The sequence below is a fragment of the Trichoplusia ni genome, chromosome 3 (genome assembly GCF_003590095.1).
Source record: "Trichoplusia ni isolate ovarian cell line Hi5 chromosome 3, tn1, whole genome shotgun sequence".
In the NCBI taxonomy this organism is placed as follows: Eukaryota; Metazoa; Arthropoda; class Insecta; order Lepidoptera; family Noctuidae; genus Trichoplusia; species Trichoplusia ni.
The window spans coordinates 11,816,663-11,938,454 of record NC_039480.1 but is presented as its reverse complement, the minus strand read 5'-3'; the positions used below and the strand labels follow the sequence as shown (position 1 = coordinate 11,938,454).

The following is a 121,792-nucleotide window of genomic DNA, read 5'->3' as shown; positions in this document are numbered from 1 at the left end:
TTGACATTAGACGCTCGATATTCATCACTTCAATGTTGTCAGCACACAAGTGACTATCTTCCTTTGTACGCGAACTTAGTTTTATTTAATTAATAATATTTATGGTTTCATTTATTCAAATAAATCAGTAAGCTTAAAAAAAATATATGTGTCATGTAAGTTATAATTAATTATGAACATTTTACATTTTAAGCTCGATGTCAATAGTGACGGACTTTCCCTACTTTGTTCTTTGTGAATATTATGTGGCAACATTAAGGGTACTTTTGAGTGGAGTACAAACGAATAAAATCTTTTTATTGTATGTTTTTTTCTCCCGCTGCTACAGTACATTGAGCTATTTTCAAAATTCCTTATTCGTTTTTTTATAATTATTGGTTTTATTTTGGTTCTTGTACACTCTGGGGCAGAATCCGGCCAAGTCCTTAAACAGCCCAAACTGATTGAATTGTCCTAAAATCGATTGATTTTACCCAAATTCCCTATAGAAAATGACCTCGTACAGTTTATGTCAGTGGCCGGTGGCCAGAGGGTTATAATTCAGTTATGGCCGGGTACATCGTTAATCACTGCGGTCAAACAACGCTCACCGTGCTCCTAGATTGATGACCGTTTAAATACGCATGATGGCTACTAGATTTTCTTGTTGTTATTCTGTGACACGTTCTGATTGAGGTTTAATTAATGTTGTCTTTATTTTTTATTAGATTAAGTTTTTTATTAGTGTGTTTGTGCTCACATTTTTGGAAATTTACATTTCTATTTCAGTTTGCTTCGTAGCGCGTTTGGAATAATTTTATAAGTCAACATTATTAAATTATGAAATAACATTTACACACTATTTATTTTTTTATGTCAGTAGGTATGGGGGACGGTGTAAATTAAAGTTATTTATGGGGATTTCTTTGGTAGAGAAAACAGTATTATGAAGTAATCTCGAATCGGCTACATGCACAGCAATTTCCTCTTATTCCTATCTAGTTTTTCTATATCCAAATCGTGTTAACGGAACCCTATTAGGTAGGTACTAAAGCTCTGATGTCTTTCCGTCCGACTTTCACGACGCTGTAGCATAACCCTTGAATGCTAGGCAGTTTTAAGTTCATGGATGATGTGTTTCTGTTGCCTTATTACATAAAAAAACATCACAAAGGTTAAAGAGCAGTTGGTAGTATTATAATTTGATGGGTAAGCAATTATTTTTTTCCTTTACCCTATTTTTACCGAATCAGTGTTGCAAGTTCGATTCGCACTTGACTCGAACACAACAACATTAATATTAGATATTTACGATATTGATAATATATACAGCCACCAGCCACAGCCTTAATACAACTAATACCTCCAAGAAGTTTGTAGATTACTTATAATTGTGAAAATATAACAAGGTATCATGTTATCATCTTACAATAAGCTCGATAACTTCAAACACGGCCATGGATTTGAAGATCAAAGTTATTAATTTTAATTAATTAAGCTAGACTACACTAGGCCTGTTTCTATAGCAACAGTTTTGGTTTGGAGTATTTTAGCAAGTTTTAAATACCATATCACACAATCATTTGGGAATATAGACTTAATTTACCTAGTTTTTTTGGTTCTTGAAATATAAATATGTAACGACTGCCGATATTTAAGGTCTTCAATATAGAAAAAAGGATTTAATCACCACTGAATGAAGACCGCTATGAAGCAAAGTATATAAAAAAGCTACTCTATATATACAAGAAGTTGTGTTAGTTACACTTATACCTTTAGAACGGCTAAACCGAGTTTAATGGAACTTGGTACACGGATATTCTAGAGCTTAAGAACATAGGCATTTTATTACCAAAAAACAAACTCTATCCGTAACGAAATCCATGACAAGACATGCGAAATATGTGTGTGTTTATATTTGTTACCTGTTCACACCCAAACGGCTGTAAAGAATTTGATGAAATTTGGTATGGAGTTAGATGACACCTTCGGTTTGTATGTGTGTGTTTATATTTGTTACCTGTTCACACCCAAACGGCTGTAAAGAATTTGATGAAATTTGGTATGGAGTTAGATGACACCTTCGGTTTGTATGTGTGTGTTTATATTTGTTACCTGTTCATACCCAAACGGCTGTAAAGAATTTGATGAAATTTGGTATGGAGTTAGATGACACCTTCGGTTAACCCTTCGGTTAACTATGTTAAAGGAAGGCAATGGTTTTGCATCTATAAATAACATTCAGGCGGGCAATGCCGCAAGAAATAGCTAGTACAGAAATAAATTTAGACATGAAATAATTATTTCTGGCGCTGTAGGCTTAGGAAGAAAATTTAAAAACGGGAAGGACTTGAGACCTTAATTTGAAGAGAGGCGGCGACGGACCGAAAAATTTACTTCGCGAGAGAACCATTTTTTTTTGGTTTAGTTTACGTAACTTCTTTTTGGATAGCGGTGTACTTATAGTCATAGCTTTGGGAACAGTCAGCGGAGCGTGTAACATTATCTACTTAGAAATAATTACTTTGATATATTTTTATGACGGCATGAGTAATCATTGCCTGGTGTTTTCGAATTTTTGGGCTATGTTAAGATGAAATTTCTGTGTCTTATTGTTAAATAGGCAAGAATTATTCTAGTACATTAATGGAAGGTAAAGTTCATTTTAATTTTTTGTTACTAGTTACCACGCAGCTAATTCTATTCTCCAGATAGATTTTAGTTATTACGACAAGTCTGTATATTTTCTCGAGATTGAATTCAACCTTCCTTAATGCCAAGTTTTATATACCTAAGTTCTGAACTGATGATTTTGAACGTAATGGACTGTTGAAGAGAGTTATTTTTACATGACGTGGATAAAAGTAAGTAGGTGTTTGCATTAATTATGGAATTCTATGCCATAAAACGCAATAAAAGTGCCCAAAAGATCTCAAAAAGATAATAATCCTTAGTTCAAAAGTTGACCACATCCTCAAAAGCGCACAGAATCAAACAATATCGAAGAACGAAACTCCACAAACCATAGTGACCAATTTCCCAATGATTTAATTAGCATATCACCGCTGAAACCGTAAGCGCCTTAATTTTGCCGAATAGACGTGAACTTTCCAAATTCAGTTCCGGTATTTTGGTAAGACTGTCGCATCCGTCACCGCAGTAAGCCGATTTGTCTTAATTCGGGAACACCCCGATATTCATTTCCCTCGGTAAACTCCATTTTCTAACGTATTTGAGCGATTGCCGGTTTAGAAGCATCCCCAGTGAAGTAACTGGTTTTAGGGAAAATTATTTTAAAGTCCGCTTGACTTGAATTACCTGTTACGTGAAATTAGTCTGGAATATTCAATGAGGTATTTGTGTGTCTCTTTAATGGGATTTGGATAAATAGTTACTTGTATTTAATGGAATTAGGTAGTTTAGTTGGCTCTTGTTTATAATTGCCATTTGTTTTCTTCGCAGTGGTTGTTTTAATTGTATTTACCTCTGTAGCATCACAAAATTTTATTGTTTATTGTACCTATTTTATAATTCATTAAATATGATTGTTTAAGTAGAATGCGTTGTAAATTACTACAATACCAAATATAGATTTAACATAATCCCATAAAATAACCTTCGTTTCAACAAAGTAGCTTATCAGGCATAAATTCACCTAAACTTTGGTACCGAAAACTTTTTATCGAACTTCAAAATTATGCTAACGCCGTGTCCTGATTCGTATACAAGAATGTTTTAATGAAATCAAATTGGATCCTTTTATGCGCATATTTATGGTTCGCATTTAAAATATAAATTCAGCTCTCCACAGCAGCTGTAAGCGATCCGGCGAGGCGACATATTGCGTCCAACACACATACGTAATACGAACAAAAAACAGTTGACTGTGCAAAAAGTTACTTTCATCCTCTCTGTTTCACTTCATAATACATAGTTCTATGTTATGTTGGACGGAGTCAAATGTTAACGTTTCAACTTTCAGTGTTTATACGGATGTAGCAGTGAATGGGAATGAAGTAGAACACATTACTTCAAGTATATTAGTGCTTTGAATAGAAGTAGTTGAGCTAGTTTAGGCAGAACAAGACTATTGTTGAATTTTAGGTCCGTAAAGGACTAAAATTACGGAATTTTGTGTTCCGATTTAAATATATCTCAGCAGAATGAGTAGTTTAATTCCATTTCAGAATGTATAAATTTATTATTATCAAATTGTATGACACAATTTTTGAATAAAAGGCTATGTTTAGAAGAATATACGTATAACTGTGTTCGTATGGTCGTGTCAATTAAATTTCTGAATGGATTGTTATCAACCAGCCATTCCCCTTACCTGCATGATTCGTAACGAGTTCGACTCCCTGCACCGGACGTGCGTAGGCATTGTCTCGATTTAGGCTTTTTATTACTTTTATAATTGCTTCTCAAAGGGTCTGTCCACCCTGATGTATACATTATTAAAGCCTAAAAATGTATTTTAGAAAATTACGTTAAGTTTTTGTAAATATTCGATAAGTGATTCAGAACCTGGTATGTGCTATGTAATACACATATTTTTAAAAGTCTTGATGACATCAAGGTTGAGATAAACGTATAAATAAAACACATGTTGATATTAAGAAATTCTGACCTTCAAGTACTGGAACATTACGTACTACCGCTCACATTAATAACCCCATAGAAAGTTAATCCATACTTAAACGACTTTTTTTAAATAAATCTCTTTGCGAGCCTCATTTTCACACATCATAAAGCGCGGGTTCGTAATTTTGAAACACTCCCCGAGTTTGAAAGGGCTCCTCAACTGTGACTCCGTTCCGTACAATTTTCCTCTGCTTTCCGTAGCTCCGCGTTTCGAGGGCGTTTGTGACCGGCATATAACAATGATCTTTTGACTGAGCCAGACCCAGCCAGGTGAGAACTCGAGAACTTGAAACTATACGAGTTTTTAAAGTGCCCGTTTAAAGCTCCAGAAAATTAGACGAGGAAATAATAGAGAGATGGCGGCGAGCGAGCGGAGCATTCTTTTTCTTTCATTTGTTTCTATCTTTACAGGAAATTCTTTATTTTTCATTGGCATTGTTGAATATATTTGCTGGTAGAAGTTCTTTATCCCACTGTACTTTATCCCAAAAAGAAGTCATAATTTAAAAAAAGTAAACATATATTTTATTGTAGATTTGCTTCCTGATGTTTTTAACGCATCAAATAACCAACCATGGCCAAACTTTCGCCACCAATCTCTTAACCTTGCACTCTCAGTAAATAAAGGTGATTACTGCCTTCTAGTGGTTATAAAACGGGCGTAATAAAACATTATGCGTCCCTACCGTTATTTGTGACTGCACTCTGCTTGGGACGGCAATAAGGCAAGAACACACCAGCGGTGTCGCAATAATGTTCCTCAGAGTTACGATGTGACAGATACTTTACGCCTGCGGTTATTTTGGAGACGGTATCCCACACAATGCGGGTTGTTAGGTCGATATGCGGCGAGTGTACACGCGGCTTTACTGCAAGGGGAGCAAATGAACCCTGTCTGTACTTCGGCTATGATATTTGCAAATCTTTAATATTGAATGTGGTAAGGGGAACATTACATTGTTATCTATGTTCCACAGCCCAGTATTTACGTAGGGGTACGTCGCCAGATAGTTAATTTTAATTAATTGGTTGGGATGCGTTAATTACGTTTGGTTACATGTGTGTCTGTATAGAGTAAGACAGTAAATATTTAATAAGATATGTAGATAATTTATTGTTACCAGATGCACAGCAACATTAAATTCAAATACAATGTAAATTTAGTGATATCCGATGACAATTTAACAACGACAGTTATTTATCCAATATTGGATGTTTCTGCTTCAGTTAAACTATTTTCATCCACCTTATCAATTACAATACATCTCGTCTACCAATACCAAATTCTAACTAATTAATTGACTAGCTACATTTAATAACAGTGTTTTAATATTCCTAATCAAAATAGTCTATCTTCAAAAGCTACTTCGCTTAAACGTCTATCTCCGCCTCGGCCTAGTCATCTACTCACGGAATGCACATATATCTCCCATTCATCCCTCTATCCGTCATCTCAGCACACATCCTTACTTACTCATTTTATCCTCATACGAACCATTCGTTTCGTCCTTCGCCTCGGCCCCGGCGGATGCCTATGCACCGTCATATTCATCACTCTTTTAAATTGCTTCCATCCCTCCTTATAACATGGTCATATCACTACGAAATGGTTCTTTCTTAACTTTTTCAAATAAGTACATAAGTAAGTAGGTACGTAGTAAGTATTGTAATGACTTTCGTTTGGCGGAATTGTAATTAATTATTTATTAATGGATTACTCACACGTGTTTAACGGGGTAGGCTAATAAACACGCCAGTTCGACTCGTAACCTCGCCGCATCAGCTCCTGATTAAGGACCCCGGTTGGAACCGAAACTGTTTGGGCTATCCCGATATATACGTACGTAAGGTAGGTAAGATAAAATCTATTACTTGAATGTAGACGAAGACAAGAAAATTGAGTATGTAAAAACGTGGGAGCTATATCCAATCAGTCTTGATATGGTCTCTAAATGTGGTGAATAGCCGTAGTTAAAGCAGTAGTTATTTAATTAGTCTATATTGATGACCAATTAGCTTTCTACTTTCCCGTTATTGAAAAAGCATTCGTGTCCAAGCGTCAAAATTCCTACGGAGATCGGTCGTTCTTAAAATCCTTAGGTATTATAAGGTAGGTATTAGGTAAAATACTAATTGCAGCATATTAAAGCACTCGGTCATACATTTGATTGTGATTGATACTAGTGTTTAATTAAACTTGTAAACGTTTAGTACACTATTGAAGATACGATAATGGATACAACATAAATTTACTCGTCACTATATTAAACGCAGCTAAACTTAACGCTCAAAGTGTTTTTACTTTTGTATAATGACAACTTAATACTCGTAGCTATTATGAATAACAAGTCGTATAATTTTACGCAGCACTTATCCTTTAGGTGACGTTATTAAATTAAAGAAAACGCAGCTATTACGCCGAGTCGTTATCCAAAGTTCTGAGGTTTACGAGATACGCGAGCGGTCCACCGCAATCAAAGCGTTTCCATTGCCGCTTGCACAGACTTAGAAGATCAAGAATGGTTTACAATAATGGGAATGTGCAACGAATAACGTCTTATTGCGATTGTGACTGTACGGGTGGAAAATTAGTGCAGGGGTAAGTTGCTTGTAGTATATATATATATACTTTCTAGAAAAAGTGGCATAAGAGATGATTTAAAAGACTGTTCGACAAAAAATAAAATTTTGAATTATTTATTGCATTTTTTGAGAGATCTTACAGGGATTTTTAAAATTTTAGTAATGTAGAAATAACAAGTGGCACCGGGTATAAGATGTTACGCAATGTTAAAAGACCTAACAATTAACGACCCTTTAAAAGATTTATACCCATATATAATCTATATATATAAAGTTGCAAAATAATAAAATAATATCGTTTATCGTTAAAAACATTCATTGGCACCATTAGTCGACCTCACAAACATACCATCACAACCTAATCATTGCTACACACAGGGAACATTAATTTCCAAACAAATGAGAATCACAGAATCACTCACACTCAACATTTCATTAACGTCAACAAAAAAAAAACTCTCGCTAAAATAACGTATCGGTGTCACATTTATAAGTAAAAGCTTATCTTACTTACGAGGGTGATAATGCTGTTAACGTGCCCCATAAAAACCATTAACACCGTTTTTATTTCGATGTATTTATCGGAAAATGCGATACATAATGCTAAAGATATTAGCATCTACGTAAATGACGTTGTGGTATTAATAAATAGGTTGTGTTTTATTTTAATGTTAGATTTATTGAGATTTTAAATTCGTGTTGATGAATGTTTTGTAATTTTAGATAATTCTGTGAAATAAAAAGTTTAAACGAATATAGTTAATGTAGGTTAAAAACTAAGTTAACTATAATTTATATAATTTCATTTAACGTTTTTGACATTTTTGGAAATATTGAACGGTTGAATTTTAAGAAAATCGGATCGGAAAAATTCATAAAATAAAAGTTCTTTTCCATATTTGGTCTATATAATCTAGTTTTAACTTGAAAACTATTGATAGATTATGATTATTACAACCAATTAGACTATTTATGAAAAAAATACTTTCACTCATTCATTATATTAAAAAACACTTTATAATAAATCAATGGTTGTACACTCATTTTATTCCGACCCACAAAACTTAAATTCATCACAATATTTTCTAAAATTATTTCTAACATTTAATGCTTATCCAGTGACTCTACATCCTTGTAACAGATACGTCTTAACTAGTAAGTTTAGATGGATGGTTCCATTCCACAGTACACGCCTAATTGCAAGTCCACGAAAGTCAGGGTGAAAGGGTGACGCGCGGTTGTAATAGAAACTGCCAAGTTTACACTATTGTGGCTGTTAATTGATAAATAATATCATTAAGTTGATTCATTTACGTTGTGTTGGGTTATGCAAGTTGTGGAGTTTTTGTTGGTTTAATGTGTGTGTTTTTTTTTAAGAATGTGTTGAAAAAAGGAACATTTAAAACTGCATTCATTTGATCTGATGTCTTGAGTAAGATACCAAGCTATACTGTTTAGTTCAACTGTTAAGGGGGTAATAAAAAATACATTGCAAGTAACATTGTATAATGACAAAAATGATGATAGGACAATGTATCTTTCATTGGGTTGTTTCTGTCTTCTGATTTTACTTATGTTTTTTTTGATTCACAGTTTCTATTGTTTTTTCTGAGCTAGTATTTCTTCTAATATAAACAACTATACGTTATTGTAACACAAATAAATTAAATATGATTGACTTATGACGTGTCAAATGACGCATTTCTTTTTAAAAGTTCTATAGCTATAAACAAAAGGACTACAAGCCTGCAATCATCTAAGTTAAGCCCACTAGAGGGCAAACAGCAATGAGTTAAGCGATGAAGTTGAGGAGCGCTTAGCTAATCTTCAGATCTTCAGATTTACATCGATATGATGCCCATGGGATAAGCCAGTTATATGCAACGGCTAACTTATCTTATTAAATGGCTCTTCGTTGATATAAGGTCGATTTGTAGGTTCAAATCACTTGCACTCACCGGGTTTCCGTAAAGGCATGTGTATCACTTGCTTAAATGCAAAAGGGTATAAGCGGAACCCTATTACTGAGGCGTGGTCTGTCCGCCAGTAACCAGGTTGTATCTCATGAAACATGAAAAAAATGTGAAGGTTATGAATATGTTGGATGAAAGATATTTTTTTCATTTGAAATCTATTGTGAATCTGTTCTTTAGCCTATTTGTGCTGAATCCTCATAGTCACGAGGACGATTCGCATTTTAACAGTCTTTTTGCTACGGGTTTGGTAACTAGAAAATTCCTTTCAAACGACTAGGTTTCCCAAGCTTATATAAACCAAACCTTTAACTTATTTCAATTACATACATCACTTTAAACTACAACAAGCGTTTAATTACAAAATATTACTTAACGATGTAAATTAAACGCAAACATTCTAAGGTCAACATTTGACCCGTGTTTGTCTCTATAACGCGACTGTTTTGGATGTGTTTGAGGGTCCTTAGCAGCAGCCTCTGCTGGTAGTCTTGTGGAGATTTATGCCCAGACCCTCGCAATAAACAACGCCCCCGAGACCTACGTACTGGAGAATAGCAAATCTTAAGGTATGTGCGTCTTACGAGGAGCTAAGTTTAAATTATCGTGACTGACTGAACGTTAAATTGAAATTAAGTATTTACTATCTATGTACTCTACTCTCAGGTGGGGATTTTAAATTTACTGAATGAACTAAAAAAAACTGGAATTGATTGGTTTAACTTTGATTGCTTTCACAGATTATGTATCTTTTTCTTTTGCCGATATAATAACAGACAAAAAGAAAATTTTGGGGTTAAGTATCGCATTTACCGTCATAAATTAGATGAGTGACTAGTTTGATTGCAAATTTGCTTTTCTTAAGGATATTTATACGGAACCTTCAGTATCGAAAGTCTGTCTCGCACTTTACCGATTTTATTATAACAACAATATTAAAGTTAATCCTAGAATAAACTAGTGAGCAAAACGTAGCAGATAGACGAGGTTATTACAATGAAAATACAAATACCATTTTGTTGAAGTTATTCAGGGATTTTCAGCAGCAACATATGCCCAAATATCATTAGTTTGGACAGGTTACGTGACAACGAACATTTGTTTCCAATTCTCTTGACAATTTACATTGTATATTTTTATATAAATAAAGCTGTATCTACACTACACTAGCTTATTGATTATTTTTTTTTTTTTTCTTTTCACTACAGATTGTATGAATTTTATTATTCTGAATAAGTTCGTCTATTAATGTTATATTCAATGTTATGTTAAATTTTCAGTCGAATGAAAGTAAACTTATTAAACAAAGATTCAAATTTGGTGTCTGTTTTTACACTGCACGGATAGCCGAGTTTATAGAAGTCATCACGCCAAACCCACTGTGCGCGTAAGGACAAGCATTTGTGTGATCAACGAATGCTTTGCTTGGGTCCTGGTCTTTGTAAGTGTGACTTGAATGTTTGTGAAGCCCCCGTAATATAAGGATCAAATTCCCTAATGCGGGTAAAAAATAACATACAAATCTAACACAACCATATTTAATTAAGCAACGTAGATAAAGTCACAGTGTAGATACACCGTTACGAGCCATCACGACAAAGTTGGCGTCTACGTGGCGGGTGTGAAATCGCAAAGTTACCTCCCTGCATCTGTTCTATCTGGATCCTTAACTATTTGCCTGGTGGTACTGAATAGTTGCTTTATACCGGAATGCCTCACCTAGCATCGTGGTAACGCGAGTTTGGTATTGAATAGTGGTACCTAATGTGTAGATATCTCGTAGTAGTACATATATTAAAGTAAGGAGTTTTCAGAGTTCTGTTAATTCTACTAAGGACTGTTTTGTAAGACCAGGATTTGATTTAAATGGATTAAGAACGCTAAGTCAGTAGAAATGAGGTACCTACGTAATTTGAAAAAGAATAATTGTCAATAACAATAAAAAAAAGGCCAAAAAAATATTTTCTACAAATAAGGCTTTGGCATACCAACTTAAAACAATGAAACACCCAGGTATTTTGTATTAGTAGAAACCTTTAAACCATAATAAATGCAACAGAACACTTAGCCTCGATGCAGCCTTCAGTAAGTCACACCTCTTTGTGATTTATTGCTACAATCTATCTTCTCCAAACGTAATTCTCTCCAGCTTATTTGCGTACCAAAATCCGTGCAAAAATCCTTTTAGTGAACAAAACTATTACATTATTTCTACTCCATAGTTGTGCGTAATCAACCCCTTGTAAAAAAATAAACATAATACATGACTAGAATAGCACCCCTTCGCGTAGATTAATAGGCCATTATGTATGGTATAACGCGTACCTTAATAAGATCTAACGCAGCACAAACAAAAGACTGTCGGCGCAAGCTGTAAATTTCCTCTTACAACTAAGCAGTTAATTTTCCGGCAGAAGCTAGTAGCAAGTTTATTATCTCGGGGGATAATATTTCCAGTTGCATTTGCTCAAAAGCGGGGATCGTTTACAAGTCAACGCCGGACGAGATGCAGGCTGCGTAACGAGCAGATTGACTCGCGACTTCCGCAAGTTTAATCTTCAGGGAAAATACTGGAGTCGAGTCCTCCCTTTAACTTCTAAGCTCGCGGCGCGCACTGCCAGACATTTGAATACGGCTAACGCAATTTGACGGGTTCGTTTTGTTTTATTCGATTCGAAACGTTGAGCTTTTGTTTTTATTTGTGGGTATTCTTTTGTTTTCTCTTACCAGTAAAATGTGTAAAATGTCTTAGATTGTCTAGTTCATGATTGTACTGCATCTTATCCAGTACATTTTTAAAAAATCCGACTGTTTTCGCTGTAAACTAATTGATTACATATTATTATGCAAACATTTTTCACTTATAATAAAATCTTCTCTAAAAGTGCAAATAAAAAACTGTCAGCATCAACAAAACACCTAAAAATTTCGCTTACAAATATGAAACGTAGCAAGCTCTGGGCTTGAACTATTATGTCCCTAAATAATTTCATTCAAGCCTTATGTATGAATATATTCAACTAGCTACTAAATAATTTCCCCTGTGAATCCGGGCATCGTTAACTTCTATTCACGGAGTGGCAGTCCATTGAAAAACTGTTGAAATCAGTGTGTATTTGTAAAGTGCAAAGGGGAATGGTAACAGGATATGTTTAATTTTATTTTTTAACATAGAGTACTAAGTAAGGAGGTTTTAATAAAAAGGTTCACAATGAAAATGGTTTTCTGGTTTAGTTATTTAGAATCGTGTTTGTTTCACGATGTCTTGATATTTTATTGATACTGTATTAGCAAAATATGTATACTTAGTATAGTTTTTTTTTATTTAGTTAGTTTTTTGTTTTTATTGACTAAGTTTTAAAAGCGAAAACTAATATAAACAAAGAAAAAATATAAGCAACTTAATTTTTCTTATCCTTTTTTGGCTTTTAAAATAAACCAATTCTGTTTTGTTAAAAAAAACGACTACCGAAGTAAGGAATTTAATCCTTGTGTCACGAGAGGGGTTTCATAAACACACAAATCACGTGCAGAAAAATCAAATTACAAATCTTACCTACTCAGTTCAATGAATCAATTCAGCGTATCGAAGTCCACAGCTGGACATAGGTCTACTCTAAGTCTCTCCACAACACACCGTCCTCCGCCTTCCGCATTCTGTCCTACCCAAGCTACCTTTTTATAGTTCATAATTATATTATTTAAAATAAAAGATATGTACGTCGTTTTCCGGCTACGTTCGAACCCCATTCACCACAACAGAATCGGAAAGCGATGAACTTATTCAATTTATATTTCGAACAGAAAAACGTGGCTGCGTATAGACAATTTATTTATCTGTATCAAATTGTTGGGTACAATATTGACAAACGTTAAATGTCGCGGGAAAAGCACTCTCAAGAGTAGCGAAATAAGACCTGTCAAGTGTGAGACGGACTCGCAAAACTTAGAGTTCCGTAAAAATAGGATAAATAAATAAAATTTGCAAAGAAAAATGTCCTCCCTTCAAATTTTACCAACTATTGCTTACTTTACCTCCATTGTCATTTTTATTATTTGTCCGGTGGTATAAATTATTTGTAAAAACTGTGTAGCTATCATGGTTCATAGTGATTGCGTACGAAAAGAGTTCCATTTTTACCTGTAATATACGGAACCCAACAAAAAAAAGGGTTTCTTTGATAAATTATTTACCTTATGTTCCTGACTCCTGATAGATAGGAATTTGAACGTAAATCGCATCGCGTACATTTTCACTAAATTCTGAATATATCAAAGACGTTCGCAAGTCGATGTCAAAGAGTTGAATGATATAGCCGAAGGGTTGCGAAGGGTTAGAATTTCGCAGTTCGCTTGGAATCTGTGTGATGTTGAACACTGCCACTAAAACTATTATATACAATTCTATTAAGAAATTCTTATCGTGTATAGAGAAGCGATGTGACACAGCCGACGTGTATACCAGAGTTTGTGTACTCACTTTGAAACTCAAAAATCTTAAAATATTTTAGCTAAATATTAATACGTGTTGGCAGTGTTTGATTACTTTATGGAAAATTGAGAAATATTCAAAACGAGAAATTTCTGCTGTAAGTTCAGTTTCTCATAGTTAGAGGCATACTTATAATGAGCAACACACATTTTAATATTTGTAGTTAAATCATTTAGTCAGGTAGATTAATAAAACTTTATAAGACAATTTCTCGTAAAATAGACCCACATACCATATATTTACATACATCTTATATCTATCGACAGTCCTCGGAAATATTATCTCGTTGCATCTCATCATATTATGACGTCACATTAAAGCAAATAGTTTTTACTACAACGCTACAAACTGTATTCAAACAAACAGTAACTGAAGTTCTAAATACAAATCACACGTACATAATTATGTTCAAGTACGTTTCTCAATGCATGAGAGGTGCTAAAGCGTACACACTGATCCTCAAAGAAAACATACATTTTATTTCTTTTCGAATGCATAAAGCAGGAAATAGTGAGTGTTGCCGGGAAATTAGCTACGTTAGCTTCGTAATCTGTTTAGCACATAATTTCCTTTCCTACCTCGCGGAGCGCTTCACTGTAAATACGATTTCCTTTAGCGTATTTATTGTGTTTAATGTAAATATAAGCTATGTTGTTGGAAAAAAGTTTCGACCTGTTTTGTTTACTGCATTTCGCATTAGCGATTATTTTTCTACTTTTCGATTCTGAGAGCTGGAGAAGCTGAAGTTTTTGCTTTTTTTGTGTGATGATTCTAGTTGAGGTCAGATAACAGTTGTTCTGAAAGCATTATTTAAAAACACTCGTTATTTTATTTTGTAGTTTTAATCACTTCAAGTGAAAGCATTAGGTACATATTTTGTTTTCTGGACTCTTAATTAAAAATAAACCAATAAAATATACAAGACTTCTACTTCTTAAGACTATTGATTAAATACAAACCAATAACCATAACCTAAGTTACAGCTCCAACACAGGTCACATATAAACAGAGCCACAACGTAGAGACAATAATTCACAGACGTCAATACAAAGCAAATCCATTTACCATAAGTATTAATATTCACAAGTTGAGCTATTGGTTCATTAGTGCATTTCGCACGTCGTCGGCAGTACAGTGCACCGGCCAAGCGGAGGCGATTGCTCTAATTAGATAACGAATTAACGTCTTCACAGCGAAGCGTTGCTTGTTTGCCTCATCACGATTGCTTTGCACAGCGTTTCGGGAGCATTTTGAAAGCTGATCCGTTGCTATGTTTGCACCAACGGTTTGCTCGCGCTCTACGAAGATGCGAGGGGACAGTGTGAGTTACTTTTAATTAAACTGATTAAAGCTCGTGTGTTAAGAATGTTGTGTGAGTAAAGAATTCTAAGTGAATGTTTGTGTTAGTTAAGGTTTGTGTGAATAACGTAGATTAAGTTTGTTTTATTTCGTTTAGTGATAAAAAAGTAAACTTTGTGTCGTAAAAATACTAACTGCTATTTGATATGCACATAGTATGTTAAGTACTACATTAAGATGTATATCTAATTATTTAGCCCTTAAAACGAGTTTTACAAAATTTCAAGTAATTCACTTTCACCCAGACTCCAGAAAGAGTTTGTGGTTCATCCAAAGGCTTGTCCTATGGGACATCCTATGGGTTATGTGATTATTGAATCTACGCCACTTCGCGAACAGTGAGTTCGTCATGGTGGCCTTTACTACTCGGATGTCAACGACTACGTTTCTGTTAATCCTTTAAAAACAAATACAAGAAGTATTTGTTGTTAAGTTCTTAAAATAGAATTAGTTCTAACTAATAACTATTCACCGAACAAAACAAAATAGTATTTATTTAATAACGATAAATACGCGTGAGTAAACTGTTATTCAATTAATAATTATGAATCGACCTTACGAAAATTATTATATTAAAAGACAATCTGATTCCTACACTCGTGTGCTAAATACAGTCTTGCTCGTATTCCTAGACCTAATTTACTCGCTTAGTTAAATTGAACTTGGTTGCATGACACGTAATTACAAACATCTATACATATAATAAAATTGTAGAAAAGTGAAAACTGTACATTGAATATTTAAAAAAAAGAATAATTGCAGGGTGGTCTACGAACGATTCCGATGCCGAAAATATAATTTTTAGAATTTTTGTCTGTTTGTCTGTTTGTCTGTATGTATGTCCGGAAAGATCTCGGAAAGTACTGGATAGATTTGATTCATATTTTCAGAGAATATCAACAAGAGGTCTGGTCAACATACTTTTTACTTATTATCTCGCTTTTCGTTACAGGGGGTGAGCAGGAGCCTTTTATATCTATAAACAAATATCAAATTATCTCATAAACTACTGAATATAATTCGTTCAAACTTTGAATGAACCTTATCGTAGACGTGATAAAACAAATATACAAAAACCATAACGCTACTATGCAGGGGGCATGAGCAGTAAAGTTTTAAATATTTGGACTCACCCGTAACATCGTTTAATACAATTATGAGGTGTACTTTCACCCCATTGAGTAGTAGGCAGCACGGTCATCAATTTACACAAAAAACTTCACGCTATTTATCTTAAGACTTTAGGCAGAGCAATAATAGGATTTTTCTAAAATAAATCATTTTCACAAAATTAGTCATTTTATTCTCTTTCAAGTCTACCGCGACTACGTTTTTTTTATGCAATTGTTACCGTAATCGGTACATTCTTGAAAGATAGGAACTTAAATTATTTATATTTTTATTGATGTATACTAAAATGACTCAAGTTCAAATGTGGAATGCCGTGATAGATTTTGTATTTATTTACGATAGGTGTATATACCTATGTCTTCAAGATCAAAACATTCGTAGTGACACTCAACCCAAGTTGCATGTAGTTCACATTGATCTCATCTATAAATATGCAACAATAAATTACTGAACGACACAGTTAATTATTACCTTGGTTCATCTGTAACAACTAGCAACAAAAATATAAACATTCAAACAAAAAAAAAAGCCTTTCAAACAATGAAATAATGTTTTCTTAAATTTGCAACATTACATAGGCCAAAAGTATTTCGGATAAAAAAGCCCAGAAAACTTGCATAAAACTGCATAATAGGTATGCATTGTGAAAGATCTGTACGACTAAAGCGTACGCTAGACGGTTTTTGACATTATGTATCTATTGATAGAACAATAACGATTAGAATTTTAACGATTTGATCGGTCTACATCCGCCACTACAGAGACCGCACACGTGGTCATCATCATTCTCCTGCCCTTATCCCAATTATTTTATTTGGGGTCGGCGCAACATGTCATCTTCTTCCACACCTTCCTATCGGCCGTCATCTCACAAGAAACACTCTTTACAGCCATATCGTCTTTCACACAATCAATCCATCGTTTCTTTGGTCGTCCTCTTCCCCTATATCCATCCACATCCATGCTTAACGCCTTCCTTACCACATGATTTTCATTCCTCCGCATAACACGCCCATGCCATGACAGCCGGTTACCACGTAGTTTCTCTGTAACCGGTGCCACTTTCAAACTTCCCCTTATATACTCATTTATTACTCTATCCGCTCTCGTAACACCACACGTGGTCCTTCCAAAAAATCCTTTAACAATTTGTTGTAATCTCTAATTATTTAAAATTTTCTTCTTTCGTAGCCTGGTAAAAACAGGGGAAGGAACGAGACTGAATGAGTTTCTGAGATCCCAAAGCTAAGCCGACGAGGATTAGGAACATATTTTTGGAAATTTCCCCAATAAGTCTGATAATAGCGTGTAGCTATCAGCACATACATCCGTCATACAATGTCTGGAAAATTCATTTTGGTTGTCGGTATCGACAGCGTAACCTCACAACCAACCTCATGTAGTCTTTATTTAAGTTCCATTTATGCAGTAGAGATGACGGTATTTTACTTCAATGATCGTCAGGTAGGTTAACGAATAAAATACGTAATTTTTCTTTGTAAATTGGTACAGTAAATAGGACTCATGCGCATGAAGTCATTTTTATGTTCATATTTTGCTTTGTCGTAACATCATAAATTACACATATCCTATACTTTAGATTTTTGTCATTGTCAATTTAAAAAAAAAGGGGTGTCTGATATTTTTTTTATTTATCAGCAATTTAAAGGCAAATCATGATCAAAACACCAGGGGGCCAAGATAACACGTTTACCAACTTTTTTATTTTGGAAATATTCCAAATGTTTGTGAGGAAGATCAGTTTTAATATTAAGAGGACAATCAAACATAACGTGTTTCAGGAAACCGTTTATCTGGGCGCAATTTTGCAAAATCTTATATCTTATGACACTATGTAAAATCCACAGTTACCGAGCCCGACTCTCACTTCACCAGCTCCATCCCACAAAAATAATTTGACATCTTCTTTATATCGTCAGAAAACATCGTGTGTGAAAATAACAACTGTCTGGCTATCACTGTTCCTGAGAAACAGCCAGGTGACAGACAGACAAACGGACACCGGGGCCTCAGTAATATGGTTCTGGTTTACCTCTTTGGTTACATAGTTTAGTACAATAATAATTTTATGATTCCTCAAAATCACTGTCATAATCCGTCTAGCAATTTCAGGTGTAGGCCGGCCCAAGAACAGACGTGCTCGAAAATCATAACCCACCCAATTAGTAAATGGAAAATTTCGAAAGTAAAACATTTTTAGCAGCAGTGCTAAGACTGAGTTATACCTTTTGTTATTTTTTCCTACTTGCAACCCATTTTTAAACGGCTCGATTTGTCAAACATGTCTAAACGAACACTCGCACATAATTCACGTTTAAATTAATATAGTTCAATTCGTTCGGAAGCTATGATGTTATAGACAGACAGGCAGGCAGATATGTCAAAGTTATAAACCTCTCTTTTTTTGGGATTAAATAAGAAAAAATTAAAACAGCTGTGAAATATTTGACACCAGGATTGTATCGTAAACGATGAAATGTGTTTGATTCAAACATTTGATAGTCTTTGGGCCGCACAAGATTCCTTATAATTTTGAAATAAAAAAAGCAAGTTTAAAATGTAAAAAAAGTGTTTCATTTTCAATATTGCATTACATTTTTGCGATGATCGTTATTATTAAACTTCATAGTTTTCACATCTTGAGAATCACGCAGACAAAGTCGCGGGCAACAGCTAGTTCAGCAATAAATCTAGTCGTGGATATTACTTATTTTTATGTTATATGCTTGATCTTGGCAGCCAATAGTTTATTAGAATTTGAAGGTGTAATATGTACCTAAATACAGAAAATAAGTTGTCATTAAGTTCTCATTTCATGATACGATTCATTTTTATAACGCACATCTTATAACCACGAAAGTCACGCAACAGCCAGTTAACTTAACTAGCTTTTTCAGCAGTTCATCAGGATAATTTCATCACTAGTTCTACGAATGTCCTACAGCTAAGTAATGTCCTCCCTCATTCTACTTCAACTATCGCCAAACATTAGTAAGCCTCGTAAAATAGCATTAGAACCTGATACAGAACTAGCACAGACATAAAAAATAAGCAAAGAATATTTTCACTCATTTCAACATAGCCATCAGACGTCAAATCAAATAACACATTTAGCGCGTTATTTAGGCCCATCTACACGAACATTATCCTAACACGAAAAACTAATAAAAGTAATACTAAGACGTTCGAAAAGAAAGTTCTGCATGAAAGAATAAAGGTTTATAATAAATCTGGATGGAGCGCTGTGTCTAGACGCGATCGGCTCAGTCGCGGTCGCGATGGGGATTTGTCGCGGGAACATGGCTTCTTAGTACCTCACACAACCCCTAATCTCAGATGATATTAGACACACAATACGGAGCGCCGCATAGACACTAAGTAAGCACTCCAGACTGCTGTAAAGTTCCCCGAACAATGACACTTTTTTCCTATAGGTAATATTCTGGTATAGGATATTCGATTATAAAAATCCAGTTTAGTCCGTCAGACAGGTTTTTCACAAATATTGAATATGTATTTTCCATTTTATCACAAAACTTGGAACGATTAAAAGCACTAATTGTGATGAAATTAATGCTAGTGGGGGCTAGTCTAATATCACTTGTTAGTAAAAAGCGTACTGGTACGTGACGTCACACCATATTTTATTTCACTGTATCCCCTTCTTTTTTGTTTACGAGGTAAAACAAAGGTACGTATCTCGTATTTTTGAAATTAGTCTGACGAACTAAACAGTTTTTTTTTTGTCAAATACCCTATTATGATGTCAGGTTTAGATATACGCTTGCTAGTAAATGTTATGTCTTTCGGTTTCACTAAAAGTTAAGTGTACTCTTAGAACTGTAGGTATAGTACCAGTGAGGTTTTATTTGACATGTAAGCAAGCGGTCCGTTACAGTTTGATGGCTCATCCATAAAATCGTTTTATCGCAGACGGGTGACAAACAAACAGTTTTATTCTTCAAGAAAAGTCACCGGTATTAGAACTTGTTGATACTCGGTCGAGAACGTTTCGATATTTTTCACCCTGTCTTCGCCGTCAGGTGCGAATGACGATGATTTATGTCCTCACAGAATTGGGAACATTGAATGAGTTTTGGCTTGATTCCGAGAAATTTATTTCTTTCAACGTGTTAATATATTACGACAGATATATTTTATTACGAGTCTTTCTTAAGGAAAATCGTGTCGCGATTTTGTTTTCTGTAAAATGAATTATTCTGTTCAATAAAGGTAGCGAAAACGTAACACTGGTAAGTTTTTAAAAGAATGGAGTAGTCAGTATAAAGGTTTACGAAAAGAGACTAGATACAAATGAAGATAATTTGAAGTAAGTGTATCTGATCTGACATGCGATGCATGGAAAAAGTTTGAAACTGTCCCATAGTCTCGTCTAGCATCTAGGTATATACAACTAACTGCTACATCAAGCAAGTATCTCTAATATACTAAAGTAGAGACTAATTATTTTACTTCATCTTTATTTTAATCCAGCTCGTAATACTTCATTTTGTTCCGACGATTTGAATTCATTCACCAATTTACAACAAGGTTCTATGCGCTCCTATCTTTTCTCATCTGCAATAAAAAAAAAGTTTATAAAAACGGACTGCATTCACGGCTCGAATTAAGAGAGAAAATGGAATTTTTAAAACGTCCTTTTGTGTTAAAGGAGATGAAAAGCATGTCATTATGGAGGAGTTTAAAATAGCTAATTACGTTGGAGAAAAACCCGGCACCAAAGTATGCTCAAAACTTCTCGGCGTGCGTTTAACTGTTACCATTAAAACTTAAGCACCTTCTATCTGTTCAGAACAATGTCTCAATACATTATTTATTTAGCTGTTCTTGATTCAGACGTCGTAAAAATTAATATGGCAAAGTTTCACAATTGCGCTTTTATTGTTGTTGCGGTTCGCAATGCTGGTGTTTGTTTTCGTTTGTTAAAAGGCACGCTATGAAACAGAATTTCGTATTTAGAAAACCATTTGAGCAATAACGTGATTGTTTAGTTTCTTTTTCTTTTTCTTGCGAACGTTGAGAAGAGATGCTCCATAATATATTTTCCTTCATATACAATCTTTTTTCAAGTACCTCTTGTATCCAATCTAAGCGAACGTATTTACGCTTAATAAGAATATTTATCTCGAGAAACTAATTATTTGCGCTCATCACTCATTTCTTTAGATTGTTCTCTTCCAGATCATTTAATTCTTGCACCGGCCAGTTTACGTTGACCTCTAGCGTTCTTATCCTACACCAATTAATCAAGGGACAGGTGAGGTCACTGTGAGTGGTCAATGTGCTAGAACTAAGATAGTATCCATGGTTAATGGCCTAACTCGATATTGTCTGCTTGTCTGCTGTTGTTTCAAGTTCCGCTTAACTTATGCAATTACTTTTTATTTTTCTTCGTTATCTTTAGCTATAAACGTGAATATAAAAGTGAGTCATAAAATAATTTATGTAACAAGATATTTCCATACATTTCTGTTAGAGTGAAAAATATGAGGATCACGTTGAGGTTGATGTCGGTTTTGCGACGCTAAATATTATATCATGTTACCAATTAGTCTTTGAATATAAACATTTATTATAGAAATGTATAATTATAATTAAAAACTACTTAGTGTTGCTCTACTTCACAGTTTTACTGTTTCTGACCGACAAGTTATTTTAATAGTAATGATTCTAAAATTAAATTCAGAAATAGAAATATTTTTTTCTGGCAAACGACTGTATTCTGACATTAACTTCTTTCAATGAGATTTTTATCATGTCTTTAAATTCCTAGTTTCAACGTATAATATACAAAGTAACAAAAGACTTATAATCTACTGAGAGTAAAGCATTCCTTTCAAAGTCAAAGCATTTTATATTCGGGTTAAAGTAATAGGCCCTTTGTAATAGAAGACTTTCCGCTTTAGTATGTGACGTCAATGGGGAAGCGACTGAAAAACATGCACAATTTGTACGCTTCTTTTCATATTTTTTTGTGTACATTTTTGTACCGTAAAGAGTTTTTCTATAAGGTCGACTAAGATAATCTTTATTATAATAGATGCGAATAAGTAGTAGTATTTTTTTTGTCGTAAAATATATAGTGTATTGTATATTACTAACACTATATACCAATACTTTTCGATTGTTTACTAAATAAGAAAAAAAAAAATTTCGTAAAGCCGTATATTGCATATCTCAGTTCGAAATTCAAACTTGCAATATAACGAATACAATTAAAAATAAAACATTCCATTCCTCATTCAAACGACATGTCAAACATTTTAAAACGGCTGTCACAACAGCACAATAAACACATTTCGCGCGGTAATTACGCTGCGTCTTAATATTCGCACGTTCTTTGTTAGTTTGCTTCACAAAATTCCGCCATAACACTTCCGACGTCATTAGCCGAGAGTGGAGCCTCCCGTTATATTTTACGAGCGGCCTGGCGACTGTTACTAACCCTTTAAATGCAACTCGCTCTTAATATGTAATAATAAACTTTAACGTCCGAACCAATTGTCTTTAAAACTGAATTTGGATGTCTAATTACAGTTTTGATGATGTTTGAAACTTGAATTGATAGTTATAAATGATTTAATGATGGTATTAGTACGTATCTGTTCTCTGAAGATATATCAATGTTTTGTCCATCCGTGTCATATACAAACAAGTTGAAAGCTCTTTGTATTGCATTATCAAACGGGTTAATTACATAATCAGAAGTTTAAATTTGTTTTTATAAATTCTATCTCTCCAAATAACTCCCTTCCTTCCGTTAATTTGCGTTATTTTTTTAAGAATTTGGGGAACAGATGCATTTTAGCTTTCCTGTCTTAGTTTTTTAGATTAAAGCAATCAAAAAGAACTGTATGCCCTAAAAACAATAAGACATTTAATGAAGTAAACTGCAACCTTTGATCCTTCTATGACCGTCTCTGTTCTTTTTTTGTCCTCCAATTTTACGTAAACTTTGATGTACTAAACATACATTGCTGTTTAAGTTGGCGAGTTATTTAGCGCATGCATTACAAGTGACCAATGTAACTTGCCGATTACCATGTTAATAACTTTCGCCGCGTGTTCCGTAACTCAATTAGTACCAGTGCTAATGCCGAGTACGTAATTTGCTGAACTTTAATAAATTTCCATAACGGGCTAAGAATGGAGAAATATTGTAGGTATTTTAAATGTAAAGTTTTTTATGACCGTGTTGCTATTGAAAGAGCTTTTGTTTCCTGACTAGTGTTTATAAAAAAGTAAAATAAACTTATCTTTTCAACTGCAGTGCGATACCATTTTATAATTTGATTTATCTTATTTGTATTACGTCCTTCGGTACTGCTGTTTTTTTTGTATTTACCAAATTATTGCATTCATAAAAAAACAAAACAGGTTATTAATGGAATTAATAACCTGTTTCATCAATGTTGTTTTGTTTAAAAATCTGTAAAAGTTATGCTAAAACTAATAAAACCTTGAAGGGCTTGAATATCATCCAAAAATAAAATGGTCTATGCAAGCATGACAACATAATGGTGCAAAATAAGTATGCAGTATACGAAATCTCCACTTACTTTAGTTTAGGAAATCTTCGACGAAACAACAGAGGTATACTTTCATATTCCTCTCTGAACCTCAGTAATGTCTTATAAAGACTGGCCATCCGAAAACCTCAGAAGGCTTTTATAAAACGTGACGTACAACGTGTGATGCAAATTTCGGCGATCAACGTACAAAATTCGAGACAGCTCTCGAAGTTTCGAGAATAAATCTGATAGCTATGATCGTTGTGATACCCAGAAGTCCGATTTTATATTTTTCATAACGACTTTAGTTCGGTAAATAAAAGTTGTTCGCTAGTTTGGTAGATATATTTTTACGAGTTACTGAAGTTGATGACTTACATTATTGGGAGTTGTATTTGGTTTTGCATTTTATTTTATTGCTGGAGTGGAGTTTCTAAATTGTTTATACATAAACACATCATTATGTTGAATGTTGTTTGCATTTTGAGGATTATTAGGAACATGGTTTTTCAGTGCTTTAATTCCATTAGACATTTTTTTACCAGCAGCCCAAATTTGTTATATCTCTACAATTTATCAAAGTTTGGTAGCTATTTTGGGCTTTCTTCTATAAAGCATTGGTGAATGACCCACAGATTAAAGTTCTCAACAAGGCCTCTGCATATTGGACCTAAGTCCCCGTGAACACCTTTAAAAGATACCGGGTCTATTTCTGTGAAGGTATACTGTAAATGACAAGAGATACAAAAAAAAACAAAAAACGTAATAATAAAGAACAAACCCCCAATTGAGTCTCCACTCGAAACAATTTTCCGGATTACCAAGCAACCAACAAAGCGAATCCTTTAATTTCTTTTACCAATTTATTCAAATTCGAGCATATAAGGTAATTTCATTATAAGAAATGACTTCTCCACGTCAAATAGGCGCCGAATTTCCACGTGCCGTCCTCGAATCTTAATACGGTACACTAAAAAGGTCACGCGTCCTTTCGCGCCAGGCCTCCGTATAAACCGAACATATATTTTACATTATTCCTTTTCGCCAGAGAAACAACGGCTCCTCAATTCGCGGACAGTTTTCTCCGGAGGGGAAAAGTGGGAATCTTCAAGTTTATTGACATTTACTTTCCGAGGGTAAACATAGCGACGGCTGCCTGTCTCGACTTGGCTCCGCATAATGCGCCACCGCGACACCTATTTACGGACATGTGATATTATTTATTACCAATTCATTCCAGTTTTCTTAGCTCATAAAGGAAGGGGTTTAGTACGCCAAATTTACGTTTTCGCAACGTCGGCACATTGTAAAGACTCAAAGCGCTTGAATTTATATGTGGTTTATCATGTTGATATATTTTGTTGTGTACTGCCTCTTCGTGTTTTCTACTCTACGGTTGTGTGTAAAAGATTTTATTGAGTTTCTCGGATTCGTTCCATAAATGGAAATTTAGTTGTCGGTTGTTTTATGGTAAAGAAAAACAGTGGTTGTCTTTTGAGGATAATATAAAAGAGTTTTTATTAGTTAAATAGTGATCGATGAATTCCCTGTCGAGTTTCGAAGGTAAGCAACAAAAGGATTTATTGGAGTTTTATTTAAAGCAAGGTACTGAAGTACTGGTATAATGAAAAAAAGTATCTTATTACACTTAGCAAACAATGGCTAATAAGATCAAAAGTAAATGCAATTTCTTGTCAAAACACACATTCTATTACGAAACTTTCTAATTTTTTCCGCAGATTGTGTCATCAGAAACTAATTAAAAATTTCGCTTCACTTAAAACTTACCGCAGGCGCTGCCCCGATTCGCAACTTCCATGAATTGATAAAAAAAAACTTTTTGTTGATCCTTCGTGTTATTCGAGGAGCGGCAAAGATTTCGCGTTAAGTTTCCGCAGGACGGAGGGCTGAAACAATGTGTCGGGATCAAACTAGCTCGAGACGGTGGCTAATGCAATATGTATCAGCTTTCAAGTGCAGGCCAAGACTAGCCGGAGGCCAGAGTACCCTGTGGGAAGAAACTACTTTTTATTTATCTGAAGTACCTATTGAGTTTATCCGACACGCAGGTAAACTTTCAGAAAAATAGGACGAGTTTGTTTTGGTTCGCCGCTCTTCACCATTTTTGAGAGTGGAATCCCAACACTCGAATGTACCTGTGTAGTGTTCGAGTTCTCGTAGCGAACCTTCAGCGATATTGAAGTACATTCTGGTATCGTATTCATTGCAAAATAGGGTTTACTGTGTATGGTAAATCACTCGAAATTGTACCTATTTGTATAAACCTTTAGATGTTTTTTTGGTATTTATTAAATTATAGTTTCTCTTTGTTCTAGCCGTTCACACTAACTTATGCTAAAAATACTGCATGCGTCAATTTAACACGTGACTCGTCCGTATTGCGTAATAAGACTCCGTGACTGACTGTGTTGACATACCCTTCACAGCAAGACGAGTGTCGCCAGCGAAATAAAGCCACACATTCTGTACTCATAAATCCTTAGGTTCGTATGACGCGCTGAGTAAGTAAGGAGCAGATCTGTTACGTTTGAGTAATCCATAATGCTGGGAGACGCTGACTTAGCAGTATGCATTGGTATTCGGCCTCGTAACGTACCTATTTGGAATGTATTTGGCTCCTGAAACATCGCTTGGCGCGAGCACAAGTGGGACAATAACAAACGGAGCCGCCATAAAGTGGCAGTGTCAATTCCAACTTGTGCGCTTTTTCACTAGTCTAGACGCATTAACTAGCTATTGTGTAACATTTTTACATTAATGTGCTTGTATTCTGCAGTTTGTAGTACATTGAGATTGGGTTCAGCGATGAAGTTTCGTATAATATGGCCTATAAAATTTTATTGAGTTAATCAGGTCATTGTTCCCAACTGCCTTAGTCGCTTTATATTTTGGCAATGTTTATGATACAATATTGGACTGTTCTTAAGAATTATGTAACTATAAAGTTTAAAACAACCATACCTACGTAACTTTATGTAAGACAGAATGTGCAAAAATTGAAACATTAAATTATCAGTGGAAACATCACGCTACCTCTGCCGACCGCGTAAACTTTCCTCTCCAGCGTGTTCCAAAGTAGCAGAGGTAAAAAGTTTTCACGGGTACAAACATGATTTGACAGATTGAAATCTATAACACCGTGGGGGCTGTCGACGTCTGATGTTCCAAACCGCGGGGGGATGATAGAGATCAAATCGAATGATTGACACGTCACACACATTTCATTTTCTCTATTCTTTCTTCGCATTTCAGTTCGCATATTGTCACCTATCACACAATATTTGCGCAAAGAGGAAAATTCTATCCGTAAACGAAAACGGGTAGCGAATAGCGATAACATAATTTCACCCCTTGTTTTACATACAAAGTATAAAACCGTCGAACAGCCTGTAAATCTGATTGTTTACACGCGTTGAAATATTTTTGATTCATAAAATTTCATTGGGAATATTTTCGGGGAACTAACTGGGACAGAATGGCGGTCATTAAGCGACCGTTTAAACATAAATTAGGTCACCGGAACTAAAATAACGGTGTGTGTTGCGTAGGCCGGTGCGGGTTGGCATCGAATTGTGATAGAGGCTGGCTGCGTTGCCAAATTGCCCTGTCCGCTTATCATCTGGCTTACGTATAGCGCACCACTATGTTCCGTGCCGAGTTACATTTTAAATTTAAATATAGACTGGGATTTCAGAAGTGACTCCTAATTCATGAACATCTTGAATAGGAAATAGGCTTGTTTGTTAAGTGTCTGCGTTTCTTTTTATGTCTAGACATAGTATGAATGAAGTAAAGTCTTTTTTACTAATATCTTGAAATGACTTAAATGTGCTATAAAAACTTCAATAAATAAGAAAAGAATAGCCCTAAACAATAAAAAAACACGTTTATTTTTAAATAAATCACTGAAATGTTTCCAGAATCTTTGTTTAAATTATGTCAGTAATCAAATAATTTAGTTAATACTGTTTTAATCGACTAGAAATCATATTTTTTGGTCGATGCAGCACCTAGACACAATTACTTTGTTATAACGTGCAGAACTATTGAAATTCTGCAATTTCATTACAAATTCACTAAAACCGAAAAAAAATCACCAATCACAACAACCAACATGGGAAACAATCAAAAAACTACTTTCAATAAAACTTTTATCAATTAATAAAAAAAGCCAACAACTACGATTGTTAATCCTTCAATTTTGATATCAAGCTTTTCTATTGCTACGGGATTAAAACGAAATCCCCGCGGCGAGAGCGCCGGTGACGCGTGCTCGGCTATGCATTTAAAAAGTCACTGTGCTGCATATTTTTTTACAAAATTGTGGATTTTTCCAGGCCACGGGGCTTAAGAGACCCGATGACTTGGAAAACATTGGTCTCCGCTCGATTTGCACTGTAAATTGATTTTCATGTGGGCCCAGGAAACCTCTTTGTGTTCCACGCTATTTATTAAGTTGCTTTCGATATTTGATTGGTACTGGTTGTAAATTGTTTGCTGTCCTAGTTAATGTTTCCGTAAAGGGTTTTCTTGTTTCTTTTTCAATATTAAAAAAAACCTTTTTTCACAACGGGTTGAATTTAAAAGACAAAGACGTAGGTATAATACCTGCTTTTCGCACGGATGCCTATGTCTTGTTGTGTACAAGTCAGAGGCTTCTGAAACAGTTATCTGTTTAATTGTTTATTAAAGTGAATGTGCATAGCAATGACTCAAAACATCAACAAAACAAAACAAAAACCGAATTTTGTAAAAGTAAATGCTTAACCACCAAAGTAAAAGACAACAAACTACATAAATATATTCGTACGCTTGCATGGTACTTACCTCACTCGCTCACGTCACTAAATACCTCATTCGCAAAAACCTACTCCGGATTCTCGTTTACTCACATACTATTATGTTAACAAAGATTTTGCCTTTAAGTCTGGATAGCTGCGCTCCTTTTGAGGGCCAGAGCGGGTCGAGCTTCCTGCCGGTGGAACATAATCGTAGTCGCTTTTTGCGCCTTACTCTGCCTTACAAAGAAAAACGTACGGCGCGCTCTCAGTATCAAACGTAGGCGTTTCTCTACAGCTCTTTAAATACTTCATATTTACTTCAGAGCATGAAGCTCAGGTGCTGCGTTGGGAATATTTCGAAAATGATTACGGGTTTTAAGTAAAGCTTTATAGGACTCTTTTCTGTTGTGTGTCAAAATTAGGTACTTTTGCGGCTGCAGGAGATTGATTAATTTTTGTAAAGATATACGAGATGCCTTCACGTAATATAATTTAATAAATTTAATATACCTACTGATGGCGCGTCAAGATACCTTACTTTATAATCAGCTTACGCAGCACCTGTAAGCAAATTAGTTGTTATACGGTTTCTGCGAGTGCTTTGTTGTGTGTATCTATACTTACAAATTGGTTAGGGTGTAGCGTATTGATTGAAGTACCTTTACAGGTAATGTAAGTATGTACATCGACATATTGCTCAATCAACGCCGTCGGCTGACAGTACGCCGACAATTTATGACCCCCAATCCCTTCAACCCATCGGGGAAGAATTAGCGCGCTGATAAAATACCTGTGCGTGTTACTACATACAAACTATACAACGACGATTTATAACGCCCTTGATATATTCATTACTTAAGTTACTGTTTCAACAAATTATCAAGGGACCTAATTAACATCTAAAATAGACCTCATTCTAACGTTGTCAAGCTTTAATTTAAGACTTGGGCTTTCGTAAATAACCGTTCATACGAGTATGTAGACTAATTTGCAAAGACAAGATAACGGTTGCGAAGCTTTAAGTATGGTAAGATTCCCGCCGAGGCCTTTGAAAACATTTATTCACTGTCTGAAACCGATACATAAATGTTTAATGTGCCCCAAATTCTAAGCTGCCTACACAAACCACTATTTCCAGAACCGTGATTTTCAATGATTCTAATTAGTATCAAAGTGATACTCTAAAACGAAAAGCCGCCAGCAAAGTCTAAATTTATTGCTTAGATAAGGATGAAATTCTAAGATTTATGGGGACTTTACGCACTTATAATAAAGCATCTCTCATCCATCGGAAGTTGGATGTTAGGAAAGCCTTTTTGCTTCCTAAAAACGGTCGTATAATTGACGGCGGGATGGAGTGTGACCCGGGAACATAACATATCGATGGAATATTTCTCGAGGAGACATCGCCAGTGCGTCATTTCCTGCGAACCCCACAGGAGCCGGAACGTAATAAATCATCGGTCATTGTCACGAGGGGCCAATTGAAGTCGACTTTTGTTTTTTGACAAATGCCCAATGTATCTTCTGGATTTAATTTAGTTTTCGAATGTTGATTTGCTGGATGCAGATTCTTCTGCATTGTTATTGATGTATTCATTTATGATTCTGTTTTTTGATATCTAGAAATTGTCTTAATTTGTCCTATTTGACATCACTAACAGCCATTACCAGCGACTCCACCCGCTATAATTCGAAAAAAGTTTGTTGTTCTATCGGTGCACCCAATAACGTTTACGTTAATTCCTAATAAATGTAACAAAACTTTTTGTTATATTACACTTCTCCTGATTTAACTAAAACTTTTGAAGAGTGATTAGTTTTCCGGATCGAAAGCGCCTTATTTGAAGATACCTCTTTGGAATTTAATTCAAATCCATTGAGTGGTTAGATCAAATAGTTAGATATTAGATGGTACGTGCTACGTACATTGTTCAGCAAGCAGCTTCTATTCAATTGGTAATACTAACGCTTGAAGTAATTTGTTATTACCTGGTAATGAAATAGGGATGGATCCATGGTTTAAAAAAAATAAGTTTGTTTATAGATCAGTGAATCAAAATTAATTTATGATTTCATTTAAAGGACAAAGGTTACACACAAAATGAAACAAACATTTTAGATTATTATAAAAAATTGTGATATATTTCTTTGTTAGACTATGAATATTTAACTGTACAAAATACACGGTGTTTCTAATTTACAATTAATATTAATTAACAAAATAATATAATTATATTATATTATACGCATATAAAACATTACTCGATGGCCGGTGACGAGCGATCATTTGTTAGCGCTTTCCTTAACTTCACCGTTGCGAATTGTTGTGGCCTGCGGGGGAAAACGGAAATGTTAGCATTTCACTCATTTATATCACAACAAAATTGTACTCTGATTTAGAAGAATTCTTTACCAATATAATTTTATTCAGTATTGGAAAATACTATCACTGATTGTTTATTTACAGAACCAAAATTTAATTCTTAGATTTTTTTAATAAATGTTGATAGATGATAAAAATAATATTTAACTACGTAAAATGTCTAGACAAAAAGCAGCAAATAATAAGATATTTAATGCCCGACTACAAAGAGGAGTAAACAAAAGAATATCTTTAAGTAATTAAAAACAAACCTCCTTTACATTACTTGTAGACAGCTGTTTCGCGTCCCCATAAATCGTACCACGGTCCAAATGTATGGCCTTCCTCTGGCAACTCATTTCCTTCTGACGGTCTCTTTAGTAGCTTGGTACGCGGGAGTAATTGTGGTCTTTGTTGTTTTAAAGCTTCATTAAACTTTTGGTCATCTGATTCGCTGTATGGTCCCTCACTACGTCTATCGATGAAACGTCTTGCTTCAAGCCTTGCCTCTTCTTGACGGATCTTGGATTTTTCTGCTTTCTTCGAATCAGTTTCATAGTCGTACCGCGATGTTCTGCGTTCCTGATCACTGAAGTACGATATATTTGACTCGTAGTACCTTTCCTCCCGACGTCCATTATACGGTAAGGAGCTATCGTCGTAACTCCTGTTTGATTTATTTTTCCTGGCATCCCTACCCTTTGTATCAGTGAATTCTTTCTTTGTTTGGCGTCTGTCTAGCGAATAATCGATTCGCGGTTCACGGTTTTGTTCATATGGTCTGCCATCTTTCTTTTGGGTTCTTACCTCAGCTTGTGGATAATCTTTTTTGTGACTCTTTCCATTTTCAAATGTGTTTGTTGTGGTATGAGTCTTTTCTTCATTTGTTTCGTTCCTTACGTTACGTTTCTTATATTTCAAAGTTCCCTCATCGTGACCGTTGTAAATATCCTCATTACGCATTTCATTATTATTTCGTTCAGTTGGGATACCGTATCTATCGGTGTGCTGTTCGTTGTCTTTGTACTTCAGTGTTTCAGATGACGCGGAAAATGTTTTTATTTCTTTGGAACTGTCCTTGAATGTTTTGAATTCCATTGTTTTTGGTGGACTTCTCTCGTGGGAGTTTTTAGTTTTTTCAGATGACAATGTAGCACGAACATGTGGTTTGATTGGAGTTACCTCTATTTCTTCAAACTCCGGCATGTAGGCATTCTCTTTGCGTTTCTTAACCTCTTCTTCAATCACATGTGTTTGTCGACGTCTGTCTATTTCTTGCTGCTTCCTTGATGTCATATGATCATCTACTATAATACAGTCATATGGATCAGTACTCGAAGCAACAGAATTAACGTCGGAGCTGCTATCATTGTCATATTTCTGTAATATTTCCCTTCGCTTTACTGTTTTCATGACAAAACCTTCACCATTTTCGTCATTGTAAAAGCTGTTTTCAAAGTTGGTTTTTATCGTGCTTGTGTTGGTTAAATCTGAGTGTCGTGATTCATTGCGTGGCGAGAAATCTTCATGTTTCTCTTCAATAATAGATTTTTCAGACATGCTCTTTTTGTTCATTGTTTGAGTTTGATGGTTATAATTATCACCTCCCTTTCTGTTCTTTTCAATTCTTTCTTCAGTTTGAATTGATCCCAAGCTCTTAGCCTGACGAATGCCATTAGGCATTTTCATGTCTTTTCTGTCAATAGTTTCTTTTGGTCTTGGCGGTTGTCCGTTTTCGACGGGGATCGTCTTTTCTGGGCTTGTTTGCTTGGGAATATCGGGTGCTGGACGCAGTTCCTTCTTCATTTTCTCAAATAATCTTTTCTTATACTCTGGCACTGTGTCAACAATATCTCGATGTTGCCACAGAGACATTCCTTCCATAATCTCTTCAGCAGTAGTGCGACCGAATTTCCAGAATGATTTAGTTCTCTTCACTTTTTGGGAGTCTTTGTCCATGTCCAGCATGTTACGAAGCATTAGCTGTTGATCGTCGGTTAGATATCCATTGGCGGTGTTACTTGGTTTAGGACCTCGTTTCAAGCTTTGAGTTTTAAGTAAGTATGCTTTAGTGTCGTTCGATTGCAGAGCAGATTTACTATAAAATAAATAAAAGGAAAAAATAAATGGAACTAGCTTAACTACATAACAAAACGAAAATAAGTCAAGCAACTAGGAAATGAAACAAAAAACACACTTATGCATATTTAAGGTTGAAACTAAAATTACCTAATTGGGACACGAAGTCTTTGAGCTTCTTCGTCGCTGTAGTCCACGTCGGGCTGTGGTGGCGGCTCGTTGGAGAAACCAGAATCGTTGGAGCTGTGCAGTGATACATTCCCTACAGCACCTACTGCACTCACTACGGTCTTAGCTGGTCCTGCTTTGTTCTGGGCGACCTGCATCAATACATAAGTAATTTGAATCTTAATAAACTGAACACAAGTTATGAGTTTATTGAACCTCTGCGAGTTTGAGATTTTTATACCTGAGAACGCATAGGCAATGTCTGAGGCCCGAAGCTCCTTGTTTCTATAACAGCATGAGTTGTAAAACTGGCTGAAGATGTCGAGTTCTTAATAGCACCGGTAGCGGCTGTGGCCGGAGTAGAAGCGTGGAATGTGGCGCTTGCTGAAGAGCTGAGAGCACTCGGTGAAGGTGCTGGTAGAGTTGGCGGCAAGCCTGGTGAGCCGGTTCCTAGACGACCCTGAGAATATAAAAGAGTTATTAATAACCAGCATCTCTGAAGATTTGGAGATAGTTGTTGAGTTGAATGTTTGGATTTTTACCTTTGTAACGTGATGAGCAGTGACTGTGTCTCCAAACATGCGTGCTGGTGGGTGCGAATGTGAGTGTCCCGTTGCTGAAGGTGTTGTTTGCGCATGCGCGATGGGTGCTGGCGGTGGGGCTTCTGATGGTGTTTGGACACAGCTCCAACGGGCCGGGGAATTACTGTAGAAATAATTACTTGTTAATTTAAAATTAAAATTTCAGGTTGGAGGTGGGTGTACTTCTACTAAACAAATAAATAAACGAGTAAGTACCCGGTTTCTTCGTTAGGGATTGGTTCAGTGTACGCAAGAGGGAACCAGCCAGCGTGGTGCGTGCGTAAATTTTCTCCATACTGCCATCCCTTAGTCCTCTCTCCAAGCAGAGCTAGAACATCTGCTTGTTGGAAGCTGAGCTGGTTGTCTCCAGCGGCAGAGTAAGCATACAGAGCTCGAGCGAGCGGCGGGTCCCGAGAAGTGCAGGTTGGTGGAGCAAGCGACGACGGACGTGTAGCTGTGCGTGAATCAGATACTGAAAAGAAAGGAAAAAAAGTAGTAAACCTTAAGCAAAAAAAAACGTGCTTGAAATTGAAAGGAAATGAGAAGGACATAAGATTTACCTTGATCGTCAATGTTGGAGCTGGCTTGAAGATTGAAATCAGATTTGGCCCGCGACAAACCTTGAGCTGGTGAACCCAAATCTCCAATAGACCTAACATCAAGGCATGAAGCATCCACAGATCTGGTTTTACGTAAAGCCGAGCCGACTGAAGCGCGGTCATCGTCGTCACCGTTACGAGGGCTCGCGTATACGTCTTCATCAGCCCAGAACGATACTTGCTGTTGACAATAGAGTAAACAAGTTTTATGGCAAGACTTCTTTACTGATGGCCCATTAAGATGAAGGTTAACTAAAGTCCAAGAATTGAGTTCAGGGTTTATAGCTTAATCAGTCTCAGATAAACAACCATTAAAATGGCTCATTCGTATTACAAAAGAATACTCTTTATAACAATTCCCTTTGTGTTATTACATAATTTACTGGTTTACCACTCTTGCAGGTCATTTAAAAGGTCTGTATAACAAGTACGAGCGCGTAAAAGTATTTTACGCTAGTGGAGACAGATTTTTATGGCGCTACACGTCACGAGCCATGTCGTTTTATTAAAGTTATGAAAAATATTTTTTACGCTTTTCTCTCGTACTTAAGCTTTGAAAGTGCTCAATGACGTTAACGCTTTGACTATGTGTCTGGACTTCTAAGCACTTAAAGCTACTAATTGACACCTTTGACAGTAAGCAGGTTTTACATTAAAATGTTAATTTAGTTTGAGATATTTTATCTGTAGTATATTTTGGTGTTTGGAATCTCCTGGTAATTTTGTTCTATACCAATTTTTCCTTACTTTTATGACTTTTTTTTTGTGAAAAGATATTTTATAGTTAAACAAATCTCTTTCTTACCCTCATTCTACTAACAAACATGGCTTCAACATTCGGAGGCAGGAATTCGCGGGTCCTGGACACTTCGAGCCATTCATCCAAGCCAGTATTATAAGCCGCGGCACCAGCAGTGTGGTAAGCTAGCCAGTGCTTAGCCAGAGAACACTGTCGTTCTAGCACAAATCCGTAGCGGCGACGCTCCTGTGTCATGGCCTAAAAGAAAAAAGAACATTCGAATATCGTCTATGGAATACGTTTTGACGCGTTTATAAAGTGTTCCAAATCCAATGTTTGGCGGCTGTGAGATTTCCCACATCTTTTTTATTAAAAAGAGGTGTAGCACAGTAAGGGTATAGTTTTTAAAAAACATGAATTATTTCAATGCAAGTGTTTTTAACAAAATTCTGTTCGCAAAGCTTATGTGATTTCTGCACGATTAGCTACTGCAACAACACTCGATAACAATGTAAAAGTAAACAATATTTCAAACCCTCGGGAAGCATTGAATTATTGTTTTTTAATACAACATCATTGCTTACGAGCTTCGGACTCAGTGAATAAGGGTTTGATTGAACGTAGTGCCACAATCAATAAGAGTTGTTCAACAATATTTCGTTTGCTTTCCTATTGTGTAGTAACAATTCGTTGTTCGTTGGAAAATACTTACATTCTTCAAGCTTTGTTCGCAGAACGCATCCAATTTGGTTTTCTCTTCTTCTAGAATCTGCATGTTCTGGAAATAAATTAACAATGACTTTAATGATAAAAAACCTTGCTTTTTTATAACCCATATTGAAAAATTCTTTGCAATTGAAATTATTTGGAGTGCCTCCACTCTAGATTGCGAAATTTTATTTCGTCCGTCTTAATTTATTAATTTTGCACTATATTTCTTTCTCTCTCTCTCTCTTTAATTTTATTCTTTCGTGATCGCCGTTGTGTCTTGCTTTTCTTTAATATGATGTGATTGGCCAGTTTCTGGTCATAAATTATCATAAATTTCCGTAAAACCTTTTTAATTGGTTATAATTATGCTTGTACCAATAAAGCGATTCGATCTACGGTCTTTATCACACAGAACAAGTAAATTACCATTATTACATCGTATTTCATGTTAATACGAGAATTTATTTAAGCGATCTATTATTATACCTATTACGTGATAATATGTCAGAGCGTTCGTTGGTAAAATGTTCTAGCAACTGATGTTCCTCCAGTTTCTATCATATGCTTTGAATAATACATACATTACTAGTTTCCTATTACCATTGAATGAGAATATGCGCAGAATTTAAATCTATTTATAAATTTGAATTTACCACCAATATTATTCTCTTGTCGTACAAGACTAGTTTTATTTAAATGTGTTGTTTTAGAGCCTCTGAGACGATAAAATTCATGAAGTGTTTAGTTTGACTTAAACATGTTAGGTCGTTTATGCACCTGGTTTAAAAACTTTCATTTGTCGAAATTATGTTTTTTTATAAAGATTTATTTGTATTAGAATTCGACATTACTTTGAAAAAAACACCTTCAAACGGTTGTATGGATAGCCGAGTGGTTGAGATCACCAAGTCAAACCCACCCTCGCGATTTTTCGCGGTTTCGATCCCCACGTAGGACTAGCGGTTTTGTGATCGACGAATGTTTGTCCTGAGCCAAGATGTCTTTGTGCATGTGAGTTGAATGTTTGTGAAACGTCCACGACGCAAGGATTACAATGACTACTACTAAGTTCGATCTTCTTACTGACCCTTTAAATATATGTTATATATGTGATGAAATATTCTTTAACTGTAATACCTTCATCTCCTTATCCATGGCTGAACCAACTTTGGTGACATTTGGCTTCTTCTTTCGTTGTTTCTTTATAGTCGCGGCGGCTTTGCTGTAACTCTCTGAGCGCAGCTTGTGTTGCTGTAAAAACCTCTTTTGCTCCGACTGCAACAAAGCGTAAACGATCGTCATTTGTCAATTATAAAATACTCGTTATTCGAATTGTTTCTTTTTTTTTAATACAAGTAATAATAAAATTTTCAATATTGAAAGCTTGCTATACTCGTAAAAGAACAAAAGCGATTTTAAGTGGTGTGTCAGAGTAGTATTCATTACGTTCTCGTTAATTTAAAAGTTCAATTCGTTGTTAATGGAATCATACATTTTAATGACTGTGATAAGAATGTTTTCAATATTTAAAAACACTTTGATGCATAACAGGATATTTTGTATTTTAAGGTGGTGCTCAATATACTTTACCGAAAAAAAAGTTCATAGTTTTACATGTCCTTCAAAAAGCTGACCACAAAAATGGTTCTTATTAAAACTGAAAAAAAAATGTTTTTGTATGGACTAAACTTTGTAAATAGCTTAAGTCAAAACAAACAAACTACGCCATTTATAAAAATGTATTGTATACTAGAAGCATTGTGACAAAAACTTTTTTAATCGAAACTCTTATCTCACGGGCGCGATACTAAGCTTATTTGAACTCTCCCTTATCCTGTAAACAATCCTACAACTTGGAACTATCCACATAAAAGATTATGAAAGGAGGAAAGCAAAAAAACCTTATTGACTGACCTGTACTACTTTTGTATCTTTCTCGAGATTAGTTTCCAAGGGGACCAAGAGGTCAACGTAAAACGCCTTCAACTGAAACAAACAAATAACTTGCAGATTATTGGGACACTCGACAGAAACTCATAGATACTCCTTGGAATGAGGATAATAGGAAACTATGGATATACATAGCCAGGAGGCAGTGGGCTGTTTGTATCTCAGTTTTCCTCATAAACTTACGATATTCATTTGCTGATCTTGTATTTCTCGGTACACCTCCACGACCTTCATTAGGGCAGTACCTGTAAATTATTGTTCTCGTTTAGATGGCTAATTAAATTAATTCTAAAATTATTTCACTTTTGTTAAACGATTTTGTACCTTATATGCTACAGCATAAGGTACAATAAAAAGTTAAAAGTAACAAAAATCTGTATTCTGAAATTATTGCCAAGAGTCTTATAAGAAAAATAACAAATCATCACAAAAAGAACAAAAATTGAAGCATTTGATTGACACGACTTGAGGAAAGTCTTATAAGGAAAAGTTCCAATGAAATAATACCAGTAATACTAGACTAGTAGGTATTTTTTTATTAAATTTGAAACAGTCTGCAAGTTTTTGTATTTGACCTGGGTACTACACCATTTTAAATTTTAACAATATCTCTTGCAGTCACAAAAGCGCGCTACGTGGTCTAGAGCAGCGTCAACAGTCAACGGTCTTACTTCAAGACACCATAGTAGGCCCCCGCTTACTTTTACACAATTTTGTTTTCTTTAGCTATCAAGTTTAAGTATCAATTGCAGATAGGGTCGGCAGGCACCTGGGTACCCATTCGTGTGATATTACATGCATAATATATGTACCTATGTCGGCACATCCTCCCCATGTGCCCTGTTGTGCTTGCCGGCCGAGCTTCCCCACGGCGTCAACATAGAGGCGAGATGCCGCGGCTGCACCTGTGGGACAAATATTTGGAGATGTTTAGTATTACATGAATAATGTACAAAACAGATTATTGAAGTAAACGTTCGGTTGAGTTCATGTCACATTCGAGATATTTAGAGATTTTTAAAGTGTAAATTTCAAATTTCGATAATTGGAATCTTAAATAGAACAGTTCAGAACAATTGAAAACTATCAGACAATATTATGATTAACTGACCGTGTTTTAAAGTGTGTTTCATACGGTAAGAAATCAATAAAGTAAGATCTACAGATGTGGCCTACTGCAGAATGTGATGAAGAAAAAAAATCAATTTATTAAAGAAGCTTAAATTATTTTCTTGAATTAGGAATAAATTTGCAACATAAATAATATTATTTTTATCGTATTATTTTACATAAAGCCGCCATTACGACAACAGCGTTCGTATTTTAAATGTGTTATTGTATCGCTCGATGTTCAAAAAAAGTAATAAAAAGTGGTGAGCAAAAAGTTTCGATAGCGGATGTCGATTCAGAACACTAGTAAGTATAGTTAACGATACTTATTTTATTTCATATCGAAGTTACGTGTACACACTGTGCTAGTTGCTCATTTCCTAAGCAGTGAAAGTGATTATTAATATTAAATTATCGCATTAGAAAAGTAGATGTCTTTTTGTGTTTCTTATGCAATTTCAGTTGTTCAATTCCGTACTTTCTTTAATACATTTAAAAGGTAAACTGTACATTTTGTGAAGCAAAAGAGCCAAAATGTAAGGCCATAAAACACATTCCTATTCGCAATTACACTCATTATATAAACACATATTTACGTAAACAACTTGTACCTAAGTAATTATTTATTTTTTATTTAAATACCTAACGTAAAGTTGGCCATGCCATTATAGACAAACGTAAGTAGGTTAATTATCTGTGGTTACGTAAATAAGAATACAACTTAGCTATTTAGATATGACATGAAGATATTTATTGTAAGCATATATGTTTTATTAAGGAGGTTATATAGGTGGTATAATAAGGTAAAGTTAAAGCAAATTATTTGCGAAACATTTACGATATTATTATAATATTGGATATAAATATAAACATATAGGTGGAAAGGATGTATAAGAATAATTTGGGAGGTATATAAAGTATTTGGCAATGGCTTATAATAATATTATAGGATAAGCCAGTTTGATACGCTAACTTATCCACGCAAACTTATCAAATTCTAAGACGCTTAAATGTTTTACGAAAATATTAAGACTCACCTAAATCTTAGAAAAAAATATATACATGGCTACATGCTGATCAAGCAAGATACCAAAAAGATTATAAGGAAAGGAAAAAGGACATCGTGGATTGATCAACTTTATCTTTCGCTCTTTTGAGTAGTGTGATACCAAGTTAACCCAAGCATGACAGATTATAGTCACTGGCTCCAAGGAGGTCAGCACTTAATAAACTTTATGGCCTATAAGCATTAAGAACCTGATGACTACTCATATCTTAATCCATTCAATATCATACAAAACGCGGTCGAAGTAAAAGTGTTACGAGCACCTATTTGGAGCCCAATCCTTAAGTAAACCACTTGTTTTTACCATAAAAGCGCAAAATTCTTAACGTTCATTAGAATAATTAACTGAGAAGTACTTTTATTTGGCACGAGTCAATAACAAGTAAGGTTTTACGCCGATGGCCGTTGTCCTAAAACTGTCTGCGAAGTTCGATCAACATTTTTTGGTCCCTTCATGGCGAAATATTCAGGCCAGATTAAAAGAGGTCGGTGGTATTCGACGAATCTGCAAAGTGCCATAAAAATGTTAAGTGCTTTGAAAATTTCCGAACGGGGGAGTTTTAGATGAATTAAATTTTAATATTCAATTTACTTAACTTCAATGGACGTGTATTCAATCCGTTTCGTTTAAAATTGTAACGTGATAAAATGATAATAGACTAGGATGCGGTAAATAATACTTAAATTTTACGGTTTCATTATACCCCTGCTGATTCCTATGATTTATTCAGGCAGCTTTATTAGCAAAGAGGGAGCAACGCTAACTAAAGGGACGCAATAAATAAACAGATCACTCATTACCCTCATAAAGTGCGAGATAAAACGAAATTAACCGCAAAACATGGGAATAAAGTACACACATGGAGGCCTCGAGAGCAATAGATCGCGGGAATGCCCAAGTTTATTGCTGCTAGTGCTGGCTATAATACTCTAGATAAGCCAGCAGAGACAATTTGGCACAAGCCACGCCCTAGTTCCGCAGCCAAGCAAGCGGGGAACACCGAGGTTTTGCATATAGATGCGACCATTTGGCTTACACTACATAAATTAATTGTACACGTTTCACTGAATACGCATCAACTAAGATTTGGTATCGTCGCGATGATTTCACTTTCCTATTGATGAAGCTAATTGTATAACTCGTCAGGTTTATATGTGAACCGGTATTCGACAAAATGTGTGAGACTTATAAGTTACTTTTATACCAGCTTTGTCCGTATCTTGGAGTTTTTGCCTGCTCTGTATAATTTGAAGGTTGTTAAGAAAAATGTGTTGTACCTACTCCTTTCTAATGATTCAGGTTATATTACTCAACTTTATAAAAATGTATAACGTAGCGAGATTTAATGTATCTAGAGGTTTTTAGCTATAAATGTTGTACGTTCTAAAATCTATCTATATATACCTACGAATATAATAAAACAATGCTTGCTGGGTGCTTTGGAAATCTTTTTTTTTTCAATATTTGTATGCTTGTTTGTGCGTGTTGCCCCTAGTAACTCCTTATCCTATTTCATGTATATATAATTATTTTTCCATAATTCTCTAGAGTCACTTTTCCACGCGCACGTTTTGATAACGAGTCTAAAATAAAATAGAAACCTATACTCTTCACCATTAAAATCTCCAATTGCAGAAATAACATTACCGTATTCAGTGTTATGAAATGCTTCTTAAACATAAAGAAGGCAACATTGCAGGCATTGCATAGTTATGCGTTTCTGCTCAAGATAGTACCCAACACAACTGCGCAGCTTGCTTCATTAAATAAATAGTAATACTTACATTCTACATACCGCATAGAACCTTGCAACCAGTCTGCGATGGTCGTTTACTATATAATTCAAGCCGACAATCCACGCAAGATATCTTATAAGTAATAAAGTCACGATTACGCATAATAAAGTTTATTAAATGATGTTAATTTCAAGTCGAGTTCGTGTCGCAATGATAAAAAGGTACTTACCATGTAAAGCTTTGAGGTAGGCTTTTCCAGCCGTTATCATTTGCCGAGCACCTGGATTAAATTTGTCCAGGATATTCTGAAACAACCAAAAACAACTGTGAGTGTAATTTGTGGGGAATATACTAATGTTTTAATGGGGAAAGTTATTATTGTATACCAAAGTCAGTTTCAAACGGATTTCAACGGATTATCAGATTTAAATGAACTGTCCACTTTCTAAACTATTTACGATTTGTTTTTGATTATGAGTAATTTTATTGACGTTAAGCTGATTGATTGGACATTCGATTTGAATGATGAGTACGAAAGATTTTATGTTTTTTTTCGATGCAGGGCGAAGAATTAAGACAGAGTGGTTATGACACGCTCAGAGCAAAATCGAAATGACAGACAAAATAGCAAAATAAAAAAGTCATAAACTGTCATAAAAACTAATTAATATTAGAATATCGAAACGTTTTACTATCTATCAAACAATTGCAATCAATTATTTATTATGTTAGTGAAAGTTGCAAGCGTTTTCATAACAGCCTTACAAAATATTATTGTTTATTATGTACTTGGTGTATTCATAGGCAATGGAAAATGAGGTCTTAGACCGTAAATAGGCTTTGGTGTTGGAATGCGGCCTTCAAGGATGCTGCTGGTTGCGGCCTCGTCGAGGTGTGGCGACGGCATTCCATTACAAATACTGCTTTACGTTTCTTCGAAAGCATTTAATGAAAAAAAAGCCGGTCAAGTGCGAGACGGACTGCATATTGGTTGAGTGGGAAATCAATTTTTGGGTGGCCAAAAATGTAAGAGTCTCAGATTTTTTTTTTCGCTCACATTCAAAGTTGTCTACGTAACAACCGTTGCTAACAGCAATCTTTATTTTTGTTACAACGGCACATGTATCGCCTGTAAAATTTCAATTGTTTAGCTGTCACGGTTCATGAGATACAGCCTAGTGATGGACGAACGGACAAGGGGTCTTCAGCAATACGTGTTTTTACCCTTTTGATTTGGAACCCCAAAAAAATGCTAATATTTTTTAAACGCGGCTTATCATTTAAATGGCCTTTGCACACTTTGTTTTTATAATGAAAAGTGTTGCTTATGTATGCAAATTGAAAGCATTTTCACTTTAAAAAGTCAGAATAATAATGTTGATTGAGACGAAAATAAACTTCGTAAATTTAGAAACTAAAGTCAAGTTCAAAAGTGGTTCTGGTGGGTATAAAATTGATTTTTGTTCGAGATTGCATTTTAAAATAGATCTTAGATTGCTTTCCCAAAACAACAGCTTCATATATAATATGTGCTCATATTTTCAAAGACCTAAATCACGGACTATAAGAGTATCTCAAGGTGTAGATTTGTGACGAGGAAAAAGTCGTATTTCATCGACAACAAAAGGCGCATCTTTTCTGTATGATGACCCAGAAAAAGGTAAAACAAGGGTCACACATGCGGTAAGATGTCGAAAACTTGTCGCCACACAGGACCGGAACAGGCGGTGCCAAAGTTCACCAACAACGTCGAACTTCACAGACTGATACAAGTTTTGAAGTTTCCAAATCGTTTGGGTCTAGACCTTTTTAGGTGTCTCTAATAGGTATAGTATAATATTTTTCTCTTTCGTTTCACGTTAAAATTATCAGGGATTTTTATATGTACCTAGAACTTAATTTATTTAATAATTACTAAAACTGTTTGATTGTTTAAAGAACAGCGACTATATTCAGCAAACCCTAACGGCTTATAAAAGTATATATCCGACGTTTGAACATAGATTCTGAAAAATGTTGCCACTACTGGCTGAGAATAAATAGTTTATAAACCCGAAAAAAAGTCCCAAAGACCCTTCGAATATCGAACTCTCTAAATTTAGCGACATGACGTCTCGTATCCTATCTAAATCGATACAAAATACGAGGCGAGAAACAGGCCTCAGCTTTTATGCCCTACTCACCCCTCTGATAACCGAATCGAGTAATGTAGGAGAAAACAAAACACTGTCAGAGGACTCTGCGACTGGAATTCACCGAAACACTCCAGCAAATGTTTCCACTCCACATATTTCAGAAAGCTTATACAATTTTCGTCCTGTTTAGGAGTTATACACGTTTAGATACACAGTGTATTCGGAATTCATTTCGAATGAGCATTGGATACCAACTTGCATTTAAGTGTCGGCATTAGAAATCTGTTAGAGAAATCGTGTGAAATACTATGTAGTTTACTATACATAATATTGGCTAACCATAGAAATACTTTCCTGTGCGCTATCGTATATGATTTAATCTCGTGAGCTCGCTTCCGTTCGGTAGCCGATCATTGCGAAATCGTCTTTACGAGTTTATTGAACGCACCGCTTTATTGAAAGGCGAAGAGCCGTCTTTCAACTAAACGTATAAATATAAAAGCTTGAAAATTACACTCTCTCCGCATTGACAACTTAATAAAGACAGTTTGTCTATAAAAGTGTTTGAAGGTTTAATGAGTTTCTACTCGAGAATGTCTTGTTAAGCTATTTTATAATCAAACTTAATAATACAGAATTTCTACCCTTCGGCTAAAGCCGTCGAGTAAACAACGAACATTACGGAAACTATTTCCTTATTTCTCAAACTAATACGAAGATATCATCTTAGTTTCACATAACCTATTAATTTAAGCGTAACGTTCCTTTATACGCGTTTAGATACGAATAGCGCAGCGACCCCAACGTTAAAGATTCTCCATCGTAAGCATGTTAGGGTATAAGAGAGTGCGTGGAACGGAAAATGGCCGAGCATTCCGGAATGGCCCATCCTAATCCCCAGGTTATTGCCATATTACAAAAAGCCAATGCATTTTCCCTTCTCCAATATTTGTTGGAGCTGGTGTGTTCCTAACTACGTGTTAATGTGTTTTATGGGCTTGCCGACTCTATTTTTTGTACCACGAAGGCGAAATATTTTGTTGTTGTTTTAAAACAAGAAAGTGTCGGCTTTCGCCCAAGTATTTACATTAATTTGGCTACGAATTTCGGAATTTGTCATAGATTTACGAACTGTAGAGTTTAAAGGTCAGATGGCCAAATTAAACGATGTTTATCTTTCATGTTTTGCTTGAATAATTAATTTAACTTGATAGTGTTACGACCTTAGTTAGAAGGAATATTTATTTATTGATATTGTGTTACAAGTATAATTATTAACATTCTCAAATTAAAATTAAAAGTCTGTTGGTTCTTGGATAATACTTTGAGATATTTGCAATATTCTCTAAAGTAATTGTTGGCAAATTTGTTCATATTGAAAATGAATGTTCGTGTAACGAATGCAATTTATTATACTAATTACTAATGTTCCATTAACTTATTAGACCTTCGAATTAAAAACTTATACGTTTAATAGCTTATATCAAATCAAGTGGTAATAAATGTAATTATGTATTAAAAGTTGTCTGACTCATATTAGATCGTGCACACTCAATCGTGCTCTGATGCAATGTTGTACTAACAAACAACGTTCAGTTGCCTTCTCTATTATTAAAATTATACGCTTGTATATTGTTTGTACTTCAATCGAAGTATAAAATTATTGTTTGCTTGTTCCTTGCCGTAATATTTACGTTCGACCCGTCGGATCCTCGCAGTTCGCACTTTCACCTTTCCTCTCGACTTACTTTTGTTATTGAAAGCTATTTCAACGGTAAAACCTTTCTCGAAATACTTGAAACATTCCGTATTGCCACGTTTACTGCTTATAAGGGCTATCTTGGCACTAAGTACAAGCGTATTACCGGATAAATGTTACGGTTTATGACGTCATAACTGTAATGTATCGTCTACGGTTTTGCTTCATGTGGTTTGCGATCGGTAATTATTATAAGGATACGACATGCTTCAGCGAACGTATTGTTTTGCACCCTAGAAGTATCGATATTACTGTCATCAGCATTGTCTCAGCTCTAGGACGTCCGCTGTGGATACGTGGATATATGCCTCCCCTAGTGGTTATAAACAAAGTTCGGAAGCTCGAGCATCTTTTAAGTCCAATACTGCAAAAGGTAGGCCAGTGACAAAATCTACAAAATATCAGTTCATTCTTCATGCCTTATCAAACATTGTCAAAGCGTGGGCTGTCTGTCGTAATAATAAACACTTATCGCTTTAAATAAGTTATCTGTCCTCATCTTCATGGCCGTTCAATACAGGACGATGACTGAAATATACGGCTTCTCGGTCGGGCGGGAGGGAAGCAATTTTTCACCGGATTCAGACGTACCTTTTTAAAATACCGAACAGGCTGCGTCGTAGGTAGGCACGCTTATTGCTCGCGTCGAGAGCGTAAATCTTGAGGGAGATTCGTATACGGAAGACGGCCAAGGGTGAAAAATAGATCCGCACTTAGAAAAATTAAGCAACTCGCGGAGGGGTGCCGTTCGAAATATTTTTGGGGATATAATTTATAGCTCTGGGTATTCTCTAGCCGTTCAACCAAAAATGGGTATTGTGCCATGTGTTATGAAAGATACAACGTTTTCGTTACACAAAATAATAAAGTTCTAAAAATAACACAAGTCATTTATCTTTGCTTAAAAATCTTTTTGGGAGATCACGTCCGTCACAAAAAGATGATGTCTCCCTTGACGTAGGTGAAATACGCATATGATATTGTATCGTGAGGCGGCTATTCTAATGTAATACTGCGACTTTATCCCATCCTCTTTATTTGTCGGGCACGTAGCACACGACATTTGGTACAAAATTGCTTGGGGCGGACTTCGTGACGCTACCGGCTTTCCTACCCTTTTCGGGCTAATGTCCTACGCACACGTCCGATATTTTTTTACTATCTACCGAGAGTATTGGCCATTGAAATTCATATGGAATTTTAGTATGGTTGAGTTAGTCAAAATTCTATCTTACCGACATAACGTTTGTGGGGATCAGTATTGGTTCTGTTATTTTCTAAACTTACAGAGCCGTATTATTTTAATTGGTATAGGTTTATTTTTATAGCTATAACAACAAGTAAAATTTCGTTTTCATGTAACACAATTGCTATTTGAATGATGTAATGTTAGTAATTAACTCATACGCTGTACTAATGGAGGCATTTATATACGTTACTTTAATTTATGCAACTAATTACATTTTTAATTATACATCCTCGCTACGTCACACATATTGCAAAACACACATTCTAAAAAAAGCCGACGTCAATTTATTAAAATTAAAGTTGCAATCACATCTAGTGCACAAAAATGTGTTCTAGATCTGGACATTTAAATGTTATATCCATTAAGTTCACACAATTCCCTGTAGAATTCACATCAGTCATACATGCATAAATTAAATTATATTTCATAATTCACACGAGCAACGTTGCGGAATGCTTTATGAATTTAATTATTAACTTTGATGACAACCCTCGCTGTGGTGCCTGATTTTTAATCGTTTTACAGTCCGACGTTAATTATATCAGTCGAAAGACAATATTATTACCTATAGTTTGCTACGAAACTGTTTTCTTAAGTACGGAACAAAAATTTCAAGAAAAATAAATTGGTAACCTATTCTTGGTCGGAAGGTACCAAACATTTGGAGTCATATCTTTTGGCACATCAAAGTACGTTACTCAAAAATAAAGAGAGTTTAGGTACTTTTATGAAAATTCTGATCGAATCATAACGACCGATGTACACTAAGAGCACTAAAACTAAGTACTAAAGCTGGGGCTACACGAAGTAATATAAAGTTCCGAGCAATCTCAAGATTTAAATCTTTCATAAAATGTTTTGGTAAACATGCAACTTGTACGACGGGGAATGTTTGCACAAAACACTTGTTGCCACTTTAGACGGCACATCACTATGCTATGTTGTTTACAACGCCTGCAGGCAAAGTTCGTTCTTAAAAAAAGATGAACAACTTTTTTTGTAGCCTCAAACCTGTCTACAAAAGTTAACTTAGAGTTTTGTACACGAAAAACAAATTTGGGATGCTTAACTTTTATGTTATATCATGAATAGTGTGAGCGTGGGGTATAGGTATAGTGATTATTTATTTATTTTGATTTAGCTTTTGAAATCTAAGGTGTTTGTCTTTCATTTTCAATTTGTTTATCTCTATTTACGATAAATGTTCGACTAACATAAATATCAACACATGAAAGGTGTTTATAGGCTAGTATTGTGATGGAATAAAACACGGGTGAAGCTATTGATATTGTGAACCAGACATTCAACAATCAGAATTCAGTTCTCGGTAGTATTAAGTAAGCAATAAGATTTCGTAATGCGTTGTTTAATCTCTGTATATATTTGACAAAGACAACTTAAACAACTGTCAAACCGCAAGCAGGTTCGACTACTTAAGTCATTTCAATGACAAATTCTTCTGATGATTCTAAATAAACATTGCCTTCATTTTTTTACTTCCGAGAATGCAGGATAAAATTGCAAACATCTATTTAAATACAGATAAAAGCTTGATTTAGTTCTAATTACACTGTTACGAATCAAAAGCTTCATTTACATCTTTCATAGAATTCAGCTACAATGGTCATCAATTAAAATATAATATAGTCTAATTAATTAATTCCGTCCCCCCGTCGTCTGCAAATCCATTGCTAATTCTTTACAAGAGTTCCAAATTGATTGCGATCGGACAGATAACTGTTAAATTCCAATCTAAGCTCCACCCCAGACGGCCGTTCTTAACGTAATCACGGCCGTGCAATTTGTTACGGATTCAACAATGCACCTCTTAAGTTCTTTGCTGGGGCAAAATAAAAGAGTTCCTTTAAGTTCGCTAAATGAAGTCGACTACAAAAGGCGGGCCCAGCGTAATTCAAATGAACGCAAGCGGTCGCCGCTCCTGCCTTTGATTCCGTACTTTTGAAAAGTTTAATTTTTGCAAAGTTTCACTCGCAGGACTTGGCAAATACTTTTAGATCTCGTTCGAACTCCAACATCTGACTCGATGGTTTCACTTATAGGCATAGTATCAATGATGGTCATTAATCATGGATTGTTTAACTCGTCAACGACGAAGTTTTTTGGGTGGTACAAAAAGGTTTTGTTCAATGTTGAAAAATCTTAAAAACAAAAGATAGTGATTGATCATAGTGACGGAATGATGGTGTGTTGTGATGTGCTATACGATAATGTAGTATGGATTGGAAGGTATGAGATTTATCTGCATCGCAAGGTCGTCTCTAAGCAGTTTACATTCCTTATTTATGTATGTAGTCCGTGCAGGCGTACTTCGGCAGTCCATTGTTTGTTAGTCGTCATTATTATGTAGATCTATTTGTTGCCATTCACTAGCGTTTAGTACGACAATTAGAACAGACGCAAGGTCAGGCTCATGCCAAATTGCCTTTGTAATGGGCGATTTGTTAACAAAATACTGTCTTGTCACGATTTGAACTTGAATTCTTGAAAGTTTTTTTATAGCAATAAAAAACGTTAAGAGGGTCATAAGTTTATAAGAATTATGATAATTTTTAGAATCGTTTTTATTACCGTTTGCGTTAATTTTCGGATAGATGGATGAATTTTAATAAGTGACCATAAAGTAAGTACAAATTACGAACTACATAGTTAACCATTTGCGTGAGTTTTATTACAACTTAAGAAGATGTACTGAGGTCGGCGTCGGTTAATGGACTTCAAGGCCAGTATTCAACTTAATCTTAATAAAAACCATTCTGGACTAAGTTAATCCTGTTGGTTTCTAGCAATAAAACAAAATAATTGGGTATATTGGAAACGAAGAAATTTATGGTAGTCATTATTAAAAGCGTTGTGTTATCACCTTTTATGTAGAGACACATTCTCTCATCTAACTTAAAAATAATACAAATAAAAACTACGAATTTTTATTTATTAATTATCCGATGTTAGACAAAACCGAGAAAAATCGTAGGAAGGACATAAGGATTTGGCCCGCAGTGGGGCACTAATATCTAACATAACTATTTTTACAACTACGTTGCACAACCCGCCTCTATCCCGAAGCATACCTTAAAGCACAAATATTACTGTTGCGGAAAAGAGATGCCACTCTCCATCATATAGAGCGCTATCCCGCTCCCACAACGACAACAATCTTATCTACTTTAAGTGGTAGTAGGCCTCAAAGCTTAATGTCGGCATTCGCTCAAAGCATTGCAGTTGTCTATGAAAGGTTGTGAGTTCAAGGCACACCTTTAAATCTATTGACAGGTCTTCGTTTACTGCTATGTAAAAGACGAAACTGGATATTGTTGTTAGTATCCGTAATTTTAAAAGAATGGGTGGTAGGCACTTAAAATGTCAAAGTTTTGACACCTATGCTTCATTTGTTTAGGTACTTAAAAAGGTAAAATATCTTGCTGTTTTTTTTACCCTCAAATTTATTTGTCACCTTCCAACATATTAATGACCTAATGCTGTTAAGCAGCAGCAGAAATACATCATCACATGCCCATGTTGTCATTGCAACTCCTATTAGCCAGGGTCTACAACGAAACCAACGAAAACAACCGAAGCACTTAAGTTCGGTGTGTCCAAGGAGAAACAATTAAAACTGTCCTGGAACCCGCAACTAAATCAATCAGAAATAGTAAAAAGGAGGAGAAAGAAAAAAGAACATCATTTTTGAAAATTTCAACCATCTATTTATCATGTCATACAACCTGCCGAACAGTGGAGCCTCAGAAATAGGGCTACGTTAGTCACCCTAAAAACTATTGATTAAAAACCTATGGCAATGTTTTGTTTCCGTTGACAGTTTTAATTGGCAGTTGCTATATTTTTGTGGTCCATAGAAATGTTACGGGTTTCGCGTATTCGTGCCATTCATAATTGAAGACAACATTCAATATACGTACCTACTACATATTGTAATACTCACTTTTATATATTTATATTTATTATTTCTTTTAAAAACAATTAAAGACAGTAAATAACTTTATGCCTTGACATGAAAGCATTTACACTCTTACACAACATTTAATGCATTACAAGATGCAATCACTTTATAACCGTCGTCAAAGTAGCATAACAACGTGGTTATAAAACCTATTTAAACGACACAAAAGACAAAACTGATCGCCAGTTAAACGACCATTACTCAAACTGCAATAACTTAATCAGGTAACATTTCACAACATCTACTGAAAAGCTAGGTACCAATACTTATATTTACCGCTCACTGCTTTTAACTAAAACTGCTAAAGGCTGGTTCGATTGCTAATCCGAGTAAACAAACTCAATGGTGATTGAAGTGAACTCAACCAGAACCCTGTACCATGACATTTTAAACTACGACTCTAGCGTGAGAAGAGGGATACCGCTACTTGTTCTATAGAGCGCCATCTCGCTCTTAGAACAGAACGGGACAGCTTTAAACGTGAAACTACAGACACGTGTTCCTCGTAATTATTCATGCATGTTTCTTTACCTGTTAATCGAGGAGTTATCTTGGAATCACAAGATACACATCAATCGTGTCGACATTAGGAATATATAGTAACAAGTTAACTGCCGCATTCCGATAAAACTTAGCGACGCAACGCAATGTTTGTTGATGCAACTTCGTGTTGCAAGCACGGAAAATGAAAATTATACCTCGGTATCTCCTAGTTATATTGAATATTATGAAACTTATTAACTTAGAAATAATTTATTTAAGATTGTTAAAGTTAATTGGACGATCGAACTTATATTTTACTACTGTTGGTGTTACTTAAGTAAACTTGTAAGTAATTCATTTTAGATCCAAAAAGAATAATAAAACATTTCCAAAAGAAAAAGAAAATGTTTTATCCTTTTTAACACGCTTTATAATTTTATGTCATAAAGGTTTTCGCACGAAAATATACCAGCGCGGTAGCAACTTTTTCTGAAAATTCGTTGAGCACCTATAGACAGGACTTTAAAAATACAAGCTTGAACCTGACGTGTCTTTCTAGCTAAAACATTAGGTTATTCGCTAGTTCTCGAACGATGAAAAGTTAAAAAAGTATCGGTTCCCTTTTGAAAAACTAGCTGGCGGTATTTTGGGCTAAATATGTCACCAATGCACTCTATAACAGTCGTAAATAACGGTTCTGTAAGTTAAATAATCTTCTAAAATATGGGTAGGTATCGTGTACCAGGTAACTGAGTTGAGGAGGTCAGATAGGGAGTCGCTCTTTTCAAAACACTGGCACTTAACCGCATCTGTAAGACTGGAAGCCATCCCAAACATAATTGGGAAAGAGCTAAATTGATGATGATGATAAATGAATAATATTCATAATAAGAGATCAAAGTAGATTTCTTAGTTTTTTTATTATCTTTGTTTAAAGTTTTTCTGATATTTTTTATCAAATAGCTTCGGTTCGGTTGCTGTGACAGTTTACAGTTTTTCCCCTCTTAGGGTCGACAGTTTTCAGTAACATTAGCGCCACATGTGTGTTATTTATTACAAGTACACAACAAATTTATAAATGGCTAGTTCGAAAATTTATGGGCAAAGGTAACTTTATGAGGCGTAGCACGTACCTACATCATTATAATAATAATATAATTAATTGAATGTTATATTTCGTAGCTTTAGTTAAAATTTACGTTGCGTTTTGAAATAGAATACAAATTAATTCAATATTTAATACTATATTTGACACAACAATGTGAGAAGATTTTATACTCTTTTTAGCGTATGTATTTTTGGCTCCCAAATTTTTGTTTCTTTTTTCTCCTTTTTGTTATGCTTACATGAATACATCTTAGATTGTGATAAGAAAGCTCATTGTAGTAAACGTCTGTGAGGATACCTATTGTGTTCTTATCTGATCTACAATAAAGAACGTGTAAATAAATGATTAAATTTAATACATTACATACATTGTCGATCCTGACACGTAATTAAAGGAAGGAAAGTAAGTAGAATTATAACAAGATGAACATATTTTATTTCAGAATCTATTTGCTACTGATAATTATGTACTTAACATGTAATATTTCGTTTTCTTTTTTCATTAAAGCTTTTAGACAAGCATAGGAATAGTCTCTCTCTGAACTTTGAATAATCGAATCATCCTCCCAAATCCCACGCCACATCGAACCCTCGCTATTCAATATAGGCTATAATCCAGTTTTGAGTGCAAATCTTTATTTTTCTTCCTTTTAATAAATTAGTCTTATCTACCTTAACTTATGAGGCTTGCAACTTAAATGTATGTCAAACGACATTTCGACCTTTGCAATTACAGAACCGGGTTTACGCATACTGATGCTATCAGTACAGGTTCAAACATCTCTGCCCACACTATAGATGATGTAGGGTATGTTTACCTCTACCACTATTTTTTGAAATGAGACGGCAAATGTGCGAACGAGATAGAGCGATACAAAGCGAAGAGTGGCATCTCGTTTCCACAATTGCGATACTGTTTTAAAATATCGTGTTACCGGGACAGGTAGCGAGATATCAGCTAGTTGGTAATTTTATCATTAATCCGCTTGCATACTGGTTCGCCTACTAGCCTTTGGTCAAACGTGTTCATAAGATAGAAAAGCCACTTTAACCTCCTTAATTTGCGAGATTACATCGAAATGCCTTATTAGTTTTAATGACTCTGCATTGATAGACTTAGTTGCTGTTAAATAGTTCACTATTTGTTGAATGTTAAAGTTAAATCTCAAAAAATAAGACGAAGAATATTGTTAGGGAGAAACTGTATCTTTCTTTAAGTAATTACATTTTTTTGCTTGAAAGCGGTAATTGTGAAAGTCTATCTGTCATTAAATTCTTACACTTATTTCTATTACATATTTTCCTGGTATAAATCTTATCAAGAAACGATTACAATTAAACATCGAATGGAAAAATATGATTCACAGATGTAGGTACTTTAATTAAGAACTTATGATCTTATAAACAACATCGTTATTTATGTCCATAATCTTGTATTTCATTAGCAAAGGTATTCAGTACTCGGTGAACGTTTTAATATGCATTACAGATATGCAACCTACATCGATGTAAGCCTGCGAGTTGTAATAAGTCTATGGTCCGCAAAAAAAAATAGTTTACAGAAAAGAAAATCATTTTTACACAATTAATTTAAATGAGTGTTTTTTCTCAACAAAAAAGTCTGAAGCAACCTAGTGTAAGAAAGCTGGACTTCCATATCAAAGGTTTCGAATCGATTCCAAGGAACGCAACGGTTTCAGTGTTAGTTGCGTTTAGAAATAAATATGAATGCTTCTGTTTTTTGAAAGGTACGTAAAATGAGGGTCCTGCACTGTGACGGTTTGTCGTCCCGAGTGATGAGAGTAAGGGCACAGATAATGCACATAGGCGCATACTCTTGTGCAGTATAATATGCCCAACGCAGCCGCCGAGTTCCAAATCGGTCTGGACATATTAATTAGGCTTAACCGCTAAATCTTCACACCGATTTCTATACATCACCGAAGAATACTAATACTTCGTATGTTTTTGTGTAAACCAACTTCTGTTGCTGGCTGTATAAAATAGTCTGGATCAATTCATCGTTTGAGGTTTATAATGAAACAGCCGCAACGAATTTCAATGTGGTCGACAATAATTTGTGGTTTTTGTAACGGAATGTACGGGTTTTTTCACAGCATTGCGGAATGGGACATGGCGGGTTCTGCATTACGCGGTGGGGGGAATCGATGACGTCATTACACGTGTAGTTTGCATATGACATGAGATTTTCGTGTTTGTGTTATTTTAGAATTAGCTTTTGTTTGATGTGAAAAATTACATGTCCATTGGTAAGGGGTATTGTGCAAAAAATTTAACTGAAGTGGAATAGCTCAATTTTGCAGAAACAATTTAGAATTAAATTGTTGATGCGAATAACTCAAGGTACAAATTCTGTTTCTTTATTTGCAGTTAATTGATTAAGGTCAAGGTGTTTCATTTACATTTAATTCATTAATTTCGGAATAAAGATTTAAATGGTAGAGTCAAGTTAAAAAACATGAATTTCATAAATGGCAGCCGAAAACACTTCAATTACTAGGAATTTAAGTGACGGTCCGACCTTGGATTAGATCCACGCTTTGATTGGCGTTACGTCACCGTCAGAGGATCTAACATCGAATGCCACCTCTACGCGTAGACAGATTCGTCTGCAAACGTCGTCCAGCTGAAGAAGCGTGACAGCGCACTACAGCGCGTAGAGTGGCATCTCTCTTCTACAACTGGCCTGTTGGTTCAGTGGCTAGTGACCCTGACTGCTATACCGGTGGTCATGGGTTCGATTCCCACCCAGAACAAAATTTTTGGGTGATGTCACGATCATTTATTGTGCCTGCGTGTAATTTGTCCATATTATGTGCCTATGTAATTAGAAATGTATAAGTATGTGTATCAGTTGTCTAGTACTCATTATACAAGCTTTGCTTAGTTTGACACTAGATGGAGTTGTCTCCCATAATATTACTTCAAAAGTCAAGGTAGTAGGAAACTAATCGTTTCTGTAACATGACGTAATCTGATTTAATTGTTATTCGTGTGAATTGTTTGATCACTTTATTGAATGCATTCGGATTCGATTACTGAAGCACCTACATCACGTATTGATTGGAACACGTCCGCCCTTCGAATTAAAATGCTGGGAATGTAACTGTTGTAACTGATGGTTGTGTGATCTACGACTAGATGTAGAGAGCGGGCTTTTGATTTTATAGATTTGAAAAACTTTTTCGGAAAATAATTTTGAATTTGTTGATTAAGGATATTGAGTAAATTAAGATACGTTTCGATGTCATTGAAAAATCATTGAATATTTTTAAAGCTTTTTTAAAATAATGTACCACAAAGTCCAAACCTTTTAAAAGTTTACTTAAATCCTCTAGGGCAATAATCTTAAAATGACTTTATTGATCGCGCAGAGGTCGAATTATACCTAATCGATTTAAAATCACCAATAAACGTTGAAGTTTAACGCTACAACGTCCAAATGACATTATCTCATGAGCAAGGTCAAAGACTTTGTTTACTCAGCTTAACAATATTTAACATGCAGGTAATGTCGGTCTAAGAAGCTTGGCTGCGCATTACGCAGACTAATCTGAGTAGTCACGAATTCTACGTTTGCAGCCGCATTCCAAGTACACTGGCAAACCAGAACGCACACAGACATTCCAACAAACTATATACACAACACACGTAGATAATATGGATGATGATTGGGTATAAAAAGAAAAAATCTAATTAGTCCCTCAGTTAGATAATTGAAGAGTATTTTTTCCTTTTTCAGCAAAATTAAAATTGACATAGATATATAGATAACAGCTTTAATTTTTAGCTTACGACGAATCGATATGATAAAATGTATACTCAATCGTGGCGTCACGCGTAAGATTTATTAACTGTAATTTGGTCAATTTATGTTTATCGGGACAAATTAAAAAAACGTTTCCATTATTATACAATAAAATACAAGATGGACACTGGAAAAAAAATTGTCATCATCACTATTACATCAATTTAAATTTAGAAAAACGTCGAATAAACTTCGACATAAAACAAGAGACGCTAGCTTTTTGTTTTTCCTGCAAATGACTTTCAAAATGATACAGATTGCTTCGTATAAAATTGCACGTTTTTAGAACACTAATGCGGCGTATAATCTAATACAAGATTAGAATACATTATAAACTAACTAAACGCATTATGAAATCTCTGCTAAGCGTTTTAGTGGCACGAATATTTTGTTGATTTATAAGACGTTGCAGATAATGTTGCTTGTAGAATATGCTATTTTAGTAGTTCTGCTGTTAAGGAAAATATAAGTATATTGACTCATTCAAATTTTTGAATTACGTTGCAATGAAACAAGGTAAGACGAATTTTTGTTGCAAGGAAGAATATTTGAATAAGTGTAGAATGCGGAGTATAGGTTTTGGAATTTTAATTAATTTTGCTTCCGAATTAACTTTTGCCTCAAACTAAATTGTTTTAAAATGGCTTAACTAAGAGCTACAGTGCTAGTTTAATTAAGTGATGCTAGATTGTTTATCTTTTAAAGTCTATTCTAATTCCTCCAAAAAATATTATCAAAAACAACAGGTAAACAAAAATGACAAACACAACTTAAGATTAAGACCCGCCTCGGGTTCGCATTAAATCACGAAATAATAAAGAAAGTTTTCTTTAACAAAAACTTCAATATAATTCGAAGTGGGGTTTGGTCTGCGTTTCAAACGGAATGAATTCCGACGCCGTCTACGAAGAGTTTCACCATAATGAAATTCTTCAAATATCACCCTCGCGGCTCGCCCCATAAGGATTAAAATTCATGTAATTGCGCGTGCGGTTGCCATGCGGGCCACACTTTCCAAGTATTTTGCAAAATATTAAGGGGGAGTGCATAGTGAACGCGCATCTACAGAACAACCGTATTATTCTCTTTGTTTTTCATTTCGTTTGTGAGCTCGGGTTAAGTAACGATTAAAGCTTTAAAGGCAATCCCCGCTGTTTGTTTTCTCTCTTTTTATACTTTTATACAAGCTAAATAGTTTTGGAGTGGACGTTAAAACCTAGTTTGAAATTGTGATGTTAGTTTTGAACGTTATGAAATAGAGAAAATGTGTTTCGGGTTTGATAGATATATGACCGTGTTTCTAATGTATTTTAGGTTGATTGTGTGTTGTGTGGATACTGATAACTATTTGATAAATGTGTGTAAGCATCACACATTTGCACATCAAGCATCGGGCATCAAATACAGAGTTCTTTTTTTTAAATTAATTTTAATTTATTTTTCAAAGCCTTTTTATACCTAACCTACAGCGGAATTTTGTCTAATAGTGGGATATCAACATGAAATCACAAACATATTTTGAAAAATAATATGCTACTTTTTCAGATAATTTAACATCGCTCTAATCTACACAATAAAATAATATATAAAAATAGTGAGTTAAGTTTATTGAAATTTCGAACACACATTGGGCGGTCGAGTAACTGTGCCTGCTATTAGGGCCCTGGACACGTTCAGTTTACAACCTGTCGTGCAAATATTTATCCGCATCGGATTTACGTGTTAACCGTCCGGAATTGTAATCAGCTTTGATTGGGAACGCGCTGCCGATGCCTCCGAGACTAATGATATTGCTGTTTACCCGCTGTATGCAGATCGTAGTGCAAAGGACCCATATTAACGGTAGCTTTTCATTTCATGTTGGCGTCAGCGGTCAATACGTAATTGCGAATTCCCATTTTACTTCGAGTAACATCTTGTTTGAGTAGATAAATAAATATTCGCATTTCTGTATGCGGCCTCGTTTTACTAAGACATACTTACATGTAGTATGTGAGAGCCATTATAATACTTGTACGACAAAACCCAAAGGCAAATCTTTTGCGAACACAAACGATGTACATTCGTGTTTACAGCTTTGCGCTGTATAGTTCATACTGCTTATATTATGTTTAGATCAAAGGAAAATGGAAGCTAGCAAATAAGAAAAGCTGAATAAAAATCGTTCCTACCAGGAAAAGTTTTCGCCATAGATTCATACTGGTTTAATTGTAAGAAAACGAAAGAGTGCGGAATAAGCGGATAAGTTAATTAGAAAAAAATTAAGAAGACTCCGGTGTTTCCAATAAAAAGTGGCAAACTTGAGCGTTTTAGTTTTATCCTGAAATATCACGTAGTCGAGTCTACGTATTTAACTTTTTCTTGAATGTAAAAAGTGGAGCGGTATTCGGAGCTGGCGTTCGGACATTTGTCACGGCACCGCCCGCCGGCCGCGGGACACCGCCGCCGCCGACCGAAAACATTTCGCCTTGCGCCAAAACAACGCGCCACGCTCTTACGGCCAAACGTATAATTCCAATTTCACGCCAATCAATAAGTATTGTCTGTTTCACTTAGAAAGTAACACGACACAATGAGAAAAGGCTAATTGTTACACAAGAGGGACATCGATATTGTCGCACTCGTGAAGGGACTACACGAGCGCGAGCACTTTCATTACGTTCTCATTTCACTACTAGCAAAGTTTCCGCATTTATACCCAGAGATGAGAATAATAAATAGCTCAGTCAGACTGACTGAAAAGTAAATGTTCCGCTCGCGTTCAGGTGACGTCATAATCCGTTACACTGAAATGATGTTGTTTTGTTTCTCGGCGCGCAATTACGAAAATATTTCGTGTACTTAGAACAACTAATTTCTGATGGCTCGGAGCCGTTGAGCACAATCCGTGATGTTTCAGAATGTACGTAATTACATAAACGACAATCAAGACGTCGGGAAAGGAAGGTCGGATAATATAATTATATAGATATGGCAAGTTAGCACTGACTAGTGTGACGGCTGAGACGCCGCGGGCGAACCGCTCAGCTAACCGAATAATCGCTTCTCATTATGATCCGTTAAGATACATGCTTCCTACACATTGAGAGTGCGTATCTCGTGATACACATGTGAACGTAATCATTCCTTATCTGATCATTTTCAACAACGTTAAGTCGTACAGAGGTCGATGAACGCAGCAAATGGTAACGTTATGACGGACTGCAGTGACAAGAATTTCTAATTACATCGCGGTAGCAAGATGATACTTATGGTAATAACTTTATTTAAAGTTTTCTAAAACTTTAGGCAGAGTTCCAAGATAATGTTTAACATGAGATATTAATTTTCTCTTCCCAACGTAATTTACCTAATGACTTCCTCTCATACTCGACTGATAAAACAATTACGATTATAGAGGCGCTCCAAACGTCATTTTGTTTCAGCCTACCGTAGGCAATAAGCATTAATGTAATTTGTGCAAATATGAAAACGTCTGAGTTTGCCCTTATTAGTTGAACGTCGCAGTTGCGCGGATTGTCTCACGCCAGGCCGCCCTAATAGGTACGCACAGACATAATTACATTGTATCTGAACGCCATCTGTTCCCGGACTATTTTGTTTACTGATATTGTAAGTGACGTTTACTTTAGAAATACGACAGCATTAGGAAAATTTGTTACGAGTTCGGTTGTTACTATCCTAAATCAAATTTTACTAACGTTAAGATCGACGTAGGTATTTGAGTAAGTGTGAAGTAGCTCGTTCGGTAGAATGACAATCTATGTTAGCTACTAATCTCAAAATTTACAATGTTGGTGAAATTTTTAACGCATTTAAAAGGGCTCGAGGCGAAAGTTAAGCGGATTGGGAAACATAATTTACGTCTGTTTATAAACGGCACAGTCGGGTTGCCACTGATAAAATGAAGAACGGACCTGTCATCGCAGAGACAACACCCCGTTGTGCTGATTCCGCATCTAATTTATAGCAGAATTAGAGATGATGAACAATTTTACGCGCCACTAAAACAGCCTGCCTCCTGATGGTAATTTTGTATTAAAACGGTCCATCTGTTCTTTATGTTCAGTACATTTCCAAAAACATTTGATAGCGAATGCTTTTATATTTTACATCTTTCTAACGCACCTGTGTGTATATGATAAAACACATGAAGTGGCTGCAAACCTCAAAATGTCTCATTTATAAGCAAAACCTCCTAATATAAAGTTCGTTATAGTGAAGGATGCTAATGGATGCATTTTCACATATGGTGTTGATATTCTCTCTTTACTTACGAGATCCTATTAAACCATTAAGGTATGCTACACGCTGCTACCTCTGGGATAGGGAAAATAAGTATTTATTTTTACAAAGCAAAAGGGAAGCCGGTGCGAGCTAGACAGGCGTTTGTAAAATAAATTTTCATTGTATTTTTACTTTGGTTCGAAAGCGGGGCTTATCCATTCTTGTTTAATCTTTCAAAGAGCCACATCTAATCCTCGAAGATCAAGCTTTTTGCAACTTTTGACTACCATGACAAAGAGCGACATTTAACTCTTCAACTTTTTGTACGTTGTAAAATTGTGGTAAAACAGCTCAAGATTCCCAGAATCTCTTTGGAAATTGTTCGTTACAATGATTTGCGTGCAAAATCAGCAACAATGCCAGAGCTTTTATTTTATATTTCCACTGTATTAAGTTGGTTCTGTGCCAATGTGAATTGCATTCAGGTGTTACGTGCATTCCTATCATATTGTCTAGAGACATGCCTGCTGGCCGACCTACTTTACTCTCATATCGACATTATCTCTTTAATGCTGGAGTTAATAAAAATATTTATGTACTAAAGCTCATTTTCGCCTCTGGTTAACAATTTCCCGCGCTAAATATCACCTCATTTTATTTTGAATTCTTTTGTGGAGAGCCACCGAGCGCCACTCGGCACTCCTAATAACTGTCATCCAGATTTAATATCACATCTCCCATTTTGTACGGGTTTCTACCGGGAGGCAATTTCCTTCCTAAAATTGTATTTGGACGAATACGCGTAAACTTAATACATATGCGACCCGAAAGACAAATTTTATTTATATTTTCTCCGCGCCATAGATTCTCCGATCTGCTTCTGTGTTTTACGACATGTTTTATATTGATGGCTTTATGTTCCCGTTTTAGCTGGGTCGCGTAAAATCTTATACAGAAAGATGGTATCAGCATGAATATAAAACGTGTACAAATGTGATTAAGGGACTATAAAATGTACTTTGTTGTAATTCGATTACGGATAACACAAGAAATTACGATCAATATAACAAGCGGAGAATTTTCGTGGGAGAAATATGTTGAGACCTTTATCTGATAAATGTCAAGTCGAGTACTTATAGTATGTATGTCAAGATCATGAAATGTTTTCTCTTAATTGTACCACACATGGTCGAAAACTGGTTATTAAATAATTCTCTCAATTAACTCAGCAATCATGTAATAATAATAAAGTTATTTTTATTTACTATCCCTTTGAGTTTCCGTAACAAGACATAATTTAATTTTATGAAAAGTACCAGGGCAGCAGAATGCTGTGGATATTCTTTGCACAAAGCGATCGTTTTGTGTCGCGCACCTATTTACCTATAGAAGCGACCTGAGTCTCGGTGAAACCCGCAGTTTGTAAGGCAATGTCATTAGTGTCTGACCGCTCGACCGCTCCATAAATAATGATTGCTTCAAGGATAATCCTAAACGACATGAATACAAAAATGCAACGTCATTAAAATATTTAGTTCACGATTTCCTCTGTAATCTTTAATAACATATAATAACAAATAAATAAATCAATGCCATAGTAATCTATGGCGATGTTAATATTACTTAGCTAACGACTACATAATGTTAGATTGTAAGGTCACACATTCAAAACAAAAGACTGCTCAGGCATTTAAATCAAGAAGCATTTTCGTCTTTGGCCTTTTCAAATCTATCATAGATACTTCCTGGCATTTACATCTCAGCAAAAATCGTCTTATAAACTTAATTTACACTAATCTACTACCAGATTATGATCACCAAACATTGCTCTACTTGCTGTCAACTTTAACAGTACTTCCTCCAAAGGGGCAAACACGTTTCAATTTTGATAAGCATCTCACATTAATTTCGGAAGGGAAGTGATATTGATAACCATACTTAAGATGTGAAGTTTCCGGCATCAATGAGGGGTTGTGTGATTGGCCGGCCTAACAAATAGACCTGTAACCGGGTGCCTACGTTACTCAGTTACTTTGCGCTATTCGATTTAACCTCTTGAACCAATGTTAGGAAAGTTGCTGGATATCTCTGTATGGAAGGGAGAAAGTTAATCTTAAACCACCTTAAAGTTTTGGGAACGGAAATGGCTTTCAACTTTTTTGCCTCCCGTCTTTGCTGATGGACTGAAGTAATCGCACCAGATTTTTATCACTTGAGGGTTTTTCAAGTGACATTTTGTTATGAAAAAACTACCTTATAGTTGGAGTACTACATGCTATAACCTAAAAAATCTGAAGAACAAATAATATTAGTTCTCTGAAGTCCAAAAGTATTATAATACCATTTCTAAAACTCAATAACTCGGGTCCCACCTTAGGGATCCGCTCTAAAAACGAAGTTTCAGTTATATCCTCAGTATATTAGTGGCATTACATTACATTTCCGAGTGAATTACACGCGATGTATTATGTCATGAGGTAAGGTGAGTCGGGCCGTCTGGCAGCGTCCTGTGGGACATCGCCGGGCCATTCTTATTCAAATAAGTGGGGGCAGCGATTTGCCCTGGGGAACCCTGACACTGCACAGGTTTCCTCAACCCCGCTGAACAAATGTTTGAACGGAATAATAGTTGCGAGGCACGACGCAGTTTACTTGTAGCTTTATTATTATAAGCACTAGCGTCTGTCCCGGGATCGTCCGGTTGCAGTTTCGTTGTAAAATGCTGTCTTCATTTCCAAAAGCGTCAAAAAATTTAATCGTAATTATAAATGCTTGATGGATAAAATATGACTTTCTTATTCGAAAATAATTTTAATCAGAAGTCCATGAGATGATTAAAATTTCATTTTATATGCAATGGACAAAAAACCGTGATTGAATGGATCCTAAGGAAGCATTGTCATTTGAGCATAAGGAAAGCTTTTTGGAAAATGATTTAATATATTTTTTTCATTCTGAATTTGTAATTTTTTACGATTATTAAAATTGTTTACAGGTACTGAAGATGGTTTATTTGTGTTTTTTTATTCAGTTATTGAATAATACTTAAGGTTGATTCAAGATTATATTAACATAGTTTACAAGTTTATTATAAAGTCTGAAAACCATTTTTAATGTGATTTTTATCTATTATGAATGTAGGTACGTTAAAAGTTTCACAAGAAATGTTTAACGGTTATTGACATTTTAAAGTTACATTAGAACAGGCTGTAACATTATCTTGTATACTTTCACAGTAAACATTACGTACTATGAAGAAGATTTTGCAAATACTTTAACTAACTTTTCCAACAGTTACCACACACTCGCTAATTCAAGACAAACTTTACTGTCTAGCGTACAATCACTAACACAAAAATACTTTACACGAGACACGACGGAGGAAATCAGTTGTTATGTTATACAACACTAAAAGACATATAGCTTCCTACAAATTTACACCAAATTATCACATCACGAAAACAACAGTCGGAGCGAGGAAATAAACCTAATAATTAATATAAATATGGTACATAAAAACAAATGAAGCCATAACAGCGGCCATTGTGCTCTGTATTACATTATCCTTGAAGGGTGCGGGTTCATACGAAGATCCTTTCATTGACCGAGGGAAATCACGCAATACATGAGGAGGCGAACCAACAGACACAGTGTAACGACGAAAATTTACATCGGCCCGGTTTAATGTCGCGAGGCAATCTCATTCTGGGGAGGAAACGGGGCAACGCTCAACCACCCAACGATGACCCCGGAGACGGTTACAAAAAGTATGTGATGTGGTTCACATAATGATGGCTAGAGATGATCAGTTAGGATGATACTCGCGATATGGCTACAGAGACAAATGCGTATCTCGAAAGCGGTTTCTCTGCTTATAACTGCACGCAGTAATATTTTTTCTGTTATTCTATTTGTAGCTGATAATAAACTTGTATTATAACGGGACTGTTTGGATGTAGTCTGAATATTTACTATGTGAAGAAGGATTGTAGATTTGGTAGATTTTTATGCGGTAAACAAAGAAATAATCTGTTGTCATCACTCTCTGTATTTTATTCCTGTATTGCCAAATTCACGATGTTTTGCAATTTTGATCAACTAAACCAAGTTTTAAGCGTATAAGTACCATTTTCTTATTTTCTTTTCATATTTTCGGTACCATAACATAAAGTGAATTGAAGTTATAAACCAGGCTCGTTTATGAACAGTGCTCATGTGAGCGGGAATATTAAACTGGCAATGTTTTGTTTTATAGACAGAAGTTACGACAAGTAGGTAAAAACTAGATACTCATCATATAAATAGGAATCATGGTCTTCAAACTAAAACAGTTGAAGATCAAACAAGCATAAACTTCAAAGAAGCATTTGTGATTTTTAAATAAAGGAAATTTTAATGTTTTGTTATATTAAAAATGCTATTTTTAAAAAGACAATTCGGTTTACCAAACCATATTGTTATTAGCTGTTCGTTAGTATGAGAGTGGGGAGGATGTACAGCCTACGCGCACAATGTTCATAATAATTTTATTATGACAAAGCTTTTTCAAAACAACCTGCATAAACAGTATATGAATTAACAGGTAAAAAAAAGTTTATAGAAAACACACCCTCTACAAAAACCCTAATGATTTAAAAGTCTTTCCACTCTATGAAGCATAAATATCTTAAGTTACGTTTATTTTTGGTTGAGTTTTTATAACAAAATGCCACTCAGTGAAGTGATTCAAGCCGCGTAATTGTGCTGTTGAGGCAAAAAGTCCTAATTCTCCCCTCGCAATTCTATTTGGGTGACAACGAAGTAAAAAGTGGGGAATTTATAACAGTCACGTTGATATAATGATACCGGCGTTTTTAATAAAACCTGTTTTGATTTTTGTTTTTTTTTTTGTCAAGGATTGTAATGAGTTATAGTTATTTCATTTGTTGATATTACATTTTCACGTGTCAAAACCTCCTTGGCCGTCAAACTGAGTATGTTTAGGAGAAGTTTCATTTACTTCAACGATGATGGCATCAAGTATTGTTTAAATTGATCTTTTTAAGTTTAGCTTTAATAAGTATGTAAAAGTTTAATTACGTCATCATAAATTTTTCTCTAAACGTCACGATATTTTACCGGAAACAGGCACTGTACAAAAATTAATTTGCACGAAACATATTTTAGTTTCTAAACAGATATATTTTGAAAGCTTAATAGCATAATATATTATGATAATTAATAATCATATAGGAAGAATTATTAATCATAATAGTTTATTATTATACATATGTTATTGGCCTTGTCATTGAGCTGTAACATTATATGCGCATGCACATTGCGTATATTATGTTGGCATTCATGTAACAAAAATGAAATATAAAATCTTATATCTTTAATCAAACAATTTTTGTGTACTTGTATCTCGAAAACGGCTCCAGAGATTGAAAGACGATAAATCGATCTAGCTAGGATTCATGTTCTAAAAGATATCGTTTCATTCGTGTTATCGAAATTCAAAATTTATTGACGATAAAATTAAACATACTTACATTTTTTTTAATAAAAACATCAGAAAGTTTCCCTTCGTTATTGCCACTAGACAACTTACATTTATAATCATCATAAAAGGTACATTTTTTTTTGACGACCTCCGTGGTCGAGTGGCGTACGCACCGGTTTCAAGGTGTCGCTAGCTCTGAGGTCCCGGGTTCGATCCCCGGTCGGGTCAATGTAAAAAATCACATTTCTATATTTTCCCGGGTCTGGGTGTTTGTGGTACCTTCGTTGTATCTGGATTCCATAACATAAGTGCTTCAGCAACTTACTTTGGGTTCAGAACAATGTATGTGATGTTGTCCGCATTTATTTATTTATTACAAAAAACATCATGCTTAAATGCATGCTTATTATTCTGATGTATTAACATCCTTTCCCTTACTTCGCTTTCTCGTACAGGGACAGCAATAACATAAAAATATGATTGCAATACACCCACTGGTTGAGTGAGGTTTCCTCGTTCTTGGATGTGTGGTATTTTATAAGAGAAAGTCACTCGTATTGGATGCACATCACCATGTATAGTATGATGTTTATGGTGATATATGTATTATAGTCAAATTGTGTCATTTAAATCAATTACAGAGGAGTGGATGTGCGTTTTATGTTGATAAGGGAAAATTACGTGCTTAATTATTGTTTTTCTGCTTTTAAGTCTACAGACAGACTTTTTTATGTTATAGTACGGATAATGCAAAATAGATAAAAGTAGTGCTTTAAGAAAAAGTTATCCTAATAATAGATACAAAGATGACGTCAACAAAAGAAACAGTCGTTGTTAATGGAGAACGTTTCTGTCTTAGTCTATGGCTTATGCATAGAGCCGTAAAAGTGAGAGCTTTTTTCTGAATTAGTGAAATAGAATTTATTGATATTTTAAACATTCTGATTGGTTGCAGAGACGATGAGGATCAGGATTTCTAACATTATTTTTACACGAAAATAAATAATAACATGAATCTAGTGTCCTATTAATTTCTTTACCAGATTTATCTGTACTTGGTTACATGTGCAAATTCAGAAAAAAAGGTGTCTGAAATACCACAAGTACCTAAGCAAACATGACAAATAAACATGTCTTCTTTATAGAAGAAGAGATTTTTGCCCAAACACACAATTACATTACGTATAAATATATTAAAATTTCAAACTTGAAACCATACCAAAAATCGTAAAATTTCAAATAAAATTTCTTACCTCAAAACATTACGTCTGTAAATACAGCGGGGATTAGATAAGATCTACTTAACGCCATATTTAAAGTGATTTACAGAACATAACGGATTCCGTGTTGTGTAACATTCATCTAAGCTACATCTAAATACTATTTAGATTATGAATGTTATGTAAACCTTCTTGGTTGTCTAGAACTAAGAGTGGCATTTGAATCGTATGTTTATATGCAACCTCTTTCCGGTATTTGGGAGATAAATTAAATTATGTTTTTTTTTATTTATTTTAAAATGCAAAGTGAATGTGTAATGAATACTCCTTGTTTAAAATTTTACGTATCCATTCGTTTTATACTTTAATACGTTCGCATTATGATATTATTTTAAAAATTGTTCGTGTTTTTAATTTTATAGTTTTTATCATTTATGTAGTTCTGTTTTTATTAATTTATTCGAAGAGAATACTTGTCAATATACTTGTATTTGCTCGTAATAGCAGTATTTATTCATCATGCGACGTAATAATTTATTCGTCTATTGGGCAGGTAATATAAATTTCAAATTCGAGGTTGTATGCTACTACAAATGCTCATAGCTTTCAATATAGTATGCATGATCTAAGACACGTTATTACGTCAAACATCTCACCACTAGGTATCGTTAGCACTAAAGCCTATAGTTCAAAGGTGAGACATCACGCAAACATATACCTATCTCTCGTGACTGATCATTTGAAATCGAACTATTGGGTAAGAACAAGTTACACCGGCCCTTTACAGTACCTACGTGACGATAATCTAAAGTTCACGTCAAAATAAACACACAGTTTGTAATCGAACAAACTAAATTCAAACCTTCGAAAAATTCATAGAAAACAACACCAAAAAGGTTTTACAGCTTTCATTACAGGCCTAGATTAAAAACAACAAGCATTGTTTATGGTTTCAATTCATTAAATTAATGTTCGATTCGTTCGATTAGTGGCCAGTCTTGTTAGCTGTCAAATAAGTGATAATAATAACCAGGAACGAAATAAAAAATCGAAACTACAGACAAACCGGTTGTGGTTATTAGATATCTACAACGTACAGCCGTGGAATTTAATAATATCTCGTTTATTAAATCATGGCGTAATCTGTGTTATTAATGAATGCTCGAAAGAGGTCGGTAAGGTGCAGGTACTGTACAGAAAAGTCTACTAAAGCAAGAATTTGTGAAATAGGTTTTATTCTTCTTAGAAAATCAATATTTTTTATGTACTGGCCATTAAGAAAAGTTTAGCGTCTATCAATTTTAAATGTCGAATTTAGAATTTTAAGTAGGTATAAGTTGCTCTCTATTAATAACTATGCAAATAACCAAGTCCATTAAATGTCACAAAGTAGTCAACATTTTTTTCCTTTGCCAAAAAAACACAAACATGAAGATTTACTAGCGAAACGGTATCGACGCCCACGGTTCTCATCATGAAAAAAACCTAATAGGAATCCTGTCACATTACCATATCTTTTGCCCAAACTGGTACTATAAAACCGAAGCCTAACAAAGCGCCGAAACGAAAGTTAACACTTCTACCTAAGGAATGTGATAATATACATATTTATACAATAAAGCGTGATAGAGAAATCGACTTACTACGCAAGCTTTGACCGTTTGACCTTGACTTTAAGGGCAGGTGTATCCTACTCCATAATTTCAATTAAGTGGCATTTTCACCTTTAATTTTTTTCACTCTTTAACGACTCTGTTGTGCCGATTCGCGCGTAAATTATGTCCTGTGCTCAATTAAGTTCGCAAACGATGTCGATTTGAATTGAGAACCTTTTTAATTAGGACAATTATTTACTCTATAAATATCTCGAACATCGAAAAGGCGTAATTTAATTCTAATTTAATTAACTACCTGTGTGGAAAAATTATTCGAGTAACGGAACAAGTTATTAAAGTTTCTCGACTTAATATAACTTTTAAAAGAATTTACATTTTATTGAACGACTCAATAAATATACACGAATAAATGTACCTTGTTAACAGTTACGTAACAACCTAAGTAAATATTTTTATTAAAGTAATCCTTACCTTGTAGATTCCATCAACGAGTTTCGTCAACTCCTCCGTCTCCATGGCGAAAGATTTTCAATAAACCAATTCCACGAACAGTTGTGACTACACGAGAAACTTCATCGGGATAACAACAACGTACGAACAAAGTTCAATTTTAACACTGTACACACAAAATTCACATTTCAATGTACGCCCATTAACGGTTTACTCCCTTTCGGTTTTCGAATCACTTAGGCAAACAAACTCACTTTCGAAGACATCTGAAACAAAAGAAAACAGCAATTAAAATTCATGTTGCTATTAAAAAACAAAAGCTTTTTAATCTATGATAATTTGAAATAAAATACTTTTTAAATAAAACAAAAGAAATCGCGTTCATTATTTGAGATTTAACGTCAAACAAAATACAGAGTATTTTTTTTTTGTTAAATATAAATGTTTTTTTTTTGGTATGCACCTGTCGGTTATGTAGTGAGGTGTAGAGGCGAGGCGTGCGTCGCACTCGAGCCTCGCCAGTAGAGTCACCTATCGCCTTCACCGGTAGGTATCTCACGAATGCCGATATTTAGAAACACGAAGTAAACGGACTGGTAGTAAGATCAGTATGGGCCCGATGTCTAAACCTCTCGCTATGTTTACCGTAACGTAGCTTGTTTAGAAACTACGTACTTTTGTTGGGTTATTTCGAAATGCTTAGTTCAATGATCTTTCAATGCTGTTTATCATCGATGTGTAAATCTTATTCACATATAACGTCCCATTAAGAGATTAACGCAAAGATAAAGTTATAATGTGATCGCTACTAGACAATAATCGTAATTATTTTCAATTTATCTCCGATCTTATAGCAACTTAAGATATTAAATCTTTGATAGACAGATAGATATAAAGTTCGTGACACAAATGTTGGTAGGATTATGAAATGGTTTTCAATGCCATTAGCGCAACAATATAAAATGCCCACACTCGGTTTGCGTGGCAGGTGTTACTGATACGTCATATTAATACAATAGAATTATGCACGCCAACTTTCATTTTTGATAACGAACACGACTTTAAAAATATTCAATCTCGTTTAAATGCACAAAAGTCACCAGTCTAATCAATATGCGTGGACAGAAACTTTTACTTTCTAGATTTATACGCATTTTATGTAGAAAAGCATCACAAGCGTTGTCAAAATCTCCACGCAAATGGAGGACTGATATAATTTGCATAATTACAAAACATGAGGCTTATGCACTCCGCTGTTAATCGTATGCAAGGCTCATCTCGTCGTATGAGGTCGTTTAATTAAATATAATTTTATTGAAGACTAGCAAACAACCTTCAACGTTAGCTAAATTTTCAAACTTGATAGTAGTTAGACCAACATTCCATTCATGTTTTGACCTTTTTAAGCCGCTTGATTACATAAATGTTATCTCTAATTATGATAATACGACTAGTTTTAAATGCAGGGAATAGAGGAATTATTTATATGTTAAATCCTCATCACACTGAATAAACTTCACGAGTACTCATCTGTACGAGTATCTGTATTCCAAGTCTCCTAACTTTTTGAGATGAAATCATAATCAGCTCGAGCTTTAACTTGGCAGATGTTAGCGACACCGGTAAAAAGAAATACTTTTATTCGACGACTTCACGAGCGAGCGCGCCGATCCTCAGGAAAAAGGTCTCGAACTATGCGAAAGTTTTTTTTTCGCGTCACATGTCGAGGGAAAATATAAAACACAATTTCTGTGCAGATCCGTAACTTCATTTTGAGCAAGAGAGATTTGCGCCCCGCTCGTGCCGCCCTTGCATATGCATCTGGGAAACTGCGAGCTTCCCACTTTTCTTTCTTTTCCGTATCCCTGAGGCGCGACGTAACATGTGTGCATCGGGTGCTTATTTCAGTTGAAACTTGTTTAGTCCGGATTGGACTTGTTGTATCCGGATTTGGGAGTTAGAAACCTCGTAAGTAAGGACACAGCGTAGTCTCCGCGAAATCAGTTAAGACGTCTAAAGTCGGTTCAAGTGTCGGCTTTGCGAAGGTGGGTTATACTTCCATGGTTAAAGTGTAAGTCGTATTGATCTTTTGTAAGTTTTAGTCTCGGAAATCTTTTAAAGAATAATGTGATTGCGATATATTCCGGTGCCAAGACATGTGTGGGCACGGTGGCGGGGTGCTGTCGAGTTAGCACAAACGGCTCGCAGGCGACGTCGCTCGCGCGTTCTGCTGACGAACCTTGTTATCGTGAATATAATGTAAGACTGCACATTGCAGCTGAATATTCATGTTCGTATTCTAGTCTGGATTTACACACTTACTATGTCTGAACTGAAGACAATCTTGTTACCCCTGCAGAAAATCACAATTGAATAAGGAATGGGATTTTCTCCAGGGGAAAGCTAGATAAGTTTGAGTAGTAACTTTCTTGGCAGTATTTGATGTGTCCTGCTTTATGTTTGGCACTCATTGCACATATTTGGCTCAAATTGCAGATACTTAACAAGTTTCACACGCTATTAATAGGAAATTCCAATTCGACTAACTTTCCAATTAACTTTAAATGGAATAGGATTATTATTTCCATTCTTGACAGGTACTTTCTGCAACTACGTCAAACATAATTTGAGAACTTGTCATTGCTTACTTAACGATACAGAGGCATTATGTTATGGTACTTTATTACCCCAACAAGTTGGACCTCGCCGGCGGGACAGCTTATTTGCAAGTAGTTAACCACTGGGTACAGTTATTCTCCACAGCGTCCATAAAATTAATAACTTTTACTGGCAAATGTGGCTATTCCTTTTCCGCCAAACTGTCAACACACTTTCCCTATTTATACGATTCAGTTGATATAACAGACGTTGTCTGTTTTGTCTCTCAAGATTGTCACAATAATGTATCAATTATTCGGATATTAATACTATTGTGTCGCTTCCAGTCCATTAATTTTCGGAAAAAGCAATATCGTGTCCGGTGTACTGATAGTGTATGAAATCATTCGGCTGTCAACCACATGTGCACAAGTAATGAGATTCCCATTCACTCTTGGGAAATTTCCCTTAATGTGCCGTGTGTTTGACGTTCGACTGACATGGTTCCGTTCAATCATTCACGAGCTTTGTTTGCTGGCGGTTTGATAATGTTAATTACATATTTTTAGCAATTCATAAATATAGCAAGCCATAACCATAAAAAAAATGTTTTTAAATTTAGAGCATTATTTTGGCAGAATTTGCCAGTGACCCGAAATTGTTATTGCTCGTTAGTCGATTCGTTTTGCGTGAAGATCGATTTAAATTATTTCGGTTTAAAATGTATCGTGTAAAAAATGTTGTGCGAGTATGCAAGGTTGGAAGGAAAGCATAGATACAATTCATTTAAGGGCATGTATTGGAGATATTCTATGGGCATGTAGAAGAATGCTTGTAAGTTTATTTTCTATCGTCCAATTGCAGAAAACAACAAACTTATTATGACCATTACATAAAAATACGTTATCTATACTAATATATAAAGCTGAAGAGTTTGTTAGTTTGTTTGTTTGAACGCGCTAATCTCAGAATCTCAGGAACTACTGGTCCAAATTGAAAAAATCTTTTTGTGTTGAATAGACCTTTCATCGAGGAAGGCTTTAGGCTATAAACCATCACGCTGGGACTAATAGGAGCGAAGATACAAGGGAAAATATGAAAAAAGCAGGGCAGGTATAAATCATAACTTATATCTTACACACGGGGACAACAGCTAGTTAGTTATATTAATTAACCCTTCCATAACATTTGGGTTACATTACATGAAGTTTCTTTTGTTTTGTGATTGAAATATACTGTTACTAACCTAATATAATTAGAGCTGTTTAATACGGCCATTTTCACTATATATCCGATTAAGCAGACAAAGAATTACGTAGTTATGACTACTGACAAGTAAATCGTACGATAATAATTATTACTGTCCGACAATCAAATGGTTCTTTTATTCAATAAATGCCGATATCCCTTACAAAGGCGTAATCAGAGATATCTATTAACTGTCTGAGTCATTGCGGTGTTAGCCGACTTCAAAGAAGGAAGAGGTTATTAAGTCCACGATTGCTCCACAACCAGCGTTTTGTAATGAGTTTATTATTGAAGTATAAAAAATATCTAAGAACGGTTGGTCGAATAAGGGTGTGTTTCCACTAGACAGCGAGGGAAATGTGTCGTGTGAGGATGTCTGGCTGTGCTGTAATAATGTCTGGAGATTTCCATCAAAGCTGCGTGGGGAAAATGTCTTGTGAGAGCATGTATAGCGAAGCTTTGAAAATGTCCTTTAATGTGTGATATTTTGTGAATAGCCTGACTCGTAATATCTCTCAAAACTAGCAACATCCTACCGAGGCAGCGGGATAGTCCACAAAAGTTATCGCGGCCACGTTTTTATAAATAAACTAGCTGTTGCCCGCGACTTCGTACCCGTGGGTAGAAGATATATGTTATGATTTATACCTGCCCTGATTTTTTCACATTTTCCATTGTATCTTCGCTTCTATTAGTCGCAGCGTGATGGTTTATAGCTTAAAGCCTTCCTCGATGAATGGTCTATTCAACACAAAAATAATTTTTCAATTTGGACCAGTAGTTCCTCAGATTGGCGCGTTCAAACAAACAAACAAGCAAACTCTTCAGCTTTATATATTAGTAAGTATAGAAGTATAGATAAAGAGATGTATTTTAATTTTTCCCGAACACATCAAGTCTTAAAAACATTCCAAAGAAGACTTATATTTGTAAATAAACTGTAGCAAACAAGAAACACAGTTTCATGACATTTGTCTTAATAAAGCGACAAACGTTTTTATTACACCTTTTAACTTTAGTTTATGATGTGCTTCGTCCTGACTTAGCTGGAGTTAGTTACACTTTAGGTACGGCTCGTAAAGCTAGCTATAACTCATAACAATATTATGTCTTAAGATTTGTTCTTGTTAAGGCAATTTTCTATTAAATGACTGCTTGAAGATGTTCTTACAGTCTATTTTGTTTCTTGAGATGGTGATTTGTCACTACAAATGTGTTATTTCAAGCGTTGCATTTTCTTTTCTATTTCATAAATTCATTTTGTTTGTTTTATGAAGACTAATAATATTAATGTAACGTCGAATATTAGTCGGTTAAATAAACAATTCAAAAAAAATTTTTTTTATATACAAGTACTGTGTTTCTATTTGTTTTTGATTCTTACAAAGTATAGGAAAGTAGACCCTATATTTTATCTATATCGTTGCGTTCGTGAGATAAATGTATTTTTACGGGATAGCCCAACTAGTTTCGGACCAATTATTCATGGGCTGACGCGATCCTACATCCTAATGCGTTGTATACCTTGCAGGCGTCTTAGTAATCGGTCACTATATATATTTACCAGCTCATCGACATCGACTCTGTTATTTAAGCTTGTACCCTATACGAAAGTTACATAATATTCTATGAACAAACATCACACCAACTTAAAAACATTACCCTCCTTTCGTGATAGTCGGGTCATACGTAGAAAATAGAACCGTTGCGAAGCCTCTAGCCAATGCTAAGCTCTTAAAGAACACACATACCGATGTGCCTGACTCATATTATCGAAGCTCGTTTGTTTGTCTCTACGCGATAGTTATTCTGACCTACATATTTAAAACTAGGAATTCGGATGCTAGACGTTTCGAACCGTTATTATTAATTCCGGTTTTTCTTTGCCTATCAAAAGCTAGTATTGTACGATTGGTGTTCTTTTTTCAACTTTGAATACAGTATAAATGCAAATATTATTTAAGTTTTGTAAGGTAATCTTACGTTGAATGTTTCTTTGCCAAATATTGATATAAAAACTTTTTAACTTAAATTAGACCAAAAGGATGCATAGACCTCTATGGAAATAATATCCCAACTTTTGACGTGTCCATATCTACTGAAATCTCAAAAGTCAAATATAAAAGAAAAACAAAACACACTAGTCGATACATTTTTCGTAAAGCCCAATGCAAGCCTAAAACTGTTAGTGACGTCATTCATGTGTTTTATAAATACATGTCGCTGTGAATAGCGCCGTATGCGGTGGCCGTACTCACCCGCGGCCCGAGTGCGTTTGACAAGTCGCTATATTGAATAATATTCCTGTATAATAACTAAAGTTCGTACTTCATAGGTTGTACGTTATTTGAAAGCGTATTGTGTGGTCTATTCGATACGTCATTTTCACGCTCAACTGGTTTCAAGGCTTTTACTTGCGGTGCATTATTTGTTATTAATTTCGAGTTTTAAAATGGGTTTATGGGTTTTCTGTAGGCTAGTGATTTTATTGGCTTTAATTTTTGTTTTGTTGAATAAGTATTGTGATCGCTAAAGATAGTGAGGCTTGGATAAAAAAAAGGTCGAGGTAGTAAAACATCCAATAAGTTTATGTTTAACGCATAATAGTTTGGGATTTATTCAAAACAATACAATCTCTCGACTAAACTGTTGATAGCTTTAATTTAGTAAAATGAAGATTTCAAGCAACAATGCTTAAACTGAGAACAGGTATTTGTGGAAAGAGTTCGTTGACGTCGTTGCCTAAAGCATTTGACTATCCGTGCAGTCAAATAACTATTGTATAGAAAAGTTATAAATACACACAAGACTCGGTAAAGAAACAAGCTTGTCAAAAAATTAATTAAAGTATTCCGAAGCAAGGAAGGCTTCGCAGCTAAACTGAGCGATAAATAAAAATATCAAAGGGAGAAGACTGACGTATCCCGGTAAAAGCCGGGATCAATCACCCACTAAGAAGAGGGGAAACGTAAATACTCTTGTCTAATCGGGACGAACCAAGCCACGGATATACCCGGTTAATGAAACCCAATTAATATACTGAATTAACAACTGTTTATCGTTACCTGAACAATAGAATGAAAGTGTTTGGACTGGGTCACCTCTAGTACGTTGAAACCCGTACATAGTTATAATTTAAGGAGTGTTAGAGTCAATTGAAACTCTGGAATGTATGGAATTACAATTTTTCAAGACTCGTTGTTCCTCCTGGGATACCATGAACTTAACGTTTTCGTTTTAAGTGTTTGGCTTACAGGAGTTGCAATGAAGGGCATGTGTGGCGAACTAGACCCAAAAAATACAGACGAGTGATGTGACTTTGAGTGCTTTTATTACAGTTTTAGAAATATAATTTATCTAGACGGAGTTTTGCAGTTCTTTTGCATTTGATAGCCTTAATTCCAGCCCAAAAAATAGAGAGCAGAGATGGGAAAATCTGGATTCTCCCGCGGCATGGAAATAATTCTTATGTAATAAAGTTAAAGTTTATTTAATGCTCGTATCGTGAAAAGATTTGCATGTTTATAGTGAGTGGCAAACTTTTATTGAAAAGTAACTCGAGCCTCGGCTCAGCTACTGTTCAAGTTTGCGGAACTTGTATCATATCAAATATCGTTACTGATTTTGTTATGTATGATGCAAAGTTATAGAAAATATTGAATAGTAGGAATATTTTATAAAAAATGTTTTTAGTCCCTGGAGAAATTTGTTGCGTATTTAAGAGGTTCTTTTTTAAGAAAAGTGAAGCAATTCTTCGATGTTCAAGGATGTTTTGTATCCCTGGTTTCCGCAAGATGAAGCGACCCATTGTAGTCATGTTATAACGTTAGTCTACACAAATTTTAGGTGCTATTATTCGCTTGACAACAAAGCCCATCATTGTGTACTCTCAATGTTCAATAAATTTCAACTTTTAAGGAAACACGGAGGCAATTATGCCTATTTTATTACCTCTCTGCGAATTAACTACGAAAGTTACATAATAAGTAACAGTAACTAACAATACATAATAAGTAACAATTAATATATTTAATACACGTTTATATTCGGATTCGGAATTTAAATATCAACACAAACGAGATATGAATTATCAAGTACCAAGTTTTGTGACATTCATTTTAAATATTCCCAATCGATTTTAAGCTTACAATTTTGTTGATTCGGGGAGAAGCTTTTAAAAGCGTCAGATCTAGAAAAGCGTGTATAAACATTTTTTACACGAGGCCATGTTTAATACTGTTCGGCGGCACATCTCCCCTCGATGTGATGCGATTGTTCAATTGGCGAGAAATTGCGACGCGACTAAGCTTGCGGAAAATTGGCGATATCGTTAATATTCACCCGAAACCGGTGGTTCACGTGGCGACTACAAATAACAAGCCGACAGCTCCCCATAGATTTATGCTCTGACGTTTTAACTGATCTATAGGTATCAAAACCAACCGCACAGCCCATCGATCTAATCAAGTATTCACCCACTAATGTTTGAAGAAACGCCTTAAGTTGCAGTTACAACCAACTCCTATAGTCTTCAATTCGGCAGGCGATCCCCTGAATAAATAAAGAATACACGCCGTAGAAATTGAATTAAAGCTAATTTCGTTTCCATCGGATGTTAATAAAGCGGTAACGTAATCGAAACACTATTTGAGCGCTGTCGACACCGCCTTACACCCATCCAGAGGGGTCCATAAAATATACGATATCTTGACAGCGGCCGAAGACTCCCAGGTAAGTCTAAGTAACTTTTTCCGGAGCGTTAAGCCGTTCGCTTGTGGAAATTTCTTGACAAAAATATTCCGGTCATGTAGAGGTCCCTTGTTAGCGCGCCCCAAAATACAAGAGAACCCCCTCCTGACATGGCTTGTTTCTTAAGATGACTCGTTGGTCTCCAAGTTTTTATGACAAACACAAAAATGGCTGAACACTTAAATTTTATGTCAATAGATGCAGCTGCGTGTGTATACGGTATCTTTATATCCCATGAAAGTAAGTAATGCTTACTTAAGGCGCAGTCGGTACGCGTGTTTATCACTTTCAAAACTTCGTGCATGTTAACCTTTTCTGCGAGATGAGATCGAGGTGTGCGTAAAATGACTCAAACTATATAGCTAGATAGAACGGTATTAAAAATGTTCCGCAAAACCTGTTTTAAAAAAATCCTAAAAGTTTGTTACGTTAGTTGCATAACCCAATTCAGTGTAAGCCGAGCACACATCGGACGGGTCGTTTCCAAAAGCTTTAATGTAATTGCCTCTCTTTTAGAAAAAAGTTTGTCAACGATTTTTCACGAACATGAAAATGTCGCTTATAATATCGTGTACACGGATTAGCCCTAGGCTTTTTTGAGTATCAGGCTTCATAGCTGTTATAATAAAGTGTTTTTTATGTTTCTTTATCTTCCTCTGGGTTCCCGTAACGAATGTTTATTGCTGGTATCGCACACGCGTCAGCGGATTCCCAAAAAAAATAAAGCGCGAAATACGAGTGTACTGACCCTGTATAAACATGTTACACAAGTGTCTGTACTTTTCGCTTTTAGATATGGTATAAACCAAGCAAAGTGAGGTTAGGCACGCACGTCGAACGTAACGTAGTGTAACCTAGCGACACGGTTTTGTGAAAATAGCTTCGCAATTTATATCCGTGTATATCTTACTATTTTATCGCTGGCTAGCGTGATTTCTCCGCCAATTATTACTGGATTTCCCGTTACCTTGATAGCTAAAACGAGAGTATCGCTGGAAGCTGGGGCAATGCATTTATCTGGCCGAGCGCAAGGGCTGGCCATTAGTTTTTATAACTCAATAATGATCCGATCTACAATCACCCCTTAATTAAGAATTACCTTCAATACCTCACACGGAGCACATAAAACAGAAATACAGTCAAATAATCCTTTGGAATCTGCTTAGGATCGTTAGTAGACAAGACAAACTTTACCATAGAACAAAGAAGTGTGTAGCAGAAGCAATAAATATTGCCCGTTAAGTACCCACTAAGCTTTCAAAAGGAAATGTATCGCGGAAAATCAGGAGTATCAAGCTAGTTAATTGCGCGAGAAACTTGCTCAGAAGTAGCTGAAGTTCACGTTACTCAACAGTATCATTGGGAGGAACGTTTTTCCTCATTAGGAGCTCGCCCCTAATAACAGCGCCTAACGAACGATGCATTGCCACAACAAAAATTGGACAAAGTAAGCAGTACCTAATCGAGGCAGTTTTCAACTAACTTTATGTTTTTCTTATTTTTATACAGACTAACTTGGAGATGTGATTCGTATTTTTTTGTGAGTACTTTTTATTCGTTACTGAAGTTATGTATTTAAATATTTTGTAGCTCGTATTTTTTATCCCTCGGAGAGGCACAAAGTTATGTATAGGAGGGACGTGTTGGGTTTTAGGATTACCATTTGTGTGTTACGATGCGACAAACGCAAGGCTACAGCAGCCCTTTTATTTAAAGCGGAACTAAAGTTTTCATCCATCTGTTTATGCTTTACATTCCTTTTAATTTTGCATCTCACAAAGTAATGTGAATCTGATAAATTTTGTCATAGTGGAATCAAAATGTAGCAAATAAAATTGTGCCCGGGACTAACGCACAACTTTTCAATTTATTTATACTAACAGTTTGTGAAATCAGATTGATTCAATATCGTTCACTGCGAATGTAATCTATTTTTTATTGGAATTCAGCCTTCAGCCTTTGTAAATAAAAATGTTAGGCAAAATGCTTTTTAACCAGTTTATTATTTTAAATGCTGTAAATAAATTTGTCTCTTAATAAACTTTTGGTTATATTCTGTTCTCGTCAATAAACTTTTATCATACATTCATTGGTGTAACGGTAAAAAAATATGACCAAAATTAATTATAATTGACTTATCTAGCTTTTATTACAAGCTATTCTACCGTCATAAACTTTTAGTATTTTTTATAGATATGACTAATAGAAAGCCTATAAAAATTAAACTACAAGAGAGCGTAATAAAAAAAACATTCAATTGGCAGTAAGCATCAACTTAGGCACACCTACGCATAAAACACATAAACTCTAGAAAAATAACTCACAATAAGAAAAGCACTTACGGAACTCATAAAAAAGCTCATCTACGAAATCAACACCAATAAACATTCATCAATAGGCCACAAATTTGTGAGCTATCAGCGCAATAAACGCCCTATAATATGGTCACAATTGAGAAGTACAGCTACAAAAAGCCGGTCGGTATTTACCGGCCAGTTAAATACAACGTTTATATCCATTAAGGGTACTTCCGACACGTTACTGGTAATCATATTCCGGGCAGGCACAGCATAAATCATGGAAGGATAACCGGGGGCAAAAAACAACGGGCCAGGACTCACGCACGCCCTAACCACTGTTTATTGTAGCTTTTACATTCACTTTATTGTTCAACATATCTGATGTGGATTAAGGCGCTATTTTGCTTTTTTAAAGCCTGTTTTATTGCGTTTATGGGGCAAGTGTTATTTGTTAAATAAAACCCAAGTGCGACTTGATTGTGTGTTGTTTTTATTTAGGCAGATGTTCTTTTTTACAGCATACGTGCTCTCCTAATTCTACACTTCATACGGTTATTATTTTTTTATTTGCTGTTATCAGTTCATGTATATAGGCCTTTTAATTTCTATTTCTTTTGAAAACTAGACAAAACACTGCCGACGGTAAAGCTTATCTGTTTAAACCATAACCCTGCAATCGCTGCGCCTCATGCATTAAATTCACATTAAATAAAGTCATTTTGTTTTTATTTTTCTTAAAATATTAAGCTGTTTTTAAGTTTCGCTAGTAAACGGTTAATGGAAATTCACGAACCTTTAAGGGTCGTAAAATTTGAGTAGCTTGTCACTTTATATTTTGAATAAAGTTATGTGATTTGCATAATGAGTGGAGAGTTAGAGAGTCGAGTGAAAATACGGAATGCGGTTTAGGATGGTTATATACTATTATTTGAGATAGCAGAATTAACAGTGAGAGTTGCCGGCTTCCGCTTAACATCGGTGACTTATGTCACATACCATATTTAGTTAAATATTAATTCATTTAAATTTTATGCAAGAAAAAGGTGTCCGATTTGGTCAAAAAAGTCTCATAATATTTCTATGTTGGCTAGAAAGCTGGTTATAAAGTTTACTATGTCCTTTTATAATATTAATAACATCATAAACAAACTAGAGTACTTCTTCCTTCAGCCAATGTTTTTAAGTCACAGTTTAAAACTCATAAAAGTTTTGGTCTCATTTTAGTGTTAAATAAAATTATGTTCAGCTTTACGACGCAAAGTGTTGGCTTATTTTAATTTAGTGTATTTTCCGTTTGCTTTGAAGATTTTTGAGTTTTTGAAAAACAAATAGCGAATTTACAGCAGCAGTGGTACAACAAGTTTGGGTTTTAAAAGGCAACTTTATAAATAAACTGTTTTCTTTTGTGCAGACATATAAACATTTTCATTAATATTAGTCACAAAGCGAGATATTTAGTTGATCTATTGTGTACAAAGCTGGAAGTTTTTTCGTTACATTAGCGTGAGTTATGACTAAACGACTGTCATGCCGTTGTCATACAGCGCTAGAAAGGCTAAGACTACCAATTGCGAATAATCAACATAACATTCGCAATTCTAGTAGAAATAAAAAGTTATTGTAAGCGTAACAAGCAATTGCTCTTTACGCTGAACAAATAGAAAGGCAAAGTACATATTATTTAGTCGTTAGGACGTAGTTACTGCAGCTAAAAGCATGGCTTGACGATAAGACGGAACTAAACGCAAGATTACGTATCCGTCGGCAAAGCTAGTCGCTGTGTAAGTACAAACTAGGGCTCGGTTTGATACCAATGCATTATCGATACCTGTTTGTTTAACGGTATTTCATCGGTGCACCTGCAGATAGCAAATGCACCTGCAAAACTTTCCAAGTGGAGAATTTGTTTTTTTTCTTGTTTTTTTATGCCTTATAAAATGTATATTAATATAATAAATGTATAAAAGATATAATCAAGAAAGAATAATTATTACACCAGACACAGTCTCCAGACTATATCTCGAAAACCATTATATTTATGTGAGACAGTTGAAATTCTCAGGTGATGTACTTCTATTGCTGCTATGACAATAAGTTGTAAATAACAATCGTAGTTAAGCAACGCCTGGTACAAGTATGATAAGCGATATTTTTTTTAAAAATTCTGATTTCAGGAACCCGCGGTGTCTCGAGTTTCACTCCAAGAGGAATTCTTTGCCCAAAACAAAAATTGAATTGGAATTGGAATTTATTTGTCATATAATAAGCTATTCGTAGTTTAAACAACATGTTTAAAGTTGTCATCTGCAATCCTATAAACCGCAATCATCATCAATCATCTATTTTGTCATTTTCATTTGTTCCAACACTCAAAGTGATGAGTTTATGCAACTCTTAATATAGCCAAATTCCTCATGATATAACTAAAGCAGGATCGATATTTATGCTGCATTTAATGCTATTCAACTAGCTAAATAAATTATATACACACACACTAATAAAGTATATTTCTGTGCGTAGGTATATATGTATCTATCTATACACATGCTTGGGTGTGTATTTTTTTTGCTGTCAGTGTAATTGTGTGTTCCAAATGACGATAAATAAATTTTTTTCTTTCTTACACCTTCATACTCAAACAATGGGACGGATCCAGATAAAATTTGGTATGGAAATAGTTAACAGACTTCTTTAAAATAGGGTTATGTTCTTGCTGCTATATCCGATACCCAAACAGGCAAAGCCGCAAGCAACACCTAGTATCTAAAATATATCGTAATTGACGCAATATTGCATATTCTAGGCGCCATTGCTATGAAATAGATTGCTTCTGACGTTTCCAGATTAGATGCAGAACCCGTAGTTAAAATGGAGCTATAAATGCAAAGTTAAAATAAAACGGACAATGATTAAGTGCTGGATGTGATCCATTGCTGTTTCAAAACGTGTTGAAATTTTAAATTGCTCTGAAATGATGTATTGCAGTGCTAATTATGATTTGATGCCAAATTAGAGGCCAAGTTTTTTTCTTAATTAAACTTTGTAAGATTTAATTATGGGTACCTATGTTTTGGTATGTGATTTTTTTGGTGGAGTTCTTAATGGTGAGCAATGATTGTTAGGACACAATCAACGCTTGAGAATACAGAAACTTTTTGATTCTTTAATAATAAGTGTATCTAATTAATACTATCTGGTGCTCTCGGCTTCACCCGCTTACCATAGTTCGACTAACGTGGCTAAATAAATATTTATTAATAAAGAGAAGGTCAAATGAAAATTTCAATGTTTGATTGACAACACATCGCAAAGTGGTTTTTATTTACTTAAAGATGTGCTACCAAAGATTTTTGTGCAATTATCGCATAAGTAGTAAACACGTTTATTAGCTATACTCATTGACAGAAAAGGTTAAGTACAAATTTGTTATTTTTAAGGTTCTGTAAATGTATAGTAAAGTCTTTGTATTTTTGCCATTTTTTTATCCCATGTGAATAATATCCCACATTTTAAATTTTATACCAATTTTTAAAAACAAAATCGTTCATTACATAAACAAGAACTTAAAGGGCCTTTATAAACGCAACGGGAATCAACGCGAAACATGCATTAACCTTTAAAAGCCTGCTGTTTCGAACGCTAAACTACGATCGCATAATAAACATGCTACAAGATAGTTTATAAATTAGCTAGGCTTTAATGGAGTGTATTGTCGTTTCCAGCACCTTTAGTTCTTGGCAGGACCTATGCTAAGGTGCGAACTCTACCCCTGTCCGCTTTCACCTGCCGAGTTAAACCGCTTAAGGCTTGTACACACGGGGTAATTTGTCGCGACATGACCACGGAGTTTGGTAGCTATGATTTTTGGGCAGATCATTTAGGGATGAGTTGAGAGTGATCGCGGGTGAAGGTATGATTTTTTGGTTTGTAGAAAATGTGATTTTCTGTATGGATTTGATGCTTAGTAATCGATACGTATTTTTTTAAAGGTTCATGTACATTTAAACACAGATTCCGGTTGGGTATGAAACTAGTCAGGCAATCGGGGTAAATACTTATAAAACGGGGTACGGGGTAAATCTTTAATAATGGATCACTTTCACGATAGTTACTCGTACTAAAACAATAAACAAATAAGCTCAATAAATCTCTAACTGCATTGTCCTAGTCTTTTCCCAACTATATCGGATTCGGCTTCCAGTATAACAAGATGCAGCTAAGTAGCAGTAAGCAAACTTCCTATCTGACCTTACCTGGCAACACGATACCCTTAAGTTAGACATTAGGTTATGTACTTTGGTAACTTTAATGTCTTGTATGTTAAAATAACGTTAATTACCGTTTAAACTTAACAGTATGAAAGCGACTTTACTAAAGAAATGAGCGTTTTTCAACGTCATGTGTTTATATATATTTTTTATTCTTATTTCTGCTCAGTGGCAGGGCTTAACTCGCCGCCTAGTCGCATTGCAGAGCTAATGGGTAAAATGAAATAGTCTGGTTTAGATATTAAAATACAGAGCCGTATTTGATTTATGAAATTGTTGGATAAGGAAATTAAAAGTACCAACACTTGTAAACGTGTTTATTACGTAGGTATACGATGATTAAAAAATGTTTTTTTGGTCGTATTCACATACTCGAACATCTGTGTAAACATTGTGGAATGCAAATAAATTATATGAATATGAATATATTTTAAGAAGGCCGATTTAATTTCTTTCAACTTTATTGTTTTATTCACGCATTTAGTTCAAACGCAACATTATTTCATTCCATACCTACTTACACTACGCTATAAATATTTAAACCAAAAAGAATCAACTCAAATCAGTTTTATTTTCTCGTATAAAAATATCACAAAGTTTCATATTTAACGGAGACACGTAGCAGAGTTCGCGGTAAACGAGTGCCTTTTAACTAACCCCGACGTGTGTTCACTTGCGAGACTCAACAAAACTTCACCTAGGATTATGCTAAACTGTAGTACCGTATTAGCTTGCTACAGATGATTTTAGTCAGCTTTATTTACGCTTAGGATTTTAGTGATGTAGGTCTTAATATGGCGTATTAAAGTAATAATTAGAAAAAATAATTATATAAAAGATTTTCTGATTATTTCACCTTGCTCTGTGAATTAAACCTGTCCTGAATTTTATTATTAGGTACATAATTATTTGGCGTTACGTCGATTCTTTAATAATCATCAATATGTCAGATGATTAGTCTTAATTTTTAATTATTGTAGAGGTAAGAGATGTAGAGTAATGTTTTGTAAAGCGAAATATGGCTCTACGTTGTGAATCAAATTATCCGGAAGATGAGAAAGAGCATTGTAGAATTATTCATTTAAATCCTCATTTAAAGTTCTAAAGCGAGAATGCTTGACCAAGTAAACCCTACAGTTTATTGTGCCAGTTGAAAAAAGCCGATAAAAACAGGTTCTATATGTTTTTCTAGAATAGTTAAGTGTGTTTAACAGTACTTTTTGCGAGAAATAAGAATCGAACAATGACTTATGACAATAACGTACGGAATTTATTTATAGCGGTGACAATTTGTTTAATCTATAAAAGAAGTAAATTGAGCGTATAATAAAACCGGTTAAGTTTTGCAGTAAAGTTTAAAGTTGTCGTTAAGTTAAGTTATTGTTATATCAGCTGTGAACATCTGGTGAAGATAGGCCGTAGAGCTCTATATAAAACGTAAAGCAATATCGTGTTAAAATAATAACCGAAAATATTGACAAAAAACTTAATACACAACAGTAATACTTTTCAAGGAATGTTTTTGTGCATGTGACAAAAAAAATGTGACACAACGATTCAATTCCTTTTTGAAGGATTAAATTCAATTTTTAAATAACACGTAAGACAGGAAGGTAATTAATTTGTCATAATCTTAAGTAAATAGAAAACCAAAAAAAAACCTGTTGAAATCAAATGCAACTTTAAAATTATAGCTCATCACTTGACTTATTGCTAGGTCACTCATCAGCTTTAGCACCACACCTCACTTCTGCGTCACATAATCGACGATCAAAAACAACCACCCATTATAATTAGACCCAACCATCGCATAATTTGAACGTCACCCGATAGTTCCAGTGGCACTAAACTGACTATAACGTATTCAAAATGAAACAAGGTAGTCATTACCATAACTTGCTAGCTATAACAGGCTTTGGGAACATGGCTGATGTCCCCTGAGCATTATAATGCTCTATCTATTCGGAATCACCTCGTTTCTAGGCGTCCTCACGCGGGTGTCCCTTGCTATATTATTTTGACAATGGACTAACAGAAGGGGCCTGCGATAACAATTGATAAACGAACTAACTAAATTTTAAGACTGGTCTTCTTGTCTGTTACTCAGAGATAGTCTTTGATGTTTTGTAGTGAGACGGTCAAGAATGGTAGCTATTTTGATCGACTTTGTAGGCGAAAATTTCTGAAATTTTCCTTAAAGGTATTTTAACAAAATATGAGGCGACTATTGTATGACAAACAAAGAGATGCTCATTTTTGAGCACGCGTGACTAGATTAAAGTTTTCATTCATAAAAAAAATTCACAATTTCCACAATCATGTCATATTATAAATACAGCATATTAAGATCATAATAAGCGCTTACGGTCCAATGTTTTATTCAGCCATTAAATATTTTCGCCCCACGTCAATCATTATTCCGCACTCAATGCGTTCATTCATAGACACAAATCGCACAAACCAGACCAGGAACAAATACCCGAGGGCGATACAACGCGGTCCTTTTTTACTTTTAGCTAGGACCGAATCGAAATGTATTTTATTTGCGAGAGCTGTCGACGTATTTTGGTTAATTAATACGGCGCTTATGTGACGGTGCTCGGTACAGCGGAAACTACAGACACCGAGTTTGTTACCGACGCGTTAACCCTTCTGGAAATATTTAGTTATTAACGTTTCAGGTGCGATTGTATATTGTTTTGTAGCTGGCGTGTTTAACGAATGCTGTTTTGTGTATCTGTAATTTAAGTATCGTATTTCAATGTTGAGTGAGGTTCTTATTCGTAATTGAATTGTATTTTACACTTTTTTTTTGTGTTTAGTGTATTTGATAATTATGGTTTGTTTGTAATGTAGCACGAAAATATGTTGTTACATTTAATTTCCAATTTTTTGTACAATCATAATTTAAGACTATGTATACGTTATAAGTTTTAAGTACCCACCCAGATAGATTTACCACAGAATTTTCTAGACCGTCAAAAAAAACGCGATTGCATAAATACAGCAACACATTAAGAAATCTTCTTATTTGAACAATAAAGATCGTTTTACTAAAACGATAAGTTAAAGACCTACCATTCACAATACTGTTACCGCACCCAATAGTTTGCCGCAATTGCGTTACAAGTCACGATAAGCACCCAATATACCAATATACTATATTACCCTCCAAAACAATACAAGTGTCAAGTAGGGTTACCCAAGTTTACAACTATATTTGGGCAATACACTAAAGTTGTTGGTAGGAACGAATCAATGATACAAATATGGAAGCGAGGTTTAGTGCTGTTCGGTTGTTGTTTTCTATCGATTTTAGTATTGATTTGCAAAATTATAATGTTTATCTGATTTAGTAGCAGTAAGTGATGGATTTAAAATGTGAAATGTTAAAGCTGCTGCCAGCTTTTGAGCATTTGTGTCTTATATAGATTTATCCAAGGACATTTCTGCATCACAATTTTCAACTAGTTTTATTCGAAAGATTCTCCTCTATTTCTTCTTCCTCTTGAATCAAATTTCAAATAATTTGTGAATAAATCCATCACTCTCGTAGTTTAATTCGGTCTATTCATTAGAGTTGCCAACGATAGACCAGTTCGTGGCAGCTCAGCGCACGTAGCGGTCAACCGGCCAGCCCAAATCCCATCGCAGCATAAATAATGAACGTCCAATAGCACTTATTTGCCACGGTCTCAGCTCGATTGTTTAAATCGGATACTAATCGGATTGGGACGACACTGCATGCTGATCGGGCAAACAGCAATGGAATTAAACACAATGCAATTACAGACAATACGGCACGAGGTAACGCTGTTATTATACGATGCTGTGTCGGAGATTATCCGATATTATTACCACTATGTGATACCATGAGCGGCTGTGATTGAAATTGTTTGTGTAAAATGTTGCTAAAGCGTTCTGTTTGATGCTGACACAAACAAAAGGCTGTCGTCGAAAATTTACCGAAGTGTCATATTGAGGGGTGACAGGATTTAATTAAATTGAAGTTTAGTATTAATATAGCGATTTACAAACTATGAATAGAAGACTAGATTTTGTTAATGAAATTCCGTGTCGTAATTCACATGATTACAATTTTCATTTCCTTGCTCACATACTTTTTACTTTATTTAAACCAGGTATAAAAAATATCAGTTCCATAAAATATCACAAGTACAAAACGAATTCAATCTGCAAAAACTAGTCTCACATCAGAATATAAAAACCTAAATCTAAATTTGATTCTAACACAGCCAACAAAACCATTTACATACAAATTCAGAGAACCGTAATACTTACAGTTAATTGAATCCAATACTAACAAAATAGCCTGCAGCGGATCCAATATTAAAAGCTGGAGCGTTTAATATTGAATTTGCAATGTGTAATACCCTAAGACCGTTGGCCCGGGTGTCATCTGCCCACTGAGGACGGTGCACCGCACTTTGTATTGAAAGGAAAGCTACTCAATTCAATATTACTTGGTTTATGCTCTCAGATAGTTGTGAATACCTTATTTGATAAATATTTTTTTATTTATTGAAAGAGTTCTTGCTGTCTTTAATTGTGGAATGTTATTTTCTTTTTCCTCAAGTTCATGTAGTTTGATTTCTTAATGAAAATTGAAATTTTAAAGAAAAGAAAAAAGAAATTTGTTTTTCTTAATGTTTTATAAACAGGCGTTAACTCCATTTTATAGTAGCTATCGGTAGTTCAAATCAATTCAACTTTAAAATAATAATTAGAGGATACTGGCAATTTAAAAAAAAACAGACATTTAAAAATAAATAAACACTGTGTGTATAATTTATTTTTAAATATCCCAATTCTATTGGAGAGACATTCATCAAATAAAAGCGTGTCGCAGCTTCCTCAAAAGTTACCATTCTAAATGTTTCTTTACCATCTGCATACGAAAACACTATCAGAACCAGCTAATCAAGTCTCAATACCACTGTTTACATACAATACGCCCACGTACCAAGCAAATCATTCGTTACCAGAAGATGATTGCATTGAGCGTTTGACGTATATGGAACCTTTTTTGTGAAACGAAAATGCTGGTACTAGATTGAAAACGTGACCTATTTCGAAGTAGGCAGTCGAGTCGCTCATGTTTTATTATTGCTCATTTCTCTTGGTACACGATCATTGTTATGGCCGAAACTTATGTAGAATACTCGATCAATCGTAAATTATGTGAACAAAAAATGTTAGCGTTCTTATTGAGGGCTTTTGCGTGTGTTATAAATGTGTCTGTATTCGTAGAGTACTTTGTGTTTTCGAATCTATTGTTATTTTGTCTGGGATGGTACTTGAATGTAATTAGGGCAGTATTTTTAGAGGAATAAAGAGATGTATAAATGTAGTGGTGTTTATTTTCAATTGTTATTTTGTAATTTGTGAGGGCCTACCTACTTATATAAAGAGTTTTTCAAATGCTATGATTCTGTTACAGGTGTAGCCATGCTAGCTAAGATCTTTTGATATTTTTACATAATTTTATGGCCTAGATAAAACTCGTGCAAAATGTCAATAATGTTACATCAAGACTTGTATCACAGCATATACCTATTTAGCCAATCACAATAAATCAAATTTAACATTTAGAAGTCATTAGGATTACAACACGTTTTTACCACAAGTAGGGACTTAAAATAAAATTTTCAGGACCAAACTTGATAAAATAAATATGGGACCAAATAACAGCTAATTCACGTTAACGTAAAAGTAATCAACAAAATCAGTTCATCCAGTACCTAAAAAGTTCTGAGGTAACATGCATAAAACAAAACCGACTAATTGAGAAGCTCCTCGTTTTTGCCGATTAAAAAGTAGTTTTAATCAAAAAATCATCAGCTCACAGACAGGTCATTAATTCCTGACAATCACTACTTTTCTAGATGACATTCAACCCTCAACGTATTCCCAATATGTCCGCTCATCCATTTCAATTCGTTGACCGTCAGTAATCAACCGTATCCCAATTGTGTTCGTCATAATTAGCTCACACGCGTTTCAAATCGCCCGCTAAATCGGTAAACTAATCGTGGAACTTCAATACTAATTGGTATACGTTTCGTTTCAATTTTAGGACGATGTGTGTACGTCGAATTATGAACACGGGCTGCATGCTGTGTGCTTATGATGCGCGGTCGCGGTATCTACTGTTTGCTAGTGAAATAATGTAAATATTGATAGTCAGCTGTTTGGTAGTTGAAATGTACTTCTTCTTAAAAGTTCGTTGTCAAAAAGAGTTCTTTATTTAAACAGTTCGGCTTCTCAAAAAGGAGGTTTTAGGCTTAGTAGTAACTCGGCCTCTTTTGATTATATCAAAAAAATGTTTTAATATATTAAGAAATTGATAGACTTGTGGAAGGATTTGGGACTGACATTGGCATTGGATTTGACACTGCTGGGCTTGATAAAAAAAAAACAAATTGATTCCTCATTAATGAGAGCGGAAGTTTGACGTAACCAATTTCTTCGTATCGTGGAATACGCGTAGCATTAAAAACACATTATGGGTCATTGCATATTTTACCTTAATCAAACTCACGCTTTTTGCCCAACCTATTCTACACTACGCCTATGTAAGTTCCTGACAATTCTATAAAAAGACTAGTACAGTTAAAGATTTAATTAAAACCATTAAGGATGCAACGCATGCCTATAGCTGGGAGCGGCGCGGTAATTCGTGTTTGTAACTGTATTCGCTTCGGGTGGGTGTAATCGGTTTAGGACGAGAATGCCACGTGCATCGTGAACGTTGTGGCTCTTCCAAAATCTTCGTAAATTAGTTTTATATTGACTTTACTTACTTAAATATTAACTGGTCCAATTATGTTATATTTAAAACATTTTTAAGTATTTTAGTGGATTATAAATTTTCTGGATCATTAGATTTTTCCGAACGATTTTTCTTTACCTTGTTTTTTTTGGAGCGTATTTTTTGTTATAAAACTAGTAACGGAATACTTAATTGCACTCGTGAAAGAGGTTTTTGCCAATGAATTTTAAATTATTGTTACCTGTTAACATAAAACACATGCTTCTAAAACTCTAATGTTCTCTTATGGACTCAGAAACTTTACAGTCCTATGATATAGTGTTTAAGATAAACATTTAAACACTGCAAAGAATCGCACCGTTAAAACATGTCTCTTTGCAACCTGCTGTGCCAAATGTCGAGCAAATTCACGCACCCCAAATTATCTCCCCCCACACCATTAGCGAGCCAACTAAATCATCCGTCGTAATCCACAGTGCGCCTTTAACGAAATAAACGATAATTAATATACTCTTACTCCACGCTAATCAATATTAACAACTTTAAAATAACTAAATATTAAGCTAGCTTTAGTTAACATTTCTTTTTACTTTTTTGCTTCCCTAAAACGTTGTAAATTGCTTTAGGGCATCATAATTAAAAATTTGTTGGTCGTCTGCGATTTCGTTTTTTTTTTTGCAAGAGCGTTGCTGCCTGCGGCCGTCCGGTCGTAAAATAACGTAGGTGTCTGTTAAAAATAAAAATCTGTAGCGGTACTATGAACAGGCTGTATCCTACAAGCTGTTGCTTTAATTACCAAACGCAGTAGACGAGAGTTTGGCGAAACAATTGACTATATACTCATGTCAATGATTGCAAGTTTTAATGTCGAATGTTTGATTCTATATTTTGGTAGTAACGCCTTTTACTTCATTATCTAATTTCAAAGGAATTTGTAATCTTTTTTTTCCTTTGCACATAATTTGCGGGAGTTAATCGCTGTTCTGATCAGCACAAGAGCAAAAGGAAGGTCGAATGACAATACCTAGAAAATGACGAGTTATGTACATACAAAAACTAGTATTTATCTTCGAAATACAAATACAGTTTTACAATCAATATCGTAGGGGACACTTTAATTCCTAATTTGTGATAATCTGCGATTAATTTTCAGCACAAATAAATTACATTGGAATCCGTTTAGCCGCCAGTGCGTGATTAAGCGTCAACTGTACACAGAACAGTGATAACACGGTTCGATTTATTGAAATTGAATGCATGTTAATAGAAAAGAAAATTTTATTGTTATGTAATCTGTACTGTTTTTGTAATACATATTTGACAGTTACCTTTCAATATAAATATAGCATTAACTATAGTAACTAGTAAAAATGACTTATTAGTTATTGAAGTAAATACTATAATATAGAGTATCCACTATAGCAAAGAGTGTTTCTTATGAGATGACGTCAGATAGAAAGGTATGGAAGAAGAAGCCATGTTGCGCCGACCCCAAATAATAATTGGGAAAAGGGCAAGGTGATAATGATTCTACTAAAATAAAGACAAAGCAGAAACAGCAGCTTCATCCTACACTATAAATCGCATAATATCACCATTGCAATACAAAACAACTACAAAATATCACAAATACAAACAGAATTTATTTTTATTACGGCTGTTTATATAATACGTGCAATGTGACTTTATGTGACACAATGGCAAGTCTCGCTAGAGCAACGCACTAAAGATTTTAAGTGCATTCGCGCGGAAAATGTCAAGAGGCTGACAGGTTGACTCGCATAACACCCTACTTACAACACTTACGCTTTAACAGTTTCTATTACATTTTAGTACTTTTCACTGCGTATAATGATACTGGCATATGGTATTTTAGTAACGGTTTTGTCAATATATTATAGAAAATTACGTGCAAATAACTATTTTAACATGAAGTCGTACGTTAAGCTAGAGAGATGTCATTGAAACGCGGATTTTTGGAAGTGATATTTATCATAACCACATCATCAATATTCAAATTTTACCTTTATGGAAAGAGTTCTGACCCCAGGAGTGGGACATTTTTAGACTAATATTATTATAACAAAATTTGCTTATTAGAAACTTATAAAATATACCAGCACTATACTATACATTACAGTCACAGAAGGTTTTCCGACAATGATAATGCAAGCTTTTAATTTAAACGCGCATTCATTCATACAACGCAGCAGTCCTAAATAATAAAACAACATCCAGTACTTTCAATAAACTTCCAAGTCTAGAACGGAATATAATAAAAATAGCGAAGATAACCGTGTTAGGGGCAGTTTATCGGCATCACAAATTCCGAACAGCAAGCCCGTTCACACGGACTGCATTGTAATAACCCAGAACCGACAAGCTTGCACGCACACACATTTTGTCCTTATTATATTTAGCCGTAAACAGCCATACATCCTTATAAACATAACCTTATATCTTTAGTGCTAATGCACCTTCCCTTTGACATTTATGACGCACAAACAACGTAACACACTTTATTCTGTTTTTAAAAGTTTCGAAGATATCGCAAACTTTTTCCAATTTCTTTTGGTCAAAGCAAAAAGTATTGTTGCCGAAAATACGTTTTGAAAGTATCATTGATGTTTTGTATTATGTTAAAATATACATTTTATCTTTTGTGGTCGACATAAAGCATAATGAACGGTTTTTGATAAAGAGAATAAAGTATTATCTGTATTAATACTAACGATTTGCCCGGGCTTTGCTCACGAAATAGTTGAAAATTATTCCATTGGAATATGTACCTGCATGTCAATTTTCATAGTTCTAGGTCCAGTAGTTTTCGCTCTGTTTTGATATGTCAGTCAGTCAATTATCCTTTTATACATATAGATTTAAATAACTTCAGCTTTTACGCAATTCCTTCGTGTTCTAACCATGGCCACACAAACATGTTCTTCCAGCGATATTCGTCAAAGGTGATTGGTAATTTCCCTATAACATTGTAGTTTGAAAGTATTAAGGAAGGGAATCGGATATTCGGTTATCGCTCACCTTTATGGCCACTAATATTGACTTACGATGACTTCCCTGAGACCTTTCCCTATCCTAATGATAATTGACGACCAGGACATTAAAAAGATGGGTAGCCAAACTTGCGTCTTATCGTGAAGGCATCGAGCGCCGCCTTGCCGGCAAAACCGGCACACCGCGATGTTTTGTTCCGGGTTTTCGTAGAATTTTTATTCTAATTTCCATTGCTTTTATAAACTTTTTTATCTCGTACCCCATTTCTTTCAGAGTTATTCCAGAGTTTTTCAATCGAAGATCGCTTTATAGAAACGTTATCAAAATGTCTGTAAATAGAGAGTTTTTAATGAAATGGGAACGATGCTTTTGGAGCATTGCGACACAGGAATAACATTGCCAGTCGAGACCATTGCAAACAACGTTGAAAAATTTAACTACGCTGTTAGTGGACCGTTTGCAGGAAACTTACTGATACCTAAAGCGGCAGTTGGTTTTATTTCTGTGTTGTAAATATTAAGGAGGAGTTTTGTGAGCTTTGAAGCCTTTATAGTGTAACAAAATGTAATTTTGATAGTTGTTGACGTTTTATTGTGTTTTGAGTCAATAGCTACACTGCTGTATTTTAACCACAAAGTTACTATAGTTTTGTTATTAAGTAATGTAGTCTCCTTTATTTCGCGCTCTTAATTGTTTTATTACTCACGTACTGTCAAAATAGTGTTACGATTCTTGTCTAAATATTCATAGTCTTACCTGAAACAAAAGAAAACAAACACATGATTAAAAATATAATATTGTGTTAATCGTTATTTTAAGAAACAAAATATGCTTTCTAAATAAACCGATATTCGCTCGAATATCTTTTTCTCGTACAATGCTAATAACACCACACGGCGGTCGGTATTTTATTCTCGCAATCACATTTTTCACAACAACACATTGCTGCGCCGACAAAACTTAGCCTGATTAATCCGATGTTAGATTTATTGCATAAATAAATCAATTCGAGAACGACAAACAAGCCCCTTTGGTGCCTGTTGATTTTTTTTGTCTTCCCCATTCATTTTGCTGCCCTAGCTATAACTTCGCTGCTCCTGATACACAAATTAAATATTGATTTTTATACGCCCCAGGGCTTGGAATTTTTGAAATTTTATCAGGAAAAAATTGTGTTCATTAGATTGATGATCCGGGAAAAATGGAAAATTGATACATGGTTTCTTGGATAAAATGATCCCTTTTTCGTGAAAAATGTAATAACGAAACGCGAAATGTTATTAGACAAATCTGTAATCACAATTCCAATATCAAAATTTATTTTACTGAACAGCAATAAGGAACTATCTTGATTACGTACAGACACTTACTATTAAATCCGACTAGTGAACGCAAACACACTCATTCCCAGTCCCCATATTAGTGAACATTCATTTAAAACAGATATCCACTTTATAGCTTCCATTACAGTGTCCATAACGGGATGGAATTTTGTGTTGAGGCCAAATTGCGTCGCCTGAAGCACTGCCTAACATTTTATTACTTGATAAAAACACAGGGAGAGAGTTTGTCCCTTCTTTCCGAGTTTTATGGCAACACGTAACTTCGTATGCAGTGGGAACGTAGGGAATAATCTACTCTCCTTACTTGTCGGGTTTTAAGAGAAAGAAGGCATTTAATGTGTGCCTGCATGAGAAATATGTGCTTGGAAGCTTTTTCATGGTCTTTTTAACGATGCATTTTATCAACGAATCTCGTCGACTGTGTTATGGCAAATGACGAAAAACGGCGACTGTATAATTTGGACATTTATTTTTTATGATTCAAAACAAGAAGCTTTTGAAGAAACGTTTATTTAAGTGCTTAACGGCGGCTTTCTATATTCGATCTCGAATCTAAGATTCCTTTTGATCCAGATTTTACTCAATCCCTCGATTGAGTTAGAATCTGCATTTCAATAAAACGATCTCGTCTCGTAATCCAATCAAAAAAACGGATAGATCGCCCTCCTAAACGTTTTGTTTTACGCATGTGCACTAAAATTTACTTCAGCGATTATTAATGAGTAAAATGGTGACTTTTTTCTTAAAGCTTATCTATTTTATGTATAATCATTACAAAGTGCACAAAATACAAAAATAAATTATTGGGAAGTCGTAGCGGTAAAATCCTGTAATTCTACCTCAAGATTAAAAAAAGCATAAACGACAATAAACGTTTATTGATCAGTAACGGAACGTCAGTCAATCGAAAAGTTGTCAGTCAGTTTGACATTAACATAATATATTTTAAAATCGCAAGTTTATTTGTTGTTTGTGTTTCCGATGTCTCAGTTATAGAATAGAATACAGCGGCAATATTCGAGCGCGTTCAGAATAAGTTCACGCGCCATCTGTCCAAGAAACTGTATGGGGTGTATCCGTTCTACCTACTCATGGATCCCACTCTGTTTGTTCTGAGCATGGTTAGCAATGATCAACTGTATATGAGACGGGAGTTTGCACTGGTCGTCTTCTTGGTGAAGGTGGTTCGTGGAGTGAAGAATCACCCGGAAGTATTGCAGCGCTTGAGCGTGTGTACCGGACCGCTTCGTGCGGCGGCGGCGAAGCCCGCACCTACAGCGAGAACAAATTTGCTCGCCAAAGCACCTCTTACAAGAGCTCTCCACACCACCAACTTCTTCAAAATCAGACTGACGTGTTTATGTGTTTTTAATAATGTAATGTGTTGCAATTTTTGTTTAGTTTAAGTTCTAAGTTGTCGCATTAGGGTAAACCCTGTAATGATACTTCATGGTTTTAAATAAATAAATCAAACGAGAATATTATAATCGTTATCTATTGAGTTCCAGTATTACAGATATTGGTAAAAGTGTAATTAGTACACAAAAACTATAATACCGAAAGCAAAAAAGTTTAAGCGTCAGCTTATGCTTAGCAATCCAAAAGAATTACTGAGCGCTGGTCTTCAGCTTAAATCCTTGACTCCCGTTTACAAGTAAAGTACAGAACAACCACTCGATACCTACATCACAATCACAATTACAAATTTTAAGGACAGAGTTTGTTCTTCGTCGCTGTCACTACTATCCCAGTCCGATAGCTGAGCTAATACTTCAAGATCGCTATCACTATCACTTGAAAATATTTCCATTTTAACAGATTTCTCATTACAATCCGTAAAAAATTGGGGATCGCAATTATAGATCAAAAACGTCAAAAATCGATTTGTCAAAACCAGAGATCGGTTATAGAAAACGCATAACTGTCACTTTCATACAAATACCAATCTAAAATCTCGATCCGCCCTCCCAAAGATAGATTGAAGAAAAAGATCGAGAAAACGATCCATGGATCGGTTATAGAAACACTAAAAGTTGTAAATGGATTCAAATGTCAATCTCGATCCGTAAATTAGGGATTGAGATCGAATATAGAAAGCGGCCGTAAATCAACTAGCAACGCAAAATAAGTTGGTACCTAAAGATGTGACATAACTGAAAATGTATACCAGGATTAAATTAACTTTGAACCGTATACGGGACCTAAAATTGGCGTAACATATTGCAAATAACGCGTCACTTGCAACGGAGGGGCTCTGTTCAAATAATGTCATGTCAGCGCGGCTTGTGATCCAAGGTTTAGCATATTATGACGGTACGTACCTTAAACGATGCTACTACTATACCCAACCCTAAAATGAAGTTTATAAAAGACCTGCATTATTTTGTTTGCCATTTTTGGATAAAAAAAGCTTTCGTTAAGGCCGTATTCTCTTGATATCTTTTTATTATGTTATTATTTTAAGCTATGTTCGCTATATGTATAAATAAAGAAATTTTACTTAAAATATCGAATGCTTTACGCAAAAAAGTCTGCTGGTAGAGATCGCTTATGAAATAAGCAGCATTCTTGTGCACATATTTTTCATACTCGGTTTTTCTGCTGTTTTGTATGAACATAAACTATTTAGTAAATAAAATGCGTTTTAATACTGTCGCTTTATTTAAAACCCACAATCCTACTGTTCATGTGGCTTCCACCAAAACCAAATACATCTCTGCCAAATCCCTTTACCCTTTACACCGTGAAGATACATTACACACGGAATTAGTTGAACGGATTAGTATTACGTATTATAATTACTAATTTATGGTATAACTAAGCCACGCATCAATCATAATAGCTTGATTAACACGCAGATTTGAGATAATGGTCGGTCATTATAATTTAATTTGCGTCTGACGTCACGATTGAGAGTTGATACCCTTGTCCGATGGATTAATTGTGGCTACCGTAGTAATTATGTTTATGTTACGATATGTTAGTGATGGACATAGTTTTGTGACGGGAGTTTTTGTTGTACTAAAGTCGGTTAGAGGTGGGGAGAGAGGGTTAGAGGTATTATTTTATTTTCCTTTTACTAGTACGAGACTACATGACTTGCTTAGGTAAGTTTTGAGTGTAGGGCTTGTGACGTAACAACTTTGCAAAATTAATACTCAGACGTGACGTCACGTGTAAGTTGCATTTGCTGTTACTTGATCAATCTTCGTTCGCAAGACAAAAAAAATCCATCATTATTCACTAAAAAGGACATTGAGATAGAAAATGATACCAAATCTATTGAGATAATCTTTTTTGCGGCCCTGTGTATATTATCAACTCTTAATAACCGACACACGTCATATTCTTACTGCGTACAAGAAACACTAGTAATACGTTAAAAACAAAGAAAGTACAACTTCACGCTTGTTTATATTGTTTACGTGTTCCCATCGCACTCACAGTTTGTTAATGACATTGTATTTGACTCTTACCGCTTATTGAAAGTGAATTTCTAACATTTCTACGAGACGCTTCATCAGACAACCGACCCACTTTCTTTAGAAAATGTGTCAGAGTCGTTATGATCAATTTCCTCTATAATACAGTATATTGATAATAATATAATATTCAAGAAAACGCCAAGTCAGCTAAGCTGGTATTATGTACAAGTCTAATAAACTTACAAATCGATAAAAACTTCCTTAATATAGATAAACTAAAAAAGATAAAAAAAACTATCATATTTGTTAATTCTGATTATAAACTTTTTGTATACTCAGTTTCTTCTTAATTCGTTCCGTGGTTTTTGCGTGAAAGAAGCTCAAATATCCATACATAGAAACTGTTGCGTTTATAATATTAGTATAGATTATACCTAGACATTATTTTAACAAACAATATTGTACTCATGAGAAAAACTTTAGTCCTGGGTGGGAATCGAACTCACGACCTAAGGTATAACAGTCAAGGCCACAAACCAACATGCCAGTTCTATTGATAAAGTCTTAAGTAATTAGAGTAACGGTATGCATAGAAACTAAAGATGTTTATAAAATCAAAGCAAAGTTGATTTTGCCGCGAGCTTGCAAAATAAATATTACTTAGGTGCTTGAGATCTCGGAATATTTACTGAGCAAAGTATGTTTTCAAGCTGTCTTAGGAATAAAATAATTGAGTTTTCTTAATTGGATTTTTCGTATTTTCTTTAAATTTGAATAACTATTTATATTCTACAACATGTTTAGTTACATTTGTTTTAATTTGGAAAGGGACTCAATACCATGTTTGCTTAAGTTTCAATTTTAAAATTGAAAAAATATATTTTTGTAAGCGGAGCTTGTTATTTTTCATTACAAAAATGTTTTATTTCTTATTTTTCTTTGTATCGTAAATATTGTTTCAGACTGAGTATGTTTAAAATATATGGAAGACTAGATTTATTAGACTAGGATTATTAGAGTTGTCAGTATGTTTCTTTTCCGACTAGTTTCTTTCTTTTCAGACTAGATCGCGAGTCGATCAGTCAGTTCGACTCGCGATCCCGCCGGGCTACCCCGATAAATACGCGTGAGTAAACCGTTACATCATTTAATAATGAATCATTCTCACGATAGTTACTATCAAAATATGTTTATTTTCCGATAAAAAAAGAAAAACAACTGACACCGTGCAGCCGGCTTATTCAAATTATTTAAAACTTTGTCACGTCAAAATAAAAAAATGCCTAAGACACTTTTACCTCGCGGCTCAAATTAATCTGAGACGCTCATCCAAAGCTAATAATTGCCAGTTTCACACCTTAACGCTTTGTAAATCTTATGTTAATTACCTCGTTTATTGAAGTTAAACTCAAGGATGAAATCAATTGACTCTGCACATAATTGTGAACGTACAGTTTCTTAATGTAACGACAAACATTTGATGTTTAAAGACGTTTTAGGTGATGAGTATTGCAATTATGTATTGCTTAATGTTTTATCTAATACTAGCTGTTGCCTGCAACTTTGTCCGCGTGGTTAGAAGATATAAGTTAGGAATTTCTGAACGAAAGCCCTCTAAGATTAATATTATTCTCCCGTTTTTGCCACATTTTCCATTGTATCTTCGCTCCTATTAGTTGCAGCGTAATGTTATATAGCTTCATCTTGCTATTTAACAACCCTCAACATCATTATTATATTTCTCAACGACTCTACAATTAACCAATTAACCATTTTAAACTGACATTCGAAATATAAAACCAAACCTTGCCACTGGCATGTAACATAACAACGTCGACCTCAATGTCAGATGGAAAAAAAAACCATAATATGTATGTATGCATGCATTCCATTCTTATTCAATCACTTCCTACGTATAGATACTCCACTAGTCTTTACATATAATCAAAAGAGGTTTTTTATACTTCCATTGGCGGTCTGAACATGGAAGATAGAAAAATAAAGGGAAGTGGCATTAGAGCTTTGAGCAGTTTACTTTTGAAAGATGACGACCGAAATTAATTTATTTATTAACGCAGTGACTTGCTTTGTTTAATTTAGATGAGCAAGAAAATCGGCAGTAAATTAATTTACATTGATAACGTAAGTATATTTTTTTTTAAACACGAGTTTATTTTATTTCTAATCACCAATAAGTTTGTGTTACTTTAGAATGTCAGCTACCTTCATATCAAATTCCAAATCGAATCAACGTGTTTGAGATGACATTATAATCAAACACAAACTTTTGCTGTATAATACGTATAATGTAAATTTAACGACAACTCTCTTAGTACGACAGTAACTACAGAGCATGGCACTTCCCTACACTATCCTATGATCCATGGGTTTGAAGAACGCGAGCAACTTTAGGAGCAAGATTGTAACGAGATACCATTCATTCATTCTTTTACTTATACGTCTATCATGTCAAAATGAAATGTTGGTATGCGAAGGCCGTGCAACAGGAACTTAAATGCCATGACTTTTGGTTTAAGTAACGTATTAAAGAGATGTAGTACTTCATATCAAATAATGATAGGAACTTATCGGATTACGATTTTTTGATATAATATTCAATTACTAAACATATAAGGTCGAATATTGCAAAACAACTTAGCCTTTAAGATGGCTTTTTAAATATTTATTTAACGCTGTTCTCATTTTAAAAAGACATAGGCATAAATAAGGATTTAAATAAGAGCAATTTTTAACACCTTTACTATTCGGCTATTATCTAACCAACTATTATTATAGGCATACATTTTCGAATATAAATAAATTCTGGTCCATATCAACATTAATTTAATGATGTTGATATCCAAATATAAAATAAATACCGGCTTTATCTACAATCACGTGTAGTTATTAATAAACATAAGGGGAGTAGAAAAAACTGGCCAACAAGACACGTGCCGAGTACAATTTTAGTACACGATAATAAATTTTAATCAGCTTTTATGTAGCCTTATTTAAACTGGTTACTTAAATATATACCTTAAGTTAAGTAGCTAAAGTAACTTTTCTTGTAAATAGAAGACAGTATTTTCCATTTTCAACAGTAAACAATTGAAGATGGTTTCTAAACATATAAGACGACCGACTGCACCGTGAATCATCAAGCATACGGCATTCAATACAATAGGTTAATACGCTTACAAATACCAGCGAAATTGCTTACACAGACACAAGAACACGCTCTTATAGACAATGTGTTAACCAGATTAAGGATTACAATCGCTTGACAGATTTCGGTATATAATTTAATGCACACAGTTCGATTGCTCGAGACGCCTAGAAGCTTTGATTGAAGCGTGTTCGTAGCGTGCACTGAACATGGACATGGCAACGTACGGCGGTATAACAAAAGCACGTTAATGAGGAAATCGTGTCCACAACATAGCAACTGATTGAGAACTGGATGCGCTAGTGAAAGTTACTGTATGGGTACAATGTATATGGAGACTGAACATTGAAAAAGCGAGTTCTATATACATTAAACAATTTACTAGGTGATGTCAGAGATGGAAATGATAAAAGTAAGTTCAGGAAAACAAATAAAATAAATATTTATCTAACACATTACCTTAATATTATATACTACACCTATGCTTTATTATACTCTACCTATGTATTTACATACTTGTATATGTTTAACAAATATTTAATCAGATCCACCAGACAAACTATGTCGATAGTTTTGCTAGACATAGCACCATAATAAATAAATAATAGTCTACAACAAGAAAGCTGAAAAAAAGTAACACAAATTAAGAACATCATTAAGCTCACCACACTTTACATACCTACATGCAGTAGGTATGTAAAGTTTTGATATTGCTGATTTAACATTATTTTATGTGCGACTGCAAAGACCAAGAAATTGTCGACCCGACCACTTTTCAATTATTTTTATATAAAACTATAAGTTTGACTAGCTCTCTTTGTACAGCTGTTTTTAGGGTATCGTACCCAATGGGTAAAAACAGAACCCTATTACTAAGGCACTGCAGTCTGTGAGTTTGTCCGTACGTCTGTCACTAGGGTGTGGTAAAGTACTACGGCTATTAATAGATGACGTAAGAATTAAAATATAAGCATTACGGTGACATGAACCAGTTGGTGAGGATAATGACGACCTCAACTACTGTTTTTTTTTCCGTAGAATCTCCCAGAAAGTATAATTATATGAAGTTAGCAATAAAAGTTGGGTTGTGCTAAACGCTGTTGTTTGAACTTGAGAGAAAAGGAGTTCATGTTGTACGCGTCAGGAAGGTGAATTTAATTTCAAGTGAAGTTTGACTGCTCTCGCTGTTGTTTTGTAATATCCAAGTTGTCTGAGAAACATTCTGTTGCTATGTGCTCGAGCATCTTGATTCTCTTCTGTTTTGTGATGCAAGTTTGTCATGGCTAACAAGTTTGTGTATAAAAGTTTCGGTTTAGTAACTTATTTAGAGAACTTTGACATCTAAGTACCACTGAAGTAATATTTCTAGAAGTTCTGTATATATGGATAATATTAGGGTCTCAGAAATTATTTGCACTATCATTTAGGTAAATGCTGGTCTATCCAAATCTGAGAAAAAAATCGAATTACTTTTATATAACAAACTCCCATTTTGTCAAAACAATAAGTATTTTACGTATATCGCAACCATACCTGACATTTTTATATAACACAATTAATATAATGACTTAAACTAACAAAAAACGTTTATTTGACACGCGGTTGTTAGCTAAATGGAAATCAATTAGTTATGTTTGAGTGCATTAAGCTGAAGCGGTTGCGAGTGTGTCGTTGCAACATTAGCTAAGTACATTCGATTTGTTTTGGTGCGCAGTACCCACTAACCCACCTTTGTGTACAAATTCAATACGTACCTTTAATTGAATACTTGAATAATGCTTTAAGTAAATATTGTTAAGAATCTTGTAAATTAAATAATATGAAACATTGTGTATTATTCAAAAACAGCGTACAGCGGACATGAACGAGTCTGGGGCTTTATTTTTTTCTTTAATTACATTAATTAATTTATAGCATTAATATTTTGAAAGGAAAATAAAACCTACTTACTATAATGTACTTTTATATACAACTTGCATCCACATCCAAACAAGACTACGATAAACAGTGTCTACATAACAAAGTGTATCCGAAATGGAGGTTTAACCTCTAAGTTCAAGAAGATAAACGTTATTCGATTAGCTTCCCGATCCGAGAGCGAGATCTCTTAGGAGTAAAGGTGTTTTATCTCTCCGACATATATTACACATCGCGTTTAGGTGAAGCTGGTATGTTGAGTATCTGTTTTGTATGCAGCTTTCACTAAGAAAGCAATAGCATATTAAAAAAGAATCCAAAAAATATTGATCACGTCAACAAAATTTTAGACATGTATAAAGTCTGCTTTTTAAAGTTCCTGTCCCAAAACGTCAAAACGGAGCCCTACGGAGCCTACTTGAGCTCCATCATCTGCGCATCCTTCTCTCACCAGGCACCAGGAACTCATGAACCGTGACAGCTAGAAACTCGAAAGATACAGATGACGATATTTCTTATGTATGGAACGGCAATTTTTTTATTAATGACATTTACTTTACGTAATCTATTTGTACGAAACCTTCGGGTTCCAGAGTCCATCTTGCTTTTGACGAGTTTTTATAATATGACCCGGTCTGTTCACTTTCTCTAGGCAACTGTAGTTTTTTGTAAATAATAATAGTATCAATGGTATTTTTTGCTCTGCTAGTTATGTAATCTGAACAATAACTGTTTGGTAGCAATAACAATAATAAATGTAGGTCGTTTGGTCATGTCATCGATAATAATAAGTGCCCAAGCGTTTAATTGAATTGACTTGATGTTTGATACCATTTCTAAATAGACGTAGGCTGCGGATTAAAAAAAATCTAGGTTTTAAATGAATTTTCAGTTCCTATATATAATAACAACAGGTTTCTGTAACTATTTTTAATAATTTCCTCGGAGAAAACCCGCAAGAAACTTCATTGCAACAATCACTTTGATAGTACAGCTCTTTCAGCAGCTTCAACTCTTTCATTTTATCTATTTACATTGATATCGACATGTCACAATACCAACGTATAAAAAAACAATTTTTTCACGTCTAATAAAATATTAAACCTATTACCCGATACTCGTTACGTAAAAAATTCGATAGTCTCCAATCAGATCTACGTAATAGTATACCATGGTCAATAACCGTTACATTTATCTGTTATATTTAATATATCGTAAAAGTTACTTGGAACCTATTATCATCACGTATGTGTAACAGGCCGATCTTCAAGAGTATTGTTTTTATTCACACACGCACTTTTCACACGGTCCCCATCTTAATTATAAGCTGTTGCACAGAATTGCATAATTAGCATATACTGTGAGGATTTTTACTGCCTTAATTTATTCGCGGAGATAGCAAGATTGGTGCTTAGAAAACTATTCTTTAGAACACTATTGTTTGTTATACTTTAACCTAAATCTACTTTATTTAAGTGTCTAGATCCTTATTTTTCATTCTAATTAGTCTAATAGACAAAAAATTTAAGTGCTATTTGAATAACGCACCTAACTAAAAGATTGGAGCCATAGCTTCTGATTATGCAAATCAACGTTTTGTGTTTTAATATTCCTTTGCTCTATATTTAAGCAAATACGTTTTTCAATACACATAAGATGTCTTGAATAACCTATACATTGTGCTAAAGTTATGCTACTGGCAGTTCCTTCCCCCAACATTATTAGTTGACTTTCTGGTAAGTATACAATACCTACTTTCCCGAGGAAGGGGGCGTAAGGCGAGACAGCACACTATTAACGTAGAGCGGCATCTCGCCTCCACAGCTGCAGCAGTCTTGCTTTAAGAGGTGGTAATAGGCCCCTGTTCTGCACTCTCAAAGCGACTGCCAGATACTTCAGCACTATTACAATACCCACCAAATATTAATGAACTCACTGTCGGCGAGTCTCGATTGATAGAATATTCGACGTTAATTATTAAAACTATTCTGTTACAGCCACAGACTTAGTTTCTAGACTTGTCTTAGTGCATATTTCAAATTCCATAAATTTTGAAATCGGATTGTTAGACTAGTTTCATACAGCAATATCCTACGACCTAAGGTCTATCGTGGAATAGAATCCAGACAAACATACAATCTTGTTTCCGATGTATCTTAATTGAGCTTCAATTAGTCTGTTATCATGAAATTAACGGATATTCAATATTTACGATCAAATACCTTGGTACCTGAGGAAAGAGACTCTTTTAAGCTATTTTCTCAATTACTCAGGTTCTATCAAAAGGGGAATATAAAGTAAAGGAACTAATTGAAAATAAATGAATTTTATAAAGCAAAAGACAACTGTAAAAAATTGACAATAGTCTTTCTTAAGTACTTTTGAAAATTTTCGAATTTAATTTCTAGTTAGGTTATTTATTTTATGCTAAAGATTTAACTTTCATGATGCATGCAAGATTTTAGTATACGTGATAGTAACGTTACAAATATTTGTCCACAGAGTATACGAGAAACCAATATAGAAATCAATTAATCTTTGTCGAAAACATTTTCAAGGAGCTTTTATCAGCAGGCCAGTTAAAATATCTAAGTTTATAACAATGTAATTTAATACCAGATTATTGTAGTTCCCACTACAATAATCTGGATCAGTACTTTACGATTTTTTTCTCTCTTCCGTTACGTAGTAGTAAACTATGGCCCACATCTATTACAACATGGATCATTTGGTGAGGTTACTCCAAATTCGGCTAAGACTCCGTCTTGACTAATGATGTACATTCTCCGATTTTCCCTATTGTTTTTGTTCAAGTAGTTCCGATTACAATTCAGACATTTTCTAAAAGTAAACCTAATAATAAACAAAAAATACAGAACTTTTATCGATAGCTGAAATGAAATCCAGAAACTTTTCAAGTATTAGTATTGATAATACACTTCCAAAGAAAATCTCGTATTATAAATAAAAGCCGAGCTATTTGTTACAACACAGGAAGGCTTTTTATCGATAAACAAAGTATCTTCATGTAAATTGTTAGACTCGATACGCATACCATATTTAAATCTGAATTGGGTTCGTAAAGCGCTTTAGGTGACTCGACAGAATCCCCTCAACGCTTCCCAAACACACATGATACACAATATCCGAAGTATTAAGTATACGGCATCACTCTGCAATATAACAAAGATGTTTTGCGTGTTACAAAAAGACGGCATTATCGATAGATAAAATTCGCCACTCCGCTTCGTAACTGCCGATGATAACTTATTCGAGAAGCCCGTTTTGGGCCAAATTTATGGTTGATTTAACTCGTTTATTCCGGGAAAAGAACTTCCCATGCCTAACGATGAGATACACCAGGGAAAGATAGGGTAATGTCGAACCTATTCCAAATTCTTACGCATTTTTCCTTGTTCCAAAGTTCGGTATGTAACCGACTTTAATTAAAAAGGTCGAACCCGTTTTAATTTATTTATATAGGAGTATATTTGAGGCGCATAAATTACTCTTGTTTTTATAATGAATAATTACCAAACATAATTAGCATTTCAAATCGGGGTTATCTGATTTGTATTTTAAAGTCTCTTTTCCATAATTGCGGTAAACAAAAGCGAAATCTGAAAGAACCCAAAGTTCACGTGCCGATAATTGATTTCACGCCTTTGATAACTATAATGTATTGAGTATCCGAGATAGATCCGCGAACAAACACGTACTAGTCCGGACAACTCGCGACGTGACGCGAATGTTACAAACTCGATCCGTTACAATTACCAATGCGATCAATAGCACAAACAACCTAAAGGTCTCGGTCAAAGTTTTCCTTTGACAAGTTCGTTTGTTATTCAGAACAATCAGACGCGTATACCAGAGGCCGCCGTTAACCTGGTTACAATCCTACCGCTTAGAGCTGCGGGCCGACCTCACATCACCAAGTTACGCGAGCGATGCTGATCAATTCGTGCGGCACTGTAATATCTAATCCACCACAATACCAGGATTTGCGTAACAACGTAATACTCAAGCGGCTTCCAATCAAGTAAGGGCTTTTAATTAATTAACTGTGCTCTCTAATTTCCTGAAGCCACGAGGCGATGCATTAAATCTCGCTCATCCGCACAAGCTGCATAGAATCTCGCCTTAATTGCAAAGAGCCGCGTCAGCTAAGATTTACCAATTAAGGGAATCGGAAGCGGAACCACTTGCCCACTCAGCGGGGCTCGGCGCATCGAGGCATGGTGAACTCGCAGACCACGCTCCTGTATGAATGCATGTTACGAGCAAGAACTAACGAACACGCCGCGCTGCGCTACGTAAGCAAAACAAACAGACCAAAGATTTTCTCATTTACATTTCTGTGGCACAATAAAGCTGGCCTTTCTCGTTGTAGGCAAAAAAACGTTGTCCCAAATATGTCCTATTTAAATTATCAGTCACATTATTCAATGGTTCAGCTGAACTGAGAAAGAAAGAACAAATAAAACGTATCAGCTATTTATCTTCCCACGCAATTCGTAAGAGTCAGCTGTGGGAATAGGATTACCACATATTAAGCTAGTTAACACCGGTTAAGATAAATTTTATTACAATCCAAAAATAATTAGGCCTCTTTTTATTCTTGCCTTACCTCTAGACACGGGTAGAAAAAAACACGATTCTAGCCTATAACATTAAGAAACTTTTTCGTTTCGGATTCCGCACGATAATACTACATTACATCGAAACGGGGAAAACTTGCCCAAAATTGGACAATTTGCAAAAAAATATGCGCAAAGTAAGTTGATATCTACCGAGATCTTTGCAGGTCCAATAATAATATCCTGCGGACTTAAAGGCCGGGAGCAGAACTGTTTGAACAATAATGAGATTAAAGGAAGTGCTTATTTAAAACTTATCTATATTACGGGTAAGTAAGCCCGCGAGCTGGTATGCAATAAAAAGACAATAGGAGGGGAACAAAGCAAAGGTAAAATTAAACAAGAAAAAATAGGCAACGTGACTCCTTAAGACGCTTTAGAAAATGTCCCCCATCTTTCATGGGAATTACACGCCTTTGGCTGGAGATCTTACCCCGAGTTAAAAAAAAAACTGTATGTTTTTAAAATTTTAAATCTCTTTGGAGTTATATCCAATTAAATAGCTAACCGTTTAGAAAGGAAAGGAGTCAGAGTAATTTGTTTTGAAGCTGGAACATGACAAATGAGGGCTGAAAGAAAAGGGAAAACTTGTAGTTAGGTGAAATTGAAACAATGCTGGAATAAACATTGAAGAATATTACTTACTTGATAGTGTTAAAATGTAATGCTTAAAATAAATGAACTGTTAATTAATCTAAAGGACTTACTTCTACACCCATCAAACTCAATAAATAATCGTGAAACACAAAGACCTTGAATAATACCCATGACTAGGGGTTTATCTGTAAATTTTATCAATAAACTTGGAAGGCGTTGTACGAAATTCTTGGAGCGTTTCAAATTTAAGACGACACTGGATTCTGAATCAAAATCCAATTAATATTGTCGACGAAGCAAAAGAGCTACTTCGTCTGGTACAAGTGAGCGCTCACTGACTTATACTAAGCCATCTTGTATTTATAGGGCGTAATGGGAATAGCACTAATGACTTCTTAAACGATATTAATTAATGTAGGTGTTCCAAGTAAAATGTTTTAGGTAAAGTAGACGTGTGATAGAAATTAGTAGGTAATTAATAAGCTTCGTACATGATTTAGGTGTCATTATTGCTTGTGATAAAATTCGACGTTTTGGTTGGTGACCGCGGTAGCTTAGTTGGTAAAGCGGTAACTTAGGTGCCTTTAGTCAGAAGTCGTTGGTTCGATTCCTGTTTGGGGATACATTACTTTCCGTATTAAATTGTGGCAAAAAAGCTTACAAATGAAAATACTTATTGAGAAGAAAATAAAAATAAAAGATTTATGAAATCCAAATTATATCATAAAAACTTTATATTATTCACAATATATTCAACTCGTTGTAAAATATAATTCAACCATTTCCTAAAACAATTTCGTCTTCATTCAATTCTTCCATTCTCTTTAAATGCCTTCATTAAAATTCTAGAAACGCAAAACTTTAATTAAAACCTAAGGAATAACGTTTCCCATAAAAACTAAAATGTTTGACTCGATACCGTCTTATCGGTAATAGTCTTAGGGGGTGTTACAATATAATACCATCTGTTTCAGTACTTAGAAGTCTATTTAGAATTCTGTTTGTCTCCCGGCTCTGGAGTCCGTGGGCCTAATAACCTGTGTCATTATCCGTCAGCGAAGCTATTACTAAACGATCAAGTCGCTACAATACGCCTGTAATTAAAGGTCCACTATTTATCTCTGCAGTCTTAATTTTCTTTCCTGATTTTAATAGATTGTCATTGTATGTTGGTCGTTCGTTTGTTTCTTTGGTTGAATGTACAGATCTCAGGTATGACCGATATCTTTATATTGGTAAAACTGTTGTTTTGTTGGATAATTATATGATTGAAGACTGGTTTGTTCAGAAAATATCATGTTAGGACTAAGAGGAGCGGAAAGATCGTAGATGAAAGTTTTTAAATTTCTTAGATTCAGCTATTGATGACTATTTGATGGATTTCATAAGTCTATTCTTAGTTTCAAAGTCCTCGGTACACAAGTTTTATGAAACTGGAAACAACTGCTTCTCTACTGCAAAAATACTGAGATTTTTTCAGAATAAAAGTCTATTCTTCAGATGCGCTCGATTTGTTGAATACTTCGGTTTTCCATGCAGATGTTTGTGGTCCGACCCAAATTCGTACAACATATATCTGAACCTCAGAGCTATTTGTTGTTGTTTTCAAATGAAAAAAAAAACAAGTTCCTCCAGTCCGAAGTTTACAGGCAACAAACATAAAAATCTACAAAAGAATTGAAAACCTCTTCCTTTTTGAAGCTGGTCGAAAATGAACGATAGATTAGTTAGTTTTTTAATGTTTTATTTTTGTCGAACGAAAGCTTAACTACTTTAACTTTAACCCCTCATTTAAAGACTATATCTACGTATATGTAGACATGTAGACACGATCCCAAACCAACAAACAATTTCGATACGTCAAGGTTCACGAGCATGCAATCTGCAGCGGAATGATTAATTTTCCCGTCCCTTCGCACGTTTGCTATTCAATTGCCTCAAAATCCCAGAGGCGGTATGTGTGTGCGTATGTTTACAATAAGTGTAATACTGTGATGTCGAGGCAGTCCTCTGTGGTGTCAGATACAGGTGTCGCGATGTGCAATACGCAATAACGTTGTCGGGGCCACGATTTGCCTCCAACTATTTGTGGTCCAAAGTTCCGAATAAGCGTGCTCCGCTGTAACGTTTTGCCGCAATGCATGTCCATTGTACATTTCAGACAGGATTGTCGACGTGAAAATGGAAAGAAATCGTGAACTTCTGTGGGATACGCTGAAATACTGTTACTGAAATTTATTTAGGACGCAAACTTTGATATTTACTAGAATTTGTCATTCGCTTCTGAGCAGTATTGTAACCTCGGTAGAGCATGATCTTTTTTTAAGAAAGGTTCTTGACCAACTGTGTTTTAAACTTAGATTTTAACTAGCTACCCTACATCATCAGTCCTTGCTTGAAAACAAAATTGTTAAATACCCCCAAAATTGTACATAGACCATGTACGTGTGTTATATAAAAAACTATAGGTAAATAATCGGTAAGCAAAGAAATTAGATTTTGTTTGGGTCGGTAATTGAGTGAAACCTAATGGTCCCACGAGGCGTAGTCAAGTAGCCCGGCTTCGGCGAACCAATCTGAGAAATGATTATCTTTATTTGCGTAAAGTAACAAATTATTGTAAATTTGGCCATATATGCATGACAGGATATACAAATTTATTTTTCTGTGTCACATAATATAATAGACGCAAAATGAATATACCCATTTTATGTATTACGTTACGAAAAAAAATCAATGGCCCGAATACTTGGTCTAGCGGTTGCGAGCACGTCGGCTTAGTGCAGACTTTCAAATTAAATTCTCTGATTGGTCCACCGTTAAAAACCAGATATTTTAAAAATAAGTGTGGCGGGGATCACAACCCTAGGAGCGTAAGACCATTGTTTCGTACGAATAAGCCCAGTCTGGTTGCGTCGGCCAGTCGCACCAACAAAACATGATACCTATGATACATTGTACATAGAGTTAGTGTCTCCTCATGAAAGTTGATAAACAAGAGGTTCTATATCTCTTCTCTGAAAATCGAGTATTATTATCGTTGAAGGAAAACCGATTATTAGATTTTAATATACAGGACGTTAAAACTCTAAAGGCTTCCAACACAATTCCAATTTCCGTTCCACTCTATTATTGACAGCAACCAGAAATCCGGGAGATAATAATCTATTTACATTTATTACAGCACGTGTCCGATAAGTTTATATTACGTTTGGAATTTTGGACCCAAAAATTAAAGTTGGCATACGTTCACTAATTTGACGTGCGAGCATTTGTGCCAAATGTTTTAGAGAACTGTCGTTAGAATCAGGGGTGTCACAATGGGATTCAGCTAAACTTTATTTAAAATAAAAACTAGTTGTGTAACCAAAGCAAGCCAATTTGGTGTAGAAAATTTATGAATTAAACAACCTATAAAAAATCGTATTACCAATGTTTTTTTTTTGTAAAATAGAGCTTAAATATATTGTACAGTATTTTGAGCAGAGTTATGCGGCAGGCGTGTGCAAAATACCGGCAAACGTAGCGGCGATAAAGGGTTAGGTCCAAACTTATGGACGCGCACCGGTTGAATGAATAGTGCTCTTAATTGCCAACCGGCTTTGTCGATGGTTCTCCTCTTTTTAGAACACAATCCCGAAGCCAAGGGGCGGAAATTGCAAATCGTATGAAGTATTTCGAACAAAATTAAATTAACGTCGAAACCAATTTTATTGTTTTCCCATGGATGTAGCAGAATATTATTCTTTTTTTTTCGGTAGAACACGTTTTTTAATAAACGTTTTCATTTGTAAATGTCCAGTTATGAATTGATCAACTCACGCTATTTAAACATCGAATAAAAGAACGATTGTCATTAATATAAAATCGATTTATAATTAAGATAATACCTTTTTCTATATTCCTACTTAATGATAATGTCACAATAACTTGACGAGGATAATGTGTAATACAAATTCATTAATAGTAGGCCATGTCTTTGTTAATACCAATCAATGTTTAATAGAGCGTGGAGAACTTTCAAATAGGAAGTACGTGACCAATTTCGAGCAAAAAGGTTTTATAAAACTGAACTACCGACTTGATCGTGATAACCCTTGCGTAAAGTGAACTAGAGATGTGCTTTATACGAAAAGCAATTGACGTAACTGAAAACCGATATCGATACATCCGCAGTCGCGCAAATAAATTAAAATTAAACGTATTTTCCAAAAATATTATGCAAAAGTTCGGAGCTGTTACTCAGTGCGGTAACAGATGAATATGTTTAAATTAAAATGGTACGAATGAAGATTATGTCCGGATAAATCGTAATACTATTTTGCGAACGAGGTTTATCATGTTATTATCGCAATAATATTTGACTTTCGTAGCACAAGTTACAAAGTCGCTTTCAATTTTTTCTGTATAAAAGTCAGTTAAGAAGATATTAAGATGCAATGTAAGATATCTAGGATTTTCGAACCAAAATAATTCTGCGTTATTTAAAAAAAAAACAGTCGAGCACGGCACTGAATGTTCTGACAATAAAAAAAAAACTTAAAGTATTCTTCGGCTCCAAAATGCTTTTCTAATAAAGAAAACTGATCAAAAAAATATTTAGTACTATTACCGTATTCATTACCTGCTCTTTTCACCAAAATGGCGGTTGATTTAAAAACAAAAATCCCGGCTAAAGTAATTAGTCGATCACTGTTATCCGCCGTGAACGCACTGATTCACTATCCTTTATAGTTCGTAGTTTGACTATTTGGTTCGTTTTATTTGTTGGCGGGTATTTTCCGATCCCCATTCACATGAATCAAACCGAGCGGACTCATTTATTTGATAGTAACCGACAAGATACATCCCTACCCAACTATAAATTTGGACTCGTAGACAAACTATTGCAGGGGATAATAAAATAAAATGGGGTAATCTTAATTAATCATCTACATTTTGTGTTTTGTTTCGGGATATTTGTCATATTATATGGAAATAAATATATTTGAGAATTCGGGAATCTATTTGTAAATAAAAATAAATCATAACCATAATAGTGACTGTAAAATCGCTCCAAAGGGTAGTAAAAGTACGCAAAAACATCAATAAAATTTCTAAAGCGCAAAATAATACCGTAAAGTTTATTATTCAAATAAATTATAACCTAAAACGCACCTGATCGTACAATAACTAGACGTAGCGATAACAAAATATCTAAGTTTATTCAAATGAAGCACATAAATTTACATTTATCTAGGTACAGAGCTCTGATAACGAAAATAGACATGCTATAATTAACTTGAGACCCCTACTCTACCTTATTCCATTATTTTGACTTGTAACTCGATTTTATAAAATAAATTAGGAACGAATTCGTCTGTCGCTAAGTAAACTCAGACGGAGACACTTTGTTTTCTCATCCAAGTCTTATTCGATAATATCTTGTTTCATTAACTTAATGAAGGCATAAAGGGTGTTGTAGAAATCCAATCCTGTCTACTAATTAATAAGGTAACATCTGTACGTTTAAGGGGTGGAAACCTCAATAAATACTTATGTGATATCTTCATTATTTTCCCGTTTGTGGTAGCCGGATGAATGCGCTTGAATGAATAGTTAATGAAAAGCTCTTGTGGAATCCGTTTGGAATTCAAATCAAAGGTAAAGTTTTTATTGAAAATATTCGTGTTTTGACATCGCATAGAAATGTGTTTCCTCTTTTGTTTTTCTTGTTTTCGCCGATTAGTAACACTGAATAGTTGGCCGCAATAAAACCACAATGTTTTGTCATTAACGCAGGCCACGAAAAAATGTTTCTACATTGTAAAGTGGAACAGTGAAAATGAGCACTTTCTGATATCGTCAAGCAAATAAAACAAAAACTCAACTATGTTGAATGCAGTTTGGATCGTAATTAGCGATAGATTTTTCCAAAATTAATTAAAAGTCACCGTTGGCCGCAGTTTCGGGCGAACGATGTACGTGCTCAAAATACTTTCCGAGTCCCCTTTTGTTCTGCTCTTTCTACCTCGCTATGTTTGTATAGCTTGAAAGCCTAATGTACTGTCGGTTTAATATTATTTCTACACTTCTACTTTAAGCAACTATCATCCACTTTGAAGTTCAAACATTTTAGTTCAGAAATAATAAAAAAATGAACAGATGTGGTTTTTATCTCTATGATTTACTATTTTTGGGAGGTCGTAGCGAAACCTTTGAGAATGAATGATAAAAGATATTACTTAGATACGTGTGACTTACTGTTATTTAGATGGAACATTTAAATCTTCTACCTTGAAATAGGTTTCATGATAAGGATCAAATATTTTACTTCGTGTTTAGTTATTTATGATATTTATGACGGTATAAAAACCAAATGTGTCATGAGAATCTTAATGTGGAACTAGATTGTAGTTTTTTCTCTGAAAAACTAATTGTTGATTTTCAACCAGATGTTAGAGTATAAATCGCGTAGGCCCTGATTTAAGATAGCACTGATAGGACTAAACATACCCTTTAAAGATTCTCAGGTACGTAGGTTTCCACGATGTATTCCTTTACTGTATTTAGTCACTGGTAACTCCTTTGCAATAAAGATGCTAAAAATAAAAATAGTGCGTGCTGGGATTCGTACCTTAGACTTGACAGTACAACGGTCTGACCACAAGGCAATCGCAGCTTTACTCTGACACATTTCAAAGACGACGAAAAACAAAAAAGTTTATCCGTCTCTTGGAAAAGTCACGCCTTCAAACAAATGTAAGTAGATCAAACCTAAAAAAAATAACCTACATCGGAGAAACAGTGCTCATATAATAGAGTAATTTTGTAGTGTATTGTGAGAGTAATTGTAGGCATTATCGCAGATTATAACAAGATCGGTGGCAGAGCGTGACTCGATATGGTCGGGTGGTTGGGCCGTCGGGTGGCTACTCCGGGCGCGGCGGTGGCCGGACAACCAATAAGTTCGGGAGCTATCGTACTTTATAGGATAAACGATGTTTAAAATATTGTGTTCGAATTTTGAACTTTTATATATCTTTTTTTTAGGTTGTTAATGGTATTTTGTGCTTGAAATAATGTTAGACGTACTTTCATACTACTTTCTAAGTTTGTAATCTGCATTACATACGAGCGCAGACACAAACCTAACAACTAGGCCACAATGTCACATTAAATCCAAAATTAAATTAGCCAATCAACAAAACGGCTAACCTAATAACATAATCAGTCAATAAAATGCAACGGATTTTAATAACACGTCGAATTTGGTCTGTTTACACAAATTACACAACGTTTTATGATTTAAAATTTGTTCTCTCTGATTTACGTGGGCGACGCCGCGGGCGTTCGCTATTAACACAATTTATCGTGCTTTACAATCAATACCGATTCTCATTTCACTATGAATGTAAATCATTGTGGAATGCCCATAAGTTTGACCAATATACAATTGTTTATTCTAAAAACTATGTTTTATATCTCTATTAGACCGCTACATTTGATATTGTAACCTAAAATTGCTAAGGTGAGTAAAATAAAAATACAAGTACATGCTTACCATAACACAAATTTTCCACAGCAAATCACTTCTTGTATTGAAAATCAAGATTGTGAAATACCTGTAACAAATGCAAATTAATTTATTAGTACATACTCGTAACATTCTCACAAAAAAATAAAAATAAGAATGAGTACCTTATTCAGTTGACTGATAAATAGGTGTTGTGAAAAACGCCCATCCGTAAAGGTCGCATGCTAATCCGAAAAAACAATTGCAGTCAACATGCTAAGTAGATTAATATTACTGCAATAGCTAAATACAATGTTAAACAGCTTAAATGTTCACATTTGCAATACAAACACGGTGAAGTAAGCTTGTGCTCTCAAGCATGACAAAATCCTAGCGTTTACCCGACTCCGTACAAATGTCACAAGTCGCGCTACAAATACTAAATCCACTCCATGTATTACTGTGTAGGAAATGTTGAAATAGGTATTAATATAAAACGGTTCAAGTCTTAGACTAAATAAATACTTGTGTTAAAACGAATTTTGTATACTTTACAACTTTACTATGTAACATGAACGCACTGCCGACTAAGAAAGTACATTTTGAAATGGTAATCGTATTAAAAACATAATACATATTATATTATGAATAAAATATGTATCCTAAAATTCAAATTTAAATTGCAGCCAGCCAGTACAGCGTTAACGCAGTGTTCAAAGGCGGTGTATTCCATTCTTTTTTAACTTTAATAAAAAAAACCAATCGAATTTCAAATCGAAAACCAACTAAGCAAATAGATACGTTAATCGACGCAGACATAATTTATGTCGCTAAATCGTTTCAATCACATATTGGAATAAACAATTCGATTGATAGATTTCATTCCTAATCCAGCTATTTACTGTTTGTCGAATGAGAATCGGTAATCGCTCGCGAAGGGAGGCCAGCGTCCAAATCGGAATCCAATTTTCATCGATAATCAGTTTAAAACTCAAATGAGCAGCCATACGTTTCATCAACCGAGCGTGCAATATATTCTGTTAAAATTTTAATGATTTCGCATACACAACTTTTAATTATAGCTCAGAGGCGAGGAGAAAATGTAATAAAAAACTATAATTAACCTTATTTTAAATTGGTGACAGAATCAACGTAATTATGATGTATTTAATATCAAGGTAAATACGTGTCAACAATTCAATAAGTTTTTAATAAACGAGGAATAAAATAAAATGTTACAAAAAGTTGCAAAACGAAAGTTTGCACTATATCGATGCTGTTAGGTATCGAATTGCGTGTATTTTTTCGTGATAAATCAAGATAAATCACCAAATCCATTGAATTTCAAAGAGTCGACCACAAAAGAGTTTGTGTTCGAGCACTGATAGCGTACATCCATTAATATCAATAAAACATGGACAATGTACCGCACGTTTTAATTCCGCTAAAAGCGTCGATCTTATTGTGGTCGGGCCGATGATTCGGAATTACTGTGTTACTGTACCCATACGTTGGCCGTTAGAAAGGACAGTCCCAGGTGACTTACGACTATTGTTGCCTGAACAGTGAAAACTCGAGTCATCCTGAACGAAGTCTTTCGCCATTTCATTTTATTACCGTACAGGGATTAAGAAGCTTTCGTTCAGCTTTGATTTGAAATTGGAAGACACAATTCATGCTTTCGAAACATGTACTTATTTTTCAATAAAATATGTCTGTTCTTTCCTCCATATACCTAGTATGTTTTCACATAACCAAGGCAGACGCTAACTTAATAATCAGTACATAGGCACATATGACCGAAGTTGTATTTTACGAAAACACGGGAGGGTTATTTAACAGAATAGTATGTAGCAGCGTGTAGGTGACCGCAGAGCAGACCCTTTCGCACCGGTGTGCACGATACCAGTGATGTCCATTCTCGTATGACCCTCGTTTCGTACCTAGCCTACAGAACTAAGTTGGACCGCCATCTGCTAGTCAGCAAAACTTTTTAGACATGGCACAAAGTTTTGAACAAATTCCGTGACTACCGAATTTCGGTTGGTACAAATTTTTGTCTTTAAAAAAAAACTTTCAAATTGTTGTGCGTTTTCAATCTCAAAAGTTTTTTACCTTTTATCCTAAGTTACAAAAGCTAGAGTCAAAAGTTCTGAAATCTGTATCCAGCGTGATAAAGTACAGGGGTACGTGAAAATGCAGTCGCAATATCACATTGTCCTTTTTGACGTCGCAAAAACTACCGAAATTTCTAAAGGATAGGTTCAGTTGGACTGTTTCCTTTGTTGCGAAGAGATTTTCAAACGGATGTCAATCGTCGTGTCGAATATTCCACACCTGTATCTGTAGTATGAGATCTTAAACCAGTACTTAGGTCGTTGTGGAAGTGAAACAGCGCTCTACATTCGGCATAGCTGCATCTCGCTTCGACAACGGCAATCCTGTTTTAAATATTACAGTAAGTGCACTGATGTATCACGTCCTGCGCCAGTCAATGTCTGACAAAGCACAAAAGCTTTGCAGTCTTTTTTGCTTGGCTGTGATCAAAATCAAAGGAAGAGTTATAATTCTAAATTCAGATTGCAGGCAAGTACTCGTAATATACTGATTGTTTCATCTTTACAAGTTGTGATTTTTGCAATGACAGTGTTACTCAAACGGTGTTTTCTTAATTTTAAAGATAGAATCTTGAGATGAATATTTGAATTTTTTGCTTCTTAACTTTTTACAAACATCCAATGGTATAATAGTTTTGGTGTACAGACTCATTTCAAACAACTTCCTTAAAATTCATTTTTGTTTTAAAAAATATTGTATTTTCATGATGAAATTCTACTTAAGTCAAGAATCGAAATAAAATCAACATCTTGAAGGTCAGGTAAACACGTGAAGATTTATAACTGTTTTTAGTCTTAGCATTTTTTACTTCTAAAAAGGTCTAAAGCCAGGCCTAAGTAAACTCTAGAAGACTTTTGTTTTTACTTAAAATCAACAAATTTAATTCTGAATCTCTAATTTTTATGAAAAGAATAGCAATTACAAATATTAAAACTTTATTTATTTCGACCCAGACACTTTTGCAATCAGTATATACTAGGTTTTAAATAGAGGCGCCGAATACCTTATTTCGGGGGTAAAAGATTAAGAAAGTATATTTTGTAACAGCTCTTTCATTTTAATTTATCTATATTGGTACAGTATTTTTTGAGCATAATTCGTAAGACAAACACAAAGTTTAATCGTCTATTATCATCCCATATCTTGTTCCAAAAGGGCTGTGTAAACTTTCAAATTATGAGAGGTATAATAACAAGAGAAAACAAATGTCGTTCATATAAATTACAGGAGGAGGGACCGCGTTTAACTCACTCCCTTCCGCTTACATTATATTTAACTAGCTTTGCCCTCGGCTCTGCCTGTTTAGATTGTATTTAGCATGGATTCATGTTGTCTGTAAGTATTATAATATTAAAATATAAAATTGGTTTAACCGTTTAGATGTGAAATCACGACGGATAAACCACTGTCATTACTCTCTCTTCATTACAAATTAGAAATTAGGATGAATGCAGCAACTACATTCCTTTTTCTTCAAAAAATGTCGCGTTTAACCAGTTTTTTTAAGGCTGATGTTATCGGATACCTATAATATAATAATAATAATATAATATATCCTGGGACAACTCACACATGGTTATCTGATCAAAAGCTAAGCAGAGCTTGTGTTACGGTAACCAGACAAATGATAAACTTACTTATATATTTCTAAATACATACATATTATCATGAGATAAATTACACCCAGACACCAGAACAAATGATCATGCTCATCACACAACATTTGTCCTGGGCGGGAATCGAACCCACGACCTCCGTATAGCCGTCTGGGTCACTAACCACTAGACCAACAGGCCCTATTAAACTAAAAAAACCTTATCTATAAAACAGCTTGCCAAAAAATAACGGATATGTGATTTTTCCTTAATAGCTTAACCAAAAAATGAAAGACGTACAGTAAATAGAAATCTCGTGTGACGTCTCTTATCAGTACACTTTTTACTGACAAGTGAGGTTACTAGCATTCACCATTTTTCAATCGGTTTATCCTTGATATTTTTATTAATTTTAAAAAGAATATACTTACCCGAAACTTTTTAGGAATCGACCTTCCAGGCTAATTTGTTTCTTTCGAGTCAAATACCCATTTGCACCTTCCTAATAAAAGTTGACAATGAAGTGAGCTGAACCAGTAAATTATTGTAACCATCTTTGAAATTATAAGGTCTACACTATCTACGGTTGGTAGACAATAAATACCTGTGCCTGGTATCGTTTAAATGTGAAAAATGTTGCGGCTTTCGAAGCCGAGCTAAATATAAAGCTTTGGAACGGTGTCGGATTGTGGTCGAGATTTGTTTTGTTATGTAGTTTATCGTTATTGTGTAAAGAGGTATTCATTTGTTTGGCTTGTATTGTATTTGTACGGAAAGATTCATTCTCGGTCTAAATGTTTGGACTGATACTTTTATTGACATCGATTTAGTAAGGGGAAGGAGTCGTAGGCTTACGTATGTTAAATGGTGAAGGTGTGATGATCTAGTCTAGCAAGCTTGACGCAAGTGTCTTGAAGTCGCAAAAGATAGATAGATTAGATTAGGTAGAGGTCTGGAAGAGAAATGGGGAGACCTATGCCCAGCATGCAGCAGTGGGATCTAAAACATTCTAGGTATTTAAAAGAATAATTAAAAATTAATAACTGTGCTATTTATAGGTAACTCAAAAGTTCAGAGCTTTTTTAATTAGAAAGAGAATAGAACCTATTATTAGACAAGAAAAAGTTTTTGATAAAAATTGCCTTCAAAATTTTCTCAACAATTCAAAAGTAATGTCTCAGTAAAGTATAAAACAATGTGACCTTTATTTTTTATTCAGTATTCGAATCGAAAGTTTGACATGAATTTTTAATCAACTAAGAACATTTTTACGTCGTGTTAGTCTAAAGAAGATGAATAACAAAGAACAAACGCGTACAAAATATTGATGAAAAGAAATGTTCGTCTGACTTCGATAAATAGAATGGCAAT

At 34.9% G+C, this 121,792-nt stretch overlaps 1 protein-coding gene across 2 annotated transcripts; it reads right to left on the bottom strand.

Moving 5' to 3' along the window:
• Nucleotides 1–30,632: 30,632 nt before the first annotated feature.
• On the bottom strand, nucleotides 30,633–116,825 carry LOC113491931. 2 transcript variants are annotated; one of them, XM_026869145.1, is made up of 16 exons: nucleotides 116,757–116,825; nucleotides 69,179–69,423; nucleotides 41,851–41,926; nucleotides 38,521–38,613; nucleotides 37,892–37,953; nucleotides 37,673–37,744; nucleotides 36,896–37,033; nucleotides 35,760–35,825; nucleotides 35,114–35,305; nucleotides 34,270–34,489; nucleotides 33,926–34,181; nucleotides 33,671–33,833; nucleotides 33,370–33,588; nucleotides 33,111–33,280; nucleotides 31,154–32,979; nucleotides 30,633–30,850 (listed from the first exon to the last, which is right to left on the bottom strand). In XM_026869145.1, the coding sequence occupies exons 2-15, from the start codon at nucleotides 69,221–69,223 to the stop codon at nucleotides 31,164–31,166; spliced, it is 3,588 nt and encodes a 1,195-aa protein (XP_026724946.1). In that variant the 5' UTR covers nucleotides 69,224–69,423; nucleotides 116,757–116,825; the 3' UTR covers nucleotides 30,633–30,850; nucleotides 31,154–31,163. The 2 variants fall into 2 exon arrangements, with proteins under 2 accessions (XP_026724946.1, XP_026724945.1); XM_026869144.1 differs by lacking the exon at nucleotides 116,757–116,825 and adding an exon at nucleotides 69,621–70,298.
• Nucleotides 116,826–121,792: the final 4,967 nt, after the last annotated feature.

Bases quoted from the DNA above. Each gene is read 5' to 3' on its own strand.
- LOC113491931 (XM_026869145.1), bottom strand. From the start codon at position 69,223: ATGGAGACGGAGGAGTTGACGAAACTCGTTGATGGAATCTACAAG. The intron at 38,614-41,850 runs GTAAGTACCTTT...TTTGTCCCACAG, and splicing joins CTACCTCAAAGCTTTACATG to GTGCAGCCGCGGCATCTCGC. The intron at 35,306-35,759 runs GTAAGTATTTTC...TTTTTCTTTTAG, and splicing joins GCGAACAAAGCTTGAAGAAT to GCCATGACACAGGAGCGTCG.